This window comes from Symphodus melops (assembly GCF_947650265.1).
Source record: "Symphodus melops genome assembly, chromosome: 8".
In the NCBI taxonomy this organism is placed as follows: domain Eukaryota; kingdom Metazoa; phylum Chordata; class Actinopteri; order Labriformes; family Labridae; genus Symphodus; species Symphodus melops.
The window spans coordinates 5,156,067-5,260,629 of NC_136698.1; the positions used below are offsets into that span (position 1 = coordinate 5,156,067).

The following is a 104,563-nucleotide window of genomic DNA, read 5'->3' on the forward strand; positions in this document are numbered from 1 at the left end:
ATTTGTTCAAAATCAATTACTTTTCAAATATATATATTTTTTTTAATGTGTAATGGGTTGCTGGAATGTATAGCTTCCTGAAGCTAAGAGCAAGACAAATGGGGGCGTATTTTGGACGTATGTTTTTCATTTTAAATCCTATAAATATGAGGCAGAGAAGACAAAAGCAGCTCAAGTTATCTGGGGGGGTTTATATGTTTTTAATAAATATAGTAGGTTCATTTCTCTCTTCTGCCCTGTTAGCAAGATATTTAGTTGGGTATGTTTATAATTGCAGCTATAACTGTAGAAAACATTTTGATTCTCTGTTATATTGTTTCGAAACAGTAAACTATCCTGGGATTCTCCACTTATCTCTCTGTATGTGAAGCCCTATTGTATAATTTGTAAATATTGTGTTCTTTGGGTTGTCAAATTTGTTTTGTATATAGTAAGCTATCAACCATACATGCTTATGATTGCATCAAACGTTCCAAGATAAACAGACAATTAATGATTTTGAAAAAGACTGAAATAATTACCTAATCAAATCTGGTTACTGCACATCTTTCCCATATGGTATATTAGGATTCTCAAATTACTGTCACCTAAAGGGAAAGTAAAAAAAAAAAAGAAACATGTGTCTGAGCCACAAAAACGTATCCCAGAAATTGGGCATAGCAAAGTAAGATGATTATGATAATGTGCTGTCTGTCTTTTTTGACCTTTGACCTTTATTCTACTCTTGAGGCCATAATATCCCAAGAGTCTTCATTATACCAGGCTTGAGGAGTAGAATTAATAATCTAGTTTTCTAAGCGCATAGCTGCGTTTCATCCTGCAGCCCCAATCTCTTGCCGAGGAGAGTTGAGCACACTTGAAATCTCGGCTCTGTTTAATCATCAGTCATGGCCAAACTATTTGTGATACTCTTGTATAATCAGTGTAAACACGTGACACCATGGCAGGGATGATTGGTAATGTGAGTCTCGCACCACTGATGCTGCCACTGCTAATGTTTTCTTAATTAAGTCCGTATTTCCCCCAAACCAATAAACTTTAAATCCTTTTAACAGGAAGTTACACTTCCTGTCGTAAATAAGATGGTCCCTCTTCAAGCAAACACTTCTCCTCTCTTTTACTAAGTGAAAGTGATTTTCCATCTGTCTTTCACTCCTTCTACCATCTGCCTTTGTGAGAAATTCTCGAGCATTTGTTTTGTTTGTGCTGGAAGAACATTAATCTCTTCCTGGTTTGTGTCAAAACACATCTCTTGTCAAATTTGACCCAGCATGTGATAGAGGCTGCCAATCGTCCTCAACATGTTCTCATTCATTCATGGTCAATAACCCAAGCAGCCAGCCAGATTCATAGCCATTGCAGCTAAATGTTGGTGCACTTGTCTCTGTTCTGGCATCCGAGGACCAAATGTTAGCCAGCCCTGGCCTGTGTTTCTGCCAGATTTGGCTAAGATGTCGGGATGCAGAGTTTGGCTGAGAAACAGCTACAGTTAGCAGCACTCAAGCTGGTGTCAACACCTGGAAAGGGTCCAATAAAACCTGGGATAATTCTGGGATGTAATTTGTCTTGAGTCTGGCAACTGTGCAGTATTTGCCTCCAGGGTATAATCAGGAAAGAGCTACATGTATTACAGTAGATCTTACTAACTGCCTGTGTTACCTACATCAAAACAGATATGTTTCATTTTGTTATTTCATTTTTCTAAACCAGTCGAGAAGCTGTACCTCCATAGATTTAGGAGTTGTGTTCATGCTGTCAGTCAAAAAACAATGTTAATGAACAGCAAGCTTCCTTTTACACAACAAGAACACCTGAGCTTAAACAAGAAACATTAATTGTTAAGCCTTTCTCTAATCTGACTTTAAAGCTCAACATTTTCTGCATTACACTTTAGCTTTTTGAATGAGCAACCAAACACATGTTCACCGGAACAAACTGCAGTAAGGTCAGTTTGCAGGCTGGAAAACTAATTAGCTGTGCGACTGTCCTGCATTTACCAGGACAGTGGCGTTCACAACGAGGTGTTACTTCTAAAAGTATTTGTTAAAAAAGCACTGAAAATCATGCATTTTTCCATGAGATCCATGACTCTGTGGATGCTAATTTTAAAAGTGTTTTGAATGGCAAGACGTTGTAGCACAGTGCTGAAGAACAAAACTGAACAACAGGGGAGCCACTCTCCAACAATCAGAGTTTCACCAGTCAAGCCTTTGACTGAGCTGGTTAGCATAGATTATTTGTGCTGGAGGTTAAATGAGGAGAAGATGTTCCTTTTTGGGGGGTGAGGCAGGCGTGTGCTCTGGCTTCTAACCATGTGAAATATTAACAAGGCCGGGGACAGAACAGCGGCTGCACAGCCCTGGTTTCTGCATAACGTAAGACTGAGTAAAAAGACACTTTGAGAATAAAAAATTATGGGGAGGGTGGAAAGCTGCAGAACAACAGACATTTTCTTTAAGTCCATAAAAATATGGTTAAAATTTGGAAAAGGAAAATCTGTGAACTGTTGCTTGATGACTCATGGTTGAACCCAGTCATTTCGCACTTCTAACAAAGTGTTAAGCAGGTAATTAATCAGTCATTTAAAACAGATTATAATTTAAAGTAACCTTCTCAGCTGCTACAAGTGAGTCAGACTGAGCTCAGTGCTTAAATTGGTGTGATATGATGCAACAGTCCTGCAACTGAGACACACCGAGGGAAACATGCAGAATACCCTGCTTAAGTATGCATCTCTTGTATTTTTAATAATTTTCTGAATTATGTGTTGGTTGTGTAAGACTTATTTTAGAGTTGAACGAAACCTGAGGCAGACATAGACCCATTTCTGATGTTGTACGGCAGTTGCTGTAGTTGCTTTGAGAAGTAACAATGATGCTCGTATCAGCCAAATTGCATGCTTCGTGAACCCCTTCAAACACGGACCAGAATTCAGATTTGTAGCGCAACAAGAATACTTAACATTTGTTTACAGGGGAACAGCAAACAGAGAGAACAAAAGATGGAGATAAGGTCGTGGAGGAGAGAAAAGGATATGAAATTCCACAAAGGCCAGAAAATTGGATTTCAATCGGCCGTATTTCATGTTCAACCTTGCAGTGTATGACAAGGTTTTTTTTCTTTGTTTTTAATCTTGACTTTTTCTCCAAGTGAGTTGGATCAAAGCATGTAACTTCTTTAATACCTAATTTACCCTCAGACGTGTACAGCGAGCAGGCTTTGACTTCGAGAGCAGAAGTGTTCTCTGATAAACCAGGAGACAGGGGCCAAATGAGGAAGGCTGATTGCTATTCTGACTCATGGTGTTGTGCAGAGAGGGAGACAAGACCGGCGTGTTATAGAGAATCGGTACAACTGACAAAAGAGAAAGCAGAAAGAAAGAAGGTGTAGGGAGAGACGTAGGCCACAATTACTGCGGGAATTCATTCGCATGCTACTCCATAGTATTTCTCTCTCTCTGTCACACACAAAGATACTGTCACTGAGCTGTGCCATCTTTTCAAAGATGATTTAAAAAGAGATTAAAAGAGAGAAGCAGATTTTTCTACACTCCCCTGTTGCTATGGGGATACAAAATTGAGTCCCCCCCTCTCTCTCTTTGCCTCCCTCTTTCTCTCTCTTTCCTTCTGATGGTCAAATCATCAAATCAGCATGTAGGTGCAGTCCCCAAGAAAGAGGAAGACTAACTCAAGGGCAAAGTACATGCATGTGAGTGCATGTGTGAGATGCTCTTGTTTTCTTGTCTCACTATACCCTGCTTTGCTCTTGTTGTTGTTGTTGTTGTTGTGACAAAGGGAGCCGCGATGATTCAGAAAGGCGTGACATCATGTTCAGGGCTTCCTCACACCACTGCTGCTCCAATCTGAAATCTTAGCATCTCTTAAATTCCTGCTAATAAAACCCCAAACCCAATGATTTTTTTCAAAAATGATCTTCTTTGCAGATGATGTTAGCCTGTTTTTTTTTGTTTTTTTTTTAACCATGTTAGCATTAGCTGGGGCCTTTATTCTCTGTTGAAAAATGATTGACTTCAGGCTAGTTGCTTCACAAGTGCACAAGCACATGTTTTCAGGCTGTTGTCCACACGTGAGGTAGACATTAGTTTGACACTGGAAATGTGAACCCTTTCACTGAATGGTTGTCAAGAGGAAGCTGAGCAAGAAGGCAAGGTGTTTGATTTACCAGCAGGTCTGCATTCCAGACCTGATTACCTGTGCAGACTCACCTTTAGAGAAAGAGTAAGAAGTTTACACATCTGAAGGGGAGCGAGGAGAAGAGCTGCTGCTCCTTTGAATCAAAAGGAGCCAGTTGAGGTTCCAGCGACTGATCAGGACTCCTCCCGGGTGCATATAGCAAGTGTGCAGACGCCTGCGGGGCAGACCAGGAACACGCAGGAGAGGTTTAATACCTCAGGAGGAGCTGAAAAGCCATTTCTGGAGAAATTTCGCTCAGCCTGATAAGAAGTACTAGATAAGAACCAGAAAGTTCAAGGATAAATCACCTGTACCCTGGGGAGTGTCTTTTGGTCACCATGGTAACAGTGAGTGGCAGTATGACAAATGTCAAAATGTATGTCCAGGACAGGGAAAATGTCAAATTTCAGGAATATTTCGGCTGCCATGAAAGGCTATGCAACATAAAGCTGTTTATTTTCCACAGATTTCTGAGGTACACTCTAGTATTCAATAAGCAAAATGAATACTGAATAATGATCAGGACCTTGCTTCTGAAAGATGTGCCATTTTTTTCTGAATTTAATTTGTTTCCACAGTCCAGTTATGCCCAGACTTAAAAAAAAATCTCCAACTAAAAGGAAAGCGTTATTGTACGATGAAGTAAATAAAAAATCTGATGTTTGAGAATTTGTTAAGCTGTTAAATATGTAAAGGGTTACACATTTCCAATGAAAGAGATGTAGAGAGATGAGAGAGAAAGACAGTCTAGACTTTTCTGTAGACTTTTCAAAAAGTCCTCGTGAGCACAAAATCATTCTTACCTTTTTTGCAATTTTATGCTGATATGTTATAAGATTCCTGAAGTATAAAGGGTTTGTGTAGGTCATGAGGTTTCCTATACCTGGACTGTCAGTCTACAGCTTCGGTGTAAAAGCTATGTTTGTTTTGCCCAGTTCAAACTTTAGAAACATTCCAGCAGAAGACTCTGAGCGTAAAAAATAAGATTAGACTGAACTACTTCCTGCAAACACTGAAGGCGTCCTCTGAAAGCAACACAACTACTGATCCCTCCAGAAGCATTGCTGGCTAAATTTAAACTTCAGATGCTGCGGGGCTGAGGAGAACAATGGGGTGCAGGAAACAGAGGGGGTGGAGGAAGGTAAAAGGGGGGGGGGGGGGGGTAAGGTGGGTGGAAGAAAGAGAAGAAGATGGAAGAGGAAAAAGGAAGGGAGAAGTGTGAAAATGCTGTGAGAAGAATATGATGGATCACATTTGACCCTGATTTCAACCTCACTTGGGCCAACTAGAAAAACGAACATGTCTGTGGATGTTCAAATAATTTAAATATGATTTAACAGTGTTACATCATCATCAACGGTTAAGATGTTGAATAAATTATGAACATATGTCTCGTATTTAAGCTGCTGTCTTTTTTGCATGCATCTTGACCTGAGTTGTGAGTACACCTCTGACGGGATGACTTAGGGGTGATATTAAAGTTCAGACAGAGTTTAATGAGTTCGGCATCAAAGGGTTTTTTTTTATCCCACATTTCTCAAATCAAGTGTCCTCTGAGCAATTAGCTGAAACATGTACTCATTTCATGTGGGTCTGGTAACTCGCTGAAATCTAGTCAGAATGCAAGACAATACTTCCTGAATTCATTAATATCCCACCCCGAAGCAAATTTGTCTTTCTGAAATTACCCCTGAATGTTAATTCTTTAAACCAAGGCCGAGTTTTCCTCTTTGTGAGCTCCCAGAAGACCTCCCAAAAAACAAACAAATCACTTTTCCAGTGAAACTGTTTGTGTATCATTATTGTGCCCAGAACCTATTTCGGAGGTTTTATTCTTCTTTGACATGAATGCACCCTGCAGCGAGTCAGAGGAGAACAGCTCTGACTTGATGATGTAAGAAAGGATATACGTCACGTCACTGTGGCTGTTTGAAAAGACAGGAATGCCATAAAACTGTGACTCTTTTTTTATGACTACGAGTTTACTCCCTGCTGCTGCTGCTCTTGTAAATTTGTGGTCAGAGAGCCACTCTGCTCGCAAATTTACAGCTCTGTTTTCGTTCTTTCTGGAATTTCCTGGACCGGTTTAACGCTTCTTGTTTCCCCGTTTCTCCAAAGAGGTTCAAACTGCAACAGACGACAAAGAAGTAGTGCCTGTTTAAAACTATTTTTAATTATTATGCGTGAATAATCATTATTATTTAACAAATATTGTTAATCAAATCAAGGGATGAGTTTCCTTTCTAACTATTATCGTTATCAATACAACTAATACTGCTTATTATTATCAATGCTTATCCTAACACTTCATTATTTGGTTTTTTTAAAAAAATCATGAAATGTTGAAATGTAAGACACATATTTTTATGACAGAATTCAGTTTACTGCTTTCACATCTAAATGAGATACTTCAACAGAATCATTCACGAGCTGTAGTTCCTGCATGGATTAGACAAGTTCTGGGTTTGGACAGGTCTTGACCCTCTCGATGAAAGTGGTTCCATTTACTCTCTTGTTGATGAAGAGAAGTTTACAGGAAGATTTGACTTTGATCAAATGCAGCATAAGCTGGTTCGTCATTCCATGTTGTCCATCCCGACCAACCTCACACACCCCTGCTCCAGCTTCTGGTTCCCACAGCGGTGACATTCAACGTTCAGGACTTTATTTTGCCAAGTCCAGCCACGCCGGAGTCTGTTCCTCATCCTCTCTCTGTAGAGTGCAGATGGCAGCTCCACGAGGTACGATCCTACTTTGCTTTTCACCTGCAAGCTGCATCACTTGACTTGGCTCCTTGGCCTGTGTGTTCCTGTAGTGAGTCTGGTTGTCTCATAATCCAGTCAGTGGTGTTACTAAAACACTCTATGCCTCATAGTTACCCTTCATTTAGTCCTGCTGGGCTTGGAAAGTCAACGTATTCAGCTAAAGCAAACCTTTACAATGATCAACACACATGTTTACATAAGGAGGGGAAAGACAGAGGTGTTGGTTAAAAAAGGAGGTCGCGTTTAATTCACAAAAACTTTCATCAACATTTGACAGAAATTAACAAGACAAAACAAGACCGCATTAATGTCAACAACAACTGACTATGTCAACATGCAATATACTGTCAACTAAAAGGAGTATAGATTACAAATCTTAAACTTTAGCAAATCTTTATTTTCTGTCAAATTCAAAAAGAACAAGATTGCAAAGACGATGGGGAGCTTTTGTATCCATTGGGTTAAGAGCCTCTCGCTGCACGTGTAGCTCTTAATCATTCTTCTGAACCGAGAATGAAAGGAGGTGACAGTTTTCATTTTTCTACTGAACAGTTATATTAAACACTGTTGACTACAAACACAACATTAAAAAAGAGGCTAAGTTTAAGTTGAAATAATAAACAAGGACATTTGACACAGGCCTAAATGAAACAAAACTGACAGTGTTAACACTACAGGGGAAAGAGGGCAGGAACACTACAGCACAGAGGTGACAGATAATCAGGGAAGGAGTGAATGTTCACTGGAGGGTTTATATACTGCAGTAATTGACTAATAAGAGGCAGGCGAGCATGCTGAAACTAATCAGGAGAGTGAAGGCTGGAAACTCGTTGAAAGTAATTGCTGGACAAGCAGGTAACAGGATCCAAACAGCCAGAAGAGAGTGGAAATAACTGTGTGAGGTCCAATTTGAGTTTAAAACAGTAACTTAACATCAGAGTGAAAAATCGACTTTCAAAACTATTTGAAAGCCATGGTATTAAACATGAATCATTGTACTTTTATGCATTTGATGTGATCCAATAAAGGATCAATAACGTGAATATTTCTACCTCTGTTGTGTCACTCAGCAATGTGTAGATGTAGATGTTGGCGAACAGGGATGGGAGGTCTTCAGATTCTTCTGCTGCCAGAGCTGAAGAAAGATCAACAGCAAGCTAATGTTATATGAGCTAAACACAACAAAAACAACAACAACAATTCTTTTTCCTACCTGTGGAAGGTAATTCCACGCAGTCGATTGTCGTTATTTTGCAGTGATGCACCATCGTTGCTGAAGTCTTGACAAATGACCCTCATAAGATGGCGGACACACTGGCGAATGTTCTGGCCAGTCGGTGAGGCGTCTAGTGTATATGTCTATATCCCCCCCCTGTTCGGACATCCCACCACAAAACGCCTGTCGTGAGAAGCTTCCTCTTAAACTGTTACATATTTGGTTTTACCATAGAGTTAAAACTTCTGCCATCTGTTCGAGTTTTATGAACCAATCATGCCTCCCTGTCTCCCTGCTCGCTCTCTATCCCCATGCATGCACAAGCCCACACTCACAGCACGAGTTGAAATCGGCTTCTGGACCAATAGCGCTAGTGCATGAAAGTGAGGGGCGTGGCTTTTGATGGAGCACAGAGGGGGTTGGTGAATATGGAGCACGGAGAGAATGCTACTTTCAAAATCCTGCGAGTTTCCCCTGACTTTAATGTGTGTTTTTGACTTAACGTTCGTTTCTGTACTTGCTAATATGCTGTGCATTTTTCTAAATGTTTGCCGTTTCATCAGTTGGCCCCGACCGGCCACCGTAGTTTTTGCTTCGCAGCTAAGTGTGTAACTCTGCATGCTTAGAGTACAAGAGGTCTAAGTTTAGATCTGAGCAAATCTCTTCAGCGCTGTGTCATATTTATTTTAGCAGCCAAGTAGATAGAGATAGCTGCTGCCGACTGCTGCTCAATAATAGATAAGTAAAAAAAAAGAAAAGAAAAAAAGTTCACTATTCATCATTTCCTGCAGAGAGTTCTGTGAGGGGGAGATACAAGCGAACGAAAGAGGCAGAAACAGAGCCGGAGAGAAAAAAAGCAAGAATCATCATCGTCTCATCTCCATGAACAGAGTCCAGAGAGTAAAATGCCCCAGACCAGAGGACCAGTGCTGGAGAAGAGAGAGTCAATAATTTATCCGCAGGGCTTGTTGGGGGAGGAGAGGAAAAGACAGATTTTTGTTGGTGAGGTTGTCTGAAGATGACTCACTGTATGTGACACACACAGGCGCTTTCATTTCTCCCTCCATTTTTATCTTCCTTCCTCCATCTTCTCTTTCTTAACCCCCTTCTTTCACTCATTTATTTCTGCTGGTGATGAAGTCATGCCACAACGCCCGGTGTTGTGCACCGCGCTAACACGCCTGAGCAGGCTTTGCTGTGCGACGACTGAAAGCCATTAACCCGAGAAGCAGAGGGTTGGGGCGAGACGAAAGTTACCATGCATAAGATATGAGCTCCTTTTACCTCCTTTGTCCCTCTGGAGGCAATGAGACCTCTGTGGCTCCCCTAACGGGCAAATATGTGAAGCATTACTTTTGATGAATAATATAGCACCTTCAGAAACAAGAGACACATGGTGCTTGGATAAACAAATCCCAAACAGGACACTGATTAGGCACCAAACAGAACCGACACAGGGCCAGACACAGACAATATGTGGCTTTCAATATGAAGATAAACCAAGACAGCACTTGCTAAAATGTTGCAGAGAGAAGACAGAGGAAACAGATGTAAAACATTTGAAACAATACATGAAATAAAATGATTAAGAATAAAATAAGGAACAGGATGGGACAATAAATGGACGACATCACACGAAAGAAAGTCTACAAATGTGTGTTTTAGGTTTTGGATCCAAGCCTTGGGAGGTTTTGTCTTCTCAGTTTGGTCCTTTTCAAAGCTCTCGGGCCAAAGCAATAAAGAATTACGCCTCAACTTTGAGTGACCAGACCCAACCTGTGCATCAAAGACTACAACCTAATCTCCACTGACAGATTAGAAAACATATAAGCGTGATCTTTAGGTCTAATGGATGTTGTTGTTGTTGTCCAAGTATAATCACCCAAGGCTTTTCTGCAGACATGACTATTTTCAGGGACGAGAAGCAAATGAGGCTGAACACAATCGTTGTGTAATAAAATCCTAAAACATACGGGGAGTCATCTAACAACGATTTAGCTTTTATTATAAACAGATATCTGTTTGGGAGTGCAATTTGCAATCTACTTGTAGATTTCATCTCGTAAAGAAAAACATTACCTTCTTCACTGTAGCGGAATAATTCCAAAATCAATCTAGTACAACAACTTTCGAGACGCAGAATAACCCTTTAAAATGGCAGTCACTCCCAAAGACTATCAGAAGATACATCTCAGATTAAACACGAGTCAACAATCCAGGTGTGAAGCTTAGAGCTTTATACCAGATGTCTCTTAAAGACAGTGAATCATTGAATCAGTTCTAACACTAACAGGGAGTCTTTGGGAATAAGAGGAGGATTGACAGATGGATTACCAAAACTGGAATAATCTGACTGGAATGTACTTTTGGATGGATGGACAGATGGATGGATGGATGGATAGATGGATGGATGGATGGATGGATGGATAGATGGACAGATGGATGGATGGATGGATGGACAGATGGATGGATGGATGGATAGATGGATGGATGGATGGATGGATGGATGGATGGATAGATGGATGGATGGATGGATGGACAGATGGATGGATGGATAGATGGACAGATGGATAGATGGATAGATGGACAGATGGATAGATGGATGGATGGACAGATGGATAGATGGATGGATGGATGGGTAGATAAATACTTTATTGATCCCGAGGGAAATTCAAGACTAGTGCAGTGTACTCTGCAGTCCATCCAGTGCTCACCCGCTCAGTGGTTTAAAATGACTTATTTCCCTTTTTCTGCCAGTCCCTTATCTTTGTGTTTAGTAATGTGCAGAGCACTGGAGGACATGCCCATGTACTACTTGTGTTGCAGTGTTTTTCCCCTCAGGTTTTCTTAGCAAGGTTCCTCTCCGCTGAACTTGACTCCTATGACACACATCCAAAGTTATTGTTTCACTGGCAGGATGTGGACTGCTGGAACGAATAAAATCGAGTGTCTCTGAGTTCTTCAGCTCTACTTTAAGACCCTCCTGGGACCTGAGTAAACACAAGTTGCTCAAAGATTTTAAGTCACTGCGAGGTCATTGTGGGCCCTAAGAACCTGAAAATCTATGTGAGCATCTCTGCTTCGACTAAGAAGGGACATAGATTTATTTTTGTCCACAAAAGTGAACATTTTCCAACTTTAACTACTTTTACATCCCTATCAATCACAAACATTCATTCATATTGATTCTATTATGTCAGCACATTGAGCCCATTCTTCATGCAGTGCACTATACTGTTAACATTTCATTTTGACAATTTGTCATGACGGATATAAATTCAAACAAAGACTAAATATTGCACGTTGGTACGGTGTCTTGCAGCAGTGCTGGAAAGTCCGCAGACCAGAACAAAGGCCCTTCCTCCTTGTCCTTCGTCCTACTGGCCAGCAGCAGAGATTTCCAAGAAGGTCAGGGACTAACCAGTCACGCCACTACGAGGGCAGAGCGAAAAAACAGCGAGGCAGACTGGAAGACGTTGGCAAACTTAGGCGAGAAGCAGTTCTTCCCACCTCAGACTGCACAACACACAGGACGTGTATTCACATGGTGTAACTCCCCCCTTTTAAAGGTTAAAGAGCGAACCAATGGGGCACACAATTAAATCCAAGAAACAACGGGGTCGAATGTCCCTCTTACTGTATCAGAGACCGAATGTACATGTTTGACATGCTGTGTGTTAAATGACACACATGGCTGATAGGAAGTGGTTCAAACAGCCTGACCTCATATCCGTTTAAGTCCAACACCCCAATTTGGGTTGGAATATTAATCGACATTTGTGCTTCACTGCCCACCGTTTAAAACATCAGGTCTCCCAATAAATACAGCTCAATTCCTCTAGTTTTATTTCACTGATTGTAAAATAAATTACTTTGTTCACTCACAGTAAAATTCCTTACCAACATCACGAGAGCTGGTAAACTGTATACAATTGTCTGACCTGAATTGGGAGCTGTAGCCTGATATATTTTATCATATATATTACAAACTTGAACGTAATCAGATCTCATTTGCTGTCACTTAGCAGAACTTAACGGCTTTATGCCGTTTACACAGCAAACGAGTATTCATGGTACTCATGAACATGCTGCAGTAGTTCCTGTGCTGTTAATCTGTTTTATTTGAATGCATGAAGCTTTGACTGCTCATAATACACAGCAGCAGACTCCATAGGCTGACAGCTAATGACTTCCCTTTATTGTGAATCCAGCTTTTATGTGATGTCATTGAGCCGTACCTCTGAAGGGATTTTTTGTTTTTTTTTATGTTTTTGTCATCTCAGTTTTTCGACGTCTTTAAACGTCTTCGGAGAATTCACTGCATCATTCAGATCATTTTCTCAGGTTGTGAACTTTATCATTCATCAACAGCGAGTAACAGTCAAAAACACCCTTTAAGAAACTGACTCTGGGCTCCCATGAGTGATTAATTCAGTCTGCTGGAATAAAAGTGGAGCTCATTATGGATTTTATTACCTTTTTTATTACTTTTCAGAATGCAGTTGTCTTCTGTAATCCACTGCAGAATTGATCACGCTGTGGAACAGGTGGAAAGAAAGGGCTTCATGCTGTCTACAGTGACGGTTGTCAGACTAAGAATATCAAATCATTCCCCATTATCATCATTAATACGATCAATATCACCAACGGTTCTGTCATGTGCTGACTCCAAATGTGCATGTTTCTGTCTGTTTCTCATTTATCCTCCATATCTCATAACACACCACCAACGCTTTGTGTCATCATTTCATATTTTTGTAAGGGGGGGGGGAATCAAAGCTGCAAAAACAACCATGTTTTAATTTTAAGGGAAGTAAAGAGAGTAAATAAAGCTCAGATTTTGTAACGTCGTACCTCTTTGTCTTGTCTTACCTGTATCACTGGTGTAAAGAAACGTCAACTCGCGCCTAACTGCACGTTATTAAATCACAGAGTCCGATCCCTCTGATTGATCTGTCATCTTTATTGACAAACAGTGCATTGTAAATGTAAGACTCGGAAAGTTAACAGCTACAAACTCACACGCACAATAATACAAACATTTTACTGTACACTGAACAGCACACACACACACACACACACACACACAGTATATTACACACTCACGCTAACGCACACACAAAGATTCACAGGCGTTCCCCATTATATTACAGTCTTATGATACAGTACAGTGGGATGCTCTGACTATATGAGCTGTAACACATATAACAGTATTGTAGGTAAACAGAGAAAGGCCGACTCCAGCTGATTACTGAGCCGTTTTTCTTCTTTTAAGTAAACCATATACATTAAATACATATCAAAAACAATGGCAAGCAATAGGAAAAGAAATAAATAAGAAGAAAGGAGAAAACCTTTATATGCATTTACAGAGAGTGTATAGAGCCAGACTATTTAAGATATGCTTGAAAAAGAGAGCTGCTTTTTTTCACAGTTTGGGATACATTCTCTCCTGAACACCAGCAGAAAAACAAAGCATCATTTTCATGTGTAAGAGCGATATTCTTAGTTTAGGATTTCACGTGTAAACGGACGTGAACACAGAGCATCTCAAAGTAGAAGAAGCCCCCGCCTGGCGTGCCTTCAAACCGCTGGTCAGTGAAAGTGCAGACTGGAGGCAGAGTGAGTCGTACAGTACAGAGAGGGTTTTTGGGCTTTAGGGGAAGAAAAGAGGACAGCCGAGGAGAGCCGAAAGAGAGAGAGAGACAGAGAGCGAGAGACAAAAAAAAGAGAAAGAGTAATCTCTCCACACCCGGCCTCATTTTTATTCAAACACCAAGTCGAGCTCTGCATCTCGCTCCTCCACCCACCCTTCCTTTCCCCCCTCTCTTTCTCTTATTCTTCCTCTCTCTCTCTGCTGCCCCCTCTATTACATATTCCCTTTTGCGTTTTTTTCCCTCTCTCTCAGCTCGCCTTCTCTCATCTCCTTGCTCCACTTCTATAGTATCTGCCACAGCAGAGCAACAGGAGAGGAACCGAGTCGGTCCGGCTTTCACAAAATCGCTGCAATTTAAAGATCAATCCACCCGAAAGCACTAAAAGGAGCTTCTGGTGATACACCTTCACATTTATTGACCTGCTGTTGTTAACTTGTATGTGCTGCTCTTGCTTAAGTGGTTAATTGGCTCCAAAAAGGTGAAATTGTTTTGATATATTTCTCGCACAGCTGCAGTGGAGTTTGCAATCTGAAACATCTGCAGTAAATGTCAGGTTTTGGTGTCAGTCCCTCTGAGTCACAAAGTGAGCTCTTCGTCTGCAGCTGCCATTTGTACGGACGTTCAACAATGAATGGAGAGAAAGTCATCGTACTTGTCTCCGTTGGCAGTAATCCCAGCGGACCAGAATGCACTGCAGAGAAATGTTAAAGACAAGGGGGACACTGTGGGCAGAGATGTTCACAAACCGGTCAGGTAGTGTTGAATATGAGCGAACGAACACTGTGACCTTTCCAGACCAACAAGTTACAACAGAGTAGTAGAGTATGAAACGAGCCTTCATAATGATAAACTACTCCTTCAAATATCTGAAAAGTATTGAAAAAAAAGATTCTGTAACCGTGTCCCAAATCCATTCTACTGTATATCAATGTTAGAAACTATTTCAGATGCTGCAAGAGTAAGTCCGCTTCTCTTTCCTTTTTTTCTGCATTACAATCAACCCATTTACACGACGTCTCTTCATGCTCTCTTGGATCGCAATCTGATGCATAAACTACAAAAGATGCATCTAGGAAAGTTTTGAGACTGATTGAAATGTGGTTGAATCAAATGAAACACTTTATTTGCCAGTAAAAAAAGTGTAAAGAGGTGGATATAGGCGAGCGCCTCCTGAAAGCTGTCAGACAGATCCCCCATTGTTCACATCTCTAAACCTTAAAGATCACACATTGACATTGTGCAGAATACTCTTTCCCATCTTTTTCAAAACAGTAACATGTGTCTACAAACCCCCTACTTATGAGAAAAGTCCATCCTCTCTGTCTTCAGCCTGCTCCACTTTTCAGAAAATGTGTGCTCAAACAGGCCGTTTGGAGATTTCCCCCTTCGTTACATCACAAAGGGCAGTAGCCCCTCCCTCAGGTGGGTGACACTCCCACCGAGAGGTGTTTGTTCTGCACTCTGAATCTACCTTTTCACCCTAAACAATAGGTCATGTTGCAAGAAAGGCCGAGCAAACCCATTCCCATCAAACCCATGGTTTGTACCAGGCTAACAACTTTTTTTTGTTTTTTTTCCTGCTCTTAAAACGGACTGTTTAACAGACTTTCAGGGTTTTTAAAGGCAGCGTCAAGCGGACACTCAAAGAACTGCACATCTTTAAACATCTTCATTGGCTCCAAGAATGGCAAAAAGGTCAAGGTCACTAAGATTTTAACTTTGGTAATTGGAACACTTTCAGTTATTATAAAAAATAAAAAATAAAAGCTTGATGTCAAAAGTTAAGATTAGAAACGTTTTACACCTAAAACTGCCTCCACACAGTAGAAGCTCCCTGACACTTAGCTTTGATCACAAAGTGTATTAACTCTGTTTGTTGCTCACACACACAAACCAAGAACTCTCAGATGGGTTTTTATTTTTGTAACATGTTCCTCTCTGTTAGGGGTCCGGGTTTAGGGTGGATTTAACTTTTAATAAGCTCTTCAGAAAACCGCCATCAAAAACAGTTTTCTCCTTGAACTCTTAAAGCACTTCATCTTGGATTAAGCTTTTAATACAGTGCATGATTTTCAACCTATAATGCTCCCATTTCTTTGCAGCATTGTGGACAAATACTCACATCTGTTGCATTCCTGAGAAATCCTCTCTGCTGTGTGTCTGAGCCTAAAGCGAAACCTGTCGTAGTTTAAATCCAAGACATGATGAGGATCATTTATGCCTTCAATGACTTTTCACAAACACTGACACGGAAACATGTGAAATGTGTCTGAAAGCTTACCCTGATACACAGAAGGACACAAACACATGAAGCAGAGGACAGACACTTCACTCACAGAGGATGTTAGGAAATGTGAAAGAAGCCTCGCTGTGTTGATGGCTTTCACTTCTGTATGACTTTCTTTTTTGTCTGGCGTTCAATATGAGCTTTTAGGCACACTCATCCTCTCAAACTGAAGCTGTTTTTCTAGAGGCTTCTATGTACAACAAATTATTCTTCTGAACCACCGACACGCTCCCAGTTGATCTCAATATTTACTGATAAAAATGTTCAATAAGCTATCGTTGCCGGGCAGCAAATGCAATTCCAGCCGTGTTGCCTGAGCAGAATTATAAGAGGAGAAAAAAAAAGGGAAGGATTTAAAATGGTTTAGGACCTCTCAATGTCACAAAAATCATAAATAAACAAGTTAGGGTCCCAGCGGTGGAGAGCGGCGGTGCGAGTCGAACACAAACACAGGCTTCTGTAGAGTCTGTCGAGTCATGCAGCAGTAAAACAAAAGCAAACATATAAGCCACGTCTGTCACTGAGCTGGGCTCGCAGCGGGACGGATATCTCGACACCCAATCAGCGCGACGCACTGGCAATCCTCGGGACGTGGGTGCACTCGCATGACCAGAGAGCAGGCAGAGCGACGCTGCCGTTTCACAGCTTATAATCTGCTCAGCACTCAGGATAAATGAAGATCTCCCCATACTCCTCCACCAGTGAGCCCCAGAGTGTGATCAGGCCTTCCTGATATCAAACTTTGTGAAGATTGGTGAGTCTCATTTGTGCGCTGAACATGATGAAAAGGCTGCCAATTTCCCTCCTGACCCCCTCTGCACATTTTTTATTTTACTGTCATATTTTTCGATCTCGTTTTCAGACATATTCCTGACGCCTTGAAATTAGTGTGCAGACAGGCCGTTTATTGAAAAGGTTGCTGTGCGCCGATGAAAATGTTGATAAGTAATTTAATGTCACTCATCTGCAATCTGACACAGCAGTATAAATCAGATAGGTGTGAAACAGACGCTGACATGAATTCAGCCCGGTCGCTGTTGAGTGATATCAACTACCTCGTCTGCTCGTACAGCGTTGACAGAAGTATGGTTTTGATTCATGCGAGGGCGGTGGATGAGCTTTGGATTTCTGGTGTGTTCATGCGTTGTTTTGATGCCTCGCTGGCTCTCAGCTGTACGATTTGCAGCCAAATCACAAGAACATTGGATCAGAGTACCTTTTCTGTCTTCTGAGACTCTCTGTTCGCTGCTGCTCACAACAGGTGTGTCTCCGCAGCTGGTAATGACTCAATACCCACAGTCTCTCAGCTAGTTTTGCTTTTTTTCCCCCCCCTCCGATATCTTCAGTCCTTTTGCTTCCGTTCTTGGAGAACAAACACACTATAGATTAAAATTTCTGTATCTGACTTTGTTTTTCTGCTCTGTAATTGGCTTTACTCAGAGGGCATGTGTGCTGACTGTAAAACATCATCCATTATGAGCTCCATCTGAATTAATTATTGTAAGTAGGCCAGGCGTTGCTCTCTCTCTTTGTACGGGTGACTTTGTCTTTTCATGGCTGCATGGAAAGTGCAAAAAAAATACATCTATGAATGCTCTTTTTTTGTTGTTGTCTGCAGATAGAAAGATCATAAATACTACAGTGACATTACCTTGTTCAACACTGTTGGCTAAAAGTGAAAGGAAAAGAGGAAGTAGGAAATTAAACTTCCCGTATTGTATGTACAGGCTCTTCAATATGAAGACGGATTCACACAAGTCCCATTTCAGTTTTGACTCCAGTCTGGACTCAAATCATTTCCACCAATACACCGAAGTAATCTCAGCAAAAACAAAACAAAAAAGACAGCAGGAAACTTTTCAGACTCTGAGTCTTCGGGTGCCGTTTACGTCCCTTTAAGTTAAAGTCTGTTTCCTCTTCTCAGAAGCATGTCTGATGGATTCCTCCTCACGAAGACACCAGACCATGGTGTCCATGAAAGAAACAGTCGGTCAGGTTGGTCAAAGGTATCGTTGATTTTGATGCTGGAAGTCTTGCATGGAGAGAAGATGGAGGTTTTTGTTGTCCATGTTAAAGTCACAAAGAAAACCTCCAGATACAAGTTGTTCTATTTTTGTTTCCATTCACAAATGATGTCTACGTTTCTTCCCCTCTTGCACTATGTTTGCATTAAGGAAGCATTCACTTTAAATAAACACGGGGGGGGGGGGGGGGGGCTTAATGTTTTCAGTGAAGGAGGGACCTGGTGACTTTGACACAAACAGCCACAGATATCATTAAAAAGCATGAAGAGAGGTCCTCACATGTATGAGAGTAAATCTGCAGTCTTCTGGTTCACACTGAACACTCGTCAAACATTTCGTGTGGTACCTGTCCCCGTGTGGTTACACAGACTCAGTAGGAGACTGGTCATCAGCGTGGTGCCTCATTGACTGAACACTGGTCAGGATTTTCTTCTGGTGTCCGGCCAGAGACACTCCGATCCTCTGCAGATCTCTGGAGAAAAAAAAAACACAGAAATGTGGCTGCTCCATCATCATTTTTAGAAAAATGTCAGATACAGTATTAAATCCAGCTAATATTAGATGGTGTTATGTGTAGGTTTTTAACACCAATGAATTATTAGCACAGAGATTGGAAGGAAAATGGTTCCAGTGCTCCAAAATAGCACAGCGTAGGTAGAGTAAGGGAATGGATATTTTCCACTGCTTTGATTAAATAAAGACAAAGTAGTAGCATATATTTAACTCACCATCTCAGAAAGAGGTATACACACTATTTCATGCAATTCTCTGTCTCCAGTTAATAGCTCTGAATATTCAAAGGTGCTCTTTTTTTTAAGGATAAACTGCTTCAAGGATGAAACGGAGCGCAGGAAAAAAAAAAAGTTGTTCCCTAATAAAACTGTACAGTTAGAAATACAATGAAGTAGTGATTTGACCTGTATGTAAAAGGCTTACATTCTTTATTTCTACACAAAAATATGCATATATTACCCATATAAGGGTAAATGAATTACTTTATAGTAGAGCCTGACCGATCCACAGCGCAGCGCACAGAGAAACAAAATGCTTGATTACACTTGCAGAGTAAATTAAGCTCAGGCTTTCAGAATTTCTCACAATGGTAGATTTTAAAGGCAGATCAACGCCGGCTATAAAATCCCCCTCCCAATAATTCACCTCCTCCCAACGGCCGGGTGAGCCGGCGTTTGTAGGAAGAGTCTGGTGTTTAGTTTAGAAAAGAATCTTCCTGATGTCACAAATTTGAGTTTGTCATGATGTGTTCATGGATTTCTCTTGACGTGCTGTAATTAATTTCATTGCATTTAACACCCTGATGAAAAGAGGAAGGAAGTGATTAAGCCAGAGAGACAGACAGTCGCACACATGGAGCAGCAGTCAGCCAAGCAGCCGTCCTGCCAGTCGTCCAAGCGAACCAGACTCAGAAGACTCAGACTTGGCAGGTGAGCAATGTGAGACGTAGGCAGCGAGAGGCAGGCAGACAAAAACAAGAGGTGGTTACCACACATTTTCAACGTTTTATGTGGATTTCCAATAACAATAGATTCCTCTGTTTGTGTTTTGTGTGTTCTGAATCACTCCTTCATGTACCACGATGCCTTGCATGTGAGCTGTTACATATACATATTAAAACCAAACATCCTGAGAGCTAAATAAAACAATGAAAAATGCATCCTCACACGTCACGTCTCCTGCACTCACATTTAAGGATGCTATTTTTTTTTTATTCTCTGAAAAGCTTGGAGCAAGTTTAAAACACAAGTGGAGGCAGAGCCAAGAAATCAAGGCTAAATCCGACTTCAATTCTTTTCAACTGGACACGACTTGTAGTAGAAGAAGAAGCCGTGAGCTTCAACTCATAGAAGCGTAATACTGGCAACACTTCCAGGTGATTTAATAATGCACACCTACAGCTCGAGATAAAGTTTAAAATTGGACATCCGTCCCTTTAAAACGGGCAGACTTACTCGGCTGTGATTTGTGTGACGAGCGGCAGAGACGTGAAGCCGGAGCAGAGGAAAGAGTCTCTGTACTGGGTCATCTTCAGCGCCGCCAGCCAGTCCTCCACAGAGCTCACCATGCTCAGGTCTGGAGCTCCTCGGTCTAACAAAGGATGATGGGAAGGACTGCGGACAGAAGATAAAACAGGAGAGGATCAGGGACGTTGACTAATACAATGTGTGTGTGTGTGTGTGTGTGTGTGTGTGTGTGTATGAGTCTGTATCTCTCCTCACCCTTGGGGGATGTTGTTGATGCCGGCTTTGAGGGATGCAGGGTTGCGTATCATTTTGTCCAACATGCTGACTATATCAGGGAACTTTGGCCGGGCATTTCTGTCTTTCTGCCAGCAGTCCAGCATCAGCTGGTGCAGAACTACCGGACAGTCCATGGGAGCCGGCAGCCTGAAGTCCTGCTCGATGGCGTTTATCACCTGAGACCCAGTGAGAGAGGGAAGATGTCAGAGCTTGAATCGAACAGACTGAGCTTGAGGACGACACGGTACGGACGGCCTGTGTGACCGCGCCCTTTGTAACCTCCCACACCTCCAGCAGCCACAATGCTGTTTGAAGAAGACGAGAAAAGGACTGAAATGAAAGAAAGATCAGGCCACTTCAACTACATTCTAAAAGCTTTGCATATCTTTAATACGGTTTGTGCATACTGACTTCTCACATTCAAAGGATAGTGTGATTTTGATAGCTGGTTCTAACCAAAAGGTAAATGGTAAAGGGTCTTCTCTAGTCTTCTGGCTACTCAAAGTGTTCTATCTATCTATCTATCTATCTATCTATCTATCTATCTATCTATCTATCTATCTATCTATCTATCTATCGATGGCAGAGGCTGCTATGTGAAGTGTCCATCGTTTTAACTAATCCATTCATACATTGTCATAAGCTTTTGAAGCAGCAGGAGCAACTTATTGTTGAACATTTGAGAAAAGACATTAGACATGTAGCTGCAGGAGCTGGGACCCTCTACCTTTCGGTTGAGAGACCACCGACTACATCTGGACCACAGCGACCCAAATGGCAAAGGAAAAGAAAAGGGAGAGTCAATGAACAGAAGAGGACAGGGAGGGAGTAGAAAGATAGAATATCCACACTCCAATCTGATTTTTATTCAAAGAGAAAACACAGAAAGCCAACTGCTGGTGTTGACTCTCTGGAGGAACGCAATCAACTAAGCAAGGAAAGCCCAACCCCTCCATGTAACCTCCCAACCCAGCTGATTGCCATCAGCCATCAGCTGAGGGAGAAGATCACCGGTGCAGTCGATCGCTCCTGATGAGCAAAGAACCTGTCACCTTCCTGGGGAACTTGCACATTAGACTGGCTGTTTTCGACGTTCTGATTTGGCCAAACATGCAGCGTGCGAACACATGATCAGCGCGTTTGTACTGACTTGGAAAAATCGACAGTGTGCATCGTACCAGCCTCTCACGCATATTGTAATCCCACAATGCAAAGCACCAGCTTAGAATTTCAAAAAGGACGAAAAGCAATGGCTAGCTTAAAAGTCAAATAATCACAATGAGACCAAACCATGAAGAAGGCTACAATGTTGAAGCGTTCCCTTTCACATCCAAAGACCAGAATCCAGTTTAGCCGAGCCTGGCAAACTGCTGATGTTTTTTTTTCTTTCACATTGGACAATAAATAACAAATCAGTTTGTTCCAACAGATGACTTCTTCTAAATCAGCAGTGATCTAAATTAGCTTATCAACGTTATATGAGTGTGTGCCACATTATTAGCTGATGAGCTGATGCTTGTCAGCAGGGCCAGTATTGGCTGATACTTGCGTTTAAAATATAGTCTAACACATTCTTGAACTTTTTATTGGGCATATCTTTGTATTTTGCTTTTGCCATGGCTTCGGTTATCAACTGTATTTTGACAACAAAAGAGAAGACGACAGAGTTTCTAAAACACATTTGATGTATCAAAACACACATTTAGCATTTCAAACAGGAAATACAAGATAAGGAATGGGTACAAAAACATACTGTTTGTGTGGGAAATCTCGCACATCTATTAGAGGCAATGGATGACACAGATAATAAAGAGAAAATATGGTATGTGATAGAAATGTGTTATTGTGATATGACCTCAGTAAATTGCTCACAGCATGGTGCTGCTCTGTGATGCTCCGGATATCAAACGGATGAAAGAGGAAGACTGATTCCAGGGTGAGTGCAGCTCTCTCGCTTCTGTTTAGGGTGCAATTTAAATTTTGCTCGCATGTTTTGATTTGTTGGCAGAGACAAGTTTAAGGAAGAAAAAGTGTTTTTCCTCTGTTCGAGCTCCTTTGTGATTGAGGGCGGATAAGGCAGGTGTATTTTCTTGGGAGAATCTTGCCTCGTTCAGCTGTATTTTAAACCCCCGGAAAAAAAAAATATGCATGAACGTGGATTAGTTAAGAGGATTCAAATTTCATTTGAGGACTTGATCCAGACGCAGCGTGCGGTCGCTCAGTGGATCAAGATTTTCATTGTTAAGCAGCGCTGACGCCTGCTGCAGTCTCTCATGTCAGGGCGGGTAGTTTTACAAAAGAAGCTCCTGATATCATCATGCAGACGCAGGTATTGAGCGTGATCACAATCTGTGAAAACTTTTAGGGCAGGAATTTTCACACTTTCCCCGTTACAGTGCTTAACACGATGGCATTCTTTTGGGTGCATAATAAATTATCTTGAACATCACAGAACTCTGAACTCCTTTTTTAATGAAAGATATGCACTGCCAAACCCAAAAGAAATAATCAAAGACACTGATCCTAATCTTAAATTATTCCCCCCACTGTGTCTGGAGTATTTTGTCTTTCATGTCCACACAGTCTTATTATAAGGATGATAATTCATGCAACGTAACATGACTCAAACATGATGTCTTACAACAGTGAAATGTATAATGTCATCATCATCATCATCATCATCATCATCATCGTCATTGCTATCATTGTTCTTGTTCACCTTTGTTCCTCAGAGGCCCAGTAAGATACTTTGGAATAAAACATGGCGGATACGTTCCTCCAGTACAGACCAGGAGTTAACCTACAGATAAGAAGTGTGCTTCACCAACATGAGGTTATCCAATGGTATTTAGACCGTTTAGAAGCCCTCCCTCAGAGTGGAGCTGGAAAGCAGTGATGGGTTAGAAGAACTTGGGTTGTCAGAAAACTTGAGCGGGGTTAGTAAATTAATCCAACGAGTAATTCAGGTGATGACCAGCGATGGTGAAGACATTAAAAGATTTTAGAGAATTCTCTATCGGGGGGAATCACTCCCATGATTACCCACCAGCCTCAAAGTTATCTTTTGTGATCATTTTTATTGAGAGCCCTCTAGGCGGGGAAATTTATAGTCAACTAATCACGCACCTCACTACCCTCAATACAGCCAATGTGACACAGGGGCCAAAGGAAATCCCTGCACACAGTCAAGAAATTGTACAATTGTTTCTCTTCTTCGGTTTCTCAACATCATCATATCTACATTTATAAGCTCAATGATTGGTTGGGTGACTGCTTTAGTAATCTTTGAGGTATTTGTGCTAAGCTAACAAGCAACAGGTTGTTGACATGCACTGATGTCTTTGGTCGTTTCAGCAAGAAAGCAAAGTCCTGTGCTACCTTTAATATGTTGTTTTAAAGTTGGATACGACACATACATGGCTCATGGAGGCTTCCTGAATAACGCTTTCCTTTATTAAAGTTATTTATTTCACAATTAATTCCTGCCATGTGCGTGATTCCCCATGGATTTCATGTATTTTGTCTGCTGGCCACTAACCATCTGCCATTTTAATACTCATACCGTGAGTCTAGTTTTTCCCAGTGCGCTCCGTCCATTCCCCACCACCTGACCCGCACATCCTCCTGCACACCTGCTCCTAAATGCCTCATTACCTTCCCTAGTTCCTTGCCCTGCATCCTCAGTGCTCAGACAGATTAGTTATTGTGCATTTTGTCCTTTTTATCCTGACAGCCTTAGTTTTATGACCTCTGCTTGTTTCTGGAGTAATACCTGCCAGCTTTTGCCCAGTTGGATTTTTTCTGCCTCTTGTTGCTTTGATCATTGATCTTCAAAAAATGTGCAAACCTTTCCAGGTGGAAAGGAGCAGTGTTCGGAGTTTTAGTGCTGCTGCTGCTGCTGCTGCTGCTGCTAAGTTCTTGTTCACATTAGAATGATTCCTTCAAATAAAACTTTGAACTTTATTTTTCTGACACTTTTTGTACCTCTCAAGTTACACGTCTGTGTCAGTGCACATGTAAGCCCTGCTTACAGGAAGCTGAGGCAATGTTATGCTTCTACTACAGTACATTTCAGCGCTTGGGATTTGTCTGCCTGCTGGGTGAACTCTACTTGACCCCGACACACTTCTCAGGCTTTGTGCCGCATAAATTCTCTCTAACCACCACTGTCAATCAAAATAGCAGCGAGAGTAGTAAAACTTCACAGGTTTCTTTCATGATTAATTCATGTCGATCGCGGCACCTGTGGTGGCTCCGCTGACAATTTCACCGCTCTTTCATGTTCTTTGAAATCTGGTGCATGTGAGTGTGTGCCTTTAAGTATGCTTCTAGCATGTGTGTGGTTTAGCTGTATGTGCGAGCTTAAGGTGTGAGGTTCATGCATAGTTAACGACCCAGCAGACCCTCGTTAGCTGTAGTGGTAACACACACTTTCCCCATCATTATACACTGTGTGCCATTATAAAACTATTTCTGTCATTATACTGACTCCATGTCATTATTGCAGCCGAGATCGCTTATATTGCTCTGGATCAGACATTGGGGAATGAGGGGTGAGTGTAAGGTGAGGGAGGGAGGAGGAGAGGAGACGCAATGGGGGGATGATAGAAGCAGGGAGGAGAGTGTGATAGATGGAGTTATGAAGGAAGCTGATGTGAAAACATCCTTAAAAGAATCTAAGAAAAACTCCTGTGTGTTTCCTTGTTGACTATCAAACAGGATCTTTCCCCCTTTCTTGTGAAAATATAAGACAAACCATCTCCAAATATTTTTTTTTCGAGGTGATAAACCCAACTGAAGCATGTCAGCAATGTTTATGAAGACGCACTCTACACAAACTGGAGGCTTGTGAAGTTCCCCGGCTGCTCTCTGTCAACACTTTGAGATATATGGTTTCAGAAAGCAACAATTTGGATTAGGACGCTGAGTGCTTTGATGTGGGGTTTAGTGCCAAAAGTAACTATAATCTGTGTATCACTTTTCTACTCGGAATAGGAACCTAAAAATAAAAAATTCACAAATCCGATCTTCTGGAACCTCCTTTTTCATGTAGTGCATGTGAGCCCCTTAAGGTTTAAACGGTGAAATTGAATCCTTGGTTTTAAAAAGGATGTGAGAGTGGTCTTTAATGAGTTTAAATACAAAGATAAAGGAGCAGAGACCTGTGCACTTCATTAGAGCCTGAAAAGCACTTGAATAAAAATATCATTATGGTGTTACCAGCACAAAGATAAAAAAGGAAGGTGCAGCAAATTGTCAATCCTTTGAAGGTGTTTGAAATAAAGTTGCCACAAAATAAAATATTCCCTGAACAAAAGATCAGGTGGAAAGCAGAACTGCATTTTGGTCCGATGTTCCTGGGAACAAACATTTCTATGACACTTAAATTGATGTTCCACTTTCCGTGTCCCAGACATGTGGGCACCCTGCTGAGAGAGACGGCAAAGGAAACAAACAAGCACATCCTCGTTCACCCACACGTACGTCAGAGAGTGTACAACAAACAAAAAAAAGGGTAAATGTACAGAATCTTTTAGAGTGACAAACAACAAGGAGAGCAAAGTCTCCATCTTCATCTCTCTCTCACACACACACACACACACACACACACACACACACACACACACACACACACACACACACACACACACACACACACACACACACACACACACACACACACACACACACACACACACACACACGCTGTGACTCACGTCTTGGTTGCTCATGTCCCAGTACGGCCTCTCTCCGTATGACATCACCTCCCAGGTGACAATCCCATAACTCCACACATCTGAAGCTGACGTGAACTTCCTGTAGGCGATTGCCTCCGGAGCCGTCCATCGCACCGGGATTTTACCACCCTGAGAGAGGAAAGAGAACGGCGGATAAAGAAAGGAAGATGAGAAAGAAATGAAGTCAAAAACGTTTTATTTTTTCAGCTTAAAGTGCTTCCTTCTGTATCACACAACACGAAAACGCGACCATAGGCAGTCCAGAAGGCATCTTGGCTGCCATTGTTCATCATCATAAACATGAAGCGTCTACCGAGAGATTTCTCCTTTGGATTAGTGTTACCACAGTCTTCATTTAACTTACTTTAACAGGTTTAATATTGAGAGGTAATGACGGCATGTGAACAGAAATATAAAAGTTGAATTTACTTGGAATAAAGGTTCGATTTAAAAAATCATTATCTGTCTGTGCAGAAGTAGACAACTCTTCTCTGACAACAGCGAGAAGTACTGTCGCCTTGAACTGTCTTTGTAAGTGAGTGTGTGTTGCCTGTGTGTGAGTCTCACCAGCGAGCTTGTGTAGGTGGGATCTGACGTGTCCTCCTCCAGGTACCGTGATAAGCCAAAGTCGGACACCTTACACACCAAGTTACTGTTCACCAAGATGTTTCGAGCTGCCAGGTCCCGGTGAACATAACTCATCTCTGCCAGGTACCTGTAACATCAGCGGGATTTACTGTGTGCTGTTATCCAATGCCAGCTACCTGGGCTACTATAATGACATTTAGTGTGCGTGTGTTATCGTTTTTTAGCTACCTTTGCTACATCAGGTGTGGGATCTAATGCTTATATACTGTGTGTTATCACAGCTCCATACCGCCAATAAAGATGCAGTGTGTGTGTGTGTTGATGTGTACGTAAATCCCACGGTCACTTACTTGAGTAAATACAGTTTATATTAGTGCATGTGTGTCTGACTACAACACACAACCAGATGTGTAATCTCAGGGTGGCACAGTTTGTTTCCGTTAAACTAAAAAAGCTAAGTTTGTATGACAAAATACGGTACGGTGTTAAAGAAACCAAAAATGTTTCTTTTACACCGTACCAATAACAGTGGATTCCTCGAGCAGGTGTCAGTGTGAATGTGTTTACCTCATTCCAGATGCGATGCCCCTCAGCATGCCAACCAGCTGGATCACTGGGAACTGCCCGTCGTTTTGCTGCAAAACAACAAAACCGTGATGAAATTATTTTCAATTCCCTTTATCAGACTTTGTCACATTTGTTACTTAATTGAGCAAGTGAAAGATGTGTTAGTATCTGACATCCATCAGCTGTATTCAGCAATTTCAGATTTTGCCGGAAGCTCAGAGGCCGCCGGGCCTTTTCTGTGGCGGCCCCTAGGCTCTGGAGCAATCTGCCCCTGAGTATAAGACAAGCTCCTACACTTCAGGTCTTTAAGACACGCCTCAAATCTCATTTATACACTCTGGCTTTCCCAACAGTTTCATGATGAGTATTTGATATTTTGTGGCTTTGTATCTTGTATGATTGATCTTGGACGATTGTTGTATTTGTATATTGTAAAGCACTTTGGCACAATGTTGGTTGTATTTAAAGTGCTATATAAATAAATGTGGTATGGTACGGTAAGGTATACTGTGATACAGATGATTTTAAGGAAAATTGGAGAGAGAGAGAGAGAGAGAGAGAGAGAGAGAGGGGGGAGACATTCAAGAAAGGAGCCACAGGTCAGCTTCAAACTCGGCCGACTGTAGACTCGGTACGTGGTGCACGCATGCTAACTGGGGCTACCGAAGCCCTTTGTGTTTACATTTTATACTGAAGTTCAGGTACTTTGTCTGGTTTTAAAAGTATTCAGTATTGTACATTTTTATCACTCATGTACCAACGTGTCGAGCATGAAAGGCCTCAAACTCAAAGTCATTTTGTAATTAGTCGAATTCAATTACTCTGACTCCTTAATTTATTCCAAGATGAATACATAAAAGAAAGAGTGGGACCTTATCACGTCTTTGTGTGTGTCTTTGAGTACAGACTACAAAGGCGTGCACAGAGTTAGAAGAGGCAGTGTGATACAGCGAGGTGGTGGCTATGACGACGAAGCGAAGCCATTTAAAAACACTTTGCCTCGAGTTTTGGTCAAATAAATGTCCTTCAAACTACTTTCCTCAAGTGCACACTGACACCCTCAGTTAAGTCATGACAACCTTTCAGCACTAACAGACACATATTTAAAATAAACGCTTGTGTTTCTTAGTCATGCTCTCCACACTGACAGACCATGCAGAACATTAACGCAGACACTTGAGCGGTGCTGCGTTTCACTTTACTCTCAAGTCCCCATGAAATGAAGAATTCTTTTTGCCCAGTTTTAATCCAGCCTTCCTCTGTAAAACGATTATTTATCTGCCAAATATGTTTGACATACTAAGCACTATCTGAGTGACTGACATGGCGGTACATTGCAGGATAGGACACGGGACAGTAGCATTCACTTTTTGTTCCTGGAGGGAAATCTTGTCTTGGACTCGACGGCTGCACACATTTAGTTTGCTCCACAGTGAAATCAGAGAATCCCGTACCAGTGACAACAAAAAACCCCCCCCAATATAAACTGAAACCTCAATAGAATATTATCATCTATATGTACAGGAAATGACAAATTGATTAAAACGCTTCTTGTTTCTACAATGATTCCACACCATAAGTTTAAGTCTGATAATCAGAAGGAAATTTTTTTGAAACAATGAGATAATTGAATTTACCATGACGTGAATTTCCTCAAACAAACTGCACTGAAAATCAGAAACCTTAAAAGTGAACAATATATTTTCAGATTCATGAGGCTTGTCGTCTGAGACAGGATTCGAAAAGCCCCAAACAACTCGCCTTTTCGCTGTTCTACCCTCCCTCCTTTGGGCCAGACGTTCCCTGGCTCACATAAAACATCACTGACATCCCGGCTGACGTGGCTGCAGTCGAAGGTGTGTGTGTCTTTTAATTCACTTTGTGCATCAAACTGTGCCTTTGATGCTCCTCGAGCCTAATCCTCTGCAGGCAAAACCTCACACACACGCAAGCACGCACACACACACACACACACACACACACACACACACACACACACAAACACACACACACACATTGATCCTCCTGTGCCTGCAAGATGGTCACCCTAGGACAGCAACACCAGTGAGATCGATCATTGTCTGTGTGTGTGTGTGTGTGTGTGTCTGTGTGTGCGTGTGTGCGTTTGTGTGTCTGTGTGAGTCAGCGGAGGATTTCTGAGTCAAAAGGGGTCACGCTGTGAGAACCAAACATCAAAGAGTTTCTCTCTCTGTCTTTAGAAGCGCCTCCAAAGGAGGGCAGGATCAAAGCGACGGACGGACAGATACACGGGCAGGAAAAGCCGACAGACGGGCAGGATGAGGAGGAAAGAGGAAGGAAGGAAAAGAGGAGAGAAAAGGAGGAGCAGGACGCTTGTTGCTGTGTTTGTATGGCTTTACTAAAAAGCTCATCATTCAGTTTGGGTATTTATGAGGCTGTTTACACTTTGTTGAAAGGCTCTTTGGCCATGTGATCACAAGTGATATTGACCTTAAATATAAATCTTCAGAATCCACAGTGATATAATGACTCAAATCAGTTGCCAAGTTGCTCTGGATGCATTTCACCACTTTGGGACGAAGCAGGAAGGCTAATGTGTCCAAGTCTACACTGTCCTCAGCCTACCCAGTGGTTAAGTTGCTTTTGACTTTGGAGTGGTGAGAACTCATTTGATTTGAACACGTTCTGTGTTTTGGCTCATTCGAATGTTTATCGTTATATTAATGTTTTGTGAAGCACTTTGTGGCCTTGCTCTGCGTTGAAGCTGTTTTGAGTTTGGAGGCAATGAATACACTTTTTATGCTCGATACTGATAAGTTATGAAAAGTCCTTGAGGAAGTCAGAGTCATGAAAAAACTTCTCACATTTACATTTCTGTAAACTCCGTCAAACTCAACCTGCGGATAAGGACCATATGAAGGACGTTATAAAAACTACCTTCGGTTGAGACTACACTGCTGTGTCAAACGTTTCTTTATTCATTTAGTTATTTTTAAGCCTTTTTTTTCCTTCATTTGATAAGATAGCTGAGGAGAGCGAGGATGACGTGCAGTAAAGGGCAAAGAAAAAAAACAAACATGTTTGAAACAAGTTTGAGCCTCTGAGTGCAACACACATAAACAAGCCAACGTGAACACAGAGTCAATATCAACCAATCCAGAGACAGTTTGACTTTACGCTTATTTTAGAAATTTACAAAGGATATACATGATTTTGCTAAATTGTCATTCAGCGTCTCATATCATGCCTTTAATTTTGTGACTTGCCTTGCTGCACCATGATTAGCCCATTGTAACTTTGATGTAGATGCTGCTGTGTCACTTTAGGTACACGTCCAAAACCTTCCTTTTTCCCCCCAAAGCATCAAATAAATGACTTCCTTTCGTAGCTCCCTCTGCGTGTGTCTGCGTGTGCGGTTTGTTTTTTTGCAGTTTACCCTGAGGAACGAGTCGAGCGCTCCGTTCTCCATGAACTCTGTGATTATCATGGTTGGCCTGCTCTTTGTGACCACACCCTCCAGTCTGATGATGTTTGGTTGGTCGAACTGGCCCATGATGGACGCCTCGGACAGGAAGTCCCTCCTCTGCCTCTCAGAGTAGCCAACCTTCAGGGTCTTTATGGCCACAGGGATTTCTTTCTTCCCGACAGGCTTCAGGCGACCTTTGTACACCTCCCCGAACTCACCTGCAGAAAGTGTCAACGAAAACGAGCTTGAATTAAAATCCTCAATACAAAATTAAAAGTAAGCTGTGTACCTCAGCAGGGGGGAAAAACAAGAGCACTGTTGGGAATGGTTGTTTTGAAGAAGCTCCTTTGGTTTCGAAGCCCTTACATAATTATTGCATAATAAAGCATGCTCATAAATAACTGCATTTTTATCACATTTCATGGTGCAAAGTGGGTCACATGGGCTGGAATTCTCACTAGCAGGCTACCATACTTTAAAAGTCCTTCATCAATAAAAAAAAAAACCAAGAGCATTTTGTCCTTTGCAGCAGATGTTTCGGGCCGCGGTGAGGCCAGCGAGTGTTAAACACATAAACAGTGTCAGTCGTGGGAGCTGCCCTCTGCACCCTCCGACTCACACTGATGGTCTCTGCTCGAGCACATTCAAGTTGTGGCAACCTCGACGGTATTTTTTTTCAGACTGCAAGAACAACAAACAATTGATTCCCCTCAACAGCTCCTCTGTCGGGTGAGAAAAGGTCTGCAGCAGAGGTGGCAGACGGGGAAAAAATGACAGCGTTTTTTGTTATTGCCGAGGCCCTTGGCTTTGCACACAGCACCTAAACTCTCTTCTTGTGGTTTTAAAGAAAGGCAGACAGGTGACCTCAGGGATAAAGAGACAGTGATGAAAACATCAGGTTCAAAGGTTCAATCCCCCGTCTGCAGTTTCATTTGTCTGGATGGCCGAAGCACATTGAAAACTCTGCACATGTGCTCTGTGGCATCAATTTATTGTGCCGAAGTCTCCGTGGTCACGAAGGAGGGCAGGAAGTCTTCTTGCTGTGGGGCTCTTTAGCATCAAGGGACAGGCACTATACCATGTTTAAATATGGCAGAGTGCTATTTATTGGTAGAAAATGATGGATTTCAGATTTTCTTTATGTATATTTAAGACGGCGACTCACAAATACACTGATTTTAGTCAGATGGGCAATGATTATTGATCATTAATCCAAATTAAACTGGTGCTATAGTTATAACCACAGTGAACGAGAGGACAATAACCTTGGCATAAAAATGAAATGATTAATGAACTGGAGTTATTCTCTCTTTTTTTTTTTTTTTAAAAAGGTGTTTTCCTTCTAATCAAAGTTAGAAAGTGAAAAAAGCCGACCAGTGGTGGAGTTGATTTAAAATCAGGAGTCCACCCAGACTGAGACCACGACAATCAAGAAGTGGTCTCCAGATCGGTCTGATTTTGATTAGTACAACACTAACATGCAGAGTAAAGACCTGGAATGGAAAACACTAACACTCAATAAAAGTTCAGTGATTGAGTCCTGCATGTTTTGTTTAGTGAGTGTACACCAGGGGAGGTTTGTTGACGTCAGAGGATTTGTTTTTTAAAAAGGGCTCACAGTGTCTTATACTGATGTCTTTCTTTAACCTGCTGTTCAGATCTGAATGGGTAGAAATAGCTACAATGTAAAGAACGTGAACTCGTTTTCACCTCCGTGTCTTTGAGCGTTTTCAACGTACAGAACGTTTCTTCGCTGTGACTGAGTTACAGATGTCTTTTGTCAAAATAAATGCAGCCATACGCCGCCTGGGGACGTGAAAATTGAATATCACTTCTGAATAAAAGTGCTCATTCCTGAGATAAAAATCAGTGCGTGAATAATGGATGAGTGATGGGAATTGGATGACAGGCTGTGTCGTCCTGTCTCGCTGTGATCTCTGCTCCACATCTCACTGCTCATTAAAAACTATCTGCTGTCACCGCTAAACCGAAAGAAAAGGAGATGGATGGAGGGGAGAAGAATACAGAAAGAAGAAGAAGGAGAAGAGGAGGAGGAGGAAGAAGGAGAAGAAGGAGAAGAAGAGGGGGAAGGAAAAGATGGAGCGGCGAAGAAAGAGTGAAGGTGGAAGCTCAGCAGAATTTATTATGAGGGAGAGAATGAACGGAAGAAGGGAAATATGTTGACACAGTTTATCATGATTTGACACTTTTCAACCCTGCTGCTGTTTTGAAGATCATTTTTGGGCAGTTTTTTTTTGTCTGAATGTTTAGGACAGCTGGAGAGAGAGGAGAGAGTGGGTTTAACACGGAGCAAAGAGCTCTGTTGGTAGAGTCGTCGTTTTTCAACTGGAAGGTCGACAGTTCGAGCCCCAGCTCCTGCTTCAATACCACATGTTCAATCAGCTACAATCCCCTCGATTTTAAAGCTCTATGGAGTTGAAAAGAAACAAAGCTTAAACAAAACTACAGAGTGCAGTCATTGTTGAACCAGGTTATTAGAAACTGACGTTCCCCAAACCCTTTGGTGTCTCTTACAGTACAGTGATCTAGATGTCTCTTACAAACGGAGCAGAGCAGGGGACACGGGCTGAATTGGATGAATACATTAGCGACATTCTGCAAAAATGTTGTGAACATATTTGTGTAATTGAGACAATGTGACAATTGAGACAATGTTTTGGAAATCCAAATACCCAGGACACCTATTTTTGTTGTGTTGGTATTGGAAGAGTGATACATGTTTGATTTTTAAGAATTAAGTTGAAAATTCTGGAATCGTGAAACACTAGAGAGTGAGAGATCAGCCTTCCACTTCTTCAAATACAGGTGATCAATAAAACGCTGATTCATTGAAGACAAATCCATTAGTTTGGCTCCTAAGTGTTGTCTTCAGTCAAATAAAAATGCTTCCAAAGATTGACAATTCTTACAGTGTAAGTGATTGTAATAAGGTAAAAGAAAAAGCGAGGTGTGTAATCACAGAGGGAGAGGAATAAGAGAGCGAGGTGAGATATTTTTACTCTCTCCTTGGGGTCCTTTCTTCTTTTATCTTCCCTCCTAAATCTGTTTTTCTTCCTTTTCCCCCTTCGGTTCTTTGTTTTAGCATCTCTCTATACGCAAACAAACTCGAAAACTCCAGAGGGGTTGAATCACAGAGAGTAATGAAGACAAGGAAAGGCATGAAAAACTCTCAGAAAGAAAAACAAGGAGAGAAAGTCGGATATAGGGGGTGAAAAAATGAAAAGGTTTTTTTTTTCTCTCTCTCTCGCTGCAGAACTGGAGAGATTCAGCCGTTCAAGGGTTTAAAGTCTAGCCACATCTCAATCACCCAGGCTCATATTTTTCTCTCCCTCCCTGTCGTTTCCATCCCTTCTCCGTCACCTCTGGCTGAGGTGAGAAACCTTCCCCGGAGTGGAATAAAGTGAGAAAGGGACGGATTATGAGAAGCCTTTCAGAGTGGCTCAACAGACCACACACTCTCAGCGGTGAGGGTCTGAATCTAGTCCATGACCTTTATCCCCCCGAGCAGCACCGACATATGGATTCCATTTGTTTTGCTCCCAAACAAACAAACAAACGTTTTATGAGGGATAACATTTGAAGAAAATGCGGACAGAACTTACAAACATTTTGACACGATTAGATCTCATCTGGATTACAAAACCATTTTGTTATTATGTCATTGCATCGTCCAAAAACTTAATTTGGTTAGGCGGGAAGTTCAACATCATACACTGATGGATGAAAAACTAAATTATTTATTTATTTGCTCATTTTTGTTTGTGAATAGAGAACAACAATAAGAGGGCGTAGAACCAGAAAGTTTTTCTTTTTTACTCCTTCCTATCCCTATTGAACATGAACTGTATTATTTGACTTATTTATTTGGTGCTGTTTGTTTGTTTTTTTCCCCCTGCTTTATTGCTTATACTTCATATTTGTGTTTGTATCATAATATTTTTTTATTTTATTGAACCAGATTAAACTGTGTGTGGTCTTCAGGTTAACAATCTGCAGCTGGTCCCCTTTTATTTTCCCTTCTCTTATAATTGTGTGCTATGTTCCCAACATGCTGGAATGAAACCTATTTACAAGTTGTGTTTTTGGTTTTACAAATACTGGAAATGATTCAGATTTGATTTCCTGCTGGTTCAACATTGTGAAGTCATTAGTTTTAACATGTGTTTTGTGTGAATGTGAAGTGGACCTTGCGTGTTAGCAGCCAGCATCCGTCGTGTGTTCGATGTTGTATGCGTAAGCGTTTCGTTGACTGTCGATGCCTTTGGGTACAACAACTTAAAGATAATTGCTTAAGCTGATTCCATTCAGTACTCTGAGTTTGATCTTGGTAACTGTGATGCTTTTACACAACTCTCACTTCTCATCTTGTTTACCTTCCTTTAAATCCAACAGCTGATCTTCAAACAGTCAGCCTCCCCCATAATCAGAGGATGCTTTTGAGACTCTATTTCACATCAAACTTTCTCTACTTGCCAAACATCACACAGCATTTTTACAGTGAGGGCTGGGATCGCCAAAGAGAATGCACGAGGACAGTTTTAATGTATTCCTGTGAACGTTTTTTCGAGCATGAATAAAACATCTCTCCCCCCACTTCAAAGGAGAGAAATCAAGCAAAATAATGAATTGGAATTGCTTGTTTCCAGATCTGTCTCATTGACACAACAGTGTGGCACAGTTGGAGAGTTTGATGGCTTTACTGTATGTGTATCTGCTGTTTCAAGTGGCAGCTGCTCTCATTAGAAGAGGACACTGAGGTTTACTTCTCTAATGTTCACTTTTCAAACACTCTGAAGTCGACGTGCAGAACGTGTGATTACTGTTTCTCATCTTTGTCCAAAACAAAACTACTCTTCAAAATAACAAATAAAACACATTTTCAATTTCACATATATCTAAATAATCCTTACTTCTCATTTAAAGACCGATTGTTTATTAGAGATTTGTGGGCTTTTCATGCCGTCATTGTAGAGAAGGGACAGTGGATATAGTGGAGAGAGAGAGTGGGGAATGACCTGCAGGAAAGGAGCCACAGTTCAGATTCAAACCTGGACCGCCAGCTTGAAGGACTAGAGCCTCCTTAAAGCACATAAGGGGCACGTGCAGTAACCTCTGCCCCAGAGTTTTTGACTAAAAATAAAACCACGAGAGAGAGAGAGAGAGAGAGAACAAGTTGACAATTATTTCAGCTAAACTTCATCCTGACTTTTTTCTGCCAGCCTCCAAGTTACATGTTTTGCCATGTGAGTCGGGATGTAGCCAGCATGCAAACGTAGCAGTTAACATTCAGGACGATTTCCCGCGAGCCAGCAAGCGGGGAATGTTATTCTAATATGATGATATTCTGATCCTACTGTGCTACCTGTTGGAGCTTCGTGCAGGTAATGAAGCTGCTCCCAACTCTTGAAATGCTTTCTTCCAATCAGCATCAGATCTGTTACTGTTTCTGCCAACCTGGAAATGCTGTTTAAAAAGAACACACTGACTTCCGCAGCGTCCTTTTTACTTCATGTACAGCTTCCTAACAACCCCCCCCCCCCCCCCCCCCCCCCCCCACCACCACCACCACCAGAAGGGAAAACTTCCCACTGTGAGGAACATTCTTGAAAAGGGCAACTCAGACAGGGGCAGGCTGCTGTGAAGGCACAGACTGTAAGTAGATATGGACAGCGTGTCTCCATCTCCTTCAGTTAAAGCCAAAATACCCTCTGAGATGGGGGCTGACGTGCTGTGCAGGTGACGTCACCTGGAGCCAAGACTTGTGCTGAACGACTCCAGCTGATGGACCGCATAATTGATGGCCCGCTCCCTCCAAGCCGAGCTAACTGCAGATAGCATTCACCAGCTATTAACATGGCAAAGACCCCCTACGTTGTTACACAGTGAAAAACAGAAGAGATCTTTGTGTCGGTCTGAAGCAGACACCCACGCTTGTAGAAAGTCTAAAGACTCTTCTTGTCCTCTCTCTTCTACCTGTGTTTTTACCGCTCATCTGGTGAAGAGCGGATCAGGAGGCACATTGGTCAACAGAGCTGTCAATCATGATCTTACGTTCGCTCTTTTTTCACATCCAAGAGGCAAAAAACTGGACGTCACAAAGAAGTTAACACTCGGCACAGGGTGAGAGTATGTCAGAAACATGTGTTAAAGTTTGAGAGCTGGGTTTTATATGCCAGTCAGGAGGAGGAGCTAAACACTTCTTCACTTCTTAAAGAGCTCCTGTAATGTCTATTCTTTACACAGTCTGCGATGTGAAGGGAAGTCTATAAAAATCTCTACCTGATCCAATGACTTCCTCTATTTTGACACAGGACGGGTCGATTTCCTTGGCAAACTCCCTCACGGCCTCATTGGGGTCCTCGTAGGTGAAGGGGTCGATGTAGATCTTGACCCCTGGTGAACTGTGACCTTCGGACAGGGTGGGAAAGGTCACGGTGGGGGTCGGCCCGCTGAACATGTCTGGCCTGAGAGTCACCTCTGAGGAGAAAAGAGTTTTTTTTTAGTTTGATGTGAGAGTATTTCAGGAGGGCGCGTGTTGAAAGCTGCAGTGCCGGTCGCACCTCCTCCTGTGTTGTACTGCTGCAGCTTGTCACCGTACACACTCTCCTTCAGCTGCCTCCTCCTGCAGAGAGACGGAGAGATTTCAGAGCAGACAGGAAAGTTACACAGTGTTAGAAATGCTAATTGGCTGTCTTCTCTTCAGCTTAGTTGAGGAAAAAATAAATATTCTTCCTGAGTGTCAGAAAAACTCTGATTTAAGAGAGGGAAGGAAAAAAGTCTTTCAGGATCTCATTAGTCCTGGAAGACTAGTTTCGGCTCTGTGTCGTCAGCTTTTGTTCCTACTTTCATCTAAGAAAAAAAGCAAAGAAATTCACTCAACATTTTAACTGATACAAACACCTCAAACCTCATAATGGAGAGAGAGAGAGAGAGAGAGAGAGAGAGAGAGAGAGAGAGAGAGAGAGAGAAAGCTCTTCCTGTTATTTTTGGGGTTGCCACCATCGAGTCCAAGAAACTGTCCCCAGCGTACTGGTCTACTTTAATACCATTGTGAAGCCCGATGAAACATTTTGCACCGTTTCATTCACAGCGACTGAAATTGAGTTTTCATGAGGTCACTAAATGCTTTTAACCGCCACCATTTTCTTTTTGTCAGCCAATTCTGAAATCTCACCCAAAAATCAAGTCACTGATGTCTGGAGGTAGAAATAGAAAATGTCCTGTGACCTCAATCTCTGCCTCTACCAAAACTCAACATTTGTTTTCTGAATGAAGAGAAAAAAGATTTTTCTTGACGGAACGTGACTTTGAACGTTTATCTGCCGGAGCAAACATTTGCTCTGTTTTCAGCAGGAGCAGCTGCTAATCATTGGTATTCCAAATGTGCATTTCTATTTCCTTGTAATTACACATTTTGCTATCGACAGAAGACAGTAAATTACCGTGACAAACATTCAGAATGCAAAAGACATGATTTGCAGTTGCACATTTAAAAAAATAAATGAATCGAGTTGTAAACGATTTTCTGTGTTCACACCTTGAACATGAACGATTCCCTCCCCCATGTTTTATTTTTGATTGATCTGATTGTCCTGTGTTTATGTTACGCATCATGTTAAGATGGGTGAGCTCGCTCTACCGTCCATTCATCCCACATCCCACTTTAAGAAGAAGCTTTAAGGCCTCCACATATGATTAAGAAGGGAAACGCCAGTAATGTGAGCAATGACTCAATAACACACAGAGCGTGTAGCCGCTAAGTCAATAAGTGAGATGATCAAAGGCAGAGTTTTCTTATGACGTGTCACATGTATTACATGTAATGATTTAAAATGTTAAATCAATCGTTCACCAGTGTTTTATCTTAAATAGGTCAAATACTTCAATTCATAGCCTCTGTGTTTATTCAGTGTCCATAAAATGACCGTATCTTTGTTAAGGAAAAATGGACCCTTAATATTTGTAAGATACGATATCAACAGAATGATAAAATGATAAGTCACTACTTAGATCTTGCCTGGTAAGACAGCTCATCTATGCCAACCTGCTGCTGTGTGGGAGAGAGGCAGCGATCCATGTTAGCATAACCACTACTGAGTGCTGGGCTGCTAAACATATCAGAATGTCTTTGAGTTGTGTGAAAACATATGTTACAGAGCTAACACTTCTCATAAGACATGGACAAATGTTTGTTTTCCTGATTTCAATATTTATACACTAAAGCCAGCACAGTCTCCTGTCTGTCTCTCACTGCGGTTTACATTTCTCTAGTCTTTATCCAGATCACCGAGACACACAGACACACATGCGCGCGCGCACGCACACACACACACACACACACACACACACACAGAGTTATGAATATCTCTAACTTATCTGGGACCCCTGCAGGACTACCGCCTCTCTATATGGGGCGTACGCACTTAACACTATCGCTGTTATTAAAAGAGACACAAGTGTGTGTGTTTTAGAAGGGGTGTGTGTGTGTGTGTGTGTGTGTGTGTGTGACTGTGCGTGTGTGTGTGTAGGATGGTCATTGTGCATTACCTGGAACAGATGATGGCGATAGCCACCAATGACACGATACACACTCCACCTACTAAAGAGCCTGCAATCAGAGAGAGCTGCTGTCCCAGCTCTGACTTGTATTCATCTGCAGAAACACACAAACATCACACACACACACACACACACACACACACACACACACACACACACACACACACACACATTTGAAAGCGTTATTATTTAATATTTGTGAGAGTCTCTCACATTCACCCACCACAAAAATACACATCTGATAGTCTCTCTCTCTCTAAATCACATAAGATGGGATATAAAAGTCTCACTTTACATAACTGCAAGCACACACACACACACACACACACACACACACACACACTCAGACACTAAGTCGAGCAGAATTTAATTACTTCACAGCCAGATTTTTAAGTCCTGCTCAGCCTGTCAAATTCTCCCTCACAGTCCTGCACTCTCTTTCCTCTCCATCAAAACATCACCACCTCCACACACACACACACACACACGCACACGCACACACACACACCTACCTCCACACACACTCCAGCCCACCCACCTACTTACCGTCAGTGAGTGTTTGGAAGAGCATATCTTTGCTGTACACTCCAAAACCGGCAACCGTTCGGGCCCTGACTTGGACCACGTAGCCGGTGCCGGGCTTCAGTCCCTCCAGAACAACATTGGGTGTCTCGCTCTGGACCACTGAGCTGTTCAGGAGCGAGGACTGGGCCTGAAGAGGAGTAGGAGGAGAGAAAGAGACAGATGAATATGTTTCACAGAGGATCCAGACAGAGCCTACAGTTCTGGCCTTCGGCTAAGACAAGATTGATTGATCCAAAGATCCAGTCCACACCGAGACATTCTCGACACGCTGACAGGACAGAAACGGCAACATCTTCATCGAGAATTCACCTGGAGTCTTTGTCATGCTGTGCTCCTTTTTAATCACACTTTCCTCTATTTTTGCGAACATTTCTATCACACACTCTTCCGAACACTTCATTATTTTCTGTCCATGTCTTCTCGTCCTTCTGAAGAGTGACTTCGTTTGAATAAATCCAGAGTTGTCTTGACGTCTTTTAATCCGAGGTGTCTGCCTTCCCCCCGATGGAAGGCAAGGGGAAGGAACGCCATTTCTTGTGCAAAGCGTTGTATAAAAACATTTAAAAGTTCTTTTTCTGAAATATGGTCCCAGTTCCTCTGAATAATCAGCACAGACCTCTCTGTGAACTCGTTTTACTGGAACATGTTTCTACTGAGAGTCAGGATGAAAACTGTGTAAAGGGATGGGATGGGATTAGTGAAACCTTTCAGTGTTGTAAAACTAATAATTAAAAAGTGAAGTGTATAGTCATTGTACTGAGGTTGGTTTTGAAAAAAAAAGGAAAAAAATTGCAAGACAATGCAAGTGTCATTTTCATGTGATTTATTTGAACTTTAAAATCTGCTTCACCCCTGAATGAACCCACTCACACTGATGGTGTCAGTGAGCGCTGTGGTCAGAGAGCTTTTAGTGACATCTGTTACTCACACACATCAGTGATGTCATGGTGTGTAAACACAAAACCAGGAAGTAAACTTCGATGTTTCATCATCGTGGATAACATGTAAAAACACCGAGGGCCTGCAAAACAACCTGTCAAGTTTTACTGTCTTTCTGTAACGCTCCTTTAAGAGTCGTTTTCAGGGTCGACAGAGTCATCACTCACACCAGCAGAAGTCATCCATATTCATGCATTCACTTTGAAAGTAAAAATAAAACAAAAGGTAAACAAAAAAAGGTTTAAATTAGCAAACTATCTTTATAATGGATCAATTTGGTTTCAGTCAAACTCAACAACAAGCTGTCTTTGACAATTTCACTGAATATAGCCCGGGTACATTATTGCTTTGAAAGGAAATACAATCTGTGAGAGTTGTGTGCAGTTTGTGATCGTACCATTTCAGGAAGCAGTTATTCAGGAAAGAAACTTTGCGATTGATTTTGTAAGTGTCTGTTTTTCAATAGTCTATGAAGCACAAACACATTTTTACTGAGTGCTGGTTGAAAGATGGCAGAAAGGGAAACATCAACAAATGTAAAAAAACATTTGCAATGTGGGAAATCTCTAAAGTTGAAAAAATAGTGTGTAAAAAAATAAAACTAACCAATGAGTTCATTCTACAATTATCTTTATCACTTTTCTCTCATCTTTAAAGCTCCCCCTCCCCATTGTAACCCCCCCCCACACACACACACCTTTATTCTCCATCTGTCCAGCTCCTCTGTCTCCTCTAAAGTCATCAGTCATTTCTCTTCCATCTTCGTATTTTGTAAAAATATCTCTTCGACCCTTCACTCTTTGACATTGCGCTTTCAACAACAAAAAAAGTGCTCAATCTTCCCTCAAAAAATAAACTGGTACTGCAGTTTATACGCTCATTTCAACACTGAGTCAGGTCTACTAGGAGCGTTTATTCTCTACTGAGGTGAAATAGAAATCATTAAAATCAGGTCTAACTCATAAACTCAAGGCTACAACCTTTTGCCCCCATCTTTCCTCACCCTCTCCTTCTCTGCCTCCTCTCACACATTTCATCCAGATAAAAAGGTTTCACTGCGAAAAAAATCGAAAAGGTCCAGAGGGAAGGACAGATATGGTGTGGAGATGGCATGAAAGGTGGGGGGCGGGAATCATGCAGGGAAGATGAAGGAGGTGGAGGGGAGATGATGATGGTGGGGAGGAGGAGGAGGAGGAGGAGGAGGAAGGTAGGAGGGGAAGTAGGAGGAAAGAGAGGGTCAGGAGGAGGACATGGACATGAATAACAATGGGATAAGATTGCATTTTTATTACAAAATAATTCTTCATGAGAAATGCCAATTTCTCCTTGATGGACGCAAATCCCTTTTATTGTAGCTTGAGGCTATATTTATTTTTACCATATTGATATATTTATCTAATTTATCTGTGATATTTCTGTGCATCCTATCAGAGTTGTTGATTTTCAGAGACCAGTCCTGTACTCAGATATGACTTCAAAATGCAGGATCGACTATTGTCAAGAACACCTGAGCCTGCAGCCATACTCTCATTTCTGAGTCCAGAATAAAAGCTGATTTCTGTGCTTCTCGTGCGGTAGTGCCACCATGGCAGTATCATGCAAAGCCTGTCCATGGACATAGTCTGATGTGGTTTGTAAAGAGGCTTCACGAGACGATGGCTGTTGCCTTAATGAAATAACGACTCCATCTTGGTTTGAGTCGATCCAGAAGAAGACAAAGAGACGGAGCGGAGGCGGGCCTTAAGCATCCTGACAAACAGCTACAATTTGCCAACCTGTCAGTCCACCCTGTCATGCTCATAATTATGCAGATTTATGCATGACTTTTAGCCGTAACATAATCAAAACAGATGTTATAAACGGGTAAGATCCTCTGGACAGCTCTTACCAGAATGAGTTAAGCCTGTAATGGTTATTGTATTCATCCTAAACTGTCATGGTTTGGTGCATGTAGTCATATCATATGAGAATATTTCAGAGAGGAGGGAAAAAAAAAGAAATAACACATCCAAACCTCAATCCAGGAGTGGTGTAAAACAAAGAAGAAGAAGCAGACAACAAAAAACCCAGAAAGAATAAAACAGCTGTGAGGGGAAACTTCAGGTTCGCAGAATGGTGTGTCATTGCAAACATGCTAATGCAGATTAAACAGCATCACTGCGTCCAGCTACTTTTTAAAGAAGCCATTTTAAATGATTTTTATTGTGATAACCAGGAAGTGACACAAAAAAACATGAAAGTTTGGGATGATATAAATGTAAGTTGTCACATAAAGGGGGAGAGGGGGGTGATGATGTCACAGTGGGGGTTTGATTGAGAGGCGTGTTGGGGGTGGGGGGTGGGGCTCTGTGCCTGCCACAGGGAGAAGGTGAGGGGGCAGCCCATCTGGGAGGGTCTGGCAGCCTGAGATAAGTAATGGTTAAAATTCCTGCCTCCCTGTGCCATATCAAATTTACTACATTAAAACCTCATTATTTATGAAGCACCGGTGAGGGCAGGAGGGGGTTCGGGATGGATGGATGGAGGAGAAGAAGATGGAGGTTCAGTACAGCTGTAGGCAAAGAAACAAAACCTATCCACTCTCCATCTCTCTGTCTCCAGGCTTACCAAACGTCCCCCTGAGGACGTCTTCATCTGGAGCTAAAATAAGCCACTGTATGTGGTTGGCTTGTCTACAGTGTTTGATTTTGGTACTTCTTCTGTATTAAGATGTGTATCATGGAAGATGAATGGAAAAGAAGAAGGAATGAGAGCTTTTGATTCAGGGTCTTAATTGGCTTCCATGTTAGTTCATAGTAAAGCAAAGGCAGAAGCAAATAAGGCCGACTTGAGTTGAATCCTTTGCTCTGATTTTGACAAAGTAAGGGTTTTTATCTGTGACTGTCAGACTGCAGCTTCAGTGTCAGTGAGTGCACTACTTCTCGCTCTATCCTAAACTCACTGTAATTGCTCTTCCAGAAGCAGTATCTCAACTTTCTTAAACTCTATTTCCCGTATTCTCTCTTCCCGGTGGCTTTACTCTCACCATAACCTCTCCAAGTTATTTTCATGTTTTTTGAAGGATCTTGTTGTTTTTGTGTCTCAGAAAGAGAGCGGGTGCTGAACGTTGGACAGGTAGGAGTTAGCTGCAGACTTTAGCTTGCAAAGGTCTGATGTACAGCATTAGTAATGTTGCTGAATATGTCAAGAAGCTCTTTGGGATTCCTACTGCTTGGATCGCTGCTCACTGCTGGCCGGGTGCTGCCAGGCTCCCTGAGGCAACAGATAGAGTCAGGACTAGGAGTTGAACCTGCAACCAGTGGAACAAAGACTTTAGCCTCTTTATACAGGCATCCACTCAGCTACACCCTGAAACTGTGATTTCCATTATCCTCAGGGATCCCACACATTGCAGTCCAGCTGTCAGCGGCTCAACATTTCATCCACATCTGTGCAGACGTTCAGGAGGCATCACGCACGACAAGTTGTTGTTTGTTTCTGTTTTGTATCAACTTGACCTTGTTTGATCCATTCAGAGAGGAAACTGTTTCCAAATGTGAAGCTCCTGTTTTGTTTTTTTTTTTATGAAAGTCTGGCATCAAAATAAACCTTGAATAAAGTTCCCCTGAAAGCTCATCATCTTTATGAGGACAGAGCTGTTTCGTAGATGTTTGAGGAAAGCACAGCTCAGTGCAGAAAAAAGGGACAGACGGCTTCTCACCACATTCAGACGCAAAACGAGAGAAACACCACTGAACAGTATCACCTTTTAATTATCATTAGAGCGTATGTACTTTATGAATCACACCTTAAGAAGGACACACAGGAAGACAGTGATGAACTATTTTTAAAGTGGAAGTATACAAGTCTGTAGGGACTGGATGATTCAAGTCCTAAAACTGACCAAGTCTGGAAGTTAGTCAGGTAGCTGGAGAGGTGCCAGTTCACTTCCTGAACACTGCTGAGGTGCCCTTGAGCAAGGCACTGAACCCTTACCAGCTCAGGAGCGCTCACTGTGTGCAGCCCTGTCACTCTGACATCTCTCCATTAGTGTGTGTGTGTGTGTGTGTGTGTGTGTGTGTGTGTAGCATGTATAACAACAAAGTGTGAAGCTGAAATTCCCTTCATGTTAATTAATAATGAATAGCTTCTTTTATAAGTGGCCTCGATCCTTTCTTAGTTAATCAGGCCCTGAGTTGTTTGGATCTGATGTAAGAACCATAGAATCATTCTATGCATTTTAATATACTAATGTTGGGACTTCATAAAATGTGATGAGAGGAAGCTCTTAGAGGAAGCCAAGGCTACATTGTGCACATTTAATGCATGTGCATATCTTACATGTTTGAAGGTGAAAGCCCTGAATATAAACCAACAACGTGAAATAAAAAATAAAGTAGTAGTAGTAAGAAAATATGATTACTTGCAAAATGATAAATTGCTGCGTCCGTGTTATATGAGGTTTAGGGAAAGAGTTTAGAAACCAAAGAAGGCAGAAAGACCAATCCAAACTTCACTTCACACACTTCCTTTTTCTTTCCCATGCATCACAATACAATCACAATCATACACTGAGAACGCACCCTCGAGAATCATTGACTTCACGACTGTGTCTGAGTGTTTTCTTCAAAGGGGATAGATAAGAACCAGAGAAGCAAAGATGTTGATGTTTGGGTTTTTTTGTTCCGCTAACATGTTAGAGTTTTAGTGAGTTATTGAAGCATAAACTCACCGACAGCGAGTATTAAAAAAGATCAAAATGAGCACAGACACTTGCTGTGGTATCCCAGAAAGAATGCCCAAACTCGTTTCTTTAGTCGGATAAATGAAGACTCGAAGATGGCAGGGAATCAGACGTGGGCCGTGGATGAGGAGGCAAGTTGTTCTTTTTGGTGTATCTCCCACAATCCCTCGTAGGTGCTTGGCTCTTTGTTTTTAATCTTTCTGCAGTAGAAGTCTATCTGTTTTTGCAGCTGCTGGCTCAGCTTCAGAAGCAATAAGGATATTCTTATGTTTAGCTTTGGGTGAAAGATACGCTTTTAATTTAGACTGTCTCAGACTGCAATGCTTCCCGCCGCTTGAATTACAAAGCAGACAAGATATGCAGCCACAGTTCTTTCTTTCTGGGTCTTTTTTTTTTTGCTCCAGAGTCAGCCTCTGACAGGAAAGCAATCAGGTCATGAACGATTCACCCCTGAATCCGACGCCGTGTTTGGTGCCCCAGGTTTGACATCCTTTTTGCAGGCTAGTTTCATCATTTGACTCTGTCAGTGACGAGTTTTTTTCTTTAGTTTCCTGGCTCATCCATGGTAGGCCCCACACAGCAGAGCTGTAGGAATTCTGATATCAACAGGATCCATCAATTGTTCTCTTCTTATCTCAAAGGGATTCAGCTCCAGAGTCAAAAAAGATCTCGCAGTGCTCTCAGTACGTTGACGTTCGCAGGAAAAGGGCGTTGCGTGACATTTTTCATCATCACAATCTTGCTTTATTCTCTTTTGCGGTACAAGTGTAAACAAGTGAAAAAGGTTTCTTATGCTGAAGGACTTTTTAAGTCTTTTAAAATCTTAAAGGAAGTTTCAGCAGCTGAGAGACAATACCAACATATGGTGAACTGCAGTTGAAACTTAACACAAAGTAAAATAATCTCTTAAGAGAGAGGGGAAGTTTGCGGCACCGTGGGTCAGCACACTAAAGTCCTACCTACCTACCTACCTACCTACCTACCTACCTACCTACCTACCTACCTACCTACCTACCTACCTACCTACCTACCTACCTACTATCTCCTATCTCCTAGCTCTGATATTGCTACAAAAGCAAAACCCCTCCATCAATTCAGGGTGATAAAAGTAGATAAAAGTACTAAAAAGGATTTTCCTTCATTGAAAAAACTGAAGTCAAGATGTTCAGACATCTGGTCTGAACTTAAGATTGCTTATTTGCATTGGAAGAAGTGAGTTGTGGTGGTGTATGTATCCTATAAAGATGCTGCAGCCCTTCAACCCACAATTCAACAGTTCTGCAATTCATTAAGTAGACACTTTTGTCCAAAGTGAAATGAGAGTAAAAACAACACAGGCAAGGATCTAAACAGAAGGAGACAAAGTTAGTGAATGCAAACAAACTGTTTCAAGTCCGATCGGTCACAGGTGCTCCCAGGCAGTGCACAGAAGGGAAGGATAAAGCATAAAGAGTTTGGGAAAAGAAAGTAATAGGAATTCTTATCTGGTGACTTTTTTGTCCATCATTACAACAGCTGGTCCTTTAATGAACAAAATGCAAAGAAAATGTTTGAAATGTTTCCATTCAACTTCCTCCAATTGGTACAGACAGGTCTGTAACATCCAGGCCTGGGTTAGAAAGAAAACATCTTACTGACTATGTATACTGCTCCGAACGCTACAATCCGTATGTGTCGCTGTGAGGACAGACTGTCAGGCTTTTACAAGATCATTAGTACAACCATGTAAAACCAGAACTCTCTAAAGGCCTCTGGCACACATTGAGACATCAGGGTCAACAGACAGACTTGAAGGCCACATCAACACTGATCTGAGGCTCTGAATCTGGAAAACAATCTCACTCAACAAACAATACAGAACAAATGGTCCAAACGGTCAACAAACACCATAACACTAGTCATCATCGACCCCGAGTGTGTGTGTGTGTGAGTGTGTATGTGTGAAAAACTGCACCTGGGCTGTAAAAACTAATCTTAATATCTTTAAGGATTATATGACTTAATTCCTGTGAATCATATATAAATCATCTTTTATCTGCTGCAATGTGTTAATAAACTATTTGAGAGGTTTAATGAGAAGGGCAGTAAAGATCTAAATCACTGTCCATAATTGTCTTAATGTTTGATGAGGTCCTGTTTCATGGCCACTGAAGTAAAGTCAGAGACGCAGCACATCTGTTTTCCTCTGTTCGCATCCTGACCAATTAAACTGCTGCTTTAATGGGATTGTCCTGCACCAACAGATAACGATGTAGACTGTATATCGCGTGTTACAGCTTATAAATCTGTGGTAAATTAGGATTCTTTCGTTGATGCTAATGAAAAAATCTGACAGCTTTCTTGTATTTTATTTATCAATAAATATTTCTTTTACCATTTATTAGCGTTGGGCTCTTACAGTTTGATAAGATCCCACTGTAGGCACTTGCTAACGAATGATGGCTAATGTTTGCTGCCTGGCTGCAGTCAACAGTTGATGTATGCTGGAATAGAGGAGGTTCTCCATCACTGTAAAAGCCTTTCAGAGTGACTACAGACTCCATAAAATAGATGAATTGTAGCTTTAAGACTGACCCGGACACATTAGGGAATGATGTTGTTTAAATTATGACACAACTCAACCCATTATTAGACGCAGAACACAAGTAAAAGAAAAAAAAACGCATCAGTGAGAGACATTATAAACCAGAACACACATTAAGATTTTTCTACCTTCAGTTCCTATTAATTGATCATTCAGCCGTGTCTATGAGGAGCAACCTTCATCGCCAATTAGGACTTGTTTGAAGTGACATGGAATAACAGTCAAAGGAGCATTATAAAAACGTTACATCATTAAGAGGCCATTTATATTAGAGAGCTATGGTGGTGAATGGAGGCATTTGAAAACACAAAAACAAACTGTCCTCGTTCCCCCTGAAAAAGCATCTAAATCTGAAGTAGGTGAGTTCATGTTTTATAATAAGTCTCATTATACTAGTAATATAGTTTTCTGTTGTGTCATGTCATGTCAAAAACCTGATTGCAGACAGATAAACAGCAGTTAACAGGTTTTATCATGCGTTAGCATTTAAAATGGGTACTGCAGTAGGAATTCAAAACATTAGAGCTGTCTCCCCACACCCCCTCCTCCCTGGAGTCAATTTGCATGCAGGTTGCCAAGTTGCAAACTGAAGCTTCAGCGTTTAGCCAGATCTGCATTTTAAAACCTTCTCTCCATTTTTCAAAAGCATCTCCATTATTTATACTTTAACCCTGTTTCTGTCATGGAGGCTCTGCAGGTCGGGGAGAATCACTTCAATCTGAACCAGTTCACTTGCCCACTTTCATTGCTGCAACACCTGTTGGTTTGCTGTATGCATGGAAACCAAGGGGCGAGAAGGAAACGGGCGTGTGGAAGTTCCTTCAACAAAAAATAACCATTCAGGACCGATATCTAAACTTTGAAAGAAGACATACTGGCTGCTGCTGCGTCAGAGAAGCCAGCGCTTCCATGAAGCATGTTTCCTTCATGTCTGATGATATAGTAAAGTCATTTTATGAATGAATTCAGTTGGTGTCTTACATTCTGGTCCTCTAAAGACCAGAAGGACTGCTGCACCTTTCACAACAACAGTCCTGATAACAGATGACTGAGATGAAGCTGTTATTGATCCTCCTGTTTTATCGACTTTAATGGATTACTGTCTGTGACCATAACACCGAAACACTCACACGAACACTCACGCACATTAATCATCCCACTCTACCTTGTCATAGTATCGTATCTCGTAGTCGAGGATAATTCCGTTGGGCTGTTCGGGTGGTGGCCATGACAACGAAAAACTGCGGCTCGTTGAGCTCACTTGGTGCATTATGGGAACTGCTGAGGGAGCTGTGAAAAAAACGTGCAGGTACACAAAAATACACACAATCAATTAGGCAGTTAAAGACTCACAAGCATGCTTAAACATCCTAAATATGGAAATATAGTGGGTAATGTAATGGCATATTGCCAAGGATTATTTACACCCAAAGGAGAAAAATGTTTCCTCATCCAGCCTCATGAAAACAAATTACAGCACTTGTCACTGATGGGGAAACAAGAGTTATGTCTGTAATGCATTTTTACCCATAATTTCCGGAAGCAGAAGCCGTTTGCTAAAATGTATTTCACCATTTTGCCTCTGGGAACTTTTTATGAGATGCTTTTTATCACATTTGTACTATATTTGATAGCGTACGTTGGTGAGAGGAATGAATCAAGACATGAAGATTGATACTTCAGCCGTAACAAGAATCCAATTGATATAAGTTGTGTTGAGAACGAGTTGCACAAGCAGGTGCATGTAACACGTTCGGAAGCATCAGGAGATTCTCTGAGATACCAGAGGAGCCGAATTTCTCCTTCTATTTTAATATGGATACAATTGACTTTTTGCAGTGTTCTTTATGTGCCGAGTTAGTTTCACCTCCTTAGGTTCCACGCAGAAATCAGAAAATAAATCAGTTTTTGTTGAGTCTTTAAGATTTCAGGGATAAGAGACTTTTTCCTCCTGCAGTGGTAACAAATGTGCTCAGAAAAGCATCAGGGTGACAATGGATCATGTTTCGATTAGGAATGAGTTCGGGTTGCCGTAGATGAGGTAAATGATGTGTTTTCCATCAGAGCACAGCGGCTTTTAAACCCAAATTTGGGTTGCGGTGGAAATATCACTTCTGCCTGTCTCCATAAAGAATTGATGGAGCGGTAACTCAGCTCACTTTATAGTCTCTGAGAATTACACTGTCAGAGAAGGGCAGGGACTGGGGATAAAGGAGCGGAAAAAAGGAACAGAGGGGGAGGCGGGAAAAAGGAAAACAGGATGAAAGCTGTGGATGTGCAGGAAAGAGAGGAAAACGGGGTGAGAAAAGGGGGGAAGAGGGAGAGATGACAAGCTTATAACATGTTTTATGAATTAAAAGACTGAAGCTCAATTTCCTTTATCCCCCAAGCCAGTATAATCCACTGTGCCTCAGGGTCTGCTGACACACACACAGATAACACACACACACACACATGCACACACACACACATTCATGCATCATTTGCACTCTCTACTCACCAGCCTGATTGGTTGTAATGTTGATTGACAGTTGCTGGGCGGGATAAGGGCTCTTGTTGGAGACCCCATTGACTGCCTGCAGAGAACAAAGTGAAATGGTCAGCTTTTCCAACTCAAAGACTTTGGCTGCTGATGCTGCGCCTGTCACATCTCACATGCAGTTTAAAATGGAAATGTTGGCAGATTCAGGCACTTAACCCTCTTGGTAATTATTTGAAACAATAGAGCCTTGATTTAAGACAAATGTTGGCAAAAGCAGGCTGCTCAGTTCTAGCTCATAACCGGCCATTTACCCAGCAGGAATATGTAGCCGGCTAACTGATGAGGCTAAAATTCATGTAAAATCAGAAGACTGACTTTTTAATGATTCCGGCTGACTCCTTCTGAAGGGAAATATTCTGTCTACATCAAAAGCTGTCGACGGAATAATTTGATAAAAACGTGGTTTTACTACTTAATAATCTATGAAGGACACAGAGAAATCAATACATTTTCAAAAAAAGGAGGAAATACCAGAAGATACAAAAATCTTGCAAAATGTGTATTCTTCCAGAAAGTACTATGCAGTATAACAGCATTCAGTTGTTTAGAGCACAGACTGCATGTTAGTGAACATTGCTATTTAACTTTTTTGGCAACAAGTCATTCGGATGAGATATTGGAAGCAACAGGGGTGAAATGAACTCACTTGCTTAAATGGAGCTTTGCAAAAACATTTTTTTTTCTTTTTAAATCTTAGTTGATGTTGAAAATGATGAAATAATACGATACTTTAATTCCCATAGTCTGTCAAGAGCAATGATATGAACAAAATAGCCCAATCCACATAAACAGTTTCAATTAAAGAACAACTAGATTCCCGATTTACAGCACTTGAAAAATAGCTAAATCTTTTTCCGTCAAACCAACATTAGAAAAAAAGTATATATGTGTATGTAGTGTATGCTGTAGGGGAGTGAAAATGACATTTCTGAGGATTTTGTGCAGTCAGCTTGCTTCCCAATTGGCCATCGTCTGGTTCTACACGCCCACATGCAGAATGGTTGCTCTGCTGTCTATTGTGTTTCCCCATCACACAGCAGGAAATTGAAACAAACTGAACATTTTAAATAGCATCCATAATGTTCTTCCAAGATTTCAGTTCAGGGAGAGTAAATCATTCTCAACATACCTCACACCGCAGGAAAATCTGGAAAGATTATATTTAGAACCAAATTAAAAAAAACATGACTCTGTCTGAAGAGGCCAATTAGGCCCCAAATGGTCTTGATTGTCTCGTAGTGTGACTCCTAGCATAGAGCTAGATAATGCACCTGTCACTCAAAGTCTTCATGTCTACATGTCTGCATCTCAATAAGTCTATTATAATTCTGATTTGTGATATACATATACTTTACTATTGCAGGTAAGTTTTACAGCTTACGTCAGCGCCTATACTTGTAACCCTTGTATATTTGAGGATTCACTCCATGAACACATTGTCTAAGGAGTCTCATATCAGCAAGCCACATTCAGCCGACTTTACCATGTTGACAAATCTCTAGTTTAACAGACCTGCAGTGCTTTTGCAGATGCTTGGCGGATACATTCAACAGTCATTTATCAGTGAGGTGTTCTTTAATGTCATTGAAGAAGCACTGCTTTAAACTCTGAGCTTTCTCATCTGTGCAACACAAAGACACAATTAACAGGTTCCATGTGCACGTTAAAGACAAGCTAATTAGCTGTCGCATGTTGTTTATCTTGAGCTCAGACAAACGATTTCTTCAGTCATGACAAAACATCACACAAAGAGGTGGTAATTAGTGACGCTAGCTTAACGGCTAACCCCAAGCTCGAAATCTATAATGTTTCTTTGTCTCTTAATCAGTTTGTTGTGTTTCCTGTTTTGTAGAGTTTCTGAGGTTTTAGAACGGTCAGTTTACAGTCAGAGAAATGAAGATGTATTTTTTAGATACAAGTTCTGCTTTGTCTTTAAATGTCGCCTCAGTAAGTACAGGAGTTACAGTCAATACTTTCACAGCTAATACTTCAAACTGGGTCAGCATCTGTCATTCATGTATTCATTCATCATTATTGATCCAGCCATACCACAACAGACTTTTTTTTTGTGGGCTGAGTGGTGGAGTCGTCTCTCCATAGGAAGGCCGGGGATTTGATCCCTGCAGGCACATATTCAATAAGTCTTTGGGCAAGACACTTAACCCCAAGAAGCTCTCGCTGCTCTTAGGGGACAAATAAATGCTTAAGGATTATTTAATATACTGACAGCCACTTTACATAGCAGCCTCTAGCATCAGTGTGTGAATGGTCAGGTGCGACCTGCCGTGTAAAATCGATAGTGGTGTAGTGAGTAGACAAGAAATGCACTTTACTGTTTACCATTTACAGCTTTTAAAATAATCCAGACACCATCACTGAGTGTATACTACTGAATTACATGTACATGAATTCAATTTCAAAATACGACACAATAACTCACTTCCTTCATTCCTGCCCTTCCTTCAACATTTTCAATACAGTTGACCTTGATATATGACACGAAGCCTCGATGGTAAAGGGCGACTGATTGCAGAAGATTTAAGGTTCACCGTCCTGCCGACTTTACAGTCATAGTCACAGTGGCCTTGATTTTTGAGGGAACATGATATAACCGCAAATTATGCATAAAGCTGCCACGTCAGAAAAGGATGTATGGAGCCTTTGTATCCTTGAGCCTAACAGTGCATATTAAGCAGCCTGTTGCAATCTAAAACATGTCAACAGCACACCTATTAGCTTTAAGTAAAAAGTATTTTCCCTGTCTGAGAAAAAACTTTTTACTTTAAACCCACTTTGGTAAAATCAACATTGTTGAAGTAACGTTCTTCCAAGTTGTGTAATTAAAGGAATTTCTCCTGTGAAAATCCAACTTCCAACCATCAAATACTCCCCGCCTGTGGGCTTACAAGGTAGCTTTGTAAAGTTGGAGAATTGCTTCTTCATGCAGGGAACCGGCTATAAATATTCTCGATTCATTGCAGTTACAATCAGCAATCCTGAGTCACATCAGGGTCACTCTGCCAACACAGTGCCTGCTGTAAAGCTTTAGAGGAGGAAATAGTGTTGTGTAGATTTCTTTTTATGTCTCTGTGTGTGAGTTGTAAAGAAACTTTGAACATTCATATCAACAGAAGCCGTAGGTTATGCTGCAGGAAGGGTTTGAGGAGGTTTTTTTAAAAGGTCTTTGGTACATTTTTGCACATTTTCTGGCTGTGATTCTACATCTGTTATAAATCCCCCCCCCCCCCCCCCCCCCGAAAAAAGACTTCCATCATCTGCCAAAAGGTAAGTTCACTTTTCTGAGACATCTTTCAGACCTTGAGACGTTCGACTTTTCCTGTAACAACACTGCTGAACAAAACTCATCCCAAAATAAGTGAAGCTACAAGAAAGAACTTTTTCTCTACGGCATGGACAAACCTGTATGTCGAAGGTGTACGATGTGTGAGCACGCAGCTTGCTGATCTCCACCCGTGTGTCCTTTAGCCCTCGCCTGCCAGGTACAAACGCCACGCTGTCGTCACATGGCTGACAAGCCCGGCGCTCGCTGCTGTGGCACCGTCGGCACAAGACGTTGTACGCCAGGTCTTCGCGGTGCCCCGTGTCACGAGGTGAGTGCCACTCCAGCAGCACAGAAGTCTGGTTGACGACTGAAACCACATTGCGAGGAGCCGAAGGGACACCTAGAGGAAACACAGGCGGAGGTAAAGTGTCTGTCTCAGGTAGCGAGTCAGTCAAGAATCACTTAATGTCAATATCATAAATGTGTGATGGGGTGTTCCACATCACATCTACTCTGCTTTCTTTTCTAGCTGGAGTTGATCCCAGCCGTGATTGGGCGGAAAAAAGGGGGGGGTACACCTGGACTGGTCTCCAGTCAATCACAGGACACAAACAAACAGCCAGACTCACATTCATACGCATGAGGCGCTAATTCACCTAACGAGCAGTCTTTGGGCTGTGGGAGGAAGCAGGAGTAACCACAGAGAACACACAGGGAGAACATTCACAGTACAGATTCGTCACATTAATTATTTTCAAATAGACAATGAACAGTGAGCCTTATTCGAAGCTGCACACAAGCAAAGTTGCAGATTGCTCTTTCCAACTGGTGATCCGGTACAGACAACCCCGTCTCCTCCTGAGGCTGACCTATCAGCTCCCAGCCAGTCAGAGATATCTGTCTTCTTTTCTGTCGCTCCTCAGTCAGTGAGTCGTTCAGTTTCTCTCTTTCATTTCTCTGTCAGCTCTTCGCTTTGATCGGAGCAGATACTCGGCTTTTCAGGGTGTTATATAGAGCTCTAAACACACTCCCACAGTTTTCACAAGGTTAAACCTCGAGGGTTCACTTCTTCTTGACACACATCCAAAGACCTGTGACACACACACGAACACACAGACAGACATAGCAACAAGACCTATTAGAAGGGAGAAATGGAAACGATGTGGAGAGTCAACCTTGGCATATGTTAAATCAAAGAGTCGAAATGTGTGTGTGTGTGTGTGTGTGTGTGTGTGTGTGTGTGTGTGTGTGTGTGTGTGTGTGTGTGAACGTGTCAAACAGACCCTGCAGCAGAATCAAAGGGCGAGCAGACAGTAGGGGGGTTGAAAATCTAAATCACACCATCTCAAACGTTTCTACTGAGGGGAGCGGATGTGTGGTAAACTGTGCACACATACAAAGGAAGATGCAACGTGTGGACACACATATCAACACGTTCAGCACATTACAATATGAACACCCTAGAGATACCTCAGAGATATCCCATTAAAATCCCGTGTTGAAAAGGGCAGCATGCTACTTCTTGTCCTGGATCGATCTCAATCAATACAGCCCAAAAAAAGACAATGTGAGGTTACTGTATGTTGCATCATGGGAGTTGTTGTCCTCATTGTTTAACAACTACAGGTACCCCTAAGGATAAAATGCCACATGAACTATTTCAGGAAAATCATGCTCTCGAAAGAAGTCACGCCTTATGTCTTTGTTCATGCAATGATTCTCGTTTTGAATGAATTTATTTTAATTTCACTTCATTCATCCCTGAGGGGAATTCTGCTTGACACTGAGACATGCTTCTCCCACACACAGGCTCAAAAGTGGGGCTGCTACTCGCTACTTAGCAGGGAGTACGCTAGAGCTGTTGGTGGTTCAGTGCCTTGCTCAAGGGTACCTCGGCAGAACCCAGGAAGTGACCTCTAGCTACCAAACCCACTTGCATACTTTGGTCCTCACCTAGACTTTAACCGGCAACCTACCGGTTCCCAACCCAAGTCCCTACAAACCGCCGTACTGCCGCTCTGAAACATCCATAAATACATAACTTGCCTTTCCTACATTTCCATTTCTCTTATGGATGCAGAGGCGCTGCTTGACAACAGGCAAGGCAGGCGACTGCTTGGGGCCCCAGGCCAGTAGGAGGCCCCTCGAGGGCTGACAAACTTAAACCAAAGCAGTGCTCCAAAATGTGCAAATTTTGCAGTGACAGTAGGAAACCTCCTTAAGGACGCTGCGCTGCTTCGACATGCATGCACGTTTGCTGTGAAAACCAAAGTTTGTCAGTGAAAGTCAACGAATCAAATTGAAGAGGAATTATCCATCGAGTGGTCGTCAGGACACTGGCAGACATGACGGTGATGAACTCTGGTTGGAGCGCCCCCCCCCCCCCGAGGATTTTTGCCTCGGGCCCACAACAGACTCTAGAATGTATGCATGTGTGATCCAGAGTTTTCAGCGTGTTACTTAAGCAGTGTTTTTAACATGTGGAATCTGAACTCATCTAAATGTAAAACATCGGTTAGGTTGCATTTTCGACATGATAATGAAGAGATGTTACCTGTAAAGGGCCAAAACAGAACCCACCGTGAGTTCTCTGCCCTGCAGTTTAAAGCCTCACTCTGCACTACTTTTCTGTTTTGTAAGTAGCTTTTGCAGAATCAGTCTGACCTATACACACAAATACACTTCAAAAAGAGCAACACACACTCCCCCCACACACACACACCTCTTTTTACCTATTCAGCCCCTGCGCCCTGCTGAGGGAATGATTTTCTGTCAGCCAACTATCCACACGCTGCATGCTCACTCTTCCACTTCACTGATCTGAGTTTATATCGGATTAAGTTTATACCAAATGAAAATAAGATGAAGTTCTTTCCTGTACTGAAGTTTCATTTCTCAGGTTTGAAAGTTCCCACTCGTCTTTTTTCATAAATTGTTGTGACGTGTTTACCTTTGAATGAAAGCACAACAAAGGTGTTCACAAAGCTGAGTGGGCTGTAGGAGTTGGTTGCTTGACACCTGACACCTTTTCATGTGGAAAGTGTATTTTTCTTCTGTCAGTTCCAATTTGCGAGTGTACTGCAGCTGTGTCAGGCGAGGTGTGCCATATGCTCTCTGCTGTCAGAAGGCTTAACCACCTAATAGCTACATAAAGACTGTGACAAAATCATTTTCCCCCTTGCAATACAAAACACAACAAAATTGTATAAAATCAATCTGGCCAAATGGGACCTGTCCAGGCTGCAATCTGTGCAGTATAAGTGATGCTCTGCATAGTGCTCGTACTGTACTTGGTGCATCCATTTTGCAGAGTCCACATTTTAACTTTGGACGGTCATCTCATTGGGAGTTACTGGGAGGTGTTGTCACAGTTTCCAGATGACCTCACAGGGACCTATGATTGGTTGGGGTTTTGAACAGGTAAGATGATCTGAGGATCCGTCTGTGTTTTTGTCTGCTTGTTTTTGCTTTGTTGATCATGGCTGTCGATGTCAAGGTCCGACAGCAGTAATACAAGCTGTGGGTTATCCCCCATTTTTACTTCTTTCAAATATTTTTGAGGCACGTTAAAACCCAAAATGGAACAACTTTTGCCAAATTGTAAAAAAGTATTTCCATCATTAGGAGAAAAATATTTTTGCCTGACCCAAAATGTAAAAACATGTTCCATTTTGAGCAAAAAGTCAGTACGTTTTGGGCTCAGCATTTTGGTACATTATCGACCAGTCATTACATTTTGGGTTTGTTACATTTCAGGCTCTAACAGGGCATACAGCATTTATTTGAAAGGACCGTTTGAGAGAGACAGGAAGTGTGACAAGAGAGAATGGGGGATGACAATGACCAAACACAACGTCAGAATGGGAGTTGAACCTGCGACCAGTACGACGACGACTATGGCCGCTGTACATGAGACGCTTGCTCTGCCAACTGAGCTAAACCAGTATCCCATCTTGTTCCCCTTTCCATTCTTTGTCTTCCCGTTAACCCATCGTTGATGAGTCTCTGATAGTGTTGAAGTCTTGACTGATAACCACATTCTTAATGTCTTTAGGATATGACAAACAGAACGAAAGAGAAAGCAGCAAACTGTAGAATATCAGCCAACATCATCCTGGTAGAAACTGTTTGTGAGAAGTTACCTGTCAGTCCTGACTTCATGTTTACACCTGTTGTTGTATAACTTTAATGCACCAATGTATCCTTGGTCTGCCCTTGGAATCCCATCTGTGGTTTCATTCCCGTTCTGTCTCTCTCTCTCTCTCTCTCTCTCTCTCTCTCTCCCCCCCCCCACCCCCCCCCCACCCCCCCCCACCCCCACCCCCAACTTCTGACTATATCCACTGTCACTAAACTAAAGGCATAAAAAGTCAAAATATAAACCTTGAAACAAAGACAGCACAAAGAGAAAAACCTGGAAACAGGCAGAAAAGTTTCAACTTGACATACGATGAAAAAAAAAAGAGGGCGGTTGTCAATATTCAGTGTCATGATTTATATAAAAAGGGAGACAGTCTTTAAGGATACTCTCTGTAAAACGTCCTGCAGAATAATGAGAATTCATTCATATATGCTAAACAGTGTAATAATGAAGAGAAGCTTTGGTAGCACCCCAAACATGAAGTTATATCCAGGTCAGCAGTACGTGCACAGAAACACATACAGACACAGCCAGTACACATGGAACACTCTGTCTCCAGTTTGAGACGAGCTGCAGCGACGAACCAAATGATTCATGTCTCAACCTACTTACACCATCTCTCTGTGGAGCGGAGAGGCTGCCTTTTTCAGACTCTGAGCCTCGCCTTGCATAGCAATATAAACCCCTCAACACACTAAACTCATATTCTCTTGAATGGAAAGCCCGAGGATTGTGGCAGTGTTATTACTTACTGCTCCCCAAATCCCCAAACAAGAACGGGAACATTGCGGCACACTCGGCTCTGAATGAGGTGCATGAAAATTAGGGCTGGAATGAGGAATCAAGGCAGATATTGGCCTTTAATTCAATGATGAGATATTGGACCGTCAGTGATGTCAAACACTCATTTTGCTGTAATGCGTCAGCGAGACTCTGTCCCCAAAAATCAAACTGGCCTTAGCTCCCCTGAGGCACGATCACGCTAAAGGTTTAAAGAGTATTTATTCTTATGTTCGTGTCACAGAGAGGGACGGACTCACTGGTGCACATGTCCTCAGGTTTGTCCATGTCTCCACGGTAATAGCCGTTCCGACAACCGCAGAGGGTGGCTGCCTCGATGGTGGAGCGACTGCTGGACGGACATTGCTGACATAATCCGGCCCCCTGGGAGGACTTAAAGGTGCCCTGAGGGCAAGCTGAAGAAAAGGAGAGAGAGAGAGAGAGAAATAACATATTAATATGATGCACAACTCTGACTCCTGCACCGGAGAGAAACGTGACAAATCGTGGGGCTTTTTTTTTTTTTTTTTTTCATCTAAACTTCAAACTTCTAAATGCCACAACACCATTAGTTATTTCTGGTCGTGTAATGTTGATGAGCACAGAGGGGTTTCTTCTGAAGACGGGATCACTTTATCTTTTTCTGGCACGATACACAATAAATGGTGTTTATCCACAAACTGTCACGTCGCTTTCCCTCGGATGGATTTATGGTTTCAGGATCAGAACTCCTGCTCTCATGGAATTTGCTGTGCTATACTGTCGCACAATGATGAACTCAAAGCAGAAACACTAAAGGAATATAAATGCAAATAATGCTGGAGTTGATCCTGTGGATACATTTTGCCTAATATGAAACACGTGTATGAACTCGTACAGATTATATCCCCATTGATAAAGCTTCACTCCTTCAGTTGTCACTTTTACTAACAATATCATTTATGCTGTTGGCTTGCGTATTACTTAATGGATCTTAATCATTTACACGACATTCGACTGGGAGAAAGAGATGAATATTAAGATTTGGAAGACTTGTAGAAGTTTTGCGTTGGTGTAAAATTAAAAAAACCTCTTCCTTGTCTACATGGTTTAGTAAGATGCATTAAGGTCCTTTTAGTTTGTTTATCGGTGACTACAGATCTTGTTGGGTTGCAGGATGGTGCGATGGTTAGCGCTGTTGCTTCAGCTTCCTGTGACCCCAGAAAGTGAAGAGCAGCACAGATAATGAACGGATGGATGGACAGATTTTCTTCAGGTCCTTGACAGTCGCACAGTTGAGGGAGTGTTGCTACCCTCCTCTTAGAGCAAATACACACGCCTGAGTCTTACCTCCACTAGCTCACGTTAATCTATCTGCTTACCGAGCTCTGAACATGACGAACTCGTCAGTCACAGCTCTGTGTTTTTCAGAGTTTCCTACTTCATCCAGAGGGATATTTAAGACAAAGTAAAGCTATTAAAACTGTTACCAATACTGTACTCCCTTAGAGCTTCCTATTCACGCCGCCCACTCGAAGCTATCTTATGTAAAAACACTAAATCTCGAGGATGTCTCCAATGTATGCAACTTCCTCCTTCTTCAAGCTTGAGTAACATTTTGTAAGACTTGAGCTTCTATGAAAGTCTCATAAACCAGATTCATGGCTGCTCTTTCTCTGGTTTAATGTGAAATCAGTGTATATTTAGCTTGTTCCTGAAACACAAAAAGTAAATCACGGTATAGTGCTGCTAATCAATGACGTGTCTATAAAGCGGCTCACAGCTGGAAGGTCAGGGGTTCAATCCCCAGCTCCTGCAGCCATATGTGTCTGTGAACTCTATTTGTTCCTGAAATATATTGAACCTTCATCCTTGTTGGAGGATCTCCAGCGATCAGACTCTCTCTTTTGAAAGCGAGTCACAGTCGAAATGGAAAGCACAGTTTGAGAATAACAAAAAAAAAACCTTCAAAGAAGCCTCCAGCTTGAAAATCCCAAGACCAACTCAAGGACACATCAGCAACTGTTTATACGGCTGAACACAGGAAGAGTTCATATTTCAGGTTAAAGTGCCTGTCAATCATTTGGGGATGTATAAATATAACATGTACCGTTCGAGGCGTTTTGACTGTAGCTCAGGTTATCCATTAGGCATGTCCAAGCTTCGCAATATGATACTGTGATTTGTGCTGGAACACTGTCATTACAGCGGCGCTACAAAGACTGATTCTGGAAAAAAAATAAATACAAAAAATCTTGCGACTTGTCTGAGCGTGAAGGGAGATGAACAGACCGGAGGAACATGGTGACATGTAAAGTGACGTACGTGTTAAGTCAGGCTACATTAAGCCTCAAAGGAAAGCTGTTTAAAATTGAATTCTGGGGGAATCAGCCCCACACTGCCTGATTCTCGGCACCGCGTGGTGTGACACTATCACTGCATCGCTGGTGCCACATCTCAAAATTAAAACAAACAAACAAACAAAAACACCTCTTCAATTGATTTATCTGCCCATCCGATCAGTGTGACATGACTTTGTGACTCCTCAAAATGGTTCTCATGGCATGAATGAAGACAACTTCAGAAGTTAAGTAGCCAAAGAAGAAGAAGAAGAAGACAGCGGGACAAGTTCAGACGACTTTGAAGTAAAGAGAAGAAGAATGACAAGCGGGGAAACTGACACTAAATTGCCGTGAGAAAATGTATTAATCCCGCACTTCAACATGTAAGCGGCTCTGTATTCTTCAGACACGGGATCGCTGTATTGTGATATCGTGTGCCACGTGTCACGCAGCAAATCCGATTGTACCGCATGTGCTGGAACTTTGCTTTTCCCACACCTACTGTATTCATGACTGGAGAGGAAGAAAAACAGCCAAACAGGGAATCACAGAGGTGTGAAATGAAAGACTGAACTGAAATTAAAGCTCTGCCATAAAAAAAAAAAAAAACAGCGTTTTTTATTGCAACTTTTCCGCCAGTTTTGATTTATCTTAAGCACGAGGGTTTCCATCCTCTGCTGTAATGAACGCCCACTTTATCTTTTGAGATGCTTCAATGCTGTAAACCATAATGCAAACATAACACAGATTTATGGTGGGAAAGGGAGGGGAGGTGAGGGATTGTACGAGAACCCCTTTAAGCACAAACTGAAGCATGAACGATAGAAGGAGTTTGGTGAAAGAAGCATTCGAGGCAGAGTGCCAGCAGGTTAAGAGCCTTGGAGTGTCACTTAATCAAACTTTCAGACTCACGCCTAATTTTTCAAGAGAAGAAAAGAGGAAAAGAAACCCAGAGACAAAGTAGCTTTCAAAGACACAACAAAGAAGAATGATAGCAAAATGAAGACGGCGAGCGTGTGAGGCAGAAAGAAATAATAAATCTGATTTTTAATTCTTTCCTTGCAATATCTCTATTTATTCTGCCGTGTTGCTCTGTGTGTGCTCTGCTGAAATAGTTATTCATTGCTTTTACAGATTCTTGTTTTCAAACATGATTCACAATGGAGACGGCTGTTCTACACTCCCTCTGTTTTACTGCATATTACCTTGCACATGAACCGAGGAGCATGAAGGAACCCAAACAGATTTTGGATTTGTAGATTCCATATCAGACTGCACAAACACATCTCACATGCAGTGAATGTGTGCTGTTTTATACATCGCTGACGCCCAAATAAAAGCACGGTGCAGGAACACTTTCGCCACCATCAAGTTATGCAATGAGAGCGAGCTGCAAAGTCCTGAGTCCTGAAGTCTCCTTCCTGTGAGGTGTGGAGGAGGTGAGAGTCCCGGTTTGCCTGAAGAGATGTAGTTTTTATTTTCGTCTTCGGTCAGGATGTTTTTGGTGTTTTAGAATCTGCAGTTCTTATAAAATGTTGAACGCTAAAGAGTGAACATTTTTCTCTCACATTCTTTCTGATCTAACTGACTTAAAGGAACCAGCTACTGTTTTAATGATTGATCAACAGTTTGAAGACTGAAATATTTGAGATCTTGAGTTTTCAATTCAACACAACATTAAACATGATAATCATTAAAAAAACGGGGGAGGCAGTAGCTCAGTCTGTAGCGGCTTGGGTTGGGAATAAAGAGCCGCCGGTTGAAGTCCCGATGCGGACCAAAAAAATATGGTCTGGCAGCTGGAGTGGTCCCAGACCACCTCTCGGGTACTGCTGAGGTGCCCTTGAGCAAGGCACTGAACCCCTACCAGCTCAGAGGGCACCTCCTGTGGGCTGCCACCGCACTCTGACATCTCTCCATTAATGCATGTCCACAGGTCCTGCTTGTGCGTGTGTGTGATTCAGGCTCTCTGTGTGTGAGAAGCATGTCTCTTAAATAACAAGAGTGCACACCACAATTTTCCCCTCTGGGATTAATAAATGTTATTTATTTTTTGATACAAGTTAAAAAAATAGATAAATTACAAGCTTGTCACCTGGGCTGCTGCAAATTGTGCTCGTCATTTTCAGTCATTTAACATTTTATGAACCACTTGATTAATTGATTACGATTAAGAAAGTAATTAGCGGCTTAGTCATTAAATAAAATAACTGCTTGCTGCAGTCACAGTCATGATTTAATGCCAGGTAAAAAAAAAAACCCTGCTCCACCACCAACTCTCACACACCTGATTTAAATCTGTTTGTTGCCAAGCAGCTGATGCTAGTTAAGCTCCTTGTTTCTTCGAGTGAGTTCATAATTAGAAACAAAAAAAAAGGTGTGTAAGAGAGAGATCCTTAAAACATGCAGGGCAGCAGTTCATCAGGGCCAGGCTGGTTTAGAACCAATGTATTGTAGGAGAGGCAGTTTGCTTCTGTCCAATCCTTTTCATCTATCCATCCATTATCTTTTTAGTCACGACTTAATACATCATGACTGTTGACTTTGTTTACCCTAGAATACTATCACCGGGTGATTTTCCCGCGAGCATGTGTGTTCACATGATTGGAATTATGTTGCGTTTCTCTGAGCGTCCTGGGTCCCTGGGTAGCTTCAGCATTGTCTTTGACATCTTTGAAGGCCCGAGTGTTTCCATTCTCCAAAACATACTTTTGCTACAGGCATGATGATTTTCACCCGAAATATTTTCTCTCTCCTGCAGCTGTTCATTTGTCAAGGAGACCGTGCCTTCACCAGGGAAGTCTCAAATGTCCCAGGAATGAGACAAAGACCAAGCTTCCAGTTTCATTATTATTTTCTTCTAAGTTTTATTGTAATTTTTTAGCATTTTTATAGGGTCCACCCATGATATTTACTTTCATGTTAGACATGGCACGCTTGGAAAATAATAGAACACTACTCAATTTGATCATGTATTGTCATATTTTGATGACAAGTACTTTTTATTTGGGATATTATATTGGGTAAAAATCCCCCGGCGTTAGTGATGTTGTTACTAATTTAAGCGTTAGTGTTCTCTGTATTGTTTAAGAGTATCATGTATGATGGCTGGAGAGTGTGACTTGTTAGTTTGACAGTGTTTTTTGGGGCGCCACCACCAACTAAAATGTCCAACATTGGAGAGTCTGTCTCCAGTACCAACTCTCAGTCAGTCAGTGTAAATAACTTTTTTTACTGTGCTCTGAGGAGTTTTTCAGAAAAATATAAAGTGGGTGGAATACTTGAATAATTTAATCATTTTGGTGCAGAGTGGAAAATGGAAAAGGCCCGATGGACTTCACTTCCTCCTTGAACTTAGAGCTGGTTTGATCTACACCCTAAAGGTGAAGGTGTTCAGAGAGCAGCCTAGTTTGATGTGTGGTTCGAGCGTCTCCAGAGGCTTTATAGCTGTTCTGAACGGCCACACTCCAAAATGAAGTCAAAAGGCCTTCAGATGTTAAAATACAGAGGAGCGGTCCTGCTGGAAAACGGTTGAAAGCCATTCATAATGGTGCACTTGTTTGTACACATCAAACATTACCTTCATGATTGTGCATACTATGGAAATGAAAATGATCATCAGGGAGTCCACAGACCTTTCCTGTGTGTAATGAAGGTAAAGAAAAGCTGAGAAAAATAAATACAAACAGAAATGTCTGGAAAACACTTTAAGACAGCAAACATGAAAAGAGCTTCACTGAAGCCAATTCAAATCCCATCTTTACTTTGCACATCAAGGATGGATGAGTGGCATATTTCTATCATTAATCTTATTGATCATGACCAGGACTTCATCTTAAAATGAGAGCTGACGCCCTAATAAGGACAATGTCAGCTGTGGTCGTCGTCTCTGAAAGACTTCACAACATCATTTCCCATTTGTTCTGGGGGCGGTTAAAGGCTCAGGTGTCTTTACATCAAACCTCTGTATGTTCAAACCTATTGCAAAGCGGAGAAACTATTTGAAGTTTGATATCATTTCAGATTTCTCATCATTTAAAACATATTCAGCTTGTCATCTTTCGCCAACATTTGACAGTTTTCCACAAATCACAGCCTCCTTTTTTTCTGATTCTGACAATGTCGCTCTTTTCTTCACATTCAGACTTTTACCTTTCTTTAAAAAAACCTTTGTTTGGGTGTGTGTGTGTGTGTGTGTGTGTGTTTTTTGTATAGGCAGATAGACATCTGGCTTGTCAAGGTCATTTATTCAACAACCTGGCTCATACACATGGGGTGTGTCACCATGGCAACAAGTCTAGCTCCCTCTTTCTCTCTGTATAAGATCACTGGGTCTCTCTCTCTCTCTCGTGTCCAGCTGTCTGATGGAAGCACTACATATGTATGTGCATGTTTGTATGTGTGTATTTTTACACTTTAAGTATATGAGTGTTCATGTCAGCTGACGGGCAAGAAATGTAATCTCTCTATCTCCAGAGTGACGAAAAATGTAACAATGGATGGGGTCAAAGAAAGAAAGAAAGAAAGAAAGAAAGAAAGAAAGAAAGAAAGAAAGAAAGAAAGAAAGAAAGAAAGAAAGAAAGAAAGAAAGAAAGAAAGAAAGAAAGAAAGAAAGACAGAAAGAAGAATATAGAAAGTAATAAAGGGAGAGAAAAGGACTGTTCTTGTTTCCCTCTCTACCTTTAGCCTGCTGAGCATTACACAGCGACTATACGGATGTCAATTGTGTAAAGGTGGCATTCAGGCTACCTGATCAATTATTTAAAACTTTTATGGACATGTTTGAATCCGTGTGTGAGTGTCTGTGTGTAAGAGAGTGTGCATGTGTGTGTGTGTGTGTGTGTGTGTGTTAAAAAGCCTGCAGGTTTATAAACTCTTTGAGCGATTTTGGGGAGTCACAGCAGGAGTTATTTGTGTGTATTCGGTTATAGTGCCTCCATTTGTTGTGTGGTGCTTTCAAAGTGAGGGTCTATTTGACGCAAACACACACACACACACACACACACACACACACACACACACACACACACACACACACACTGTATGTGTGTATGTGTCTATACTTCGATGAGCCAGTTTTTCCAGACAATATGCTGGTTTGGTTGAAAATAAACATGTCTCTTGGGCTGACACACACACACACATACACACACACACACACACACACACACACACACACACACACACACACACACATTAAGACAACCATCTGCTCTAATAGTGAGTCCAGTTTCCTGCCAAACTGTGATCAGCTGATTGGCACAAGAGGCCATCAAAGATCTGCCAGCTCGGCGGACACAGTCGAGACAGGACACTCTTCTCTGTCCAACATCTTAAATCACTGTTAAAGAGGACGTAGAACATATCAGCCCCTTTTCAAACAGCCTATGGTCTAAACCAGAGCGATATGTTCTCCTGTCCGTACACTCTTGTAAATGCATCAAAACAATTTTTTTTAACACAATCCAACATGTGATGTTGACACAATCCAAGATGAGAACATTTAACAAGGGAAATTTTTTCTCTGTGTTGTAAGATTCATGCAGAACACAAACACAGGACTGGATGGGTTTGTTTCATATTAGACACTCAGGTTAAGTTTAGGTAATGAGTTTATCATTTGGTGGACAATCCCCCTTTTTACAATAAAAGGAGCAGCTTTAGCTTCCGCGGCTAATTTCCAGCTCTAGTCCCCGGCCAGTAATGAATCATAAACCGAACATGCATGGTTACCCCAAATAAATATTTAAAATCATAGCAACAGTCAGTTTTTCATAATAAGTCCTCTTTAAGATAAAAGAAAACGAGGCAGGTGTCCATACGGTAGGCAATGCCATTAAAGAAGGTCGAATCAAGTCACCTGGACTGAACCTGTCTTTGGTCAGACTTTTTTGTAATGACAGGCTAAAGATCCAGAGAAGACATGCACAGTAAATTATTCCAAATTCGACCTGAATTTGCTCTGCAATAGCATCAATGTCACTGTAGCATTGTCATATTTAATCACCGTCTCCTGAGAATCGTGCCTGGCTTAGCGTCTTTCTCTCTCAAACACGATACAAAGAAAAAGTTGCAAATGACACATTGACACCAACGGCAGAGCTGACATTTCATTCTGTGCATTAAATGTATTTTGGGAGACAGTTCTTTGCTCTAAATCGCTTTTATCTCACACTTTCTTATCATCCTGACCTTCGTCTGTCCTTCTTTTACTCTACTTTTTTTTTTTTTTTTTACTTCTTTCCAGTCCGTCTCTCTACAAGGCTGTCCTGTTCTTCTTTTCCCACTTTCCTCCATTGTGTCTCTACTTCCCATCCTTCTTTTCTGACTTTCCTCCTTCCCTTCCTTTTCCTCCTTCCCTTCCCTTTCATTTCCCCTTTTATCTACCCGACACTCTCTGACAGTCCAGGAATAATTCGCAGCACACTAATCTTGCTGGAACACACTAAACTAATTAACATGGGATGATGAGGCCTCACTTATCATTTCACCATATGTACATACATCACACACACACACACACACACACACACATGCGCACACGCACACACACCCTCTCTCTCACACACATAATGGCTCTGAGACTCTCTGGGGAATAAGAAATGATGGGTTTTACCTCGGAGAGGAAATGGGGAAGGAGGCCAGATATAAAAAGGTGCAGATATATGGAACGTTGAGGGGAAGAGAAGCTATTTCTGTGCCACGTTCATCCGAGTCTTTCTCTACTAATATTAACTTACAGAACATCGTGGGCTGCACCCTTGGGCGAAGAAAATGTACAGTATATGTGCATGTGATTATTTAGCTAAGACTCCAAGAAATTGCAGACTTTGCTCTCTTGGGCACAGAGAACATTAGCATTTTCTGCAGAATTGACTCAGCAAAGCTTCAGCGTGTTATTGACTTTACTAGAACTTAAATATGACACATTCTACCTGGTGAATAAACTACAAACAGCAAGGTTGTGGAGGTTTTTTCTAAAGATATTTGAGACACCGTACTTTCTAAACGCACCCATTCAATATTCAAACTAGGGTTGCAACCATGTGAATGGTTTGAATGGTTTGAATCTGGAATGCCTTTTGTTTCTTTTATGCTTTTTGAAGTATGGCCCCCTGCAGTTCTATTCTTGCTTTGGAGGATTATTAGATGCACGTGTGCTGGATATTGATTTACTGTCATTCTGGCTTGTTAGCTTTTGTGCATGGCAAAACTGGAGCAGACAAAGGTTTTTTTTTTAAAAGTGAATGTATTCAGATAACAGGGCATTGTCTCCTTCATGCTGTGAAGCAGTATTTGGAGCATTTTTCCATTTTCATTTTCCATTTTTTTGTGCCTACAGTTTGAGCACACGCAGACTCATAAACGCAGAGGTTTACCTCGACACACGTTGCTGTTGTCCGGCTCATATCCCGCCTTGCAGCTGCAGCTTCCAATGGGTACCATCCACTCTCCATCTCCGTTACAGTAAAGCTTTATGGGCACATCTACTTCCTCTGCGTTTGGGATACAACTTCCTCTGGCGATGACTAATGAGGTGGACTCGGCTCCAGTCAGAGTCTGCACAGAATCAGAAGAGTAAAAATGGACATGTTGCACAACAGCTCTTTCACAATTGAAGAAAAAGAGCACAGCAGGTTTAGATTCATACCTCTGGGAAAAAAGCAAAGTTCTGCACTACACTGGGACATTTCTTGTAGAATACGCGTACAGCCAGTAGGGACATGCAGGCACCCAAATCCTGGAAGGCCAAGTGGAACCCTCTGCCTTTAGACAGCGGCCCGAAACTCCGAACTTCAGTGTTCACCTTCATTAGCCTTCCCCCGAAATCTACCTGAGAGAAACTCTCATCTGCTGCAATGGTATCCACCTATAAAATGAAATACAGAGGAAAGAAGAGATATGAAAGGCATGAAAGGTTACAAGTTTAATTAATAAATGTCAAAAATGCATTTTGTCATCTTTGAATTCAATCTTTTTTTTTACAACATTCCCCAGTGATTCTCTGTGATTGCACCAGAGGCAGCTGCTACGAGATTTTTAACACTCGGGTGATTTTCAACGCTCGGATCCATCAACACAAACAGTGTGAAACCAAACTGAAAAGATTAACTAATTGAAACGGCAAATCTAAAAGGTTACGTGCAAGACATTTTGAGAAGACGTCAACCATAAATCCCAAAGAGCACAAAAAAATGTGAAACTAAAAGTTACATTTTTAATATATGGGAGATGTTAGAGCTTAAACTTTATGAAAAAATCTCAATCACGTTTCTCTCTTGATAACCTCCCATGTAGCCTTTCTGTATATCAACAATCTTGATTTTTTTTTAACGTGCCATGTACGTCTGACTGAGCCTTGACTGATGGTGGGCATAAAGCCAAGGCAACAGGTGATTAGATCCAGGTGTGAAGAAAGCAGTTTAAGTTTAAAGGGAAATTGTTTGTAAGAGTATTATCATTATTCTGACCATGTACTTTAAATAAATCTACCTTTCAGAATCTTGATTCCGTTTTTTATTGGCAATTATATTTACATATACAAGGAATTTGTCTTGGTGCACCAGTGCGAAAGAAAAAAGAAGGCTAAAATAACAAGTGCTTAAATAAAATCAAATATGAGAAGCAATAACCAATATATAAAGTAGAATTTAAATGTCAAATATAGAGAATAAAAAAACAATAAATGTAGAAAGGGTGCATGAAAGAAAATACATTTAAAGTCCAGTAGTCAGTAAAGTCTGTTGAGAGCCTGTGTTATGAGGAGGGTGGGCAGGGAAATTGTTCATGAGTCTGACAGCTGAGGGATAGAAACTGTTCTTGTGGCGAGAGATTTTGGTCCTGATGGTTCCAAATGTATGCAGCACTATATGGTATTGGTTTTTGCTGCAAGACAAGCATCTGAACTAGTCCCAAATGTACACCTCAGAGTATTAGACCAATAAAAATCAGACAGGCACATTTTACATTTTCAGAGGCTTCTTCTCATTCAACTCAACATGACAATCAATAAAACGAATGTAATCAACACATTTCATTTTATAGTATTTTAAATGTCTATATATTTCAAATGTGAACAGTTCAGCATTAGTCCCATAGTTTTATAAAATGCCAATTTGAAGCTAAATTGAAAACCATAACACAGGTCAGCAGTTTTTCTGTCCTTGTATGGAATAACATTGGGATAAACAATTTTTAAAACAGAGCCAGATTTGGTCATCTATTAAAAGGCTTCACTTCCAGTTCCATTACCTTAAGAAAGGGGGCGTTGGCCCAGTACTCCACCCCTTTAATGCTCTCTGATACAGTCCTTTCTGTCTCCAAGTAGTACAAGTTGAATGTCTCTTTGCAGGACCCGAGGACACTGGGAATGGAGGCGCAGTCTCTTACGGTGAATCTGATCTCCACATAGATGCGTTGTGCTGCCCTCCGGTCGATGTAAGTAGTGAGGAGCCAGTTGTTCTGGCTGGGCTCAAACACGTTGCACACCTGGTACGTCCTGATGGTGTTGAGGTTCTCATCATAGCCGCTCACCTCCTCCCACTGGGGAATGTGTGTTTGAGTGAGGGGGCAAGGGTTGTGGATAAAAGGGAAGGACGTAAAGAACGAAGAGAGAGGAGAGGCTAAAATGATTAATGGGTTTACAGAGACCTGACACAAATTAAACTTTCTCTTTCCCTCTCTCCCATTGTGTGTCTCGCTTTCTCTCTTTTCCTACATCCCTGCTTCCCTCTCTCAATTTCTCGCCTCTCCTCTCTTGTTCTTCTCTGATCAGGGACAACCATTCATCACAATTAGAGCAACACACCTCAAACCCACACACAGAGCAACATTGTATCCGGCTATAGCCAAGCCTCCATTAAAACATCAGTTCAGGAAATGGAGTTTAAGACCATATTCTTGTCTTGTTAAACTATACTTTATTAAATTTTATTTCATCCTTTTAATTTGTCTTTGTCCTTGTAGACGCCGATCTATTAGAATCCATTATATTCTGCATCAATGGCAGTTAATTGGTGTCACCTTGCCACTGTAATTAAGATTTTGACAGACTCTTTAATGGAGCCCTGTAAAGTGTACTCAAACTGCTTTCCCCAAGGGTACACACACAGACACACACCCACACACACACCCACACACACACACACACACACACACACACACACACACACACACACACACAGGTGTAAACCTGCACACACATATACAGTACACCTGCAGATTTTTCTTACCCCATTGGCAGGGAATGATATCCAGCCGAGCTCAGCTGTCGCTGTCCTTGTATCCATCACTGTCTCTGTCAAAGAAAAATAGAGAAAGAGAGAGGTGAAAAAAGTGCTCTGCAGGAGGAGGACAGGTATGAGGGTAATTAACAGTCAGGTCAGACACCAATTAAGGAGGCTACTGCATATATGTAGGCTATTCATAAATGCCATGGTTGCAGTGATGGCTGCTTAACAGTGACTAAGATTTATCAGCAAAACAGTAATAACATTTGTCTAACATCAATAGCAGTTAGATACAGAAAGCAATAAACAGCATAGGATATCTCATCAAGAGCTAGGATAGGATTGTTGCCAAAAGAAGGATGTTACAAGCAGAAAGAAAAAAACAAGAAACAGTTAGCAGCCTCAGGAGCATTTGACAACAAAAATCTTGCAACGCTAACATAGCACCAGCTATCAGTCAATCAACACACATTGTTGTTATTAGCAGCAGTAACAGGTAGAAATAAAAAAGCAGTACCACCAACACCATTACGAAACAAGTTAGGAGAAGATGATGTCTGCAGTGTTAGCAATAAAAAGAAAGGCACTGGGACCGCTAGCAGAACCAATAGCAGTTATCAATATTGCAATTAAATGCTATCTTAGCCTCTGCTATATCACTTGGCAACAGAAAGAAGTCAGTAACAGCATTCACAATCAGAAAAATATAGTTAGCAGTGCAAACCTTAGTTAGTAACAGGAAGCAATTGACAGCTATTTTAGCAACAAATAACAAAAAAAACAGAGTGCAGTAAAGCAGCATACGCCAATAGAAACAGAAGCCTGTTAGCAGTTCAAACAGCTAAATGTTAACTATTGAGGAGTCGAGGGCTAACAGAGCAAGTAGAACAGAAGCCAGTGAGCTATACCAACAGCAGTGTGCAAGAGAAACCAAAACAGCTCTCTTGAGGCTGGCTAGCAGCATATGTAACTTAAAACAAAAAGCAATTAGCAGTTCTTTCACAAAATAGTAACAAAGAAAGAAGTAAGCAACAGGAAACAAATAAAATCAGCAAATAAAAAAAAGACTGAGGAGTCTAAAGGATGTGGTCGACGTGAGATTCCTGCCAGTAGGTTAATGGTTAACCTGCTATCCAGCTAAGGAGCACAATACGTGTTTAAGTTATCTGTTATTTCCTTTGTTCAGTTTAAGGTTTGCCTAATCACTTAGTCCCTGAACCAGGCTTACAGTGTTCTGTATCTGTTCTTACACAGAACACAGAGCAGAAAGTGATACAAGCTGTATCCTCTCATCCAAATCCTGGTGGGAAAAAATAAGCTGAACACTCTTGTCAAAGCAGCATTAGAGAGGGATTAGCAACTGTAATGTATTTAGGGTTAGCGTATGACAACATGTGCCACAAGAGAGTACATATTTCAGTTTTTATGTTTAAAAGATGAAGATAACCTTCACATTCTGTTAGTATAAGTCACTGCAGACAATATTGCAAATCAATGAGCTAAACAGATGTTAATTACGAGCAACATAGAATTGACTGTCAATGTGATGTGTTCATTCAGGTTTTTACTTCCTGAAAGAACAAAAACAGACCTTTCTGACTTCACATAGCCTTCAAGTCACCGAAATAATCCAATTAATATAGTCTACTTATGTCATTTAATGAATTACTGTCCAATATTTGCAGTTTGCATACATTAAATAATTACACACAGACATAATCAGTCAGCAGCAGTGTTAGCAATTAAATTGCAATATCTGTTATGTGAAAGTGTCTAAGGAGGACTCGGATGATCTCATTATCATTAATGATTCTGTGTCCTGAACAGAACCTTCACTAACCTCACAACCAACCTGCGCACTTGTGAAATAACAGCTGGGTGACACACTGAGGCATTACCATGCATCACCAAGCTACTTGATCCTAGAGCAGCATCAAAGAGCTTTACAGCTTTTAAAAATTCAAACATCAAGGTTACAACATTCGGGGTCGCCGGTAGCGCAGCGGCAGTGCGCGCGACCCCACGTATTGAGGCTCAGTCCTCACGCGCGGGCGGCCCGGGTTCGCGTCCGGCCTGTGGCCCATTTCCCGCATGTCTCTCCCCACTCTCTCCCCCTTTCCGACTCTATCCACTTTCCTCCATCTATAATAAAGGCATGAAAAGCCAAAAAAAAAAAAAAAAAAAAAAAGGTTACAACATTCATATAAGACACAACACCTTACACACAAGGTCTTAGATTAAAAAAAAGCTGCAACATGAGCAGTCCTAATAGCTATTTTACCATTTTCTTCCATTTTTGTGAAAAGTCTGGCATGCAGAGCAATCAGCAAAATTTAATGAGGAAATAAATGAATTAATATTAAAATGTCTGTACAGTTGTGGGGCAAACATTCAACCGATCTTAATATGAGCACCAAAAGCTTATAGTTCAAGGCTAATAAACAAAAAAAAACAAAAAAAGTCTTGTCAAGAAAATGTAATGAATTTAAAATCTTATTCTAAAAGGGCACTTCTCAACAGCCTGAAAATCAATTAAAGATTCAATACTGCTTAACCAGAGAGAGGGCCAATAAACATTATCCATCCATATTTCCATCTCTTGCTTCAATATGTTGAGTTTGTACATTTTGTATACATGAGTAATTTATTATAATTATTATATGATATACCCTAACCATAATGATGTAAAGAGTTGAAAACTTTCCAGGTTAGATTATAATTTATTCCAGCTGAGTCGGTAGAAACGGTTTTTACAGCTTGAAAACATAAAATTCAAACTAATCACTCCTACTGTAGTTGCACACACTGGCTGCAGGACGTACTGTGTACTATCACTGTTTGTACTGTAGCTATACTTCAAGCTACTGTAAGGTAGCACAAGGTAACCGGCAATGTTTGGAACCTGCCAATCCAATAGCAGGTCAACTCCACATCCGCGAGGAAAACGTCAACATAAGGTTCATCCTTGTTTAGGAACGAGCTTTATCCTCTTGGTGTTTCGCATCACAAATAATATTTTTTCTCTTCTTTGCCGCCATATTCAACAAAGTAATTTTGTTACCATTCTGCTTGTAATTTGGTTGCATCAATACTTTAGTGCATTTTAAAAAAAGTGATATGTCTTTTTTTATTAATTATACACCACTTTCATGTTTTAACTTTTTCAGTTATGTTGTTTATTGATTTATGCAAATCTCAGTTGTACAACTTGTTGTGATATGTATCGTTCAAAGGTGAGCCTACTGCAAGAAAGGGACTCCCATTAGTGTCTGCACTGTCAGCTCATTTCTAATGCAGCGTTCAGAGAATTACACATCACATACTCTGTGTTTCTTCACTCTCCTACTCTACCTGTGGGTCAGCTGAGCTGCTGTTAGCTAAATAAAAGTGTCACGATGCAGCAGCCATACCTGATGAGATACTCCCACATCTGTTAGTTTTAATTTGACAACAGACACCCTTACACGGAGGCCTTTCTAATAAAACATGGTGAGAAGATTCAACGACATCACACCACGAGCCAGCCGCAGGCAAACATCCCCCCCTTGATTCTTGACATGCTCTCCTCCTCTTGCACTCTTTCATTCTGTCACCCTGCCTCTCATTATCGCCACTCCTCCTCACCCCCTTCCCACCTTCATCCACTCCTTCACTATACCTCCCTGCCTTTTATCTCCCCCTCTACCTTGGGTGTAGCTTTTTTTTGTCAGCAAGCTAGCCTAATTACAGCAGAACCCGGTTTTTCAGCTCTCCCTTGGGATGGAAGGTCGTTTGGGGGAAAATCAAATGCTTGTCACGCGAAAAATGTAGTCGAGTATCAAATTCTTGGACCAAAGCTTATTCAAATGGTGACAATTGTCGCCATCTAATTTGTAGCTTCAGTGCGTTTAGTGGCATGTTGTCAACAAAGACTTTCAAAAAAAAAAAAAAAGAAGATCAACAGCAGAATATAGACCCAGTTTATTTCTGCCTTGAATATTTTGCCTGCTCAGAAGTCTTTGAAGTGTGGGTAAAAAAAGAAAAATGGTAATGCGGAGAGAACTCCACAATGTCTACAGAGGAGATGTTGGAACAGCTCATGAAGCCTTACAAGCACTACCTACCAGAAAAGTCGTGCAAGAAGGGATTTGAATCAGGGCTTTGCTTCAAGAAAAGAACAACGGCAGTGTGCTATCATACTCCATCCTACCAACACAGTTCTATTTCATCATTAAAGGAATACACTCTGGGCTATTTTAGCATACAACACACAGACTTTGCTCCAAATACATTTATTGAAAATTGATTACACTGCCATGCCCAGATCTGCGGGGAGACTTCAGCGATTCATCATTTCTCATTATTACATCCAGCTCACAGCTTGAGTTTTGTGACCAAGAGCCAGCAGAGTAATGAGTTTAAAAATAGTGAAGGCAAGTTTTTTTTTTTTTATTAAATCTGAACAACCGTTGAATTTAAAGTCTGTAAAATGAATTTAGTCAAATAGTGTTAAGATTACAATAACAATAGTTAAATAGCAATTTATGAAGTATTTTCGTGAAAAACAATGAATAAAAAAATTCTGATGAATATGTCAAGAGTCCTTACAGCAGCACTTTAAAACACTGAGAAGAGGGGTGGTCAATCCTACAACAAAGTGTTAAGCTCCGGAGACCAAAAAAGAAAGAAAGAAAAGAAAGACGGACAGAAAGAAAAAACTAAATAAATTAATTCACCTTTCACATTTAAGAAGCGCAATCTATGGATGCACAAGAATCTCATTATTGATTAACCCATCTAAATAAAGCTAAAATAGTGACGATACTTTAAACTATTCAAACCCATTTATGACTTAAACCACTAAAGAGACCAAAAGATGAATTCACTCGCTGGAGATTGAACGTATAGACGTATTAAAGGTAGAGGGACTTGTTGCAGCTCTCACGTAAGCCTGGGCAGTAAAAAAAAATCTTCTCGTTTTCTAGCACCGTGCTTATGATTGTGAAATGTTCCTCTGTTCAAGTACAGTTTGTCAAGTTCTGATAATAAAGAATAACACATCCACAGTTAACCATCAGATGTCTTCAGCTTTCACTGAGGAGTGAACATCTTTTAAATTTGAAAGGAATAATGACTTTACATTTATCGTGACTATTACCGTTATCGACTGGTATGAACATTGTTATCTTGACAACATTTTTAGTCATATCACCAGGCCTAATGATGCTTTTTTTTCCTTTTTTTTGCATTTGTGGCTGAAATATTTATTGAATTTCATCACATTTGACAACAAATTTGTATTCGCGTCAACATGAATTGTTCTTACATCCTTCATATCTTGATATGATCACAGATTGCCTACCCAGGAGAATAAGAGCGGCGTTTCCAAACCATAAAAGCAAACAGACTTTGTGTATTCTCTGAGTAAAGACAAAAACTCTTCCGTGAGCTTATTAAAGTGCTTCCATCATCAGTCTAATTAACAGGACACAGCACACACACACACCTCTCTGTGCATAATAGGCTATATACTCCGATCAGCCTAATTACTTTTGACATATTGGAGGCTGTGATCGCAGTGTGCCCACCTCCCCCGCAGTGGAGCACGCCCTAAACCAAACGCTCCACCACTGAACCAAAGCAGAGCCGTTTTTATTGCAGACAAAACAGCAGGTAAATCTGTGTGATATTGTTACAGTCAAAGAGGCTGTTAAACCCTTGTTGTGGCCCAGGAGGGAGAAATAAAGGTATTTCCATCACAGACTAGAAGTAATTTCACTGTTTTCTGCCTTTCTTTCTTTATATCCGGCATTTGTGTGTGTGTGTGTGTGTGTGTGTGTGTGGTGTGTGTGATGTTTAAGTACTACTGGTCAAAAGGCAAGTGAGGTCACTTCATCTTGTGCTAATTGGCCCTGTATGTTCCATCTTGATTAGTCTGCCGTCTAAAGATTTATACACTGCTGAATGTGTGTGTGTGTGTGTGTGTGCGTGTGTGTGTGTGTGTGTGGGTGTGTGCGCGTGTGTTTGTGAACTGTATGTACTGCACTGTATGTGTTTGTTTGCCTCCTGGAAAAGGAAAAAGAAGTACACCCTGAGACACCCGCAGCACATCAAAATAACACGCAGATGCAGACACACACATAAGCCGAACACACACGCTAAAAAGACCTCCCGGAGCGAAGGACGTCATGCCACCTCGTAGAGACGGTCGTTGACCAATCAGGCTTTGAAGTGGAATGACACAGTATCACAGAAGGATGACTCGGAGCACACACACAAACATGTGCACATGGTCACGTCAAACATACATAGGTTATACAGAGACATGTACACTCACATGCACACGCACACAGAGAAACCCTGCGGGAGTCGTGCCGAGCAGCTCTTCTATGAATGCAGCCTCACATTCACCTAAAATCAATTATGAAGACAATTACTGTATGAGGGAAATCTTCCACATGTGAATCTGGGGGAACATTTACTTCTCCACGGAAAGTGAAGTGGTAACAATTCAACACTGGGATGATCAGCATGCTAGAAAAAAATTGTGAAATGATAAAGAGAATCACGATAAAGGTATCAAAGTAATAATTAAAATATAACATTTTAGCTCCAATCAAAAATAGTTTCCTTTTTTAGGCCCTCCCGAGTTCATCCTCCAGTGTCTCCAAAACTGCTCACCTGATCATTTGCAAACTCAACATCAATCTGAAGCTCTGGCTAATGGGCTGACCCTGTTGTCTTCAAAGAGTCTGCTCAGCAGTTCAAAAACACATTGTATCAGCAAAAAAACAGGACATAACTATGCAACAACAGTAGATTTACACATGGAGCTGTGCATACTGTGGACAAAATCACAGTTCTGACACAGAAGCACGTCACAGTCATGTCAAACGTAGCGTGTTCATTTGTCAATTCAACTTGTAGTTTAGACCTGAAGAGGTTTAGTGAGGAGTTATGAAACATACTTTATATAAAGCACACACAGATATTGACCACAATGACTGAAACGTTATTTATTGGTGAAACACTGTAGTTGACATTTCCAGCGTATAAAAACGTCATTTAACACAATAGTTTTACTGCTAAATCTGAGGTAAGGCCAGAAAACTGTTGCTCTCTAAGCCACTTGATAAAATCCCTGCTGATTTTAATCTACTAATCAGCACTCATGACCACAGAGGAACGCCCACGCCACACAGACAGAGCAGGTAACTAAAGGTTTTAACATCCTCATTATTACAAAGTAGAGATTTATGTTAATTTATTACTCTCAAGTAATTATCTCAATTAATATTCAGTTATTTTAAATATAATTTAATTATTTTTCTGTCATGTTCCCTCTCTATTTAAAGCTAATATATGAAGTAGAAGAAACACATACTTTTTAAAGTATAATTAAACATACATACCATGATATATTACCCTCAAATGGCTGCATTACTGTATGCATAGGTATTTTAATTAAACTAAACTTTTAATTTACATAATTATTACGTTTTTACATCTCTGCAATCACCGTTACATCTAGAATTTATGCATGAAATGTGGCATTACTATTCTCCCTCTCTTTCCTTTCTCCAGTAAAAATAATCTAATTAATGGATATGTAAGGGGAAAAAGTCAAATGTCCCTCCTTAAAGGTTCAGAGCAGCTACTCTAAGTGCGTCACAAGAGAGATTAATGTCACATGCTAACTTTAAAAGTCTTCCCTTGTATAGTGTTGGTGAGAGTTCCCAAAGAGGACCCTGTAATGTCAGCCATTTGTTTAGTCATCCAAAAGCATCTTTAGTGCAGCTTTCCATGCCGGGTAAATGCTCTTGCTTTTACTGTTTTAGTATTAACTGGTACTGCAGCTTTTTGCGCCACAAGATTTTATACAACTGTTAATAGAAAATGAGAGGTACTTAAATGTTGAAATGCCCCTTTAACACTGGTGTCATTTGATGCATACTCAGTATTAAGATATGTAATTACTCCTGGTCTGTGTCCCTCATGTGAGTTTAAATATAAATGGTAATGATTTGCCAAAGACTGTCTCAAAGTCCAAACTAATGTCTTCAACTAACCGTTGCATTTCCTGCTTTGTTGAGCCTTGATCATGCAGATTAATGTACATTACTTTTTAATGATCCATTCGGCTGTTTGACTGCTTCACATTAAGTGTTGGACCACAAATCGTAGCCACATCTTGTGCTTTTGCTGACAGTATTCGAATTAACGACACCGTCCTTTGTATCACATTTATTAGTCCCTCATCCAACACAAACTTTCTCGGCTAATGGTAATATTAATTTCCTTCTTGCTTTCTGCTTGTCTGTGTGCTGCACAAAACAAATGAGACACATGGGGCTTTTACTACAAGTGTATTAATAGCTAATCTCTGTTTATTTGCTTTCACACACTGCAGGGAATTCACTACCTGGATATGACACCATTTTGCACCAGCTCCGGGAAAGGGCGACCTGCACCTTGTCAGGAGTGATGGATTACAGGCATGAAATTGAACTACAAGGCACTAATTAAGACTTGTTTAATATTGTTTATATTTGTCACAGTGATCAACTCTTACTGCTAATGTATACTTTGGGAAAACAACTGTTTAGTCTCTTTGCAGAACTCATCAGGAACTCCTCAGCATTACCCACATACTGTAAGCACTTGGAAAGAATGAACAGGTTAACAATAAAAATCCCATTAATGTGTTAAACATTTTATAATAGCCAATAGCGGCAGTTTTTAAGGCCTTTTAATCTCTATTTAGGCTCACTGTAACTTTTGTCAGAGAGAAAAAACTTTAAAACCTTTGACTGTGTCTAGGTCCCATAACATGCTTTTTGTCTGATCTTATATGCTCTTTAGTGTGTTTTTATGGTGTCTTGTTTATGTTTAGGCACATCTACATGCAAAAATTCAAAGTCTGCGGAAACAAGGCTCTCCTATGTCCTCCTGTTAGCTGTAGCAATAGCCACATAAAACTCTTGGTCCCTTGCCCCCTCCTTGAAAATGGGTTTGTTACATCACAAATCCATGATATCACTGATCCAAGCCCATTGGCCCATTGTAGTAAGCACAATCTCCCTTGGACTGACCGTAGCATTCCCAATATGGTAAAAGAGGCGGGTCATATCCGAGAACAAAGCTGAACGAGTGACCATTTATGAGAGAGTAGATCTATCTACCGACCTATCTGATCAGACTTGGCACACTTTTTTCTAACATTAGCGATTGTGAACATACCTTAGTAGAAATGAATTAGATGAACCCCCAAAAGGCCATAATATGGGACCTTTAAGGAACAAAAGTATTGTGGCCCTAGAGTAACAGATATTTATGATTCCCAGTGAACACAACCAGTGCCTTCAGGTAGCAGATTATTTTCATTGCTGACACGTAGATGTTGTTGTTGTGAATTGAAGCCGGGAGAGGCGCAGGGCCGTCGTGTTAAAAGAACAACCGAGCTGTCACACATGAGCACTTATCTGTGTCACAGTTTCTTATTGAGCGAGTCACCCACACAACAACCCACACACGGACACTCACACAATCTCAGACTCTGTGTTCCTTGTCTGTCTGTGCGTCTTTCTTTGTCTCCTTCTTCCTTTACGTCTCTCATTTATGTCAGCCTCAGACTTCACCTCTCCTCTTTTCCTCACATCTCTTATTAAGAGCCTTGACCTAGAAAATTTATGGTGTCATGATTTCACTTGATAAAAGAAGACATGTTCGTCACGACTGGGGGAAAAAAAATACCAGATCATCTTTTTGTAGCTGAAACCTCCTGATGCAGCTCATGAGGGCATTTTAAACCCACAGAAATGTGAGTATCAGCGGTATATCATTTTACAACTTACCCAATATCTTCTGTTGCTATCATCCAGTAGAGGCTGTAAAATGATAATACAAAGCTCCTCTAATGTTAGATCTTTGAACAACAGTATAGCTTGAAGACTTTTCACTAAGACATCCTGTATGTTTTATGATTTAATACAACACAGTGAAACAGGGCAGACCTGTCATCACAGCATATAGCCTTTAAAGAAGCAGGGCAGACAGGAGAGGTATCGCGGTTCTCAAGAATATGATTGCCTGTCACAGCTGGGGGTTGTCACTGTAAATACAAGTGCAACATACTGAGCTTTTTTTGACAACAGTGGGTGTGCCAGTCACTGTAAAATAAATAAATAAATAACTTATTGTCTTCTGGAAAATCGGATCGACACGACAATAAAACGACATATTGGGCTCTTATTTTAAGAAGTGAGCGGTGATGAAGCCTGTCTTTCTTTGTTTTTTATCGCTGGAAGAAAACTTTACATAAAACTGACACTAACAGAAAGAAACATGCACACACACACACATACACACACACACACACACACACACACACAAGTGTGCACACGCTTGCTTAGAGACACAAGCATGTGTGAAGCATCCAGCAGTCTGTCGATGTGGCAGAATCCTTTGTTCCTTTGTGACTAACGCAAAGGGGAACAAGCCTCTAACTGACATGCTCTGTTTTTAAGGAGAGTGAGTCCTATAGATGCCAAGTTAAACATCATCACATGCCACATCACGCTTTATGTTACGCTTTGAGAAGGCTGGTTATTCGCCAGTGGTGATCACCCGTAAGGATGAAATCAAACAGGATCAAGTATTCCTCTGACGCCTGACTCAAGGCTAAAATGTACAATTCATGTTATGTTATGTTATGTTATAAGTACTGGGGGAATGAGCACTCGGACAGATAACTCATGCACTGCAGCGTAGCTGACCACAGCGAAGGCGTGGGCGCTGTGATTCTGAATGGGAGTGAAGACACATGTAGCGTTTCGATAGTAAGCTGCAGCAACCCCTCCTTGCCACTCGTGGGAGCAAGTGAGGATGGTAAGGGAAGGGTGGGATGCACTTGATGACTAAAGCGAGGTTAAGCAGCTTATTAGGGCAGATGAGCCACAATAGCAAACAATAGCATGCAATCAGTTTGAAGCTATCAAATGCTAGCTTACATCAGAAGCAAGGAAGTGACGTCTTTTGTTTGACATTTTGTAATATAATCAAACGGTACAGTTAGCTAGAAACGGATTGAACGCTAAAGTTAGCCATTCTAGTACATAACTCCAAATGATTTGTCAGATTATCAAACCTGGGTCACTGAAGCATATGAAAAATGCTTTGAGCTTCTAACCTGAGCAATATATCTGAGGAAAATGGACACTGTCTGTCTAACTCTAAAAATAGCTTCTGTGGGCACAAATAAGTTACGAGCTCATTGTGGAACATATGGTGGATGGGATGGTTCGCCATCAGTCCTCTTCAGTTAAAAAGGAGTATAAACACATTAAGTGTTGAACTGGGGAGGGCTGTATGGAAGAGTTGGAGGACAAATACGCTTCATTAGCATGCCTCCATGTGCATAAGCAGTTATGGACAGATGTTCGCTGACTGTGACAGAAACATGTCAGCATCTATCGGAAGACTAAAGTGAGTGAAAATCAGGTGAGAGAGGAAACAGCTGTTGTACTGATCGATGACCATTTAATTAATGTTGAAGCAAGAGAAGCACAAATAACAATTTTGGCCTAATTTAGCAAAGCTGGTGCCAGACTAATTGGATTTGTCAGTGCTTCAAAACAAATGCATTAATGTGAATGCCTTTACTTTTAAAGCTGGAGCACTAACATTTCCATTTGCAGTTAGTATGACCACAAAGGGACCTTATTTAGTTTTCTAAAAATTCCTGCATTCATCCAAAGATTGACTTTTCATTGGAATCTTGTTATCATGAAAATACAGTTTTAATTATTAAAGACACAGATTCATTTTTTTAACCTGACTGGTTCAAATCAATTCATTGTATAATACTAAGAATTTGTGATTTCATGTGGTCCACTTATAATGTTGGTGGTCTGACTACAGAAAGATTACAGAAAAGCATGGTCCATATAGGAGTAAAGCTAAGATTTCTAATCTTCTGACTGTACACAGCAGGTTACACCTACACATCCATACCCATTCACCCACTGATGGCAGAGGCTGCTATTTGCATTGACCGTCAGAGGTTATTAATCCACTTTATAAACATTCATATGCCGACGAAGTGTTTCTTGCCCAAGGACACATCGACCATGTGGCTGCAGGAGCTGGAGATCGAACCCTAAACCTTGTGGTAGAATGATGACCAACTGAGCCACAGCCTCCTGTTACATCCCTACAAAACCAAGATGGCAGCCAACAAAAGAGTAGAAGTTGACTTTCAAGTCAATTGGTGATATCACAATGACTGCATAAAGTAAATGTCTGTCATAATCTTGCTTTCTTCTTCTTCTAATATCCCTTTGTTATCTTTGACTGACTGACTTCCGTCAACATTACCATCATTTATGTCACAAGTGCTGCCACGCAATGTTGAAATAGTGACTTGGTGAGTCAAATTAGGAGGGTTATCTATTTAAACTGCTGTACTGTACGTTTGTTCATCAAATACAGTCAATCAATACTGATATTCAGCACGGGTGTATCAGTTTTTGTATCACACGAGTCAGAACACAATTTATTAGTAGGTCGATACTTTGTTCGAACTGAATCACTCTCAGAAAGATCAGCTAGCAGACTATAAGGAGACATGTTTCATTTGACAATTCTATTGGATTAGAATCACACAAGCCAACTTTAATGGGCTCATAATACTGTGCTTGTAATGCTCTTCAAGTGAACTTGAACCAGCATCTGTTTGATCTGTTTGATTGTGAGACTTCTTCTTTAAGGAGAACATCCAGAGCTGAATGTAAATGAGACCAGCAACTTTAAATGTCATACAACTCACAAAAGTATGTGGCAAAACTCAGCAGGGCTTCAAGAGTATCAGGAGAATTTTGATGTTTTCACAGTATGCGTCTCCAAGCTGCCAGTCAGAAATGAAAGATGAGTGGGCCTGTAAATCAATCGAGGCAGAACTGAGAGCTAAACATTGAAGCAGAGCAGCTGCAAACGTTTAATCTCCGAGCCCCAAACATCAAAGCCCTAATCCCACACATATTTCATCAAATCAATCTAAAGCAAATAAACCTCCATCTCATATTTTCTCTGCATTTTGACAAGTAAACTGACAATTATCTCTAAACCGCCAAGGTAGGTCGAAATGGGGCATCAAAAACAATGACTTAGATTCGACTTCGATCAGAAAAAGTCTGATGGAAAAGAACTGAACGGAACAGAAATGGGCCACAGAGTGTATTGTGTGTCTGAGAACATCCACACTACATCTCAAAGTGTGACAAGCTCGCTGTGTACACAAAGAATACACCCACAGCAGCGTTACAGCCTCTTGAGTTTATGTAAGTGCATTGAGAAGGTAACATGGAGACAGAAAAGGAAGTCCTATAAAAATACTCATTTCCAGTGTAGGATTATGTACTTGGAGAAAAACACCTTTGTTTATCTGAATGTTTTCCAGTTTTTAATAAAGCTCTTTTTAATACAGTAAAGGCAGGTCCAGATTGTACTTTTTTAAAACACTGAAGTTGACAAAAGAAAAAGAAATTCAATGACTGGTAAATAGCCCCAGTTTCGTTAGCACATTGTAAAATCAAAAAGTAAAATCAAGTACAAATCCTATTCTGGTTGTAGTCCTCTGCCAACCACTTAAGTTTGAGTTGCCACTGTGACTCTCCATCTCTATATATCTTTTTAGAAGTCATAGCCATCGACACCAAGCCATGCTACAGGTATGGAAGTTTCTGCAAGACCTGAATGTTTCTCTGGCAGATAAAACCAGGCTGCACAGAAAATCTATACAATCTAAACGGTTGTAAGGTGTTAACCCCAGACCATCAAATCACTATTTAACTCAATGCTACTAACTATGTGTCAATGTGTCCCCTTCTGTGTCTAACAGCTGGAACTATTCACTGTAAATCAACAGTGTCAGTGTTAAACTCACTACACTGTGATCCAATTACTTTTCTCTTTCCTCATTTTAATTATTCAGCCTGCCATACAAGGCCATGGACCAAGAATCCACAAGGCATTACTGTAGATATTTAATCCTCAATAATGACACAGCATCATGTTTAACGGTTAATAATAAGAAAACCACCCACAGAGAAAACAAGTTTTGGCCGAAATACAGCGACGACATACGGTCAACAGGTGGTGGAGATCTGGCACTTTGAACACGAGCCACATATGGTCCATGACAAGCCATGTCTTAGCCAACTGTATGACAATTGCTGTCCCAATTCTGGCTAATACAGCTAGATTGTAAAGGACAATAATAAACTAAACCCTCACCAATATCAAAAAACATTCTGATTGGATATTAGCACAGAAAGACAATGAGACGCTGACAATCAAAACACAACAACCATCAGAGCATTACTATCTCTCTTCTGTCCCTTGTCCGTTGCTTTTGGGCAGCCAGCTCACACTAAAAGATGGTGCAGGTTGTAAATTAAGGTGAACAAAATCTTTAGCAACTTTGCCTATGAATAAAAAGAGAGAGACATTGATCGATTTTCAAACTTCCGTTACGGGTCAGAGAATCTACATTGATTTTTTAGAAGCCAAAAAAAAACAGAAGAGCTGACAGGTTTATTATTGATAACCAGCAGCATGAAGCAGAGTGAAATGTCACTGGCTGACAAGGTAACTTGAGCGTGAATATATAATTTTATTTATTGACAGTGTATAGTGGGACAGGGTGACCTGGAAGCCAGTCAATAGTCCAACAATTTCAAATCAAACAAAAGCTGTTGAAACAGTCTACCATCCCCCATTTTACAGACATAAGGAGATGATTAAGAACCAGCAGACAACAAATTGAAGAACGGTGTGTAAAGGAAATCTCATTTGTATTGCAATAAAGCAAACCATTAGTGACAAACCTGATTATCACATGTCAGCATGCGTCTCTGCCTGTCTCCCTGGAGACACCAAAAAAGAAAGACAGAAACACAGAGAGAAAGAGGGGGACACATCAGCTGACCACACATGCCACCATGCCTCTGCTGCGTCTCCCCTGACAGACTCCATCTATCAGCGGGTCAATCTGTTGACAGATGTTGCAGCCTGGAAGACATCCGCTAGCTCAGCGAGACACCGTATGCTAGTTCAGAATGTGCGACACAGCTAAGAGACACATGCTTACACAGTGTGGCGCTTGGTCATGTCAGTGTGGAGCCGCAAGCTAACAGACTCTCTGCAGACCACAAAGAAGCTGCTGGCACGACCTCAGAGAGGAGGAAAAAGAGACAGCATGGGGGGTTATGTCTACGTCAATACATATACTGTAGTCATGTATTTGATCAATCACAAAAACATGCACTCACTTTAAAGTTTAGGTCCCCTACTTTAAAAAACAGACAAAAAATCCTAATTGAAACATAAAATATGTAGAATTGTATATGTTACTTTTGACATTACCTCAGATATTTCCATGTGATGAACTGGCTGTCAAAGCCAGAGAAATCCGCAATTTTACATTTGAAACGGGGCGTGTCTTATCATAACAGCCGCCATGACAGACACAACATGACACGCAGAAACACCAGATGTCAAAGACCGCTACAGAAGGATGTGGAAACTGCTTCACAAAGGTGCCGCATCGTGTGTTTAATTCCTAAAAGCCCAACCAGGAACAAGGTTTGCAAATTAGCCATAGCGAGAAGTCCTATGACACACTGCATCTGTTTCACTTTAATTAGCTGTAACAATGTCTACATGTATTGTCCCTGGTAAATAAACTGAATATAAATACAATAAATAAATATACTCATGTGACACCTTGGAGCTTTCTCATTAATTCACCGATGTTGACTCCTAATATGAACTGATTACTTTTTGGTTTCAGACTTTTAAAGCTTAATTTGCAACATCAGACAAAACATTTAATGCTAATGTAATAAACAACATTTAAATGCAAAAGCAAAGTAGTTTTTGCAGAGCGAGAGAATTCAAGAGGATAGGGACTTTCAGATCAACAGTTTCATAAATCTACTTGAATATCAGATTGAACAGGCTCCCTCGATAGATGAATTTGCTCCCCTTTGTTCCAAACTTTGAAGTGCTTGTTTTTGATTGCTTTATGTGGAGCTTTAACATGTACCACTTTAAATCCCCCGTTACATAATTAAACAGTGAGAGGCCACTTTCACACATTTTGGAGAGCTGCTTCAAAATCAAGAGCAGGCACAGGACAGAAATGGAAAAAAAATTCCATCAAAACCCATTTTTCTGTGCCCAGTATCCCATCAGATTTCTGTCACTGAGGTGAAGAGATCAGACCGAGGCGAGAGCTGAAAACTCCAGTGGGCCGAGTTCACCAAAAGGTCATCTGTACCGTGACCTGCCTCAGCTATTTTCTGAGCCAGTGAGGATGATTATGTAAATTCTGCATGCAAGCAAAGGTAAACCAAGCATACCTAAACAATTTCAGCAATGTGAAGGATATGTTTGGCCCTGAGGGGACCTCTTTGCTCCTTGAGGTAGAAACCTGAGGAGGATCAGTTACTAAGGGGGGGTTTGAGGAAGGACTGGAGGGAGAGACTGCAGAGATGGATGAAGCCATGAAGTAGATACATTGGTTGGAGGACTTTGTTTTGAAGCCATTTTGCCAGTTGCCTTTTTGTTCGATGCTTCTGAAGCGACACTTTTTGATGAGGAGGAGGATACACAATGCTACTCCACTATCCAGATTGAAAGGTTTCAGTGCGACTGACCTGTCAATCAAAAGGTCGCAGTCTGTGTTAAAGTATCTTCTGCTTGTTGTGATGTCTCTTTTACTCATTGACTGTGTATAACAAGTGGATGCAGTCATTGTAATATCACCAATTGGTGGTCTTTTAGTGGCGGTCATCTTTGTTTTGTATAGGATGTAACAATTCACTCAAGTCATGATATGATATGATTAACGATGCTGGGTTCACAATACGATTCTCTCACAAGTTTATTTTACAAAATGAGAATGTAGACAAATGATGATGAAAAAGATTCCTTGAGGGAATGAAAATCCACTTGTCAGTGTCGTCTGGCCTTTTAATGTTTCTTTTCTCTCAACAAGGGGAGATGATTGGAGCTTCTCATCGTGCTGTCGATTAAATGCTGCATCATGTTGGTTGTGCTATTCATATAGTTCCCCTGTCTTTTTGCAATATTCACACAGTTTTTGTCTGTCATCTTCTCACCTCGTCATTTTCTGTCTCAGGGATGCCAAAATGCTTCCACACCTTCCATTTAAAAGATGGTGGTGCATCCTCAATTTATAAATCTCTACAGCTGCTGTTGCTCACCCTATTATTGCGATTCATTTCAGAGTACGGATGTGAATCTTGACACCTTTGAATCAATTTATCACAATTTCACGATTATTCTTTACGTCCCTATTGTTTTGTCAATCAGTCATGTCCTTAATTAAGTTTAACTTTAATTCTTTACTTTGGATTTTACTGACTGAACAATAATGGAAGACTTCAAATCTATTACGTCTTTACTGAGGCAAAACAATTAAAAAAGAAAAGTAAGTCGCCCCCTGCTGGTCTTTATAAGATTCAAAGCACTTTAATTGGCATACTTTTCTTTACAGTTTTTTTTTTTTTTTGCCAAAGCAAACTTCTCCACTTGTCTTCTGACTACTCAAAGTTGAGACAGCAGGTCATATTCACATACAGACGGCAGAGGCTGTCCATCAGTATTAACTACTCTAATTTTACACATTCACACGCCACTGACGCAGCAGTGGGAGAAAAAAATGTGGTGTTGAGTGTCTCACCCAGGACACTTCAAAGTGTGCCTGCAGGAGCTGGGGATAAAACCCCTGACCTTTAACCGACTCTACCACTGAGCCACAGCCGCTTGGATTCTGGTCATATCCGTGTATGAGTGTGTGTGTAAAGGGGTAGTGGTGGCCGTAGTGTAACTCTTTGAATGGTCTGAAAGTGCAGGCCGTGTCTTTCAGATGGGTGATGCCCATCATCTGTGCTCTGAAGTCGCTGTTTGTTGGTTAGAGCAAACTGTCTGTCTTTTTGTGGGTGTGTGAGGGTCATCGAAGTCAAGTGTTGGTGTCCAGTCAACTGCATTGCTTCGCTTGAGCACCTCAAACACACACACACACACCAATAAGAGGTACACAAACAGATACATCCACAGCTACACTTCCGGTTTGACATGCTGTCATAACGATGTGCAGAGTTTCCTCCTGGAATCGACCCTGAGGACTGCTACACAACAGCTGCATACGACCCTGCTTTTACTCCCTGACTCTCTGTGGAGCTTCCTCCTCTCCTCTCCACCTCTGCACTTCCTCCTCTGTCTTTTACTTACTGTGGGTCTTGAAGGGCAGTTTGTCAGAGGTAAAGTATACATTTGTTCCCAGAATGACTATAACTCTTTGCTGAGGCTTTCCAAAGTCCCCTTAGTAGTAACAGTACATTTACAGGACTACAGTAGAGCAAGGGATGCACAACTTGGACATCCCTCAACTCTTTACCTTTTTATCGTGATCAATGACAAAATACAGTCACTTCAATTCATGTTCCTGTCAGATTGCTTAGTGTTTACCTAAATGCAGATTCCTTTATGACTACTGTACCTCAGGTTCTTTATTGGGCTATTGAGTTGTTATTTCCGTCTTTCCTGCAGTTGTTTCTCAGACGCCGCCAACAAAACTTGACATTAATCTTTCAAATGTCTTGACAGCTACAGAGCGATGGGGACCACTGAGGCAACATGATCGCAAGCGCTTGACCCTCTTTCAAAACACAGTAACTTGCAGCATTTTACCAAACCACATCTTTAACAATGTCAGCAGTGTGTCAGCAATGTTTACGATGAGTAAATGTTACACAAGAAGTAACTGTAAAATCACAAATGTTTTTGTCATATTTGAACTTGAAAGATATTACAAGAAATGTCCTTAAATTGCAGAGTTTGACAAGTGTGACACTGAGAGTTAAATGCAGAGTTGTCTGTTGCAGTGCTGCTTTCACTTAGGTATGCTCAGAGGCTGCTGGTGTTCAAGTCTAAGGACAAACAGCCAACTCCTTTATTGAAACAAAAAAATTGAAAATTTCCGAAAAACGTTTTTTTCAACCATTTGTTGAATGAAAAATAGATTTCATTCTTAGATGGTACGAAAGATGTGATGGAACAAAGAGCAGGAACAAAACCAACATGTCTGAAGACTTTTTTAAAGTTTTTTCCAGTCACGTATTCACGACCCACTAAAAACAGCTCTGCTCCGACCCACCAGTTGAGAACCACTGTTCTAGAGAAAAGGAGATGTCATTCGCGCAGTGCAGTACACCCATATGAGATGGTCGGTGTGTGTACTTTTGATTACACAGCAGAGGTTCAGACCTGCACCCATATAAAAAATTCATTTTCCGTCTTCTTCTTTGGGATGAAGAGACGTGTTAGAGCTGAGAGGCAGGTGGATCATGGCTTAAAGCACACAGTGCAGCATGTGCACCATGTTTGCTGTGTGAAGATTAAATCTGGATCGTGACCAGCAGGATGATGCACGCCATCCTTTATCACTATACAATTCATTTAGCAGACGCATTTATCCAAAGTGACGAATGCTGAGAGTGTTAACACAAGCAAGGATCGATAGAGGAGGAAACAACGTCAGAAAGTGCGAATGAACAGCTTTAAGTCTGATTGGATACACAGGCAGGCACAGAGGCAAAGCACTTAATATAGAGTCATTAACAACAACATCGACAGCTACTCTTGAGGTTTCTAATCAGCTTATCAGCATCAAAACCATCTTAAGTTGAGCATTATTGGCACAGCGGTTAGTGTGCACACCCCATGTTCGGAGACTACGGTCATCCAAGCAGACGGCCCGGGTTTGAATCTGACCTGTGGCTCCTTTGCTGCATGCTATTCACAACTCTCTCTCCCGTCTCCCTGATTTCTGACTCTATAGTCTGGTCTCTCTATAAAAAGGCACAAAAAGCCAAAAATGAATCTTAAAAAAAAAACATTCTATATATTATGAATATCTTTAAGTGTGTCGGTGTTCAGGAAAGAGCTGGGGCTTTAGCTTTTCCTTAAAGGTGCATAGACCATGTGACGTCTCTTTAGTAGTTGGGATATTTGTCAACAAGTGAAGCTATTGTTTGTGGATAAATCAACACACAAAAGACTTGCACCTTTAAAGATGTTGGTGTATAAAGGCTGCTCGATTGTTCTAACTTGTGTGTGCCTACTTGTATGTTTTCATACAAGTAGGTTATGATTTAAATTCTGCTGCAGTCAAACATTGTCAGGCTGGATTACAAGCCTGTTAACAGCCTCTCAAACACTTAGAGCTTGTTAAAATGGCTCCCTGTTGGGCGGGACATGACACTTATTGGCTTGCTGCTCTATGTATTAAACTGCAGAAGGCTAACCACTGGGTTCATTGTCTCTTTCTTCATGTCTTTTCTTGCTTGAACTCATTTTCCGTCCTCCTCCAGTTCTTTTTGGTTCTGTACATCTCTCGGGAGATTTGCTATCAAAACTGCTGTCACGCAGAGTAAAACTGTCAAACTTAAATTGCCCCCGTCGCTCTCCTGATGTTCTACCTGCCCTAGTTTTTTTATGCTTTGACCCCTTTTGATTGAAAATTTAGAGAGGAAATAAAAAGAATGAAAGTAAGAGTTCACAAAAAATACAAGTCTGAAATGTGGGGTCACACTACGTGCACGGTTCAAGTGTGTGACATTTTGCCAGACAAAAGTCGACACTCAGAGTACACATGTCGGACCTGAACAATAACCTTCCTCTCAAATGCGATCAGTTTCCCTCTTTGTCCTGAGCAGAACCCCTGAATGCCTGACTGCTCCAGCAGAGCAGCTTAGCGACCCACAGAACAGAAGTTTGTGTCTGTACAAGGCGGCTGAGTCTGAAGTCGGGTACTGCTTTTAAAAGACCTGACGCTCAGTCAACCTACTGCGAGTTGGAAGGTCGTGACAGTGAAAAGAAACTGTGCAGGGAGAAAGGAAAGACTGTAAGCTCCACACTGATTAATTGTGATATTAAGTTAATAATTTATGTCCTTTATCCAGGAAAGAACTCCTTTGTATTTTACAGGTTACAGCTTCTCTAAAATGTAAGAACTTGAAGGGTTTTTCCTGTTCATTCATATTACTGTCAAAGTAACATTTCCAGGAGTTGCATGTTTTTACTAAATGACCAAAAGGTCGTTGATAGGTCCAACACAACCTGATCCCTCTAACTGTTTAGGTACTGTATAATTTCATTAATGCATTTTTTTCCCTCTGTAGATTTTGCCACTGACAGCATCATGAATCGCAAAGGTAGAAATATTTCAAAACCAATTGAAACAAAGGCGCGACACCCCTTATCAATGCCATGTCACAGTTCTAGAAACCTCTGATGCTTTTTTTTTTTTCACAAACTTTGTGAGCCTACCCATTCTGTTTTTTTGCGAATTACAATGATCTGGACAAATCTGAGAACATTTTTACAAATCTGCATCTTAATTTGACAAACTCAACAGATGACAGTGTTCAGGTTGCAGATGTATCAACCATATGGAAAAAGGAAGTCTTCCCTGGAATGGGTTTATCACTGGCTTCATCAGATTTTGAATATTGGCATCTGTTCCCAGAGACATATATCGTCTTCCGACGATGATGTACGATGATTGCAGATGGCTGTGAGATTGGGAGACCATCCCCCCAACAAACGCCTTTATTTCAAGGTGAGGAAAAATCACTGAAGTGCAATTCTCTCCCCCATTATGTCCTCTTCCCCTTTTTCTTTTGCTCCGGCAGTGACACAGTCCTTAATATCTAGCACGGCTATCCATGAGACCATATGCCCACGGCGGGGGCCCTGAAGAGGCTGGCAGAAGGCCCATTCTCAACCAGAAAATAAATAATGGGCCATTATGCTCAATCATATGCTGAGCTATACAGGTTTGAAGCTCAGAGGCGCAGTATGCAGCATGCAGGAGAATAGAGGAGAAAAGAGCACAATAGAGTGAGTACTTCTAGTGCTCTGATTTGCTACTAAAATGACTTAACAAACTAGCTTAGACTGCTCAGCCCCAGAAAAGATGCTTTAGACAAAATAAAGGGATCCTAACTCGCACACATGTTCTGTTTCACAAGGGTGACAGTAGAAAAAGAAACTACAGTTTTATAGATTCTTTGTCAAAAGTGTCAAAGTATTATCGTTGAACCATCAACAGCTAGACTCAGTAAATGTACACTGCACTCCAAATGACTTGTCCTTAATGTGACACTTAGGGGTTACATTTTCTACTGCAAAATGATTGTAGGCTGAAAATGGCTGGCGAGGCAGCTAACCAAACGCAAGATGAAAACAGGACAATTATAGAGAGCAGGCAAAGCATTTTTTCTCATTTGATTCAGAGTTACCCCATAGCTTCAACCCAAATGCCAAGCTAGCAAGTCCCAAACCAGTGCAATGAACGCTAAGGTTGCTATGTTGATCTTTACACCAATCAAAGTTTTGGACCGTATCTGCGATCCAAGATAGTACTTGTCAGATTCAGTGAAATAATGACATGAAACTTGTGGCCTTATTCTGCAGTAAGCTACTCCCAAACTGAGTAAAGCTCCTAAAAGCTTTTTATAAGAGGCCATTCAACAATAAAGAAGAAATAAGTAAACTAATAGAGGCTTCAACAGGTACAAACAAATGTCCAGGTGACTTCTTTTGGTGGCCAACTTGTCTTCTTCTGCTCAATTAACCGGCAGATAAACGCAATTTTTAAAGCTTAGCCAACTTTTGCCAGGAAGCTGGTTTAGCTGCTTTAAAAACTTTGATGCAAAGATGCCTCAATTACCTTTAACTTTTAATCATGCTTCAAAAAGTCACTAACATGTTCTTGATGAATGGAATGGAAACATTGACTTATGTCTCTGAAGTGGAATAATGCTCCTGCTGCCGCTGAGCCATCACGAAAGGAAAACGACAGCCATCAAGAAACAATCGCTGCTTCCCAATCAGCCGGATTTGCCTTCAAAAGATACAAATACTTCCAGATTCCCTCGTAGGTGTATTTGCCATGAGAGGCCTGAGGTTAAGATAAATTAGATATATTTCATTGGTGGAGTCTAGAGTGTAGAGAAATTGTTTTGCCTTTGCCAGAAACAAAGGGTAATTGATTCTACAGCTTACCTTGCATGTTGAATAGAAGAGGACAGAAGGGCTTAAATAGCATGCCATTGACATCTGTCTAACACACGGCTGACTTGATGTGACTCTTTGAGCTGCAAATTAGTTAAAGTGACAGAATAATGGACCCGAGTGAAGGGAAGGGGGGAATTTTAAGTGAAAACAAAGGATTCTTTTATGTCTCTTATGCCCACCAGAGCTCTATTCTCTAACAGTATCAATTAGAGTTTCATATCCGGGGAATATAATCTATTTAGACTGGTTTGTTATGCAAATAACCTTAGGAGTTTGGGTGGTGAAGTGTTTTATAATTTGCAAGCCTTCTGCTTCTCTCTGCAGCTAAAATCAATTAATGCTCTTAAACATGTCAAGACTGGCAGCTGTGGAGGATAAAACAGTGGTTGTACAGTAGGTAAATGATTGACTGCCTCTTACATGAATGATTCACTCAGAGGGTTGTAAACAGCACCCCCATCTTGTACTTTTGGCAACATGTTCTTTGTCAATTCTGCTTAAAAAAAAAAATGTTTTGGTTTCTTTTTGGTATTTTATATCACTTTCCCTGCTCTCAATCTCATTCCCAACAGGCAAATAATGTCAATGCAAAAATATGATGAAGACAGTCGAGCATTTTGCTGCCTATGAGCCAAAAATATCTGTCAGGAGTTGGTGGAGACCAAAACCAAGCTTAAACAACAGTTACAGTTAGCCTTCAAATGGACGGATACTTAAATTTAAAGAAATGCAAATCAACAATGGGTATCAAGAAACTGTATGTTAAAGGACAGCAAAGCTAATGGAGAAACCATACTCCTATCTGTTTTTACAGTAACAGCTCAGTTGGGGGAAAGCGATGCGTCTTTATAAGTCTACTTATTCAGCTGTTTGGTTTTAGTAAAATGCCAACCACACTTAAATTATTTTACGTTGTACGTGTGATGGAGCTCAAGACGTACCGCACAGAGAGCATTACAAAGAAAAAGCCAAACAAGGTAAAACAATAAGTTTTTGTTAACTATAATCAGAGTGGAAAATGTGGAAAATCTAATTGAAAAGAAGTAAATTTTAAAATGAGAACTGTTCGTCGTACTTATAAATGTCATGTTTTGGCATTTATGTGAGGTTCAATTCAATGGAAAGTATTTAATTCAGGTGTTAAAGCAGTAAACACAATTCTCTCATGAGATGTATCTTTTTACATTGAGCCATCTTTTCAGTCAGGTCTTGATTTTTTGCACCAAATAAGTATTGGTATTAACAAAATACTAATGATGCCCAACCCTAATGCTCATGTACATATTTAAGTATTGCAACTGTTGGCAAGAAAAATTACAATTATTGACTACGAGCATAAACTACCACGAGGTCAATTGTGCTGCCCGTTACTGGTTTTGCTTCAGCCACGACTGAGCCCAAAGTTGGACTCAAGTTGGACAAAGTCAGAGACAAAAATGAGGTCAGAAGAAATTTAATGTTCAACCTTTTGAGCTGTCAAATTATGGCACAATTAAAAATGAATAAGACAGAGCCAGACAGACCTAACATACCCAAACAGTTTGAATATTTTATTGTCTATGTCTATGCATTGAAGCGAACTCTCCCATCTCCCAAAACACAGCTCTGAATGGATAATGTGCCAAGCTTTTCAGCACTAAGACCTTTAAAGGCTTTCATCTTGGCAGATGATTTGTAGAGTACTTTGTGACCAAAAACATTTGGTATAAAACAGGCAAAAGTCTGCATTGAAAATGTACCCCGGAAACTGACATGACTCATCGCTAATAAAAGGAAACGGATAGTTGAGTTGTGTGAAAATTCACAGGCTGGGTGTGAAAATTCATAGATTAGGATATATTTTTTCACACCAACAGAACTTCTTAATCACATCTCAGTAAACATTGAGTGTGTTTTGCCAGAGATGACTTCCTCAACAACTGAAAACTGTGATATTGAAGTCGGATAGCCTGTGGGTGAGGCGGCTGACTGATCTGAAATTGCCTCTTGATGCCCAATTCGCTGTGGGAAATACAGCCCAAAAAAAAATAAAAAAAAAATAAAAAAATGAAGGACTCAGAGTCTCTCTGCAAAAGGTAAATATTCCCACAGGTTCCAAGCACCTGAAGGAGAAGGCAAACCAAATTATTCTGAAACAATTCAATTTTATGTGGAGATAAATATTTTATTCTGAAAGAAAGCCCTGAGGAGAAATAGACTGGGAAACAATGGTGTAAAAGCCTCAAGACTGGTGCGATGGATCCTCCTCCATGCAGCTACTTTTCCCCAGTTCAACTATCTGTCTGTCACATTGATAACCTGTCAACAGATGAATATAGCAACCACATCTTTAAAACATGAGCTGGCAGAGAGAGCATGGAGCAGGGTACAGCCAGGCGTGTGTGTGTGTGTGTGGTAGAGCAGTGTGTCATCTGCATATCAGTTTGCAATAAATGTGTGATACGTTTCCCCATGTGGATCATTTGTTGCACAAGAACACACACTGAACAAAGTCAATAATTAAAGCTTGTCATATTAGTAGCAGCATCTAAAGAAGGATCTGAGATGTTTAACCTTTAGCATTCCCACCAGATGACAGATGGGGCACGACATGTATGTTTTCACACTTCTCCAGGGGATAGGACGAAAATAGGGTATGTGTAGGAGCAGAAATAATATGTGCATGGCAATCATATGCATATTTTGTATATATACTCCCGTCTGTAGAAGGGCAAACTTGAGTTGTCTAAATTGGGCTCCAACGACAGCAGCAGCTCTTGCATGAAAAAAGTTAAAAATCAAAACTCAACACTGACACAAATCAGCGATTTCAGCCTGCTGCTGCTGCTGCTGCTGCTGCTGCTGCTGCTGCTGCGGCTGCGGCTGCTGACGGAGCGTTTGGTTCACACACAGATGACTTTGCCATCCCTCCCGCAGGCTCTTGTTTGTGGGATATGTAGCACTTACACCTAACAATATCTGCTGGGTCAGGGTTTGTATTGACTTTCAAAATTTCAGGGTCAAACGCTGGATTACAGAATGGCAATTTGGTCTCTGCGAAAAGCTGTGACACCTGAGGGAATGTGAGGTCAGAGTATTAGTGCAGCAATTTCAGGCTACACAGATGACAGGAAACAGTTATGGTCAGAGTTATGTCTTCTTTATATTTTCCCTTCATGATAGCAAACCTTTTTTCAGTAGCTCTGATCTCTCCAAAATAAGACCTCATGACTTTATGCTTGGTAAAAGCTTCTGATGGAGACTTTTCAACAACACATTTTTTTCTGTACTGACATTAACAGGATGATGGCCAGATTTTTTTAGGGGGGCTTTAAACTGATATATTTCAAATACAATATGTGAATGTATAAAAAATTACTAACAAACACAAGACAAGAACTGAATTAAGCTGTGTATTTGAGACGAGCCATATGAGGATTTTACACTAAGAGGAATTTTTGATGAAGATTTTAAACTGTTTCTCATCATTTATCTATATAAACCTGATTGCAGTTTTTCTTTCCATTTCTATGTACTGAAAGTTAGAGGAGCTTTATAACCAATGACACTCTAGATATTTTCCACTATCTCAGTATTTTTTACAGACACAGCTTGTGGCCTTCATCAGGCTCATCCAAAAAAAAGTTATCCTTTGTCCAAGAAGTTTAAGATGCTTTTGTCTGGCCAAAGATTCAGCCTGATGGCATATAGGTCAAAGAGAAAAACAAAAGTAATGTGCCTTTTTAAACCACTCATGTTTTTTTTATCTATTCTACTTATTGTCAATTTGACTTTTACTTCTTAGTCCGTCTTATATTGTATGCTGATTGTTGGCTATGTATGTTTTTAACAGCTGACTACATGCTTACAGGAGTAATAAAGGCAAATGAACTTGAATTCCAAACAAGCACAAGCTCCTGTATGTGCCTTAATGAAAAGGACAAGAGATTTTAAGTATTCCTTGTTTCATCTGAAATTTTCCCTCTCTGTTGAATTAATCTGTTTAAACTGTGCAGTCATATTGGAGCAATCTGGCACAAGGCTTTCCTTCAGGGAAAATACATTTCTATCTGTTGCGGCTTTAATTAGCAAGTTGTAAATATATATATATTATTATGTATTTATATTGGCTCAGTGCTTGTTTCAGTTGAGCTTCACATGAAAGTTTTTAGAGGAGAAGTTACAAAGTGAACAGAACAGAGGGCGTGTCAGCAGTGGATCCGTTTTATACCAACAGGCTCGGATCAGCGCATACATCAGTTCATTAAGCACCTACTCAGCATGAAAAGACCACCATGACCACGAAACAACCTCACACCCACACTGTACCTGTTCAGCTCCCCTCTCTATACTCACCTCCTCTGTCTCCAGCACGCACACACACACACACACACACACACACACACACACACACACAGGGTTCTGTTTAATCAAAAATAGACCTGCCCTTCAACACATTTACATGTCTCATAATGGGGGAGCCTCACTACGGAGCCCGTCATTACGCGCGCCATTAAAACACAGCAGCAGACTAATCTAGCGCTTCCATAAGGGACAGAAGACTCAGCAGCAGCAGAAGGAGGAGCAGGAGGAGAAGCTGTAAAGGACACGGGAGGAGCGGCAGACTGTGGATGCAGCAGCAGGAGAGGAGAGACGCATTCAAAAAGGAGGTGGACGCATTGTTCAAAGGAGTTTGAAAAAGGTGAAAGAGAATAAGGAGAGCAAAGGGGACAGAATCAAAGATATTTTGGGAGGGGTAGAAGAAAAGATCAGAAAGTAAGTGACATGGGTTTCACTGGCAGAAGTAGGAGCAGTGTGCAAGAGAGAGCAGCTGGTGGAGGAGCAAAAGAAGCAGCGAAAAAATGATGCTTTAGGTAAGCGATCAGAGAGGATGTTTGGGGAGAATTGGAAGGAGTGGCAACATTTAGTGAGGCTGGAGAGGGACACTGGGAGTTGATATTTGTGCAAGAACAAGGATTAATACCTGGGAAAGGAGCTAAGGGAGAAACATAGGAGGGCGTTTGGGGAGGAGTAGCAGGAAGACTGGAACCATTAAAGAATGCCGGAGGAGAAACGGATGCAGCGAGGAGTTAGAAAGAGGAGTAGCAAAAAGGAAGAAACTATAAGTGACGCTTCTGAGGAGGAAGGTTAAGGAGGAGATGTTTTCGGGAGTAGGGCTAAGTAAAAACAATGCTTTGGAAGAAACACAGGGTCTGTGAGGACATTCAGAGATGAGGGAGGAGCAGAAGGAGGTGATATTCGTCGAAAAACCTGTCAATATTTAAGAGGGAACGAAGTGAGTAGAGTAGATTCAATTTGAGATGTTCTCTGGGAGGAGTAGAAGAAAGATGTGTACCATTGAGAGACGTCAGAAGAGGAGAAGGAGTAAGGGATGCAACAGGAACAGACGGAGCAGCAGGTAGAGTAAAGAAGAAATGAGGCTCGGGGATAAAAGCAGGATCAACAGTAACTAATGCTTTGAATGCTCAATGTGTACATTGGACTGCGCACAGGCAGGAGAAACAGCATAAATAGATTATAAAAAGGAGCAGCAGGAAGTGATAAATGGCCAGCAACAAAGGGCTGTCTGTGTAAAGGGAGCATAGGGTAAAATAGGAGGTGCGTTCTTTGGAAGAAGGATGAAGGATTTTGCCGGAGAAGCTTTAAAAAAGTGTGTTGAAAGCAGCTTAGTACGAAATAGCAGTACGCAATTAGAAATGGAGGAGCAACAACACTCGGAGATAATAAAGAGGAGCAGCAGGAAGTGATATTTGCGAAGGAGCACATGGTGAGTCTTGGGGAGAAGTTGGGGAGAAACAGAAGTTGGGTAATGCATAGCATGGCGTATTAATAGGAAGAGATTATCCAGAGGAGCAGCAGGAGGTGATGTTTTTGGAAGAACGAGGGGTGATTCTTGGCAAGTATCAACAGGGCCGTCGAGAGGAGATTAGAGGGAGAAATGAAAGAAGCAAGTGAGGCTCAAGAAGGAGCAGAATGGAGTAAGAGGAGCATGAAAACAGCAGGGGGCGGAGCTGTTGCTTGGAGAGGAGCAACAGGAGGCGACGCAGAGGAAGAAACAGCAGGAGCAGCAACATTCGAAGAAAGCCGAAAGCAGGAGGCGCAGGAGCAAGAGACTGGAAAAAATGCGACGTGTTTTTGTAGGCCTCGCCCGAAGAAGCTTCGCCATGGGTTCGAACATGAAGTCAGAGAAACACACGTTTCTGGTGCGTAGCTGTTTCGTTCAGCAGGATAATCTTTACACATGAACACCACTTTTATGAAATTTGAAGAGTTAATGCAGCCGAGAGAAGTGAAAAGCTAACGTTATGCTACAAGGTAACTACACGGTTGATTTTGACGTCATGGCCGTCATGCTTCATCGATCTATTCAGCGGTTTTGACAAGCTAGCAAAACCGTAGCTTATCTTTATTAACCTTATATTTACAAGAGCACTGAAAATCATGACTAAAAGCTGAGAGGAGGATTAGTGAGAGAGTTCCCGTCGTGATGACAGTTTAATGTCTCGACATGCGTATGCGTAAAAACTTTAAAATTCACAAGCAGGGGTCTTAGCTAACATAGTTTATCTTGTCTAAGAAAATCTCTTAAGCTCGTGTTCACCACAGACCTTATTTCAGGCGTCTAACCACAAACCCATTCAAAATCCACATTGACTTTTAGAGTTAGGAACACATGGCGCTAAAATGCTAACTCCCTTCCGAGTTTTAGGACTCAATCCTGTGCCAGTCTATGATATGTATCAATTTAAGGCTTAATGAGGAGGAGCAGCAGGATGGGATGTGTGTGGAGGAGGAACAAGTTGGGAGTCTTCAGGAGGAGAAGCAGTGAGTTGTGCTCTGGGAGGAGCGACAGAAGAAGCTGGAGGTCAGGGCTGGTTAGAAGGAAGAGGAGCCGGTGAATTTTAAGAAAGAGGATGTTAGTTGAAGAGCAGGAGTTGAGTTCAACGCTTGGAAAGAAGCAACAGAAGTAGCAGGAGGTGATAGAAAGGAAGAAGCAGCAGCCACAACCCAGCGTAGAGCAGAAGGAAAGGCACATCAGGAGGATTGGTATGAGAAGCAGGAGGTCTTGTTTGGTGAATAGCAGTGATGCTCTGGGAGGAGCAGGAGAAAGGAAAGGAGCAGCAGGTGCAAAATGAAGCTTCGAGGGAGGCGGTGATGCTGGAGGTGTTTGAAGAAAGGAAAGAGGAGGTGAAAGGAAAAAGGGTCAGAAGGTGAGGTTTGAGAAGGAGATGGGTGAGATGATACTTCATGGGCGGATCAACAGGAGGTGATGTTTGGGTGGAGGAAGCAGATCCACAGAGTAACTGCACCTGTGAGCTTTAATCATGCTTCACTTCTCTGCTTCAAGTGAGCTGCAGCGTGTGTTCATAGAAATAGAGAAACGCAGCAATGTTTGGATTATATTTGGGAAAATTACCTGCCACTTAGTGCAGAAAGATTATTCGTGCGGATCTAATTGAAGCACCTAATGTGACACAATTATGTACAATCAAACAAAATGGCATTGGAATTAAGATTAATCCATGCTTGGTAGTGGTTTGCATGTATTTCAGGCCTTTTAGATTCATCAGAAGACTGTTTTTTATCGTAAGATCATCAAGAAAGATTGTGACAATGTACAAAAAATGCATTTTTAGGAGAGGAGGTATTGAATGTATAGCATCCAGGTTTTTTTGTCATTCGATAGATAGATAGATAGATAGATAGATAGATAGATAGATAGATAGATAGATAGAGCCTCTAACGATGAGCATTAAAAGAAAAGTGGAATTGGATATAAGATGTGTTCATACATTTTGCGTAGATTTGAGAGATTCCGGTGAAAAAAACGAGTTTAAATCCAGGATAATTAGATATGGAAATTACATACTAGACACTTTATTGCCATTTCATATCCTTCATGTTTTGTACAATGAGATCTTCAACCTCCAGTGAAGCCCAGTCATAGTTCTGCACTGTCCCAAAATCCCCCTGCTACCTGACATCTCTAAATTAAACCCATAACACACCCCGCTCAACTTCTCGTGATAAATCCCCACGCAATAAAAATCACATTTTAGTGTTTTAACAGCCATGGACTGCTGCCACAAAATACAACTAGACGTCTTTTTTTTCCACAAAGCTAATAAGTCTTAAAATAAAAAGCTGAGACAAAGCAGCTTTAATGATAGTTAGTGCATACATGAACTCTTCACATTGCACCATCTGAACACTGCCTCTCCGCACACCTACCTTCCACCGCGCAGACACAAGTCATCACACAGACGAGCAGAGTGGCCGGTATGGTCCACATGTCTCCCCGTCTGTCCTCTCCCATTATCCCGCTGACAGAAAGAAAGAAAATCCCACAGAAACACGCTGTATTCCTCTGGTGAACAGTCACATCTCCGCCTTCAGTGTGTGCATGTGCATGTGTGTGTGTGTGCGTGTGTGTGTGCCTGTACTTGACAGTGCAGCACCGGCAGAGTCAACGGGGACTGAAGCGGATACACTGCTGGTAAATCTCTCTCTCTCTCTCTCTCTCTCTCTCTCTCTCTCTCTCTCTCTCTCTCTCTCTCTCTCTCTCTCCCTTCTCAGCGTTTCTCTCTCTCACACCTTGCTGTCCAATCAGCAGCGAGTATGTCGGATCGTAAACCAATCACCCATCCTTTTATCAGCCTGACCCAAACTGAATGCCCAATGGGTCTGATACCCCTCTTCATTCCCCCCCCCCCCCCCCCCCCACCCACACACACACACACACACACACACCCACACACACACACACACACACACACACACACACACACGTACACAACCGCGCTTTGTGAGGGGACAGTGACACCCAGCGGTCATTCTTCAGCACAGCATCCTGCTCAGAAAGTTGCTGGTGTTTCTCCTATCTGCAGGGAATGGAACAGGTGTCAGGAATTCTTGCCTCAAAATATCAAGATGAGATGGTAACCAAGCCCTATTATGAGGATACTAAAGAAAGACGTGTATCAACCGCGTGGTTCTTCATCTTCGACCAAGTCTTAATCCAAATTGAAAAAGTTATCTCGTGATTCAGGACATTGAAAACAACTATGCTTATTTTCATTTAGGGTTATTGGATATTTAAATCCATCCCCTCGGAAAAGAACACACAAAAACCATTCTTCTTTATTCTAAGGATGCATGCATCCTTTGACAACAAGCTAGATACCACCTCAGTCCTGGTTGACAGGCCGACATGGCATCAACTGCTGACTGTATTTAAAGATGGGCAACTTCTCCACCTCCTACAGCTGTAAGTGAAGCCAAAAAAAACAAACCCTATGATGGGCACTTTGAAACCAGAGCCTGTGCAGTTGGGATCAGCTGGAGAAGCCATAGTATCATCATCCTGATCAAAACACACATTGAACTTGCTGATATTACAGCAAAGATCCCTCTGGTCGGCACGGGCAACAATTAGAACAGATTTTTGGGGTGGGTTTGATGCAGAGATTCATGGATATAGAAAGTTCCATGATTGTTTTTGTTGTGTTCGTTATGCATCCTCTCGCCGTTCCTCCTCTGCTTCTTATACTGTGAACACAGAGCTGCACTTGTTAACCTTGAAATTATAAACCCTTTGGTATAGAACCACAAACTAAGGAGCTTCTGTTATTAGATCTTGGAGAGATATAATTAAGAGGTCAGGATGGGGGGAGAAATGAACAAGAAAAGAAGAAAAAAAATACACAATTACCCATAATTCCCATGTTGTTGAATGAGGTTAGCTATCTAACCTCAGCTGTTATCCTCCTACTTTGATGCTACCATCTATCCCATGGTATCATTTCCTTTTGAAGAATCTATCTTTATCTATGGATATTGCTATCAGGAGGGAATCGGTTGAAGTGGTCCATCCTCGGTGGCTCTGAAGCAATGACTGAACAGGCAGTGCTTAAAAAAGTTTTTTGGCAACATCTGTTGCAAAAGTTTTAATGACAGCCACAGGATCAAGACT

General features: G+C 41.3%; 1 protein-coding gene across 1 annotated transcript; it reads right to left on the reverse strand.

The window, feature by feature from the left end:
- Positions 1-16,251: 16,251 nt before the first annotated feature.
- LOC306828085 (ephrin type-B receptor 1-like) lies at positions 16,252-103,142 on the reverse strand. Its single transcript, XM_079350305.1, has 20 exons — positions 102,823-103,142; positions 71,446-71,510; positions 70,466-70,756; positions 68,865-69,083; positions 68,593-68,773; positions 59,153-59,308; positions 54,109-54,371; positions 50,647-50,722; positions 49,312-49,436; positions 39,862-40,027; positions 39,304-39,409; positions 37,317-37,378; positions 37,036-37,233; positions 30,706-30,953; positions 27,291-27,358; positions 26,703-26,850; positions 26,115-26,264; positions 20,377-20,573; positions 20,110-20,268; positions 16,252-18,614 (listed from the first exon to the last, which is right to left on the reverse strand). Exons 1-20 carry the CDS (start codon positions 102,905-102,907, stop codon positions 18,503-18,505), a joined length of 3,075 nt encoding a protein of 1,024 aa, XP_079206431.1. The 5' UTR covers positions 102,908-103,142; the 3' UTR covers positions 16,252-18,502.
- Between the last annotated feature and the right edge of the window lie 1,421 nt (positions 103,143-104,563).

What these genes read in the sequence shown, in the direction of transcription:
- LOC306828085 (XM_079350305.1), bottom strand. Translation starts at nt 102,907, where the DNA reads ATGGGAGAGGACAGACGGGGAGACATGTGGACCATACCGGCCACTCTG. An exon ending in ACTTTGCTTTTTTCCCAGAG is followed by an intron (nt 68,774 to 68,864) that starts GTATGAATCTAA and finishes GATTCTGTGCAG; the next exon opens with ACTCTGACTGGAGCCGAGTC. An exon ending in CGTACACCTTCGACATACAG is followed by an intron (nt 50,723 to 54,108) that starts GTTTGTCCATGC and finishes TGTTCTCTGCAG; the next exon opens with GCAGTCAATGGGGTCTCCAA.